This window comes from Pyxicephalus adspersus, chromosome 2, assembly GCF_032062135.1.
Source record: "Pyxicephalus adspersus chromosome 2, UCB_Pads_2.0, whole genome shotgun sequence".
NCBI classification, from domain to species: domain Eukaryota; kingdom Metazoa; phylum Chordata; class Amphibia; order Anura; family Pyxicephalidae; genus Pyxicephalus; species Pyxicephalus adspersus.
In genome coordinates, this window is record NC_092859.1 from 138,797,177 (window position 1) to 138,941,355 (window position 144,179).

At 38.9% G+C, this 144,179-nt stretch overlaps 7 protein-coding genes and 1 long non-coding RNA gene across 11 annotated transcripts in view; 4 read left to right on the forward strand and 4 right to left on the reverse strand.

The window, feature by feature from the left end:
- CILP (cartilage intermediate layer protein) overlaps positions 1–10,567 on the forward strand; it is a 16,223-nt gene extending 5,656 nt beyond the window's left edge. The window contains exons 4-8 of the mRNA XM_072402627.1: positions 1,616–1,801; positions 2,584–2,892; positions 3,904–4,012; positions 4,969–5,126; positions 5,302–10,567. Of these exons, the coding sequence (XP_072258728.1) occupies positions 1,616–1,801; positions 2,584–2,892; positions 3,904–4,012; positions 4,969–5,126; positions 5,302–7,649 (3,110 nt within the window). The 3' untranslated portion in view covers positions 7,650–10,567. The remainder of the gene's footprint in view (positions 1–1,615; positions 1,802–2,583; positions 2,893–3,903; positions 4,013–4,968; positions 5,127–5,301) is intronic.
- A 12,341-nt stretch (positions 10,568–22,908) lies between these two features.
- Positions 22,909–41,669, forward strand: LOC140324594 (uncharacterized). The gene is made up of 12 exons (XM_072402629.1): positions 22,909–23,133; positions 25,637–25,722; positions 27,091–27,209; positions 27,917–28,019; positions 34,483–34,583; positions 34,970–35,119; positions 37,990–38,157; positions 38,236–38,305; positions 38,397–38,475; positions 39,455–39,608; positions 39,903–40,007; positions 41,311–41,669. The coding sequence occupies exons 1-12, from the start codon at positions 23,027–23,029 to the stop codon at positions 41,338–41,340; spliced, it is 1,272 nt and encodes a 423-aa protein (XP_072258730.1). The 5' UTR covers positions 22,909–23,026; the 3' UTR covers positions 41,341–41,669.
- Positions 41,624–50,851, reverse strand: MTFMT (mitochondrial methionyl-tRNA formyltransferase). Its single transcript, XM_072402628.1, has 9 exons — positions 50,117–50,851; positions 48,299–48,508; positions 48,103–48,225; positions 46,469–46,571; positions 45,789–45,864; positions 45,443–45,534; positions 43,471–43,552; positions 42,873–42,940; positions 41,624–42,329 (listed from the first exon to the last, which is right to left on the reverse strand). The coding sequence occupies exons 1-9, from the start codon at positions 50,725–50,727 to the stop codon at positions 42,135–42,137; spliced, it is 1,560 nt and encodes a 519-aa protein (XP_072258729.1). The 5' UTR covers positions 50,728–50,851; the 3' UTR covers positions 41,624–42,134.
- On the forward strand, positions 44,172–44,825 carry LOC140324595 (uncharacterized). Its single transcript, XR_011919552.1, has 2 exons — positions 44,172–44,354; positions 44,437–44,825. It is a non-coding gene; the product is annotated as an uncharacterized lncRNA (long non-coding RNA).
- A 1,874-nt stretch (positions 50,852–52,725) lies between the features above and the next one.
- On the forward strand, positions 52,726–70,401 carry SLC51B (SLC51 subunit beta). Of its 2 annotated transcripts, none has more exons than XM_072402632.1 (4): positions 52,726–52,852; positions 66,303–66,423; positions 69,275–69,365; positions 69,499–70,401. In XM_072402632.1, the coding sequence occupies exons 2-4, from the start codon at positions 66,327–66,329 to the stop codon at positions 69,713–69,715; spliced, it is 405 nt and encodes a 134-aa protein (XP_072258733.1). In that variant the 5' UTR covers positions 52,726–52,852; positions 66,303–66,326; the 3' UTR covers positions 69,716–70,401. The 2 variants fall into 2 exon arrangements, with proteins under 2 accessions (XP_072258733.1, XP_072258732.1); XM_072402631.1 differs by lacking the exon at positions 52,726–52,852 and adding an exon at positions 53,068–53,214.
- Positions 70,402–71,981: 1,580 nt separating this feature from the next.
- Positions 71,982–95,290, reverse strand: RASL12 (RAS like family 12). Of its 2 annotated transcripts, none has more exons than XM_072402633.1 (6): positions 94,704–95,290; positions 89,447–89,570; positions 88,284–88,340; positions 80,440–80,513; positions 76,984–77,174; positions 71,982–73,160 (listed from the first exon to the last, which is right to left on the reverse strand). In XM_072402633.1, exons 2-6 carry the CDS (start codon positions 89,565–89,567, stop codon positions 72,773–72,775), a joined length of 831 nt encoding a protein of 276 aa, XP_072258734.1. In that variant the 5' UTR covers positions 89,568–89,570; positions 94,704–95,290; the 3' UTR covers positions 71,982–72,772. The 2 variants fall into 2 exon arrangements, with proteins under 2 accessions (XP_072258734.1, XP_072258735.1); XM_072402634.1 differs by lacking the exon at positions 94,704–95,290 and adding an exon at positions 94,497–94,642.
- A 7,351-nt stretch (positions 95,291–102,641) lies between these two features.
- Positions 102,642–105,713, reverse strand: KBTBD13 (kelch repeat and BTB domain containing 13). The gene has a single exon (XM_072402635.1). The coding sequence runs from the start codon at positions 105,580–105,582 to the stop codon at positions 104,203–104,205; it is 1,380 nt and encodes a 459-aa protein (XP_072258736.1). The 5' UTR covers positions 105,583–105,713; the 3' UTR covers positions 102,642–104,202.
- A 21,196-nt stretch (positions 105,714–126,909) lies between these two features.
- The window catches only part of UBAP1L (ubiquitin associated protein 1 like), a 25,285-nt gene continuing 8,015 nt past the window's right edge, over positions 126,910–144,179 (reverse strand). For both annotated transcript variants that reach the window (XM_072402639.1, XM_072402637.1), the window contains 4 exons: positions 143,218–143,955; positions 141,705–141,887; positions 138,288–138,389; positions 126,910–128,369 (listed from right to left, as the gene is read on the reverse strand). In XM_072402639.1, coding sequence (XP_072258740.1) covers positions 128,235–128,369; positions 138,288–138,389; positions 141,705–141,887; positions 143,218–143,910 — 1,113 coding nt within the window. In that variant the 5' untranslated portion in view covers positions 143,911–143,955 and the 3' untranslated portion in view covers positions 126,910–128,234. The remainder of the gene's footprint in view (positions 128,370–138,287; positions 138,390–141,704; positions 141,888–143,217; positions 143,956–144,179) is intronic.

Below are 144,179 nucleotides of genomic sequence, written 5' to 3' on the forward strand. Positions count from 1 at the left end.
GAATGCAATTTGATTATATTTTTGGAGTTCAGCTTTAAATGCTAAATGCTATGCAAGCAATGTTAAAAAAGAGCCTTGCGCTTCGATTTGCACCTTGCTCTGATTTTACAAAACCAACCAAATGTCAAATACTTATTTTTTTTAACCACTGAAGTTGAGGCTAATTTACTAAAAGAAAATTCTGCTTTATATATTTCATATGCACATGATTAGATAATTGCAGTGAATATTCACACAAATTATTTTGTGGAATATCTCAACTCTTTTAAAATTTGGCTTTGCTGTATGTGTTTAGAGCTGAATTAATGGATTATTTCATGCTAATGTCTTTGTCTCACTGCTTTAATTACAACACTCTGATTATGTGACAATACCGGACAGATAATGATGATTACTGGATGTAAGTGGAAAAGAAGTGTGCATTTGTTACCAATCAGCAGGATGATACGAAGATGATTTGTTTAATTGTTTTTAAGTTTTTAATTTTGTTTAACAAGGAGAAATTATTGTTTAATGAAATGTAGATGACAAATGTATGCACTTTATATTCTGCATGTATTTAAATTATTATATGTAACGTGTGTTTAAAAGGACAAATCACTCCTCGTAAATAAATTCTTTATTTATATTGTATTAAATATAAACTTCTCTTTGCTTAACAAAATGAAAAATGATAAAATATCATTATAAAATCTTATCACTTTATATCATATCATTTGATGTGGGGAAGTTGGGACTGCTGTTGGGCCAGAATGCTCTGGTTTACTGCGGGTCTAAAATGACCCTAAAGAATTCAGATTCTTCTCCCATAGCACATGATTAATGAGGACTTTAAGGAAAGAGGATACTAGGATCAAGCTGCAAAGCCAAAATAGCAAAAAAGTGCAAGGAGTTCCCAATGCAAATGTAGCAACATCAGTCTAGTGCCTCCCTCTGTGCCAAATGTTCTTTATTCACTTTTGTGCTGAATTGGCATATGAAACCAATGAGGTACAACTCTAGCTACTTTTGCTCATGCTTATGAAAATGTTTTTTATACCCAAAGTCAGAATTTTCTATTTTCTTCCCAGACATCTGTAGGTGCACTAAATGGGCAGCCATTATAATTGGCTTGTGCCCCAGTTTCTTCATGACAAAAAAAACATTCAACAGAGGAAAGGGGTTGGCCAAGGAAAGTGCAGATAGAAGAGAAGGTTCAAAAAAGATTGTCATCTATTACCCTGAAAAATAGGGCAAGTTCCACTGAATGAAACTATAAGTGGATGTTCTAACACAGTGCACAGGTATGGTCCACCTATGGTACTTTCAACAAACCGGTCCAGATCTGGTCCAAGCACGTGTAGACTGGAAGCTGCTGAAAAAGGCTGAAGGGTATTAGCAACACTGTATTAAAAATCACTGTATTAAGAAAACATCATTCTATCAATTATATACAATGCTTTTACTTTAAGGAACATTAGTCTTACATTTCACAGTGGCATATAATATTCCAATACTCCTCATACATTTCACTTGGCAACATTTTACATCTGTGAATACCACTAATTAATTACTAATTGGATAATACACGGACATTGGATTTTATATCTCTATAATACATGTCTATTTCTTTCAGCTTTAACAACCTCTCTTCCAAAAGAACTTTGGTCGGAATGGTCAGCATGGAGTGAGTGCTCAGCCAAATGTGGTGGCTCAGGCATGCAGATTCGGAGGAGGACATGCTTAGCAGAAGACCAGTGGCAGGAGCATTGTAACGGTCCCACAGAGGAGGGACGCAGGTGTACTGGAGCACCATGTACAGGTAATACGAAGTCAGCACCTTATTATTATTATTATTATTATTAATAATATTAAACAGGATTTATATAGCGCCAACATATTACACAGTGCTGTACATTGAAAAGGGATTGCAAATGTCAGACTAATTTCAAAAGACAGAAGAACATGGGTAGGCAAGGTTGAAAAAATGGGTTTTGAGCGCTCTTTTAAATGAGCAGAAAGTAGGAGCAAGCAGAATAGGATGAGGACCATTCCAGAGAGTTGGGGCAGCTCTAGAAAAGTCTTGAAGCCGTGCGTGTGATGAGGTTATGAGTGAGGAAGTCATTAGTAGGTAATTGGAGGAGCAGAGAGAGTGGCTGGGAGAGTATTTTTCTATCAGGTCAGAAAGGTAAGTGGGACAAGAACTGTGGAGGGATTTGAAGGCAAAGCACAGGAGCTTGAATTTGATTCAAAGGTGAAATGGAAGCCAATCGAGAGAACTACAAAGAGATGCAGCGGAAGAGGAGCGGAGGGAAGGATGGATGAATCTGGCTGCAGCACCCTTATAAGTATTATTATTAATACTGGATATATATAGTGCCAACATATTATGCAGCGCTGTACTTTAAAGCACAAATTAAAGATTTACACTTGCAATTACTGAAGAACTTAAATTGACATTTTATATAATAGAAGATTATACACATGTGCATACATTCGACTTCTTTAACATTAGTATGGAGATTATTGTACTTCTCATGGGAAATGGTTTGTAAAGAGACGACATTACTAATGTGTAATTTTTTTTTGAAAACTTTTAAACAGAATGCAATATGAGCTGTCCTGTAGGTAAAGTAAGTGCAGACTGCACCGTCTGTGAATGCAAAAACCAAATATTGTATGGCACAGTAACACTTCCAGATGGAGCTCCTGCTGCTGGGGCAAATGTCTACATCATCTCTAAGAAACCAAAACTGAAAGCTGTATCAGACTCCCAGGGAAAGTTCCGAGTGGTAGGATTGTGTCCTGACAGCAGACTGCAGCTGAAAATGGAAAAATATTCAGTGATCGATCTAAAAGTACCACAGAGTAACAGCACGTCCTCCTCTATCACGATTACATTAAAGAGAAAAGGTAGGAGTGTTTCTCCTGTCTAACTGAATGTTAACATTGGTGAACTGGTTGATATAGAAGCAGTAGTTTTCATTTCACACATCTTGGTAATGGCAGCTCATAAAAGAAGTCTGGAATTTTATTTTTCATTTTTTTTACATGCTATTTACCTAGATGAATGCTTTATAAAGCTAAATTTCAGTGTTCCTTTTAATGTCAGTGGGAGGAATCGTGCTCCTTACTAGGGTCATTGGGGGAAATTTGCTTCATCCTTGGCATCATGTAGAGAAAGAGTTCACTATAGTTGGAATCAGAAGGAGTAATAATATAATAATATTATTGTCAGCAGGAATACTAGCCCATCACTAATGAAAGTGAGTCATTGAAATGACTCATTTGCGCACATGTAAATTCTATAAATAATGGTCAACCTCAGATTGAATTTCAAGCTCACTTCCACCAATCCACTTAGTGGACATTGTCACTGTGGACATGGTGGCTGGATTGACTAAGCACATGGTAATAATGCAGGATTTATCTAGCATCAGACCAGAGCTACTTCCATGGACCTCATCTTTGGACATTGTTGGACCCTACAAAAGTAAATATTAAAATAAAAAACAAACATTTTCTATTGTGTGGTGTGAGTAATTCTAGGCCTGATTTACCTTTTTAGGAATAGGTAAGGGATACAATTGTACTTATTCCCCAGGATAAGGGGGTGGAAATCCAATGGCCCCAGTACTTTTCAATAATAATTTAAAAAGCTCCCAGACACCAGGGTCACGTTGTTGGGATGAGGCCCTCTTCCTCAACAATGACCCATGCTACACACTTTTGTCCTCCTTTTTTTTTTCAAAGGAAAATGTATGGCTAGTGAGGAGCATACACACATACTGCCCTGTATTTTTTATCCTGAAATGTCTGGAGTTTATGAAAAGTGTTTTGTTTTAATATTAGGGGAACCTCCACACTGTTTATTTTAATTTTTGTTTTGAAACACACCTTTATTTCATATTTTTAATTTTTCAGAAAAACCTTATATAGTAGAGAACCCTGAAACCAAAGTCAGAAGAGTGGGACAAAGTGTGACATTCTGCTGCAATGCTGTAGGTGAACCAACCATAGAGCAGTACTTGTGGTAAGTATTTTAAGGCATTATGGTGATATGCTAAATTAAGGTTTCCATTGATGATGTTCCACTAAACTGTTTTAGAGGAGAAAAGACATCTTTTATTGCAGAATATGTAGGGAAAGGACTCATCTCTGTTAAGCCCCCAGCTACACAAACAATGATGTACTAATACCAAAAATGATTGGACAAACCTGTTTTTTCCAAAATAACAAATGCCACAAAAAGGTGAAAAAAAGGTACAAAACGTACCTTACGTACGTTTACGTATGTTTTTTAAGGTTTATCATTAAATCAAACAGAAGGACAACTTAAAATGTTCACTGCCATTTACCTTGAGTGCCGATATACAACCTTTGCCAAGTGCCAAGTGTTCTCATTAGCTAGTGATGACCACCAACCAATAGGTACACTCACTTCCACATACCTTTACAATTTACAGCCTGTTCTTTATAGTTGATACAAACTGCAAAAACCTTGTTGATTGTTGATCAGTATTCCTGATCTGAACATTTGCCTTAGTTCAGCCAAAAAGACCTCAAACTGAAATTAGGCAAGTTGCCTTCTCAATGCATCACATCACATAGAAGGACACCTTTGCGTTGATGAAGGCATGTCTCTATATTAGGAATACCCCTGCCATGCCCCCATTGAGCTCTCCACAGTGTAGCCATAGTAGCTCGTACTTGCAGGAATCGGCAAAGCATGTCAGTTACCCTGTATCCCTGCTTACAGCTTAGAGATCTGTGATGTCAGCAAAGACCATATAGTCTCCTTTCCAGCTCTCCAAACTGCAGGGAGAATAGGAAGACTGAGAGGCATTTTTGGATAGCTGTTAATAATAAGCAACACAATATTATATATGTTTTGTATACTAAAGATCTGCAGATGGGAATTTTGTATGTTACTAGAGACAATTCATGTTTGTTCCAGAAGTCCTAACATTCTTGTTTCTTATTTTAAAGGTACCATAATAACACATTGCTGGATCAAAGTATTTATAAATCCAGTAACCAGCTTGTTCTGAGGAAGCTGCAAATGAACCAGGCAGGAGAATACTACTGCAAGGCCAAGAATGATGCTGGATTTGTGAAGTCCCATCCAGCCAAGCTTAGGCTAATTGGTAAGATGGAACAAGCTGAAATGTAAATATCAGGCTTACTATTTTTTAGTATAGTGTAACATTAGCAATGTGGTCATTGTTTGGGGATAAGCAAAATAATTTTAGATGATTATATGTTAATGAAACACATAATTTGAACTGTTAGTAATCATTTCCAATATTATATCTTCTCCAGCTAATGAAGAACATGCCTGCAACCCTAAACCAGAAAAAAACCTTATAAAGCTTCCTCATGACTGTTTTCAAAATGCCACCAATTCTTTTTACTACAATGTGGGAAAATGCCCCTCTACTTCCTGTCCTGGGGATCTGGAGAATGGACTGCGATGTAAGGATGCAATGCCCTACTGTTGTGGAATCACTAAGACACAAGTAAAAGAGATCTCATGTCAGGGCTATGTTCTTCCAGTTAAAGTGGCTGTTCAGTGTGGTTGTCTCAGATGTACAGAGAGCAAAATAATCGTCCGTGGAAGAGCAATTGCTTCTGATACAGGCGAACCTATGAGATTTGGGCACATATACATGGGAAATTCCAGAGTTAGCATGACAGGGTACAAGGGCACATTCTCTATTCAAGTTCCTGCAGACACAGAACGGTTAGTTCTTACTTTTGTTGACCGACTACAAAAGTTTGTTAACACCACAAAAGTTCTTCCATTCATTAAAAAAGGAGGTGCTGTCTTTCATGAAGTTCATCTTCTCAGGAGAAAAGAGCCAGTGATATTGGATTCTGTGAATACAAACCAGATATCCCTTGGAGATATAGAAAACAGTGATCCAATGGCTGAGCTGGAGATTCCACCAAACTCCTTCTATCGGCAAAATGGAGAACCATACAATGGAAAGGTTAAAGCTAGTGTCACATTTTTGGATCCCCGAAATATATCTACTGCCTCTGCTGCACAGAGTGATTTAAATTTCGTAAATGAGGAAGGAGATACCATGCCACTAAGATCTTATGGAATGTTTTCTGTTGACTTCACTGATGAGAAAGGAACAGAATCCTTAAATGCTGGAGCTGTTAAAGTTTACCTTGACTCCACACAGGTCAAAATGTCGGAACACCTTGAGAAAATGAAGTTATGGTCTCTAAACCCAGAAACTGGGCTCTGGGAGGAAGAAGGGGACTTTGTGCAAGGAGCAGTTCGACGTGGTAAGAGAGAGGAGAGAACATTCCTTGTTGGTAACATGGAAATAAGGGAAAGAAGACTTTTCAACCTTGATGTTCCAGAAAGCAGAAGATGTTATGTCAAAGTCCGTGCATACCGAAGTGAAAGATTTCTACCAAGTGAACAAGTAGAAGGTGTAGTGGTAAACCTGATAAATATGGAGCCTGTGGCAGGATTCTCTTCAAATCCTCGTGCTTGGGGTCGTTTTGACAGTGCCATAACTGGCTCGAATGGAGCCTGCTTGCCTGCATTTTGTGATGACATAAGCCCAGATGCATACTCTGCATTTGTAACAGCCACACTGGGAGGAGAGGAACTGGAAGCAGTAGAATCTTCTCCCAAATTCAACCCAAATATTATTGGTGTCCCACAACCCTATTTAAATAAACTGAATTACAGGAGAACTGATCATGATGATCCCAAAGTCAAAAAGACAGCTTTTAGTATCAATGTAGCTAAACCAAGTCCCAATGTTGCTGAAGAAAGTAATGGCCCTGTTTATGCTTATGATAAACTTCAAGAGTGTGAGGAAGCACCTTACAATGCTGCACATTTTAGATTTTACAGGGTGGAAGGTGACAGATATGACTTCAATTCTGTATCTTTTAATGAGGATGACCCGATGAGCTGGACTGCAGACTATTTAGCTTGGTGGCCAAAGCCAATGGAGTATAGAGCTTGTTACATGAAAGTTAAAATTGTTGGTCCACAGGAAATTATTGTGAGGTCTAAAAACATGGGTGGCACTCACCCCCAGACAGTTGGACAGTTGTATGGCATTAGAGATGTGCGTAGCACCAGAGATCTTGATGAAGCCAACCTCTCTACAGCATGCATTGAATTCAAATGTAGCGGCATGTTGTATGACCAAGATCGGGTTGATCGTACACTTGTGAAGATTGTCCCACAAGGAAGTTGTCGAAGAGAAGCCATAAACCCTATGCTGCATGAATATCTTGTTAACCACTTACCAATGGCCGTCAACAATGATACCAATGAGTATACTATGTTAGCTCCCCTTGACCCTCTTGGGCATAATTATGGTATCTACACAGTGACTGATCAAGATCCAAGAACTGCTAAAGAGATTGCTCTTGGCAGATGTTTTGATGGCACCTCTGATGGGGCATCAAGGGTCATGAAGGCCAATGTAGGGGTGGCGCTTACTTTTAATTGCTTGGACAAAGATGTTGGGCAGCAGAGTGTGTTCCGTAGCGGGAATGGACTGGCTGCTGCAAGCTCTGCAAGACAGGGTGGCAGAAATGTAAGACAACAAAGAGCAAGCACCGGAACAAGGTTAACAAGTAGACTAAGGGCTCTCTTAACAAACAGACAGCGCAGCAATGCTCAGTAGGTTACTAACAAATATTAGGTCAGATTATTTTTGGCATGCTATTGACCTACAATGGTATGCTAATTTTTTCTGCTAATTGCCATGGCTAACAAGTGATGAGTAGGTTTTGAAGTAATTGGTTGATATGGTTTGGGAAATGTTAAACTGAATATATATATAACTTATCAATACTTGTACTCACGGCTTCTTCCATTAGTCACCCAAGAACCACAGGAATAAACATAACTGATGTGAAAGGAAATAAATTATTCACCTGTCACTGCTGTACTTCATTACAATCTTACAGCAGTCAAGGGAGAACTTAGGAAAATACTTTTTTTTCTTGATTGAGTGAAATCACTAATGGTACACAGACTCTTTATACCAGTATTTCACCTGAAAGATCTGAATTATAGCATGTGTCTGTCAGACCTAATGACTTCCTTCCTTCTGTCATCAGGTAGTTTGTACATTTCAGCAATGCAGTTCCCTCCTCCTTCTCCTTTTCCTCTAAAAAGCTAGCTGATAAATGTAGCATTTATTTTTCATTATATTTTCATATACTGTATACTTACTCCAGAATATGCTTCCTTTTTCAAAATCCATTGATGATCATTACACAATTTGTAATACTAAAATGCTGCAGACGAATATTAGGAAGAGAGGGACACAAGTGGTTTATGAATTCTAGTTAATAGGAGAGAAGGGTAAATGTGTCGGCCATAAAGCTTTAATGCCAATATGGTGTGTTAAAGCAAATATTTAGTTTCACTGCATACTGTATAGTGGCTACTGTTGCTGCTTGTTGCCTGGCTGGTATGTTGATCCACTGGCTTCAATACCTTCTCATTTACTACCTCACAACCAATATGCAGATTGGTTAAAGTAAAGTCAGAGATCCTCTCACAGTTGTGGATCACTGTACTGAAATGGCCATCAGCCAGACAACTACATGCCAAGGGATATCAGAATTGCCAGCTTCAGTGAATATTGCCAAACTGTCAATGAATATACTCCTACATTTCATGTTTTCATCCCTTTGTTAGTGTAAGCCGTTAATTTTAAATGGAAAACTACAGTACTGAATGGAATACAACAATACTGAATTGTGTAGCACATCTGTAAATCATGCCATTTGAGAAAAGGGCACTAGGATTTTTTTTCTTAAAAATACATTTTGAACGTAAACTAAAAATCCCAATCCTGAACATAAACTTGGGTTTTACTTTAAAGTGTATGAGTGGGAAAAACCTTAAAAAACATAAACAGTACATCTCTCTAACACAAGCTATTATCCTCATGTCAAGGCTGTGCTGAACACCTAATGATCTTCCTCGAAATATTCTTAGTGCTTAACTTCCTGTAGTGAGCTGACAATACTGACTTGACTGTCCTGAATTCCCAAGCATTGTTGTCAGTCCTACCGGAGTTATCCTCATCTGGACTACAGAAGTTCCCTGCCCACCAAGCTCATCATTCACCCCTCTCCTATACCATCTACCTGCAGGGATAACAATGCTGCTTGGGAATTTATTGCAGTAGTAGCATAGTGAGCCCACTACAGAAAGATAAGTACTTTTTTAGTAGTATCTTCAGGTGTTTATCAATACTTTGACATGCCTACACTTTAAGTGAACAAACACTAGAACAGAGGTAGGCAAACTTATGGCTTTTAGACCAGATACGGCCTAGCTAGTAGTCTGTTCCGGCCTAATGCCCCCCCTGGTCGATCCGGCCTATACCTGGCCTGCAGGAGTCCGCAACCTGCCGCTCCGGAGGCCTATGCAGCTCCTGACCCTCCTTGTTATGCCTCCCTTCCCAATTTACCAGGCCGGCCTTAACACTTCCACCGCCAGGGTAAGGGGACATTCCCTCCTGGTGGGGGCCGGAGCCATCAGCGCGGGACTTGAGGGAGGGAGAATCCGGCCTAGTGTACCTTCCTGATCTCTTAAAATGGCCTAGTAGCCAAAAAAGTTTGCTGACCCCTGCACTAGAACATTAAAATGCCTAACCAATAGTCTACAGGGTATATCTATATGGGATCTGGCCAGGGGAGACCACAGCCAAAAATCCACCAATGTACACTCTAAGGGCATTTGCTGCACAGTTTATTAGCCAATAAAAACCAATTGTAGAAGTCATCTGGTTTCCAACATGTGTGGAATGGATTAGAATGCTAGGTATAATCTACTGCCATTATCTAACTGTGTACAGTCAATTAAAAAGATCTAATTATGTCACCCACAGATGTGTTTAACAACACCTAACACAGAGGGGTGAAAGAACCCAGATCAACCAATCAAATAGCAGATATTTGCACCCCAGGGTTATGACTGGTTGTCTTAGGTTAATGCACACTATTGAACTATGTGATTAAACCAAACCAAATGGAATCCATTTAAATTTTGTCTTGATATGTTGATTAGGGTCATAGTTCATTAGAGGATGTGTCTCTGTTTTCTGTATTAACGTCATAAAAGAAATATTTTCCCAGTTCATTGAATATATCACAGTTTTTCTTAATTTATTTTGCCCTCCAATGAAATGTGATGTCATTCTGACTTCTGGATTTTTTCTATTAAATTATATCAAGACTTTTTTTATAATAAAATGTTAACAAATTTGCTTTTCATTGCGAAATAACACCTACAATAAGGTGAGCAGAGTTCAAATTTGATGTATAAAATTGAAAAGCAATTACTGGCCCTGTACTGGAGACGGGATTATGCCGGTGGCTATTTGGCAATTATCTGAAAAAGAAATATGGTTTCAATAAATGTTAGGACTAAAATGTGTTCTCTCCATCAGTTCGAATTGTGCATGCTGGCTTGACGGCTTCCTCTCTTGAAATGGCTATTCCTTTGGGGAATATATTCAAGCAAAATGTTAAACTGTAATACTGTACTTGAAAATGTAAATAACAAAGTATTTATTTCCTACTTTCATTTAGTTTTAATTGTGTCTGATTTTTTTTTAAATGGGTCAGATCAGGACAATGAAATATCAAAGCAATTGAAGCTAAACTCCAGGCAAACAGCTAAATATGGGGATATATTACATATAAGGGAGCTGTTATAACTGCCATAGAAATTATATTTCTGTTCATCTAGTTTTGGGATTTACACAGTTTTGACACACAGCATAGCCCTCTCTTGGCAGGAGACCTAAATTTTAACTGATGTAGTTAGGTAACACTTACAGGTTTTGTGAAACTGAACATTGAAAAGAAAAGCTGCTATTTCCTTTTATTAGCGCATCCTGCATATAATCACTGCAACACAACTGACTGACTCTTAAGGCCTGATTTATTAAAGCTCTCTAAGGCTGGAGAAGATACACTTTCTTCGATGAACCTACGTGATCCAGGAAACCTGCAATGGATCTGGTCCAGGATTAAAAACATTTGCTAACAAATCAAGAAATCAATTCCAGGTATGCTAGATCACCCAGCTTTACTGACGAAAGTGTATCCTCTCCAGCCTTGGAGAGCTTTATTAAATCAGGCGCATGGGGTCTAATTTATTAAAGCTCTCCAAGACTGGTGAAGATAGACTATCATAGGAGAACATGGGTGATGCCACAAACTTGGTCCAGGGTTGGAAACATCTCCCAACTAATAGCAAATGATTTTTAAGAAAACCATTCTAGGGTTGTTGGCTTACCCAGGTTCTCCAAATATAGTCAATCTTCCCCAGTCTTGGAGAGCTTTAATGAATCAGGCCATTTGTGTTGATTTTTTCCCAGTTTGATTGCTATAGTATATGTCACTTTAATTTAATTCTCGTAAAAAATCAAACGTAGGTACTTACACTGCTTACATTTACCATTAAAGACGTCTAATTTATATAGAGCTGCATAACCTTTGCCTTTTATATCTGCTTGGAGTTCTGCTTTAGGTTTACTTTGAATTCTTCAGGTTTGTCATAGACTGGATTATAATCTGGTATTTATTTGACTAATGCTGTCCAACAGCAGTGACTCAGTCACAGTCAAATAGTGTTGTAACTCATTCTCCATAACATAAAATTTATAACTGGGGAATCCAGCCACAGAAGACTGAGACCTTTGTTATGGTGACACATGTTGATATATTACATTTTATCCCCAGTGTCTTTTAAAGACAGCTGAAGTTAAATGCAATTCTCAGTTTGTAGCTGACTAATCTCTTGATCTACTTTACTAGAGTTTTACTGTAGTTAACATCTGCTTCCATTATTCGTCATAGGCTCACATTAAATTGCCTGGGTTTACAATGTTTTCCATTTAGGTCGAGTGACTTTTGTATACTAAAAAACGGGCCCAAGGAATTTTCATGCAATTGTTGTCAATTACATTACCAAAAATTCCTTGCACTTTTTCTGTAAGTAGGTAAGGTGTACACCTGGAATCATCCCACTGTAAAGGAGCAGATATTATTTGGTCTCCCACTTGTGTAAAGGGGCTTCTAAATTGCATAACCAAACCCCTACAACTCTTTGGGGGGATCAGCTGCAGGAAAGAGACCGTGCTGCTCAACATTTTGGACAATTTTAGATGAAAAGCATGAGACCTAATATGGTACAGGAAGCAGGGAAGGGGTACAGTCTTATTGCCTTCCTATTTTCTGGCAATCCAGCGTACATTAAGAATAGGGGTCTGATTGGGATATTAACCAAGATCAATTGTCAATTTATTTAAGAAAAGGATGTGGTGTTCCTCTCAGTATTCCAACAGACTTCCATATAGGAATGCATGCAGGGTAGCTAAAGAAAAGGATGGTCGGCAAACAAACACCATACCAGGAACCCATTCAAAACCCCACAACCCCATAGAGCTTTATCCCCACTTCTGGTGCTAACAAAAAGAACATGAAGTTTGTTGGGTACATTGCAATCCCTTTTTAATAAGATATCTTATACTAGATATCTTCCCCTTCCCGTGGGAATAAGTATAGGGGTAGGATAACCAATGAGGAGAATAACTAATAACCAATATAGGGGTAGAACATTTCAATGAATGTCAGATTCACTACTTTATAAATAGACCTCATAATGTTCTCCCGTTTTTTTTTAGCAATAATAGCAGCCCAGCCCAAAATGGATATTAAAAACTGATATTGCTGGTTGATTTGGTAAAGATAAGCATTAAACAGTAAAGTCACACAGTAATCCTATGACCTATGATTTGTATTTGTAACAATGTATTGTATATGTACCAAGTCAGTAGAATTTTTTAATACTTCCTTTCTAAAAAGCTACTCTGTGCTCTCCTCCTTGGTCAATTGATTTAAACCAGGGGTGCCCACACTTTTTTGATTTGCAAGCTACTTTTAAAATGACCAAGTCAAAATGATCTACTAACAATAAAAATTGGACTTAACAACTCCTGTGCACGGTAGAGTTTATTTTTAAAGGCAGGGCTCCGCGATCTTCTCCCCTTGCCTTTGCGATCTACCAGTGGATCGCCATACACCTGTTGGGCAGCCCTGATTTAAACAATTGTAGTCCATGATCACATGAACCAAACAACACTTCAGAGTCAGTTCCTTTCCCACTTTGGGATGTATCATAGGACCCATTTTTCACAAAATTCAAAAATTTTTTATCAGTGATTCTTATCCAGGGTTCCTCCAGAGGTTCCAGGGGTTCCTTGAGCGATGAGCAGTTTGTGACTCTCAGGTCAGTTTATGTGACACCAATGATCTTTTTGGCTATCTGTAAGGGTGACATTCTTAACCAATGCCCAACAATGTAAGAGGCATTCTTCCTACTGACCACGACACTAATGTACAGTGAGCTGTGGATATAAAAAAATTTAGAAGGGGTTCCCTGAAGACTTGAAAGTTATTTCAAGGGGATTCCCCATGTTAAAAAGGTCAAGAAACACTTCCCTATATAATAGTCATCCATGAGCCTTTTATTACTTACGGCAAGCTCAGCACTTTTTTTTAGGTAAGTTGTATGCTAGCTTGTTCAGGTGCTGGGAATGGTTTGTGCTACCCCGAGCTTCTAAAACAGAGGTAGGCAAACTCGGGCCTGTAGGCCAGATACAGCCTAGCCAGTATTCCAGTCCGGCCTAACCCCTCCTTAGTTATTTATTGTTGGATCCAGCCTAATTATTAATTAAATTGTTGCGTTATCGCGAGTTCCCGCAATATCATTGATATCATCGCGTTCCCACACAGTAACCCCAATTACGATGCCTAAAGAGCAGAAGCAATGCGCAGCTACCAGTCTCCGGAAGGTTGGCCTCGAACATTGTGTCTTCAACCCCGAATGGACTGACGAATTATTCTTCATCCAACACAGCAACAAAGCCCTGTGTTTAGTGTGCAATGACACCAACAGCACTTTCAAGAGGTCCAATCTCAAGGGAAATTTCGATGCCAAGCACACGTACGGACTACACCGCGGATGGGCAGAAGACTGAGGCTGCTCGCTTGCAGTCAAGGTTGGAAAAAACCTTTCCTTGAACACCTTGTTTCTTCTGGCCTAGTGTGCCTTCTTAACCTCCTGAAATTGACTAGTAATCCAAAAAGTTTGCTAAAGTGATGTCTGCTGTTTTGTACTATCCATTTGATAAGATGAGTCTGCAGTGAGCTTCCTGTAATATTTCCCAATTTAGTTCTGTCCACCTTAATTTGTGTTGGTGAACCCCTTCTTCTTCTGAACAGAAGAAGGAACCTATTCATATTGGCCACAGCAGATGTGCAGAGCATGAACCCAACTGTAGATATCTCAACACACTTCAATATAAATAACAAATTGTAGGTTACATTTCAGGTACCTACTAATATCAATTTTGACCAAAGTGACCCTCAACCCACAATTTGTATAAATGCGCTCTGTAGGAAATGTTTTTTTACTAGTTAGTTATTTAACTTAGTTGCATATCTGCAAGGAGGAGTTTTACCAAGAAGAATTATTCAATAAAACCCCAAAATTTCACTGGACTTGTTCTTGTTCTGTTGATGACGTTTCACAAACTTCACTTCTCAAGCTACTTCATCAGTTTACCAGTGTATGAACATACCCCAGTATTTATATCCACACAGCACAAATACCTTAAACAAATATTTTTCAACCAGCGTTCTTCCAGAGCAGGGGTCGGCAAACTCCGGCCTTTAGGCCAGATACGGCTTAGCCGGTAGTTCAATCCGGCCTAACGCCCCCTGGCTGATCTGGCCCAATACCCAAGGCTCAAGCCTCCGGAGCCGCGGGTTGCCGGCCGGATCTGCCAGGGGGCGTTAGGAGTTTCGGCGGAGCTCCGGAGACGCAATGCATACGGAGGAGAGGGGTTTTACTTCAAGAGGCGTTCCCTGGTGATGGGCGGAACCATTAGGGCATGACTCAGAGTGTGGCCTAGTGTGCTCCAGCCCACCCCTGAAATGGCCTGATGGCCATAAAAGTTTGCCGACCCCTGTTCTAGAGGTTCCTTGATCAATGAGCACGTTGGACCTCTCAGGTCCGTTACCACTGACACTATAGATTTTTTGGTTATCTGTTACATTCTTCCAACTGACCAGCAATGTAAGAAGCATTTTTCTCTCTGACATTAAAAAACTGAGCTGAGGATAAAGTAAATATAGAAGTGGCTCCCGAAGACCTGAAATTTATTTTAGGGGTTCCTCCATGTTAAAAAGATAGAGAAAGGTTGCCTTAAACCAAACACCATAAAATGTGACACAGCAAATGTTGATTGTCCAGGACCAGTTAAATGTGAGTAATACTACTAGCTATAGAATGACCTGGATAGATGGAAACCATTCTGTGTCAACAGCTATGCGGACTTTTGAGGACACAATAATGGGCATCATTTGGCTACTGTTAACTTTTCCTGCCAGTGTTGGTTTGACGCCCTGTATATTTGTTACTTACTTTTAGGATTCTTTTAATATACTGTTTGGCACAGATGTTTCTGTCCCATCAGCATGAATGTCGTGTGTTGAAAAATGTTGTGTGAACAAGGGCTTTTTATAGACATACCGGCCATTCCTTCCAATTGTTAAAAATACAACCTAGGCATGAGGTACATCTGCTGAGATCGCTATAAAACACTAGAGTCGATGACGGCATTAACACTTTATGTTTATGTGAGGGCACTAACACCCAACATTTTTTCCCCTGTTTTAAGCAGCAGTAATGACTGCGGCTATTTAGGTCCCACATATAGTATTTCATGCTAACTTCTCACTTCACAAGCATGTTAACCCCTATGCTTTATAAGAGACTTTAAAACAAATCTTAAAGCATATGGAAAAGTTCATGCCACATCATTTTTAACTACTTATGTGTCCAAAGAAGAGCTACATTGGGAATTTATATAAAGGGAGATACAAAGGATACCAGATCACACAGCCAAGGTAAATCTGACTGGCGTATTGCGCAGTTTTCCTCCTTGACCTTCAGGGCTTTGTTACCCATAGGGACAAAAGGGGCAGCTTCCCAAAATTCCACAACCAACAAGGTCCTCTAACTATGGACATGTCCAAGATGGACTTCCTAGGCCCATATAGAGAATTCCTAGGTGACACCCCCCCCAATGTTCCTTTAGGCATCAATACCAGTCTACAACTGCTAGCAAAGCCCAATCTGACAGCTCCCTGGCCCTTTATGTCTTTGCCTAGCTGGTCTGAAATGGCCTCATCATTACACACTTTGCCAATGGGCGGGGTTGTCCTTACAGGGCAAATGCCAGACGGGCTCTGAAGTTGAAAGGGTGCTGTGACCAGCAATTCCTTTCCTGGCCGAGCCTCTGGTCAAAATAAGAAGTTGGTGACATGGATCTGCAAGCTGGAGAAGGTAACTTCGAAGTGGGCCTGCCTGTTACCATCATGAGCAGCAATGAAAAGAAAAATCTCAAAAGCCAAGGGGAAATAAAAAAAATGTGTGAGTTTCCTGGATGTTATTGGCAGTTTCAGGGAATATGCTTTCTGGCCCTGACACTTGGGGGTTATTACTGAGGTCTGTCTTTGCTGGCCTTGGCACTTTCTGGGATTTATTGTTGGACAGTTATGATGGCTGGCATTGATATGTACAGGGGGTTTATTCCTGGGGGTTAAATTTGCTGACCCAAAGCAAAGGTTATTAGTAGAATTTATCATGGCTGGCTTACACACTTGCTTTATCATCACTGACAGCCCTGACATTTGCTTTAATTTTATTTATACCAACAATCTGTTCCGTGTACCCCCAGGCGTTACTTGTTTAACCTATAGCAAAGCAATAGGAGGCCGAGGGAGGCTCACTACAAAACATACTTAAGAAAGCAACACCCACTGTTTGGCCAAACTTCATACCATAACTACAATTTTCAACTATGTCTCCGAGCAAGCCACATTTGTATAGACATGGTTGGCGGAAATGTCACATTTTCAGGGTGTTTTAGGGAACAGTTTCTCTAGATCAGAATGGCATTCAGTGGGTTGGAGGGAAGAAAAGGTAAGTATTCAGGCTCACCCTTACAGGTATGTTCATATAGGTATCTTTAGTTAGATATTTTACTTATATTGTTAGTTAAAACTAACTTCTGTTAACATTAAAGCTCCTCAACCTCCTAGCTAGGTGAAAAAAGAAACCTTTAGGTGCCATTTATATGTCTTTTAGAGCTCCACAGTATCGCTGACACCCACAGAGCTGTTTTATGCGTGGGTGAAATGAGACAGAACGAAAATAGTGAGTGTGTACTGATACATATAAAGAGAAATATACAAATATGATGTATAGAGGGATGTATGCACAGAGATTGTCTGCTAAAACAAGCACATTCTTTTAAAAACACATCAGGTTGAACATTAAAAAACAATTGCAGGTAATGAAAATAACATATTAAGTTCTTGAAAAGTCAGTTTTTTGTTCACATACAGTGGCATGCAACAGGAGCCAGCAGGATTGATTAAACGGATGTACAGCAAACCACAATGTATTACATGAATTTTCCACAAAATCATAAAACTGGAAAAAAAAGGCCCTTTATGTAATGTAACTGCTGGCTTTGAAAACGATTACTGTATTTGATCTAGAGGTATAAATTATGTGCACCTTGTGTGTCAGAAACTAGTTTTTAATCATAACTGAGTTGGACACGCTCAATCTGCCTTGGTGTAGCTTTAAAATCGATTCAAAAATATGGGATACCTTAATGCAACACAAAATAATATATTACGTTAGAAGAAGCTTGCATTCAGTAGTGGTACTTAACATATTTTACTATTTTTATTCAGGTGTAATACGTTCCCCAGAGTCAGGTCCTCCTCTTTCATTCGTTTACCACAGAGGTGTCAAACTCAAACACTGGGCCAAATAAAAAATTTAAATAAATAAATTTCAAATAAAAAATTTAAAAAAGTTGCAGGCCAAACTTGATATTTATTAAAAAAATATCTACAATTGAGAATGGTCGCTAATAAATGTCAACAGAGGAGAGGGTGCTTGTGGGTCCTGACTGACGAGCCAGCAGAGCATTCTGATATTTGTAGTGTTAGAGGTGCATGTAATGTCTACCAGCATGGTGGCTCAGTGGTTGGCCTTCTGGCCTTTGTAGTGCTAGGTCCCAGGTTCGAATCTCAGCCAGGACACTATCTGCATGGAGTTTGCAGCTTCTCCCCATGTCTGTGTGGGTTTCCTCCCATGTCCCAAAAACATGCAGTAAGGAAAATTGGCTTCCCCTCAGAATTGACCTTAGACTACATTAATGACATATGACTATGGTAGGGATATTAGATTGTGAGCTCCTTTGAGGGACAATTAGTGACATGACTATGGACTTACTGTACAGCGCTGCCTAATATGATGGTGCTATATAATAAACTGTTTAATAATAATACCAGCGGGCCAGCATTTGGTATTTTCTGGCCCGCAGGCCTGAGTTTGATGGCCGTGGTCTACCATCTTTCACCTCGGTTCTGATCCCAAGTCTCATTGCATGTCATCACATAACATACTAGAAGCCTTGATAGCTGAAGTGAGATGACTGATAGAAGGTAGCAGCAAAGAAGAAGACCCAGTGCTGAGTCTGGTTGATATCTCATCAGTGCTGCGCTACGTTGTGTAGGGGTAAGAGAAGCCATGGTGTCTGAACTTGTTATAAACCCATGGAGGGCTCAGGACCACCATAGGCAGGCAATGTAGGGAAGGGGGTATCTTATCAGAATTTTGCAGGAAGACCCTATGATTTTTAGTTGGACCCTGCACTGTAGATTTAAAATATATTTTTTGTCAATAACATCCTTCTAAACATGAAACATAACCATTCTAATTTCAACATGAATAAATAAAATGAGCTAAAAATAAAAAAAAACATAATTACATTGCACAGTCCTTTGAAGAAATCAACCTATGCTTTATACTTAATTAGCGAACGGAAACTTGTCCCCAGGGAGACATGTCGATTGTTATTGCTATCCTTTCCATCTTTAAAAAGCTTGCTGCCTCTGAGTCCTGCCTATTGGATCTCGCTCGATGACCAAAGGCCTTTACAGTGTGGGTCAGTTTGCTCATCCCTACCTATGAATAAAAACACTTCCCTATGCAGCTGGAGATAGATATCAGTATGGATATAAACATTGTATAATAACAAGACCAAATTCAAGTAAATCAAAAAAGAAAGGTAATGATTATACATAATTACCAAGTGTATAGAGAAATAATACAAACTTAGGATAATTATATGTAACTATCTCAAGTCCAATGGAGTTTCTGAGCTAAGTGTGAAGGTTAACCCTTAAATATTTTAAAACTAAAAAGAACAAAAATTGTATTGTTTAGATTACTATGTATAAGTAACAGCAACTAAGATAATGCTGCCCTCTGCTGGCTAAATGTGGCAACTATCTGTTTGCACGCTTATCCCTAGAAAAAGTGAACTACAATATATTAGAGCAGTGGTGGCCTACCTGGGTACATGAGAAATTTTTGGTGGTCCACAGAAAAATTTGGACATTATTTGCAATTTTTATGTTTTAATAAATAATAAAACAAAAACAATATTCCAATAATTTTTATATTCTGAATGACAATTTTGCCTTTTTTTTGCACGTGATGGAAAAACATGATGGAAAAACAAGGGAGCCGCAGCGTGACGTCAGTGTAGTGTTACGTTGTACGAGGGAACCGTTGCTGAGCCGTACGCTTCAGTATTGTTTCCACCATTTTAACAGTCACCCCGCTCCACCAATACGGATTCTCATCCGATTGTTTTATTTGTTTATTTCTCAGATGCTCTTTTAGGTTAGTATGACCTTAACTGTGTATTTTCTTTAACTGTTATATTTAATGGCATCAAATAGTTTGACTTTGATAACTATCATTTCTTGTTTGGTCTTAGATTCAAATGAAATAAATCCATAATGAGTGAGAAAAAGCAAACAAATATTTTGCATTTCTTTAGTAATACCAAAAATAATTCAACTAATGATAATAGTAACAATAGTAATACTTGACCATGAGCTGATAAATGAATCAGAGCCTACACAGTCCTTGTCAGACGCCATTAGGAAGATATTTTATAAAATTTACAACTAATATAAAAATATTTCAGAACTTTATTTGTCGAATCTGTAACAGTAACCTATTATTTACACTCTTGTGCAACATTGAGGCCCCTCTAAAGCAGAACCAAATCTGCGAAGCTCTCCTGTTCATGTTCCAACTCTGGGCACTGTCATCTTCCTTTTCTTTTGCTCTTCAGCCATCTTGATTCGCCATGCCAAAATTACGTAATTAATTAATCCTGGCATATGCTGTGCATGTGTAGCTCAGCTCTGATTTCAGAAAGCCGGAGCGATCAGGCAGGTAAGACACATTATTGCAGAATGGACATCGTCTGTCTCTTTCTGCAATATTAACCTGAATGATCATACAAACTTTAGTTCCATTACAATACTTGCAGTGGTAAACAGTAAGATGAACAGCTACCAGGCAAATAACAAACTGCTGCTATGCAGCACTGGAGGTCAATGCGTTGCCCTTGTGTTGAGGTGGTGATGTTGAATGGGAGCAGTTGGAACTGTGGTTCAGTCTGCAGTACAATGCTATGGTTTTGTTCTGATAAAAAGCCAAAAATGTCTCGTATCCTTAAAGTTCTCCTTTTCGAAATAGACTAATAAAAATAATAATTATAATCATTTCAAATTCTGATCTTCAAGGACAAGACAAAGAAATCATAAAATATTAGCAGAGATCTGGAAGCCTGGCAGTTGTGAAGAATCATTATTTACAATCATTCTACATCTGTAATAAGATTCTAACATCATTCTTCACCCTGCTGAACACTATATGGGACTCTATTTATAAAACAGGGAATCTGACATTCCCTCACACATTCCCTGGTGGGAATTAATTACATGGACCTGGAAGATTACCATGACAGAACATTTGAGGGAATGCTTGATTTCCTGTTTATAAATACGGCCCCATGAGTGGAAATAGCAATGTATTATTGGCAGAAACCATTTGAATTTAAATTTCTGCAATTCTCCGTTCCAGGGAAATTGGGGTGCAAAGTAGGGAAGGGTCTGGGTAGTGTAGTATGACAGTTACAGTTTTGTGACAGGTAGGTAAATATTTAGGGGTCAGATAATACTAGCCCTGGGGTGTCTATTATTTGTATGTTAAATTTCAGGCTTCTAGACCCACTAGCTTTTAAAACAGCAACACTGATGTTTAATTTTCACTTGTTTTTAAAGTTATGACCCCCATATTTTGAAACTTTTTAACCTCCCTGGGGTATGAATACTAAGTATTTTTAAATGTAGAAGTGGTACATCCAAGAATACTTAGTATTTTAAATTTCCTGCTTGGTCCCGCCTCTCAGCCACACATTCACGAGCAGATGCCTTTCTTCTTATTCTGCTGGCGATGCCAGGCATGCATCTGTGTAAACTGGCGTAGCCCGGCCGGCATCTGCTTCCCCTGGCATTGCGTCACCAACATTCACATGCCGGGGATGCAGATGCCTGGCCAGCATCGCCAGCGGAAGAAGATGCTGGGCATGGCTGGAGGACACCACGGGCAATGCTGGCGGACGCTGCTGGCGGACGCTGCTGGAATATGGGAACCAGGTAGGACTTTTAAACTCCCTGGCAATTCCACTCCGAGTGTGGCTCGGGGGTTACCGCTTTTGGTATGAAAAATTCACCCTGAGCCACACTCAGGATTACCGCCAGGGAGGTTAAAGGTGGGGAGATGAAATTTAGGGTACTGCTAGCTATGAGGGTGTCCTGTGTAATCTGCAAATTTCAAGTTGTTATGACATACTGTTTAGGACAGTGGTCGCCAGCCTTTTTGGATCAACAGACTACTAACTTTACCGGTTCTGGACCGTGCATGTGTGGGGAGCCACGTGTCACTCAAAGGGGAAGAAACTTCCCCCATCGTGACGTCATGATGCCAGAACCTGCCTACTCTCCCATTGAAGGTCTGAGCCAGAGACACAACCGGCCCACTTCCCTGAGCCTGTGATCGGTACGGGGCACATGGTCCGTGACTCTGGCCAGTGCACCTCCCTAACGGGGTCCTTTCTTCTGAACCTGCTGCGGGGCGCACCGGCCAGAGCTGTAGACCACCAAAATTATCTGCAACTTTAGTAGATATGGAGGTTTGTACTCAAACAGATGTAGGCCTGCAAAATATGGCATGCAGTATTCACACACAGCTATCAAACTTTGCTGCTGATGATGTCATTGTACACGACCCTTGGAATTTGACATTTGTACAAGCCCCGGGGTGTATTTTTTTCACAGAAAACTATTTGATAGAACAGGGGGCACATAATTCTGTGACACCTGTCTAAGAGGGAGTAACTTTTATTGGAAGGACATCCCCTCACTTCCTGTTGAGTCTTCCAAACAGGAAGTGTTGGGAAATCTCTCCAATGTGACGGGATTGCAAGAATAAAACTGACAGCACCTTTAACCCTTTAATTTTTTTTAATAAAAAAAGTTTTGGCTTTATATAAATTTGCATGTGGTATGCCCAAAATAAATTAATGACAGAGACGTGAACATTTTATATTTGCAGCAAATACAGTATATATATATCTAAATACATTTATATAAACATATATATATAAATATCTTTATTGGCATAATAAACTCCTAAAACCAAAATAATAATTCAGTAATCCTAATTCAATAAGCCAGCTGCTACAATAGCTATCTCTTTCCTTTTATCCCATTTTGGCAGAATAGGATATAAAGAAATACCCAAACAAGCCCTAGCAACAAGATGAAGTTCTAGTAGTCAGGAAAGCTCTGAATTCGTTGCCATGACGACGGGCGTCGCGTACGAGTACGTCAGCAGCGTGCGCTCTGGTTGCAGGAGGCTTCAGTGAACGTAGGCCGAAGCCTCGGTCTGTAGTAACTTTGCCTGCCGCTTTTGTGCTACCTTTGTCGGTGGGTTGCAGCCGTGAGGAAAGCGGGTATGGAGACGTTTCCTGAGGAGTTGGTGAGCGCTCTGAAGGAAGTGGTGGATAACAGCAGCTGGCAATGCGTCGGGGATAAGGAGAGGTTCAAATCTCCATGTACCAAGTAAGAGTCTGCCAGTGTCTCATGTCTGTGTCTGGTGCTAAGCCCCCCCCCCATACTTCCCACCTGACATGGGGAAGAGGGGGGGTCATATGGAGCTATTAAACTCTCTGCCAACCCTGTTATATGTACCATGGAAATGAATGAATAGGAGGTGTGTATGTAGACATTTTCTGTCATGTGACCAGGGAACCATTGGCTCTGCATGCCTACAGATCAATGTTACAAGCTCTAATAAAAACCCAAGACACGTGTCTTTTCAATCTATTCAAACAAAACGAAGCCGGCATTTTGATTTATTTTCCATGCAAAGTTGTTTCAGTTGCTAATAGTTCAGTATTTATATAGTGCCGACATATTACGCAGCGCTGTACAAAGTCCATAGTCATGTCACTAGCTGTTTCTCAAAGGAGCTCACAATCTAATGTCCTTACCATAGTCATATGTCTTTAATACAGTCTAAGGTCAATTTTGGGGGAAGCCAATTACCTAACTGCATGTTTTGGGATGTTGGAGGAAACCCACACAAAAAGAACATACAAACTCCATGCAGATAGTGTCCTGGCTGAGTTTTGAACCTGGGACCCAGTGCTGCAAAGGTTAGAGTGCTAACCACTCAGCCACCATGCAGAATGTTTAAAAATGGCTCATCTTTAAACATTTTCATTCAGCACATTTTATTATACAGGTAGTCCCCGGGTTACATACGAGATAGGAACTATAGGTTTATTCTTAATTTGAATTTGTATGTAAGTCAGAACAGGTACATTATTTTAACAAATGCAATTAGGACAGATGTTTGTCTCAACATATTATTAGGCAGCGTGGTGTCAGTTACTGTATAAAATCCTCACTGTGAGTTAATCACAAACAAAGCAAAAAAAAAAAATCTTTATAAAGCCTGGACATTCATTAACTTCGGGAGCAAGCTGTGCTTTGATATGCAAAAAGAAACAACTGCAGAGTTTGTCTTGGTCATTAAAGAGTTACAAGAGGCTGCAGAAAGAGCTCACCCTCCTAAGATCACCCACAACCTCAGCTGTGTTTAGCAAAAGATTTCTTCTTCAAGTCATGCAAAATGCCCCCTCCAAGTTTCCATCCTGCATACAAAGGAGCAGGTAAACCCATTGGTATTTAGGAGGCGTCAGTATGTCGGTTGTCCTTAACCCGGGAACTATCTGTATTACAGAACTCAAAGTTGATTGGATGACTACAAGCTGTACAAGCCCTGAAGCAGCAGAAAGCTGCCATTTGCAAACATTTTAAATGTAACCGCCATGCTTCACAGTTGGTATGGGATTCTTCTACAATGCTGTCTTAATTGATTAGTCACAGCAACAGTAAATGTCTTTTTTACCAATCTTTGGTTTATCAGGCTACAGCACATTGTCCCAGAAGGCCAGGTCCTTGCATGCATGCCCCATGGCAAACTGTAGTCTTGCTCTTTTTGAACACCAAAATTCCACGCAGATTAGTTTGGTGCAATCTCTTTCTGATTGTAGATGTATGGACTTTGAAACCAACAGGAGTTACCTGCTGATCCCACAATAAAGTTTGCAATAAAATCTGTAAACAAGTGCACTTAGGTTTTTCCCTTCTGTAATAAATTACAGCTATCTGCCTGAGTGCTGCCTTCTTTTAGGAAAATACTGAATTGTCATTTCCCGGATGTGTTGGGTGTCTGAGCACTGGACTGAAAAATTTCCTGCACACATGTGGGAGTTACATCATTCTGGCCAATCAAGATGACAAAAGTTCGTAAAAAAAACATGGAACATGAAAAAGATGGCGGCTCCTGCGATGGAATGGGGACAAGTGAGAGTTTTTAATAAATTGTAATCCGGCTGGTAAGATTATTTTATTGCAAAAGGGGCATAACCTGTATAAATGCAGATAATAAAAAATAAAGCAGCGGTCGTCCGCGAAAAAATTTTGGTGGTCTGCAGCTCTGGCCGGTGCACCCGAGTGGGGTCAGGCGAAGGACCCTGCTGGGGGGGCGCACCCTCTATGTCTCCCGAACAGATCCCAGGCTCAGGGAAGTGGGAGGTTGTCTCTGGACACAGTGTGGGTGGGCAGGTTCAGGCATCATGACGTCACTAAAGGGGAAGCTTCTTTCTCTTTGAGACACCCTGCTCCCCCCACATATGCAGTCCGGAGACGGTTAATTTAGTGGTCCGCCGGTCCGAAAAGGTTGGTGACCACTGAAATAAAGCACCTGTCTGGTCACAATTTTTTGAAAAGCATCCACCTTAACAGTGTTCTCCCCAGCTGGGTGGGAAGAAGCTGTAGGCTGGTGGTGGCGGCAGTACTGACAACCAACTTCTCAGTAACCACCCAAAAACATCCAGGTGGGTATTGATAAGTACCTGGTGGTCTGCCCAGCTAAAAGGTTTCATGGAGAAAATTGCTCAAGTATATCACCTTTTTCACCTTTAGATGTTTACACTTCACTGTGCCAAAGTTCTACTTTAATGTTTTATGTAATATTTGTATATTTTTGATGTAGATTATATTCAGAGGATGGGGAACATCTGGTTTTGATTCATACAGATGGCAAATTCTATGCCATGGATTCTGCATGCCCACATGAAGGTAAGCTATTCTAAAATATTTTGTTTGGTTTAGCCATATATGTCTTGTCTGATGTTTCAAAAACTTCACTGAGCTCTGTAGCACAAGCTAAAACTTGCATTTTTTTTTTTTTTAAAGCGTCATACCCTCCTCTTTCTTTCGTGTTAAAACTCTGCCATTTAGTGCAGTATTTGGAGAGAGAATCAAACGACGAAACAGCGAAAGGCAAACGGCTTCTGCTGTGTTCTTTCCTTGGAAAACCTTTAACAATGTTACTTTTCATTAATCATTAGTGTGTCTTTCCATGTGTAACGTGTAAATCAAACATATAAAACGTATAAGACACCAGTTTAAAACTTTTTTGTTTTAAAATGGAAAACCTTAAATAACCATTACTTTTTACCTCGAATGGGAATTCAACTCTAAAAATAAAAAATTGTGACTAGGTCAGGCCCTTTGGTATAGGTGATATTCCTTTTGTAGTAAAATAACCTTACCTGTTTGATTACAAATTTTCTTCCTGCTTTCTTATCTTGAGCCATCTTGATTGGCTGGGCCAGGATGACATAATTCCTGTGCATGTGTGAGAGAGTTTATTCAGTTTCAGCATCCCTTGGTGCTGGAACTGAATAATTCCAGTGTGTATGCATTTAGTTCTAGGGAAACCTGGCACATTCTGGCATCATATGCTATACCGTACCTGTGTAGATCAGCATTTTCCTAGATGAAAATATTAATCAGGCAGGTAAGTATGTTTTATTGTAGAAGAGACATCACCTGTCCCCTTCTGAAACATGACGTGTTTCACACATTTTCTCAAAACAGAAATGTAGTTCCATTTTAATAAAGCTTTTCAAAAGCCTTTGCTGACCCGTGTAGGTGCAGGCACTGTGGAGCAGTACAGCCACTAATTTCACAGCAGAAGTTCCCTCAGAAACTCTGCTCCCCTTTATTTGTGTTTACTTTAGGTATTAGATCAGTGTTGAGAGAGGTAGCTGGGGGAGCCTAACTGGCCGAACTGATTTCAGTTCTTCTAGGATAATGATAACTATACCCAGAGTGGCTGCAGCTACAGAAGTCAGTGAAAGGATTTTGTTTTGTAGTTACAGGTTTTTTTGTCTTTGTAAGTTATTATTACTGTGTATCATCAGAATATTTTTGCTTTTGTACACCCCTTTGTCCACATTAGTGGCATTGGAGGAAATCTGGCCTCCTCATAAGTAAATGGCACATAAAAGAAAGATTAGATAATATTACAAAGTTATTGTTATATATTTTATAGATGTAAGTTAAAAATATTTTACATAAGCAACATTTAAGTCTTTCTTTTCTGCAAAGAAAAGATTTTAACAGTTTATGGGTTTATCATTATTTATCTTTATGTAATAGGAGGACCCTTGGAGCAGGGGGACATAGAGGAGCTGTGTAATGGTCGCTTAGCATTAACTTGCCCCTGGCATTATTTTGAGTTCTGCTTGGATGATGGATCTTCTTCCTCTGGATTACAGGTTAGGTATAATTATTGTGACATGGGGTGAGGGCATGCTATCAACGTGGTATAGTTTTGATAGGCTTTTGCGATGTAATATATTACCATCTATTGTGTTTCATTGTATTTATTTGTCACGGAGATTGTGTATTAAAGATGAGAGTCAAAGGATCTGATGAGATACTGGGCCTAATTTATTAAAGCTCTTCAAGTCTGGAGAGGATACACTTTCATCAGTGAAGCTGAGTGATCCAGAAAACCTGGTATGGGTCTGGTCCAGGATTGAAAATGTTTGCTAACAAATAAAGAATTACTTTTAGGACATCTTTTCCAGGTTTACTGAATCACCCAGCTTAACTGATGAAAGTGGGTGAGAAATCTTCTCTAGTCTTAGAGAGCTTTAATAAATCAGGCCCTATGTGACAGGAAGTAAGAGAAATGTCCCCCAGTGTGGTCACTGTCAGCTATGGCTCTACTTTTTCTGCTTATGTTCTTCTTTGAAGATACTATGAGCTTTCAGAAATTCCCTCAAACATTCCCTGGTGGGAATCTTCCAGGTTCATGTGTTTTATTAGCAGTAATTGATTCCCACCAGGAAATGTGTGAGGGATTGTCATATTCCCTGTTTTATAAATAGAACCCGATGTTTATGTCATTGCAGTGTTTTCTGATTGTTGTTTTTGCTGTCTCTGTTTGGGGAATCCTATTAATAACTCTTTATTTTAGAATCAAGTATATGACGTCAAGGTCTGTGAAGGGAAGGTTTATATCAAGACTCCAAATGCATTGTCCTTTGCTCCTTGGAAAAATAGTAAATTTGAAAGATCAGGTAGGAACCTATACAATCTTTAGTAAGCGTTGACTATCCTTGTTCCTAATATATTCATTTATATTATTAGGAATAATAATAATGGGCATTTCTCCTACATTAAATTAGCTGCATTAAAATGCAAAATGTATGTAAACTAAGGGTTCCATTTATAATCTGATCATCTCTTGTATTATATTCCAGTATTTATTATATAATTAAAACTGAAAAAAAAATACAACTAGTTTAAGTAACTAGATTCTCTTTATATAAGCTTCCTGGAATCTTCATTTTTTTGGTGGGGAACATTCAGAATGGTTGGGGGTGCAGAGTGTGGGTCGATTTGTGACCAAATAGTGTGCATTGTTCTAACTCTGTCTTCAAGCAATCAAAACATATTGGCAGCAAAATGCCTTCTTACCTGGCACTGCACTGATTTGGAATTAATTTCACTGCAATTTAAATTTTTTTAGTTGTCTAAAACTGGAAAACAATTTATTTATAAAATTTTATTATTTATGTCATTATTATTATTATTATTATTAATATTAATAATAATAATGAACAGGATTTATAAAGCGCCAACATATTACGCAGTGCTGCACATTTAATAGGGGTTTCAAATTACAGACACATACAGACAGTGACACAGGAGTAGGAGAGGACCCTGCCCCGAAGAGCTTACAGTCTAAGAGGTGGGGGAAGTATCACACAATAGGAGGGGAGGTATGAAGTGGTGGGAAGTAGTGTGAGGGTTTAGGAGACAGAAGAAAACGGCTAGGCAGGTTTGAAAAGATGGGTTTTGAGTGATCTTTTAAATGAGCAGAAAGTAGGCGCAAGCCGAATCGGACGAGGAAGACCATTCCAGAGAGTTGGGGTGGCTCTGAAAAAGTCTGGGAGCTGTCCGTGTGACGAGGTTATGAGAGGAAGTCATTAGTAAGTCATTGGAGGAGCGAAAGCAGGATTTGGTGTCAGCTCCCCCTGGTAAGCTAACTGCTAAACTTAACCCCACCTATTCTCCTAATCTGAATGTGTGTGTGTGTGTGTGTGTGTGTATATATATATATATATATATATATATATAGTGCAAAATTGGAACTGGGAGGACTCCTTAGGCTATTACAAGAGGTGTGCACAAGATAACAGATGTAAATTTTTGCACTTACAGACAGGGATCAGCCAAAACATTAAATTCACCTGCCTAATATTGCCGATATGTAGGATATATTTGTGCCACAGGACAAGGCATGGACTTCACAAAGTGCCCTGTGGTATTTGAAACCAAGATGATAGCAGCAGATCCTTATCGTTACCATCTCTGCAGACCCCATGTAAATGATGCACACAGTCATTTGCATGTCCTAAAGAATGTGATTGATCAGACCAGGCCACCTCTTGCCTCTTCTCTATGGTATAGTTTTTTTTTTTTTTTTTCCAAATAATTTTTATTGTGAAAAAACATCAAGGTTCATACAAAAAATAAAACAATCGTACAGTATGGGTCAAAGGTATACAACCAAAAATTCATGAAAATGCAATAAAAAAATAATAATAAGGGTTGTGTATAACCAAATGGAACCTGAGTATTTTCATTTTTCTTTTTTTTGTAAAACAAGTGTATATGGAAAGGAGGGAGAGAAAAAGGGGGGGGGGGGACAAATTCAATCAGGTACATAAATCCACTCACATTCAATACATTAACCACCAAAAGTATACCATTTAGTTAGCAGAGGCATGTAATGAAGTGGGCTTGGGGGGGGCTGCAACAGCCCATTATATTCCACTGATGTAGAGAAATGTATCCAGTGGTACCAAGTCTGGGCAAATTTGTCCGCTTTCTTGGAATAAGTGGATATCATAACTTCAAATAAATATCAGTTACCCTTATCAACTAGTGACTTACAGTCGGGAGAGAGGTGCTCTTCCAGCAAGCAGGTATACACGCTTTAGCAGCCTTCAATAGATGTCTCAAAAGTGAATTCTTGTACACCTTGTGCGAGAAGTCAGAGACATTAAGAAGCACCAGGGCTGGTTTGGCTTTGATATCAACATCCTTAGTTTAAGGATAGTTTCAGCCACTAGAGTTCCAATAAAATTGCAATTTGGGGCACTCCCAAAAAATATGCAGCAGCGTGCCCTGAGCTTTACCACATCTCCAGCAAATGCCGTCAGTATGTGGAAAGAGCTTGGCAAGCCGATCGGGTGTCCTATACCAGCGGGTAGCCACCTTGTAGTTAGTCCCCTGATATCTAATACATATAGAGATGCCTTATGACAAAAGTGCAGCATCATGTCTTTTTGTTAGTCTGAGAAGCGCATGTTTAGTTCAGCCCAACCAAGTTCAGTTCCAACTTGGACACAAATGGGGAGGGGGATTTAGGGGCATCTATGGTTAGCAACGTCCGGTATGCATATGAAAGTGTGCCCCTCTGGGAGCGTTTGGAAATACACAAAGACTCAATAGGCAATAAAGACTGGGCAAATAAACAAGCTTTCGGAAGGGACCGCAACATATAAGAGAGTTGTATATGTCTCCAGGGGAACGATGGCAGCTCATTATCTGCTTGCAAGGTCAGTAAGTGGGCCCATTCACCACTGTGGAGGAAGTGCATAGCTCTGTAAACTCCCAAGTCTACGCCAAGAACGAAATATCGGATCAGAGAGTCCCAGAGGAAAGTCCGGTTTGCCCAAGATCATCGAGAGAGGCGAGGGATATGTAACTACTCTCTGGGTGGTAACAAATGTGGAAACTATTCTTAGTGTCTCGCCAATCAGAGGATGTCTGGACATAGCGGCCTTAACAGACACCGATGCCCATACCAGTGAGTCAATTGGGGTTTCGGAGCATGCGTTTTCCAACTCCACCCAAAGTTTGGATTTAGCGTTTGTGCACCAATCCAGTGGTCTGGACAAGTGTACAGCTTGGTGATAAAGTATGGGATCTGGGAAGGCCAGCCCACCGCTAGCTTTAGGGAGTCTCAGTATGGGCATTTTAATTCTTGGGGTACCAGAATGCCAAATGAACTTTATGAATTCTGAGCAAAACTTGCGCAGTAAAAAATTTGGAACCCCTATCAGGAGGGCCTGTAGTATATACAGTAGCCTGGGCATACCATTCAATTTTAACACATTACACCTCCCAAAGCACGTAAATGCCAGCTGTTTCCACTGCTGCAAGTCTTTCTGAATTCAATTAAATTCGAAGTAAAGGCAGGAAATTGAGATCTACAACACGTGATAGCTTCATGGGGATCTAGGTGCCCAAGTACGAGATAGATGTCGTAGCCCATTTGAAAGGGAAAGAAGGGGTTAATGCCTCCTTAGTTGACCAGGGAAGGGAGATGCTCAGTGCTTCTGATTTTTTGCAAATGTATTTTGTAATTGGAGAGCGCCGAAAACCTGGGTAGCTCCTGCAATAGATTGGGCAGTAAAGTGAATGGGAAGGTGACATAAAACAGCAAATCATCCGCATATGCAGCCACTTTATGTTCGGTCGGACCAACCTTTACTCCTTTTTATGTCAGGTTTGGCTCGAATAGTCCGTAAAAAAGGCTTCAAAAAGAGGACAAACAACAGGGGGGACGGGGCAGCCCTGCCTTGTCCCGTTAGTGATTGCAAAGCGATCTGAGTTCTCCATTTTCTCTTACTCTAGCACTGGGGGATGAGTAGAAGGCATCTATCCATGTTAAGAGACATGGAGGTATGCCCAAGTGTGACATACACTTATGTGGGGAAACGTCCAATCCAGCCTGTCAAACGCTTTCTCCGCGTCCGTGAAGAGAAGCATGAGAGGAATCTTGTGGGCATGAGCATAATCAATGATTTTTAGAGTACATGTGGTGTTGTCCCTGGCTTCTCGGAGAGGGAGAAAGCTACTTTGGTTGAGGTTAATGAGACCACTCAGTACTGGGGCCAATCTATGTGCTAGAATGCTGGAGAACAATTTCAGGTCGCAATTAATTAGTGATATAGGCCTGTAGCTAGTGCTAGATTGGGGGTCTTTGTTAGACTTGAGTATCACTGATATGTGGGCGGTCAATGTATCCCATGGAATAGCATAGCCTTGAGAGAGGGCATTCAATGCCATTACCAGCTGTGGTCCTACGATGGGGAAGAATTGCTTATAATATGCCAAAGTAAGGCCGTCAGGGCCTGGCGCCTTCCCTGTAGCTGCGTGGTGAAGTGCGGACTAGAGTTCCAATAATGTGATTGGTTTGTCTAGTCCCTCTGTAATTTCTGAGGTGAGTGTTGGGAAATCAGAAGCACTGAGGTACTCTTGAATTTTGGTTAACTGGTCGTCTGGGGCCAGGTTCCAAATTGTAAAGTTGGCTAGAATAATGGTGGAAGGTTCGAGCTATATCAGCAGTGGCATGTGCTATTGCACCCGCGGGCGTTTTGATGCTGAGGATAAACATAGCCACCCTCTTGGATTTGACCACTCTTGCCAAGCTCTCCGCAATGGTTGACATGCTCATAGTAAAACCGTTTGCAGTTAGGCAATTGCAATTTAGCTGTCTCTCTATAGAGGGAATAAATTTGGTTGTGCATAGAGCGCAATTGGGCTTCCAGATATGGCGCAGGAAGCTGCTTGTGCAGCATCTTGAGCCTCTCTGCTTTTAACTGTTTGAGCCTGCTGCCTTGTTGAATAAACAAGCCCCTGATGAAGCAATTATGTGCTTCCCAAACATGAAGTGGGTTGTCTGTGGACCCTTTGTTACATAGCAAAGAAGGAGCTAAGCTCTTGCTCGATTTTCTCATGGAGTCCCAGGGTCTCAAGCAACATGTCATTAAGTTTCCAGGCACCAGGTGCAAAGGTCCTGGACACCATGGAAATAGTTATCATAACCAGTGCATGGTCGGAAAAGGTTATGGAACCGATATCCGAATCAAGTACTTGAGGAATAGCATTTTGGGACACCAAGAAAAAATCCAGTCTGGAATACATGTTGTGCACTGAGGAGTAAAACAGATAATCGCTAGCTCCAGGGTGCTGAGTGCGCCATATGTCAACCAGCTGGTTATCGTGGAGTAGGGATCTCAATCTCCTGTGATAGGAGTAAGGCAAATGTGACCACCCTTTTGATACATCCAAAGATGGGTTAAGAGTGAGATTGAAATCTCCACCGAGTACAACCGTACCTTTAACAGTCTCAGACAACAGTGTAAGCACGCGTTCAAGCAGTGACAATTGATCAGTATTTGGGAGGTATACATTTTCAAAAGTAAACATTTGTTCCTTCACTTTGCCTTGTACTATGAGGAAGCGGCCTTCAGGGTCAGTTTTCAGCAGGGAAAGGGAACAAGGCAAAGAGCTAGCAATGAGAATGCTCACTCCTTTAGATTTGGAGTTGGGCGATGAAGTATGGTAGCTATATTGGAATTGCTTACTGTGTATTGTGGGGACCTTGTCATGCCGGAAGTGAGTCTCTTGCAAATAGGCATCATTGCATCTAGATTTCTTGAGAACATTAAATAAAATTGAGAGTTTGGTGGCTCCATGGTCCAGTTTTGATGCCCACATGCCCATTGTAGGCACTTTTGGCGGTGGACAGGGGTCAGCATGGGCACTGAGTGGTCTGCAGTTATGCAGCCCAATGCAAAGCAAACTGCAATGCACTGTTCTGAAACCTTCCTCTCGTGACCAGCATTTTTAGCAGTTTGAAGACCTGCGTGTTTTACTTAATTTGTCAGTAGCAGTAGTGTTCTCCCCAGAACTTTTTTTAAGCTTGGTGGGAGGAAACTGAAGGAAGTTGGCGGTCCCTCTATTGTAATCTAACTTTTCAGTAACTACCCAAAAACAGCTGGGTGGCTGCTGAAAATTGCCGAGTGGTGCACCCAGCTTAAAGGGGCTGAGGAGAACACTGCAGTAGTATTAATGTTTTGCCTGATCAGTGTGTAGCAAAATGTTCATATTTTCCAGTCCAAAAGAGACCAAGTATGTTAAGTAATGTTATTGTTTCTATACAATCTCACACATTTAGTACTTCCTTTTTATTTTCATTCATACCTTATTTTAGACCCAGTGACAGGATCACCTGGTGTTTGCAGTGCAGGTGGATTAGGATTGGTGGGAGTGGCTGGCAGGAGACTGTGGACTTTAAACAGCTTCCTGAAAACTATGGTAATGCCCACATATGATGCTGGTTCTTCATGATTAGGAGAACTGAAAATTGAAAGGGACAGGCCAAGGAAAGAAAGGCTGGGGAATAAAGGCCTCGAAGATACTGAATGGCCAACTGCAAGAAAATAAGGGAATGCTCTGTCTGACTTTCTGTAGCTTTTAAAGCATATTGTGAGAAGCTGACCTAACTTGATAATAAAGTAGGCATTTTCAGTACAGGAGAGAAGCCTGTACAACTGTACAAGCCTGTAAGGTTTGGCTTTACTTTGTCATTTTTATTAACTGAGCTCTATTTATTTTATTTTTTCATCTTTAAAGACAACAAAAGCCATAGAAAATGTGTGTTTTTTTTTTTCTTCCCAGGCAATACAGAATCTGAAGAAAGTGCTAAAGGGGTAGAAGACGAAAGTTCCCTGACGTATTGGGCATGTAGAATCCTTTGCACTGCAGATCCAGAAGAGAAGGTGAGATTGGGATTCTGTGACATCATTACAAGTTGGACACAAAAATTTAACAGACACACACCCCTATGGACCCTATAGATTTACTGTAGGAAAGAGCCACACCTCCCCTGTCCCTCCAGGTTCTCCCATGATGAGTTTATCCTCTCCAGTCTTGGAAAGCTTCAAAAAATCATGCCCATTTTTTGAACATTATAATATTGGAGACAGTTTGCTGTCTCCAATATTATATTGCATGTGAGGTTTTATTGGTAAATAAAGGATGTTAGTTTTTATTATATAAGTGGTATGTCTTCCTGCATTTAATCCTAAACTACTTATCATCTCTTTTCTTTGACTCAATTAAATGTTTAATGAATTGAAATAAATATTCATATTTTTTTCCCCAGGCAAAACTCACCCAACAAGCACAGGTATTATGGAATGCTGGAAAAATTGTAGAAATTGGTCAAACACAACCTCCAACCCAACCGAAGAGAAAAGAAAATCTCACTATTGTACAACCTGGCAGGATCAAGAGAGGGAAAGGAGGCACGTTGGTAAGATGTTATTGTATGGATGTTGTTTTGTGCACCTGGGGAGTTTGTAGGAAGTTTACCTTAATGGAAGTGTGGAGTGCTTCCATCTCATCATCGCTGAAAACTCAACCACCTATGGCACAGGCTCTGTGACTATTTAAACAGGTAAGTCAGGGACAGAATCTAATTCAGTCCTAATAGGCTTCAAAATCTGTGTAATTCATATATGTTTTGTTTTTAAAGGAATGAAGTTATTAGGTGCCTGCTTTACCTGGTTAGTAATCTGAGGATGAATGTGGTCAGCTTGATGTTAGTACTGTATTTCTAAGCTCATTTTGCAATTTACAACACATAATGCAAACTTAAAGCAGAATGAAACCGAAAAAAAATCACTTACTTTTTATCCCGCAGTTCCCTCGATTTGCACTGGACCTTTCCTTGATCGGGTCCAATGCTGTCCTGGAATTCTTTCTCATCCTTGCAAGGAGGAAGCTCCGGGCACCACTATCCTAATTCTTCTTCTTTTGCTTATGTCACCCAATCTCCTACTGCACAGGTGCAAGATTGGGTGACGTAGCCTGCTGCAAGGGGAAGAAAAGGCAGCCGATCTCACTGTAGGAAAATGCCCCTTCGGGGCCAGATCGGGCATCCGTAGAAGGAGCAGCCAGGAGCCTCCTGGGATACTTGACATACGTATCCCAGGAGGCTCTGTACAAGGGGTCCGCTTTATTTGAGAGGGAAGAATGTTGTACACATTTGTGTATTGTTGTTGCGTATCATTGTGTTTGGGGCAATCAATTACCAATAAAAAAATGTATTACATCAGTCTATCAGGAGGAAAACTGGTGGTTTTATGTACACCATTTAACACTAATTTAGGTGAACAATAATAATCCAATAATATTTAGACACTCACCCAAAGATTGGACCACATGACTTTAGCTAGTAGACCTCTGGTATTATTTGGGGGGGAAGGAGGTCTTCTCTTTAACAGATTTGATGCTTTGCACAAATGGCCTAATCTCTGATAGGACATAAAACATAATCCTGCCCAGGACACTATTTGCTGCATGGAGTTTCCAGGTTCCTCCCGTGTTGAGTGGGTTTTCTCCGGGTACTCCGGTTTCCTCCCACATTCCACAAACATGCAGTTGGGTTAATTGGCTTCCTTCCAAAATTGTCCTTAGATGGTGTTAATGACATGCAATTGAGGTAGGGACATTAGATTGTGATCCCCTTTGAGTGACAGGTAGTCACATGACTATGGACTTTGTACAGCTCTGCGTAATGTGTTTGCATTATATATATATATGTGTATATATATATATATATATATATATATATATAAATACTAGTTAAAAATAATACTTTGTAGAAGTACGTTGTGACAGTCCTAGCTGTCTCCCCCTGAAATCATTGGTCTTGCATTCTGCTGCTAACAAAATGGTCCTTTATGATTGAACTTCCTTTAGAGCTATACCTTTTCTTTTTCATTCTATTTCTTTTGATTCTTGTTTCTAGGAAGTAGAATAAATTACCTCTTTTTGTGATTTTGACATTCGCCTAAAAGGTTCTTTCCAGACATCTAACAGTTTCCATGCATTCCAAAGAGCTGTCTGAGCGTCATGTAACACTTACTAATTTTGCATGGAACGATAAGTATCCCTGTATCCATAGAAACTCTGAACTTGTGTTCTAACAACACATTCCTGCTCAGGTTTCTGATAAACCATGCAAAGACCCTTTTAAATAAATATAATAAACTACCGCTATTGTATTGGTATTAAACATTGTTAGGAGAGCTTGAACTTGATGGATATTTTCTCATCACTGTTGTGTTACAAATTTACATAACCTTCACTCACAGATGTTCTATTATATGCTGAGATTCATCTGCAAGCACTTTGTACAGTAAACCTGTAACACTCATTTCATAAGAGTAATATACATGTTAACTGACAGCAATGGGTAAAGCTGGGTGCTGTCTCAGGCGGTCCATTGCCTTCCTCATTTGCCTATGGTTTTACACACACATATATATTTATATATATACACATTCTGTATAATCCATTATTCCATATAGGTAGATATATACTTTTTTTTTTGCTTAATTACCTATAGATACTTTCTAAATTTAACTGACTTAACTTAACTTAAATTAAGTTAACTGACTTAACTGACAACATGCCAATCATATATGAAATGCAGGATTTGTCTTCAAGCGCTGTGAAAGGCAGGAAGCAGAGTCTGCCTCTGTAATGAGCAATTATGGCTACTTCCAGCTACATATATAACATATATGATTGGTCAGGCTAGGATTACATAAGTTCCATGCAGCCTCGCAAAGTTAATCCATCCCTGGCACTCAAAGGGGAAGCCAGGATTGCTGGGTATCCAGGCAATCAACGCTCAAATGCGCATGTGATGCTCAGCAGATTTTGACAGCTGGGATCAAGCACATAAGAATTATTTCAGAAGGGACATTGCCTGTCTTTCAAATTGCCAGAAGCCCTGCCTAATGCCAAACTTTTAAAGTGGAACTGTAAAGACAAACTAAAGAAATCATAGTGAATAATGTAAAGTATTACTCATATTGGAACTGAATTTTTCAAATTAAAAAAACAATTTAGTTTTGCTTTTCTTTTGCTGTGCAACCATGGGACCTCTGCTGCCTTTAGTTTCCTGTTTACAGATTGAGATCTTAGAGTTTCTTAGAGTAGACATTGTTTCTACAGTAATGCAGGGAATTGTGTAGTGATTTTCCGCTGTATTTATTGCAGCTATAATAAATTATTAAAAAACAAAACTATTGAAATGAAACTGATATTTAGTAAAAAGTTGCCTTGGTTGATTGATTGGTATGGTGATTCTTCTGTCTTTTGTGCTTGTAGTCCAGCAGGATTGCATTGCTGCACTCTCTAGCAAACATTGAGCAGTGGGCCATAGACCTATCCTGGGACATTATTGCACGTTTTGCTCTCTTCCAACTGCAATGTGGAGAGAAGCTGCCAAGAGAGTTCTTCACAGACTTTGTGAAAGTAGCTGGCGATGAAGCAAAGGTTTGTAGTCTGTTGTTTGTACTCCAATCTCTTTAATATCACCAATACATTTAACATGCAACTTCATCTTCTTCTCAGCATTACTGCCTTCTACAGAAGCGCCTTACAGACCTAGGCAGCACTTTTGGTGATCTTCCTGTGCACAATGGTACGTTCCTAAAAACAAATACTATATCCCATATTTATTGTTCCCTTTTTGCAATTTAGGGTCATGTGACTTTGTTTTATGTAACTTTCAGGATTGTGGCAATCTGCTTCAGACACTGCTCATGACCTCCTGGGACGTTTGGCTATTGTACATATGGTCCATGAAGCCAGGTAACATTGTATAGTATGCAGTCTGCTTCTACACACTCTGGCATCATCTGCATTGAGTTTTATGTCCTGTCAAGGTTTTAAGCAAGTTTTCCACACTACAAAAGCATACTTGTATGCTTGATATTTTTCTGTCCAAGAAATATGAACTGGTGTGCATAATATAAAAAACAAAAGATCCACAATAATTTTTTGTTGTAGAAAGTTGTTTCTAAATTCTATGGATGGCACCCTCGTCAATAACTAGAGCCCTGTGACACATAGATGGGGCTTACCATATATGCTCAATCATAAACCAAAATCCCACACACAAAATACCAATTGGCCAGAGAAGAGCTGACTCCAACCACAGGGAAAGTACCATAACAAAAAACATCTACATATGTGCTTTCCCGATGCACTGCTCTGCATAAAGGGAGCAAAATTCTCCCCAGAAATTTTTTTAGGCTGGGTGGGAAGAATCTGTAGGCAGGTGGCAGCCTCTGTATAGTGAACCAAAATTTTCAATAGGCATCCAAAACCAGCTGGGTGGTTACTAAAAAGTCCCAGGTGGGGCGCCTGGCTAAAAGGGGCTGGGGAGGACACTGGATAGGAGACACTGCAGAAGACAAGGTGAATTACTGACAGTGCATAATATACAGGCTATTAGAGAGGAACAAGAGCAACTGTGAAACACAGGCCTTTAGTAACAGGGGCAGAAGTGGCAAGATGCAGGTTGTAAGGGGGGGTAAGGGGTGAGAAAAGCTAAGGGTAGATACTTACAGGAAACGGCAAAAATGTCTGCCCTAGGTTTATACTTGATTTTGGTTTCTCAAGTAGAAATAAGTACCTTGGTTTATATTTGAATTAGTTTATACTCAAGTATGTGTCTTTTTGACTAATGTGATTAGTTATTTTTGTTTGTGGAATATGTTGACATTCTGTAACTTACCTGTGTGCCTCCAACTCTGTCCTATTGTTTAATTTTTTTTTTCCCCCTTAGAGGCCTTGACGTCCATCCACAGACATTACAGCGATTCTCAGCTCAGGGTGATGAAGCTTCAGCCCGGGTACTGGAAGTCATTTATACTGATGAAATCACTCATGTGGCAGCTGGTCTGAAATGGTTTACTTATATCTGTGCCAAAGAGCAGCAGGTATGTGATTAAATAGTTAGGGCCTATTTACACATATGCTGCTTCATTGCATGTGCAGGTCTGCAGGTTCACGCTCCACAATGGTTCAAAAATTGGACCTGGACTATTTACAGCAGTTCACCAAAAAGGTGAATTTGGGTGTTAGTAAGAATAACCTGGATCTATACCCTAAATAGCTCTTGATCAGGTCTCTTCATGTCATTTGCTTAGCATTATATATGATTTCAAAGCTTCTAAGCAAAATTATCTACAAGCTACAGTTATGAATACTAATGATGGTTTCCTCTTTCTTAGGACTGCTTATCCACATTCCATAAACTGGTACCACTGTATTTTAAAGGATACCTAAAACCACCATTCAACACTGAGGGCAGGAAATCAGCTGGGATGTCAGAAGAGGTAAGAGCATAACACAGAAAGTGTAAACAAAATCATTTAATAAAACCTTTTTGTTAAAAAAAAAATTATTTTAGACTCAGTGACATCATTCAGTCTTTGCAAGTCAAGTAGAATCTAGCCAGTGAGAGGAGGTGGCAGATTGCTGAAAAATAGTTTACTAACATAAATCTGGTGTCATGCCCACGTGTGCTACAGGGCCTCAGGTGTTCTTCATAAGTCTTTTTAGCTGGGCGCACCACCCGGCCCTTTTCAGTAACCACCCAGCTGTTTTAGAGTGGTTACTGAAGAGTTGGGTCACAATACAGGGGTTGCCACCGGCCTAAAATTTCCTCCCACCCAGCTTAAAAAAAAATCTGGGTGATGCTGGACATCCCCAAGCAGTTTCTAATGCACATGCATGTAAAAAGTTCACCAGTTCACCATTTTTTTCACAGAGAGAGTCATATAAAATAGGAGTACAGAGATGGAATGTGTGACAGACATATAACAAGGTTACAGCTTGAGTCAATTTATTACCCTATTGCTCTAAAGTTGCACAACCCTGACCACTTCCTAATAATGCATCTGCATAAAGTGAAAATCTATTGCATGTATTAAATCTGTTGCAGCTGGATGCCCAGGAATTTAGATGCATGGGTCACAAATGAACATTAAACCTGGGAAAAATAATTTTGCTTGATAAATATCTCCTACTGGAGGTACAGAAGAAGTCTGTACAATGGAGCAGGCTTAGTCTACAAGGATGTTTTCCCCAGCGTTTAACCTGAGGCTTTAAAAGCACATGTTTGAAATTCCCATGCATTTCAATAGGCTATTCTACACCAGGACGTTTCCTTGAGGCATGTTTTTGAGCGTTATCTATAACGCTCCATGCAACGTTGAAAAAACACGGGGTTAACATGGGTAAACGTGCCCATTAATTTCCTGCATTTAATAGTGCTTGAAAGATAAACGCAATAAAAACGGGTCAAGCGGGATAGACGTTTTGCAGCGGTTTAAAGGCAAGCTTTAAAACGCCAATAAAAGTGCCTAAAAACACATAGGAATGTTTACACAAGTCTTTAAAACTGTCCGTGTAGACCCAGCCTAAAAGTACGGCTGAAGTTCAGCTTTAACCCTAAGTGGGAATAAAGCAGACTGAGAAATCCAGTAGTCGGTGAGTTTGAACCAAGTCGGTATAAATTTTTTTAAGCCTTTTTTAACAAAAGAAACACCCTTGTACTAAATAAAGTGGACCACCCTACTGATATTTGGTACCTTTTTGTCTCATTCACCCTTTATGCTCTTGTTCTCTCTCTTGCAGTGGTATCTTCCTTTGGTGAAACCATCCTGATAGGAACCAGAAGCTTCTTTCCATTGAACAATCTCCTAGGCTTATTTTAAATCAAATGATTACTGCTGCTCCTCACTTCTATTTTACAGGAGGTCTTATTGCTGGACAATGACATACAACTTTTACTACTGCCTAAACATTAGTTTTATGCTAAAAAAAATACAAATTCTATAAAGAATGGTGTTTTATACAGAGATATACTGAATATTTATTATGGACTGGTAAGCCTACAGCTGATAGTCAGGTCAATCGTCCTCTGTGATCACAAAATATGAATGCTGCATTTTAATTAAATCTTTTATTAAACAATAAAGTAAGATTTTCGCTGCTTTGTTTCTTAATTTTAAGCACACTAAAACCTTTCTGAACACAATTTTCTACTGAAAAATTGCACATGTAATGTGAACAAAATCATAAAACCTGAACAGGTTAAAAAAAGTTGTACTGTAAATCCAACTCTATTATTGGCAGACCAATAACCTGGTGTCCTAAGGCAAAAAGGAGGCCTGTGCTGTATAGACCTACTGACGAGCCCAATTACATTGCCTGAAATCTCAGAATTTTTTTTTGAATCACCCATTTTTTTTTTATAGCCTTAATTGGGTTCTTAAGAGTGGAACAATGTTATCATCCAGTGATGATACAAACAAAACAAGAATCACCCTTCTGACTATAAAGGCACATTCACTTGTTCAAAGTTTTAATGTTAACAAACAGACCTCAGTCTAGGTCATTTGTATTGCATAATATTGGATGTCCAGCATCGCTGCAAATTTTATCTCTGGTGCCAAGGGTCACATGTTCTTTACGGGTACAGGTCTCTGCTTTTTAGTCTTAGGTTTTTCTGGTATATAGAGTGTAGAGAAGCGGCACTCCTCCATAGGAAGGCCTGAATTCTGTGTGAACCAGGGGTGCAGGTAACCATTATAAAAATCCTTGGCCGATAGTTTCTTCTTATGTTTCACATTTTTGATTCCAACCCAGCCATTCTGCCAACAAACATAGTAGTTAGAAATGTTACAGTTTACAAAGAGCTCATTCACAGGTGAAAGTAATACTTAATCAGAATCTGCGGCTGTGTACACTTGTTCAATTATTGTATTGGAAATTATTTTTCATACAACAAAGAGTGAGATGTGAACGAACAAGCGCTGTACATGCAGCACCGGTGTGCTTCTATAGAGGGGAGAATAAGTGAGCAGCATCCTGCTGTGCTCCTCTCCCTGCACTTCTATTGCAGTCGTTCATAGAGCCATCAGGAGTGATCCATGAACAACTTCGGGCAACCTCTGTACACATGTCAGATTCTCGCCTAAGATGAGCATGACTGTTTGTATTGGCAAGAATCATTTGACTTATTCTTTAAATTACAGGTCTGTATGCTCCATACTGGAAAGCTAAATGTTGAATAATTTATCAGCTTCTTATCAACTAGTGATTAACTCAAAATGTGGTAGTTACATTAAAGTACTAAGCAACTATTTACTGTTTGGAAGTAGATATAGTACAATCTGAGCAATAAATAAACTCACCTTGCATCCTACCACCAAGATCTGAGGTCCAGGAAGATATCGAATAACTCCAGGGGCTCTTGAAAATTCTGCAACCAAAAGTAGTATTATAACGAAGATGTGATTTTTATCCTACTGACATTACTATCAGACTTTGTCAGAGGGAAGGATGCTGATAAAGTTACTTACCCAAAGGAGCAAAGCAGCATGTTCATTGAATTACACTTAAGTGTTTTTTAAATATAGTGAAACACATCTCCTACTCCTGCCCCAGTGGAAGGGGAGTAACTATCTGAACATGGGGAGGTCTGTAGAAAGTACGGGACACGTTTTCTCTAGCATGCAAAACAAGTAGACTATACTAAGATACATTACTAGAAAACACTCCCCTCCTATTGTGTGATACTTCCCACCTACTAGATTTCAAGCTCTTTGGAACAGGGTCCTCTCCTCCTCCTGTGTCTTTGTCATTTGCATCCCCTATTTAATATACACTACTGCTTAATATGCTGGCTCTATATAAAACCTGTTTATTAATAATAATAATAATAAAGATTTCTACAGCACATATTTCACAAAAATAAATGCAGGCTTTAAATCAATTATTAATTCAACTAACCTGAAGGTATTAACGAATCAGGAACTCCTACAAAACCTTGGAGTTTAACAGGGGTGCCCATCCATACTGCTTGTAGTGGCAGCTACAACAAAGCCATAAATATAGCAGTGAGTTTATTAATTGCAGATCATGTATTTCACATCAATAAATTATCTTTACAAATAATATATATCAAATGAGATTACAGACAAAAAATTAAGGATATACTGATCAGTCAAAAAGATATGACCACCTACCTACCTAATATTGTATAGTTTGTAATGCTAATACAGCTCTGGCTCATCGTGTCCTGGCCTCTACAAGACCTCTGAAAGGGGCCTGTGGTATCTGGTACGATAATGTTAGCAGCAGATATCCTGCTGCTATCACTTTCCCAGGTAAATGATCCACATGCACATAACCACCTACATGATCGAAAAGAAAACTTATTGTCCAGGCCATTTTAGGCGATTTTATTAGCGCACTGAGCTCAGCATACACAATTTCATCAGTCTGTGGCTATGCATCGCTATACACAACAAACTGCAATGCACTGTGTTTTGGTGGTTAGCATTAGGTGTTTCAGCAGTTTGTGTACAGCTCTTCTGTAGGATCAGACCAGGCCAAAGCCCACAGGTATCGGTGAGCTTTGAACATACAAGACCTGCTGTAGCTGGCCAGCTAAAACCTGTCCTAGGTTATTAGTGCAGATAAGCCAATCACAGTGAGTCTTACACTATGCAGAGGCCTCAACCAATCACAACCAGCCTTACACTGTGTTCATGGGGAAATTCCCTAGCAAACCATGCTGTATTCAGCGTGCTAACAGAGAGAGAGAGGAGAGAGAGAGAACAGCCAGAGTTCCAGCCAGAGAGTTTCATAGAAGTAGACAAAAGGCCAAAAAGGTATTTAATGCAGTTATATAGATTACTGTAGTTTAATAGTGATTGGGACTGTCTGCTGAACCTCTCATGTGTTTGCTTGCAGTTCCACCAGTATCAACACATAAACAGCATAAACAACAAACAGCATTATTATCTTCAGCATCATCATCAACATCAGTATCATTACCATCACCAGTATCAGTATCATTATCATTATCATCAAAACTTCAACCATCATTTTGTGATACTTTATTCAACACATTTGTACATAGACTTTCTGCTGCAGAATCAGCAGTGTTATATGAAGAAAGTTTGAAGTTAATAAAGAAGTTATTTAAAGTATTTGGTGTGCTCTTTAAACCTACTACTTTTATGGAACGGTATTAGAGGAATTATAGAGTAAAGACAGTCTGATCGGACTAAAGAGAAACAGAAATCATAATTTTTCTAATGCCACAGCGCACAAGGCACCTCATGGTGCTGCGCCTGCCACACCTGCCATTTTAGTAACAATCTGACCCAGTCATCTAGCCATTATATTTTGGCTTTGTAAAAATGTTCAGATCCTTACACTTAACTATTTTTCTTGCTTCCAACATACTACTTTTAAGAACTAAACATTTACTTGCTGCCTAATATATTCCACCCCTTCATTTAGAGTGGTAGCCCTATATGATTTGCCAAGGCAACTGAAGTACAACACACAAAAATATAAAAATCATATGTTGCAGTGCACTGCATTGCTGTAAAAGCCCAAGGTAGGTGCACGTGTGTTAACCCTTTTACTGCTGACACAATCAGACATAAATCAGTTGCTAAAGGCTGCAGCACATAAACAAAATACTTCAGGAATCAGAAAAGGAAGATTCACTGTTTTATAAATTTAAACCCTAACTTATTTTTTCTTTGATACTGAGCAGCTTTACGCTTTGTATATTTTATCTGGCTGAAGTTCAGCTTTTATTTTTTATATTGAACAACAACAACAAAAAAGTGCTTTAACTAAGCCCAAACTAATGTGATGCCTTCTGGTACAATGAAAAAATGAATTGTAAGCACTAAAGCCTTCAGGGTATAAAACTTTTCACAACTGAATGTAAGCTGGTTACCGCAAATCCAACGGCACGTTCTAGGCGCATAATTTCTTCTGGGGTCTGTTCCTCCCATCTGACACAGCTCACTGAAGCAGAGATCTTTGGGGCTGAAAAAAAAAAATGGAAAAAGAGTTGGCCCTTATTATAACCAACTGAGCAGTAAATGATTATCGTAGCTTATGTCCGATATATTCTGCATGCAGACTGGCACTTGGTAATATACAATTACACAATTGATTAACTAAAATTCCTGCATAAGTAAAAGAAAAAAATTACGTCATTATGGGACTTTCCTGACCTGGCTGTCAACAAACATTTTAGCAAGATACAAAGAGGGGAAAAAGGAAAATAAATTACTTACCAAATGTTACACCTTCTTTTGGCTGTTCTTTAGTAGTGCTTAAATATTCAGGTAAGTTTTTCAAACAGGACACAAGCTGAAAAAAAAAAAAAAGAAGGAAAGACAATTGTCTAACCATGTTAAGTCCAACTGTGCACATCTTTCATTTCCCTGATGCCTGTGACATGTCCTATATCCTATAATCTGTAGCTCTTATATATGTATGGTATGCAATGTGGCAATGTTCTTTGAAGGGGCCATTTAAACCTTCCACATCCATTTATTCATGTGCTGTGTTGTCATGAATAGTCAAAGGGTTAAAGAATGCCCCAACGCACAGTAAAAACTATAAAAAGGGTCATGTGCTTTTTGTCACATTATTGTGCCTTGGCAGCTCATTCATTTTCAAGCAGCTGCCTTAATGCAATACAAGTCAATGTGTGATCTAACATGCATTAACACACAATGGGCCCTAACATTTTATTAAAAAGAGTTTTAGTTTGAAAAAACCCAAAGCAGGAACAAGCCAGTGAAAGTTTCACAGGACCCCATTGTCAACATTATAACATAAACATAGACCCTGGCCACATTTTGCATGGTTTCACCTTCCTAAAATGTTAGTGATGACACTTTGCATGGTGCTCATGAGATTTCCCTCTCATATTGATTATCTACCTTACAAATAGTTAGTACACTCTTACCATTTCAGCTCCATGTTTTGACAGAACTGCTTCCAGGTCCTTGGACATGCACATAGGAGGAACAGGGAACGCCTGCTGCATCACTATAGGGCCTACATCAAACCTAAACATATAAAAATCACATCAAACCTTACAAAGCATTGCACCAAATTTGAGAATTTGAGTTATTTATGAAAACTCGAAAATCAAATGTGCTCTGCAATACAAATCAGATTGATTGGCATTTCTATTGCTTACAGCTGTATTTTAATAAGTTCATTGACATGAACCAAGTTCCCCATGGAGGAACATATGTCCAGTATTCTCTTGTCTCATAAAAAATTATGCAAGACTATAAACTAATATTTTTATAGTATGAAAAGGTCCCCAGATGCTTTACTTCTTAAAATGACCTTCCCAGGCTCCAGGATCTCCAATCATCTGGTAGCATTGTATGCCAGTATGCTTCCTCAGCTGACCAAAACATTACTCATGTAGCTGCCATGAATCTATCCCACAAGCCCTACAAATATCTGGCAATTGAGAACTGCCTGGCACAAACAGCTAAAGAAATGTGTTTGGGAAGCAGCCATAGCTGACTTGCTTTTCCATGTGCAAGTTCAGGGCTGTCATCATTGAGCATACTTCACTGCTTAGTTAGCATCTGACATGAAACAAGCATATACATATTGCATGGCCCAACATCTCATATGCACATGCTTGTTCCAAGTCAGTGGTGAACCATATAGAATGATGACAGCCCTAAAATAAAATGTGCACCTGTGAAAACAAGTCCCCACATTATGCACACATGTTGCTACACATGCTACTTATTTTATATGTATTAAATATGTTTAAAATATATGTTAAAAACTTAGATAATTTACATAACTAATACACAGGCCATTATGTAAAAGAGAATGATGGCTCAGTGGTTTGCAGCACTAGGTACCAGGTTCGAATTCCAGCCAGGACACTATCCGCATAGAGTTTTCATGTTCTCCCCATGTTTTACAGGGGTTTCCTCCCACATTCTGAAAGCATACAGTTTGGCATGGTGTTCCACCAAAAAACTGAACTTAGACTATGTTAATAATTTATGATTATAGTAGGGACATTAGATTGGTAGCCTCTAAGGGACAGTTAGTGGAATGACTATGGAAATTGTAAAGCACTGCCTTATAGGTTGGCGCTATATAAATACAATTTCATAGTGTAAGTAAAACTTTTTTTCCCCCAAAGAGCAGGAAATGGTTAAGGACCCAGGCTTTTTTTATTGCTGTATGTGTCACAGCTTTCTTTGTCAACATCATTACAAACTTTTTTTATATTCACTGACTCTTTTGTAGACCTTTGATTCTGCCCATTCAATGCACATCATGGATAGATTCCATGTAGCACTAAACATAAAGGGTCAGAAAAATGAAATGTTGATATTGTTCATGATATTTAACCTGCTTGAAGGGTGATGAGATTACCTTTAGGAACCACTATATCATGGGCAAATATGAATATCAGCCACTATACCTATTTAATGTACAGCGCTGTGTAATATGTTGGCGCTATATAAATCCTGTTTATTAATAATAATATTAATAATAATATATCATGAGTAAACATGCTTTCATATGTATTGATGAACACTGCTGCTGTACCTCTTTGGTCTAATCTGCATGATTGTGACTCCAGTTTTCTCATCGCCATTAAGCACTGTATGGATTATGGGAGCTGGTCCTCGCCACCTTGGAAGAAGACTGGGGTGTACATTCAAGATCCCACTGTAAAAAAAACATACCACTTTAGTACAGAACTAGACGAATGTTCACCCAAATGATACTGTATTTTACCTACTAAGGGAATTTTAAAATGAGGTCTTCACTGAGGAGACTTCCAAAGGAAGCCACCACTCCTACATCAAACTCATGACACTGCCCTGTATCCGGCCACTTGTGAACTGGTAGTCCTTGGTCTTCTGCAAAATTTGTCACTGGAAATCCTTTTGGCGATAAACTCGGTAAGGAAACCACCTCCAGTCTTCCAACTACAGCCTCTTCTGTTTTACTGTTTTGTCAATAAAAGAAGATAAAAGGTGACAATTAGACATAAAATATAAAAAATCATACCACACATCGGCATGGAGCTCCATAGTTCTGATTAGCAAGCTAGGGGTTGCCAACTGATCATACAAAATGCCTCAGGCAGTTGGTAGAACTTGCCAGTAAATAAGAGACTGGTGGCAAATGAAAGCATTAACACAAAGCTTCATTAAAAAAAAAGCATTAGCTAATTATCATTTTCAAGGTTTAAAGACACTTAAACATCCAATTTATATGTTGTTTCCCTGCATATGAACAATTACATTTTCTAGGCAATGTAGACAGTCCTATTTAAGACAGAAAGCTGTACAAATCCCAGCTGACAACTTTTGTAAACCAAAAATCTTTTTTTAGAGCAAAAACTCTCATCCTGGTAAATATTTCCTGTTCTGTCCATAAGACAGAATAATATAGTTTCATGATTCAGCTTGTGTAGTCACGCACAACTCCTGGAGAGCAACTTTTAGGTGTCCTCTGATGTTGTTCATCAACCTGGCTTTGCACAGTAATCTGAGCTCTGTATAGTGCTTTAGGTAAATACATCTTTGAGTGGAAATAAAGTCAGCACAACATTTTCACCTGTGGAACATCTCCAAAATCCGCCCCTACCTGTCCCCAGAGACCATCAAACTCCTTGTACACCCTTTTATCATCTCTAGTCTGGACTACTGTAACCTCCTCCTTCTCTGGTATTCCACTAACCCCACTCTCTCCTCTACAATCCATTATGAATGCTGCAGCCAAACTCATCCATCCGTCCCAACCGTCCTGTTCTGCTGCCTCCCTGTAGTTCGCTTCTTTGGCTTCCATTTCACCTTAGAATTAAATTCAAGATCCTGTGCTTTGCCTTCAAATACCTCCACAGTTCTTGTCCCACTTACCTTTCTGACCTGATAGAAAAATCATGTAAGCTGTAATTTCTGGCCTGGCTCAGGTGCTCAGCTTGCTGCAGTTATCTGAATGTTTGTGTCTGATGTGTGACTAAGGCTATGTACACACATGCAATAATTGTCTTTGGAAAGGATCTTTCACAATCCTTTGCAAAGACTGCACAATGCACGAACCAGTGCTGTACATACAGAGCAACTCTGATCTATGGAGAGGGGAAGGGGAAAACGACGGAGCGGCACCCTGCTGTGCACCCTCTCCCACTTCTTTTACGGTTGACCATTGTCCGTGGATCCGCCAGGGCGGTTGTTCGGACAATGAACCCTGTACACATGCAAGATTCTCGTCCGATATCAGCCCTGAGCCGATAATCAGGCAAATACTATTCTTAAGAATGAGTGCAGCAACAAGTAACATTTTTGTTAGCAGCATCATTTTCACTTGTAGATCCTGCCTTGTCTCTGCTGTTCTGCATCCACATTGCATTTATATGGAGTTGAGGTTTGTGCGGTTATCTAGAAAAAGGTGAACAGAGCTGGAAAGAGTACGGTTTCAAAATTATGTACAGCAAAACTATTGCTTAGCAATTTAAACAGCAAAAAAAAAAAAACACATAATGTTAGAAATAAATGATCCTGTATAACAAATATATTAATATTATTTTTATTTATGCAAAGTCAATCACCTGTATTTATGAAGAATTTTCAGCGATTCCAGTGCAAACTGATCAGTTCCAAAGAACATGACATTCCAAGGTGGGCAGGATCTGTGTGTGTATGTGGACAGATTGACATCCTCTGACAATGTCTGACAGCTAGAGTGAATGTGAGATCTGTGTGTGAATGTGCAAGCATTGTCATCTCCTAACAACCTCTGACTACAACAATGCAGATGGGATCTGTGTGTCTGTGTACATGAATTGTCATTCCCCGACAACCTCCGACTACCACAATGCAGCTTGATGCCCCATGATCTATCCTGGGCCTGGAGGCTGAGATGTCTCCTACTGATGACAGAATGACTTGAAACACTCAGATCTGTCATTGACTTGTATACATGCTGGCAATGGAAGAGAGATTTCCCCAGCTGTCTCTCATGGACGCCCTTTGCTCTGTGGGTTTTAGGGTGAGAGTATTCTATTGTAATTTGCTTCCTGGACATGTTCTGGTGACAGCCATGGCACACCGTCTCCTGAGTGCCCTCTCTGCCTGTCACATACTGAGCTCCACACACCCGAGAGAGCCACACGGTCTTGGTACGGACCAGCCCCGTCCAGCATGGGTTACACATGCCCATAGTCCTTTATAAACCTCCAAAGCACGCTAAACCAGCTTTATCTACATCCGCTATTCCCCACCGTGGTACTCTACGGGCGCAGCCATGTTTGAAGCCGGTGAGCGCGGAAAATCGTCCGCAGGAAACAGAGAGGTGAAGGAAGGTACCGAGCTAGGAACAGGCGCTGCTGTAGCTGGTTGCTAAGAGACAGTTTCAGCTCTGGAAGAGTTTAGTCTTTTTTTCTGTATATTAAACATTTCAACTCTTGTGGCTCTTATGGACTCGAGCAATTTATACATTTTCACTCAAAAATACAAATATAATGTAATAACTAAAAGATAACAAAATATATAATACAAAATGCATTGCTCTTATTTAAGTAACAACACAATCCACGAAAATGACCTACAAAAATGTTCCCATTAAAAATGATTATAAAGTTAGGTTCTTACTGCGGAAAAATTTGAAAATGTGTGTCTTGTGCAGCAGTGCCATTTATTGTTGATGGGTCCCGAACATAGCAGCACCCTGATTCTGTGCTCACCAAGTTTATATCCGTAGACGTTTATTAAAGCTCTACAAGACTGGAGAAGATATCATCGGAGAACCTGGATAACTTAGCAAATCACCCAATTAAAAATGATTTGCTACTAACAAACACTTTAAAGAGGTACTAAACTGAAAACTGGCAAAAACAAATAAATACACTTACCTTCAATTCCGCAAGGCAGTCCGATCCATCCGGGGGTGTTTTGCATCAAGTCCCACGTCATCCTGACATTCATCCTAGAGCTAGCGCTCTGGGCGCCATCTTCTCCTCTTCCTCCTGGTTCTTTATCCTACGTCACCCAACCCAGGCACAAGATAGGGTGACGTAGGATGCGGGAGATCGACAAAGATTTTGGTTTGCACGAAAAGGCTCCTTCTGCACATGCCTGAGATGCTCCGGCATGCGCAGAAGAAGCAGCCAAGAAGCACCTCTGCGCTCCCATTCATTCTCGATCGCCTTTTAAAAAGGGGTATTGCACTTAAAAAAAACAGAATTTTGTAAAGTGAAATTTCTGAATTTAGGTACGCTGTAAATCCTGGATCATATTTATTCCAGGTTTGTTTGATCACACAGGTTCTCCCATAATAGGCAGGTAGCATAATCAAGCAGGTAAGTTTATTTTATTTCAGAAGGGACGTCGCCCGTTCCATCTGCAATAAAGGATCTGCCTGGTCACAACTTTTTATTTAGACGGTTTAGTTTCAATTTAAGGTCATACTACTGCTTTATAAATGTAACCCTTTGTACTAATGCTGAACTCTGGGCAGATATAAATGACACACATTCAACTTTGTATATATATTTTTTATTAATACATTCTTTATTTTTTATCATTATTGTTATTCCTGAATTTGTCTTGCTATCAGTCTCTTGCAGTCCCTTTACAGCAAAGCTTAGAGAGGGTTACAGAGTAGCTGCACAAGAAGCTAATCAATTGTGCTGCCATGTAAGCAGTGCAAGGAGTATGCTGATAGAAGGAGAGCGCAGAGTAGCAAAGAGATGAGCTAATTAGTCTGCTCTTTCCTTTTTTCACTGTCCATTTGCTTTGGTATGGGGGGCACAGGACATAAAAGTAAAACTGCAGCAGAAAACATTTTAGTTTCGTAACTCTGCCTGATGGGGCTATGCTATGTGGCAGAGCCAAAAAATTCTCAAAATTGGATTCACAGCGACCAATTCTTTTGGCAGCTAAAATAGCGCCCATATCTGTATTTCATCTGCGCAGTTAGCTGTTTGTGCTAATGCAGAATTATAGTTTCGTAAACAAAAATTTGCAATCAGGCAGGTTCAATATTACAAAAGAGAGACAGACAATGCCCCTTCGGTCTTCTTTAATCAAAATGCTGAGTGGCGCATACAATGCTGGGTTATGACGGCTATCTAGCTTTCCCAGGGGCTGCTAGGATCCAGCCCAGCCAATCAAGATGGCCGAAGGTTGGAACCAGGAAGAGGAGACCTAAAAATGGAGGCGCCCACGATGGAACCCTAGGGGCTGATGAGAAAATTTAAAAAATTGTGATCGGGCAGGTGACATTATTTTGATGTAAAAGAGACGTTGGCTGTGCCTTCTGCAATAATTGATCGCAATTTTTTTAAGTAAGTAGGAGGAGGAGTATTAAGTTAAATAAGAGTTTAGTTCGGCTTTAAATTTTATAGATGGAGATGATAACAAGTGTACAGTTACTAGCATACCTTTGGCAATGATGGGGTTAAGGTGTATCTTGCACTATCAGGGTTCTGTCTTGTCTTCCCTACAGTGGGGAAGGGCTGGTTATAGTATAACTAGAAGTTTGAGGTCAAAGACACTAAGGAATCAAAAATATACTGCACTGATAGATAAGCAGGTTTACATGCCAAGGGCACAGGGCATTCCTGCTTTGAAATATAAAACAAAGAATCCATGCTGCCGCTGTGTTAGTGGATGCTCGCCTGCCAGGACACAACCTCCATTCCTAAAGGTACATTCAGTTTATGTGTTATTCTATATTGTAGACATCTTCGTGTACATAGTCAGATTTGCTGTACTGCGTTAGATGACGCTGACTGTGTGTGATTTAATGAAAACCTTCTATGTAAATCATTATTGTTAGCTGCAAGTATATTGTGGTGAGTGAGCTATAAAGAAGCCTTTGTTGTATTTGTTACTACAATTAACAAGACGCACTTACAGAACCAACAAACAGAATGGAAATGTTACTGTATGCAGGGTCAGAACATGTATGAACAAAGATGTATGAACATCTGAGATTGTACTTGCAGAAGAAATACGTGATATGAGGGTTTAAATCATGAGCTCTTGTAATCCTCTCCACTATATCAGTTTCATTGTAAATATATTCACCTCCCAAATTTGACATAACTATGAATTTTGGTGTATTCAACCGCTAAACAAAAAATAGTGGCTACATTAGTTTTCTTTTTCTCACCTTAAATTCCACCTAGTAATCCTGCACATAACATACTTTTCCTCCCTGGGTGGCTTCTCTCACCACGCCAATGAATTATTAGAAGAAACCATGGTTGTCACCAAAGCTGGACGTTTACCATGTCTGCCTTTGTTTATCCTCATTGCATATGGTGTGATAAGATTAGTAGTTTATACAAGAAAGAAAACGTTAGTTTTCCTTCCATTTCAGCTCACAGGAGGTAACAAGTTCACACTATTTCTAGCAAGATCAACGGGTATTTTCTTTTCTTGCTAAATGTTGTTAATCAGAGAAATTAAAAGAAAAATGTTGCCACCACACTTGAAGGACTGATAACACTGGGGAATGCATTTTTTGAGTTACACTAATTTTTGGGTGGTGAATCCAGAAATGACCCTTGTTTTTGCTATCACGTCCAGTTTTTATGATACAGGGTACCCTCCAATTTTTGTCAAAAAACATAAAAATTTTACATACAATGAAAAAATAATGAAATAATACCATGGATGTACTGTTTATTTAAATAATGTATTGTTACTCTATGACATTTTTTTACAGTAAAACATTTGAAAATTAATCGGGTAAGCAGTTAAGGTAAAAATTTACACATATCTTTTCCTGGAGTGTTCAATGTTAGGGCAATCCTGCTGGATGCTCCAACAATAGTCAGCCATCATATGTACATCTCATCTACCCTGATACCGTCCTTCCATGACCTTCAAATCTTGGTGGAATCGTTCACCTTGCTCATCACTGCCTGCACCAAGGTTTTCCGGGAAGTTAGAATGATGGCTATGCAGAAAATGCAGCTTGATGCTCATATTGCAAGCAAGTATTTTGTAGCACTCCAAGAATTTCAGGACAATTTCTGTGTAATTATTTGCTGGTGTGTTTCCCAGAAAGTCCTTGACAATGGCTTTGAATGATAACCAAGCATTCTTTTCAATTTCTGATATTGTCCTCATGGAATGTTCATCTTTGATGACCTGCCGAATCTGTGGACCATCAAACACACCGTCCTTTATTTATTTTTGGATCACCTGGTTTTAGGGCAGATCTTGGAGGCCAATTCCTTTCCACCCAATGCCTCTCACAAGCTCTGCTGTCCCACATGCACAGATAACAGGGATACTTGGTGTATCCGCATTGCTGACCAAGAGGGAAGCATACCATTTTAAGGTCAACACAGAGGACCCAATTGTGTTGGTGATATTGCAACAATTCAATCACTCTCTCCTTATGTCTGCATATTCTTCACAAAGAGAAACTGAATGGCCAATTGGGATTGACCCAAATATTTTGCCATTGTGAAGGAGGACACACTTTAAGCTCCGCTTTGGGCTATCAATGAATAGTCGCCATTCAGTTGAGTTATAGATTGGAATTCCCAATTCCTCCATTAAACCAGGTATGTTATGGCAATACACAAAGCCACTGTCAGTTCTAAAGTACTGCAGAAATGCAAGTTCTCTGTTTGGAAAGTACAATTCCTTCTTCCTTTTTCAAATAAGTTTTTTCTCACGCTGTCTCGATGCTAGGAGTTCCAAACCCTTTTTTGATAGTCCCAAATCACTCAACTCATGCTGATCAAATCCCCTACAAACAACTTGACAATTTCAAACTCTTCATCATTGTGGTCACCTAGTTCATCACCATGATCATGTTCTTCAAGAGAGGGTAGTGTAACAAAAACTGGCACTGGGATTTCATCTGAATGAGCCACTGGGCGTATAGCCGATGGTAGACTAGCATACTCTATGTTACATTTACTTTTCTTGTTATATCCTGAAATTTTCACTATAGAAAAGTAACAGTCACTGAAATGATCTCCTCTCGCCAAACCATAGGTATACTACATGGCATCTTATCACATGTTCCCTTTGTCTACATCCGTAAACCCTCGACACACTGTTTGCACACCTTATTAGGGGCCCAAGGTCTATCTTGATCACCAGGTTTTACTTTGAAATATGCCAAATAGGCTTCTTCTACAAATGTGCTGACGTTCGCCCTTAGACTGAGAATGGTGAAATTGCCACAGATATATCAAAATGAATCTGGGTTGTTTAGGCACTTACGACGAGACACAGCAGAGCCAGACATGATCTGAAAGAAAGGAAATACGTGTGTAAGTAGAAAAATACATTTTGCTTATTCACTATGTAGAGCAGCACACAACCTCTGACCACACTGTCTTGTGTGGAAATTATTAGCCTATACAAATCCACGCTACAGTAATCGCATTAATATAAGCAGTAGGGAAAAAACCTGATGTGATAGAAGAAAACTAACCTCACTTTCAGAATCAGCATATCTATTTTAGTGTAAATTAGCTTAAAAATTTAAGTCAACAAAAAATTTGTTCAAAATTGTTCCCCGGTGTAATCTGCAATTTATTTTATTAAGTTTATTTATTTTATTACAAATTCCCATAGTCATGTCACTAGTTGCCCATCAAAGGGGCTCATAACCTAATGTCCCTGTCATGGTCATATGTCATTACCACAGTCAAAGAATAATGTATAAGGGAATCTGATTAACCAAACTGCATATTTTTGGGATGTGAGAGGAAACCAGAATGCCTGGAGGAAACCCAAGCAAACATAGGGGGAATATATAAACTCCATGCAGATAGTGTCCTGGGCGGAATTGTGCTTTACATCTTATCACAGAATAAAGGCAATTGTTATCATACTTCTACATATATTGACCTTGCTGTGAAGCATTTATACAATATCAGTTGAAGTGAAAGTGAAATAAAAGCAGAGTTTCAATAATGAGGTCATGAGGACTCATTTCTTTGTACACACTTAACTGCAAATGACTATGGGGCCCCTATCAGCTCCCAAAGGTGGATATAGAGTTCTAGCAATATGTTGTAAAATCACATTGCAGGCAGGGTCTAGTTCTTCTCAATTCATATTCATTCATGAAACCTTTATTCTATTTTTTGGAAAAATAGTTCATTCACACAAATATCCACCATAACTGATTCATCTTGACGTGGGACATCAGGTGATCAGAAGAAAATTAAATTATCAAGATTTCATTCATTCTTTTTTTAATATTTTTATTCTGATGGGTTATAGTGAGGTGGGCTAGAGGGAACCAGAAAGCCCTCCAATATACTAATATGAAGCGCAGTAGAGCCCTCTTAGAACAGATCTGTATGTTTCATATCCAATATAGATGCCAGAAATAGGGAATCACAAGTTGTTTAATTGCTTAATAATTATGTATATGGTTTTTTGTGGACAGCTCATGTTGATAACTGTGTCATTGTGGTTACACTAGTAAACTTACCTCCATTGTTCAACCCAGCTTACACAGCACTGTAGTGTGCACAACACATGTTAAGTCTAAGTTCCGACCTGCTTTGAGATTGATCAATTCCGTGTGGCTTCCTATGGCTGGTACCTTACGGCTCAGTCACTCACACCCCAGCACTGTTTCTTAAGGAACCATCATTGCACAGCCGATGACAGTGAGCAGCACTAGTACCGCTCACTGCCACCCCAATTCATTCTCTATGGAGCTGCCACCAAGAGAAGCTGCATATATTGGGCATTATTTATTAAATCCCTCCAAGGCTGGAGAGAATGCACTTTCCACAGTGAAGCTGGGTGATCCAGCAAACCTGGAATAGATTACTTAAAAGTAACTTGCTATTTGTTAGCAAATGTTTTCAATCATGGACCAGATCCATTCCAGGTTTGCTGGATCACCCAGCTTCACTGTGGAAAGTGTATCCTCTCCAGCCTTGGAGAGCTTTAATAAATCAGGCCCATTGTCTCCCTAGAGGCAGCAGTCCCCTGGCATGTGAACGTAGGCTTATTCGGTCATGTATGGGTACCATAAGATCATGCATACCAAAGAGTAATTTTACCTTGGCCTCTGTTTACCTAAAAATAAGTGCTGTCTATGGGGGCACTCACCTACAAGAAGCGCACCGCAATTGAAGTCAGATCATACTTTTTTGGATCATTTTTTTGGCTGCCTAGAATACAACTAGCTTTAAGTAGGGAAAATAAATGGCAAATGATGCTATGTATGATTGCATACACCAATAAACAACCCTCTGAGCTGTTCACAGATGATATAGATGTAACAAAAAGTGATTAAGACAGCACGAGGTAATGATAGCAGGCAAACAAGCAAAAATGTGCCATCCATGCCTTATGTGCTATCATTTTTTTTATCTCTATATCAGATTTCGAGCCACAACATATGTTCATATCAGTCCAGCCTGGAGGATGCAATGACATTCTTTAAAAATAGAGGATCTTCATAACTTATGTAGCACCATAACAATTCTATGGACCTGTATGTATGCCCAATCGACTCTGTAAAGAGTCCTGCATATCATTTGGTATCAAAAAAGTTCTTTCTACTCCGTAGCTTGTCAAGGGTTAAAAAAACTCCAGAGCTGCTGACAGTTATTGCATGCGCTTCCTGGGTGAAAGTCACAATGTCCATTCACCTCGGGTGTGTTTTCTGGAACTAGGCAGCAAAAAAGAGAAATGCGAGTGAATTCATTGGGTCAGATAGAGTGACCTGAGGTACAAACACCCTACACAGAGATATGGAGATGAGCGCAGATCCCACTGATAACAGCGAGCAGGGGGATAGGTACACATCAGCTTTTTTCAATTTTTTCAGCCTTATCTGAAAAAGTTGCATAATATGAGGCTCTTTTCTGTCAAATCTGTTACATGTTCGATGAAAATTATGTGCATGCTACGATTTTATTTTTTTTTAAACATTCTTTATTTAGGATTTTCAACATAACAAATAAATAGCAATAACACATATATAAAGAAAATTCAAAGCTTGGCAGTTCTTGTTATTTTGGCATTTGCAATCAGATCAGATGTAAAATGCATTAAATTGTGTTATTTGTGATAATTTAATACAGCTAAATTTACTGCAACATTTTCTTTCCCGCTTTGCAAAAGGTCTGCTTAAAAATAAGGTTTGATGATGGCCTTATTACAATAACGAAAACAAATATTGGGTGGGTTTAACAAGTAAGTCAATACACATACAGACAAGACATATAGGCACTCCCAAGATAAAAGTGCAATGTTACAAAAGTATACATTGCTCAGCCTATTCAGTGTAATATATGGGTTGAATAAAACACACATCATATACAATATACATATATAATAGGCAGTGAGAACACCAAAGAGATAAAAAAAGGAAGTAGTCTCTTAAAGCTCCCCACTTGACTCCTAAAACTCATTTACTGTTATTCTCAGGATGCAAACATGAAATTCAGTAACTGGAGGCTGGTTGAAGAGGTTACTGAATTGTCATTTTACATCCTGCACATACCGGTTATAGTATGCATTAACTACTTTTACACATAGGACCTGATTTATTAAAGCTCTCCAAAACTGGAGAAGATAGGCTATCATGCAAGAATCTTGGAGATCCAGCAAACCTGGAATGGATTTGGTCCAGAACTGAAAATATTTGCCAGCTAATAAAAAATAATTTTTAGGAAATAAATTCTAGATTTAGGATCACCCAGGTTCTCCCATGATTGTCGATCTTCTCTAGGCTTGGAGAGCTTTAATAAATCAGGCCCAGAGTAGATTTCATAGCCACAGTGATATACTGTATAGTGTGATGACAATGACTTATTTTATTCCATTGATTGTGCACAACATGAGATCTATAATTGGCCAGTTTTATAATGCCAGATTCATTACTAGCCATAAGCTTTCTGAATAATTCCTGATCCAATGTAATGGATTGTTACAACCAATGCCATTTAAAGCCCCAATTATCGACATTTTACATAAAATGTAATATAAACTGCCATAAATTGGAAACTATTGTTGCAACATCCGTAACCTATAGCCAACCTGGCTGTTTGTAAAATATTTTTTTCATTTCATTGAAGTTACACAGTTTTCACAAGGAAAAGTGACATCTGTAAAATTTCTGTTGTTTAAAGAAAGAAACTTTTAAGAAAGATTTGGAAAAAAGGAAGAATCTAATTGGTCAAAGCTGTTTTTTTTTCTTCTTTATGTTTGTACTATTGTACTATTGAATTTTGCAAGCAGCGTGCTCATGTGTCCCTTAACTTAACCCAAATGTCAACAGCTCATGGTAAAGATAAAAGAAAGACTATGGTGCTTGGTGTCTAAAATTGTCCAATCAGCTTCTATAACCAGGCTTTTCATCAGCAGTGTGTAGAATTCCAGGAAAAGGACAACTTTAGACCATGTTCATACTGGCATTCAGTGCTGTTTTTTTTTTTTTTTTTTTTGCTTTAAAGCAGGGGTGCACACACTTTTTGGCTCATGAGCTACTTTTAAAATGGCCAAGTCAAAATTATCTACCAACAATAAAAACTTGGCCTTAATAACTCTTTGGCGCTTATAACTGTCCGCGGTAGAGTTTATTTTGAAAGGCAGGGTTCCGCAATCTACTCGTGTTGCCTTTGCGATCTACCGGTAGATTGCAATCCACATGTTGGGCACCCCTGCTTTAAAGCATTCATACAAACTCCTAGGTGGTACATTTTCATATTTTGTAATTGGTCATGTTTGTCTGATTGTGCATTTAAAAAAGCTTCCTTAACTGCAAAGAGTTTGCAGGCTCCAGCTTCTCCCACACCTCCAAAAACATGCAATTAAGTTATTCGGCTTGTATGTGATATTGTACTTGTACGTGTGGAAAATAAGCAGCAAAACCTAAAAAAAAGTACATCTCATACTGACAGCTGCTAATCACAACATAGTTGCGTGTTATTAATAAAGCATAAAACGTAATTAAGAAAGAATAGTACAGATGCCCTGGAGGTGCAAACATTCACCCTGTGTTTACATTTCAAATCTTTAAACTGATATTTATATCAGTAACAAGATAGTACCAGGAGTATCGAACAGTCATGTCACTACTGGGCATTCACCTGCAACCTTTTATTGCCATGATGCAATACATACCAAGATAATGGAAGATACAGAAGGAAATGCTTAGGGTAATGCACCTGTATGGCACTCAACTCCATACGTCATATACAACAAATGAGAACTGTCACAAACTAATATTTCATTTAAATATAGGGATATTATCATTTTCAGTAAGTAACGTGTATAGTTCATATGAATTCATTATGAAAGGTATGAGCTGGAGATAATATATATCAGAAAACTGTCCCAGGTGAAAGGCGGTCATCATCACTTACTTAATAATGAAGTATAGCTAAAGCCATTTTATTAGTAAAACCCCTGTTTCGGGGAAATCTCTGCAAAGTGATGAAAAATCTTTTAGGCAGATTCCCTTTGCCTGCTTTTCCATTGATAATTGAAAAATTTTGGATTTTCCATCACTTTTAGCTTGAGTGCCAATGGTAGCCATGATCCTAATCTCAATAGCAGGAAGCAGTAAAAGTCTGATGGGAATTTTAAAGCAGAGTTGCAGGCAAAAATACTGATATAAAAATAAATAGCTAATAAAAGCTTTAATCTAAACATTTGTCCATAAAACTTTTTTTTCTGCAACTAGATGTCCTCAGTCTGATAGGAGGCATAATTTAGCCCATTTCTTGGAGCCCAGGTTTGTGAAAGAAGCACAGCATTCCTCTGTCACTCTGTGTTCTCTTTGTGTCAGCATTCTTCATGTCAGCACATTGGCTCCTTGCAGTGTTGCTTCCTCTCAGAATGAGACCAGGTCAAATCTAGGTATCCTATATAATACTGTATAGCAGAGCTGCGTTATTTGTCTTTTATATTCAGATTTAACATTTTCACACTGCATCCAAAAAGTTTTGACATAACAAATACAAAAAACACTTTAAAGCCCATCTCCAGGCAAAATGCCAAACCTACCCACCCTTCCATTCCAACCCACTTTAACCCATTTCACAGAATCAAACACCCTTACTTTGTAAAGTAAGATCTATTCATTCATGTCCATGTTGGGGGGACCATTTATTACCCGCAGCTGAGGCACCTACCCTGGCCGGTTGCTGCTCTCTCGTGCTTTACTTTACCTTCTGCTCCATTCAAAAAAAGGACCTCACTGCAGATGACCAAATGGAAGTATCCACATCAGATGTGGACATGAAGGGAAGAACACCACCAGGAAGAAAGAAGAGTGGGCTGGAGTATTATATGACTGTGGCTTTAGGTAAAGCTAGGTACACACATGCAATATTTGACAATTATGCATGATTATTTTGAACGATCGTATTGTGTACAATTCTGTACATGCTGTAACGATACGATTGTTCAAATATAATCCACCAATAGTGTACACACGCTAGATACGATCGTTTGAACGATGCAGGAAGTGACATGTGAAGGAGAAAGTGTACAGCAGAGCCATCCACGATCACTGAATGAACATACACACAATAGATTGGGAACAATTGTCGCCCAATCAGATCCGCCGGGACGGTCATTCGTTTCCAGCGACAATCCACATTCATCGGCGTCGCTGTGCACTTTTTTGTGTAAGGATTATCGGACAAACAGTCATTAGTCATTTGTTTCCAACGATAATTATGTGTGTACGCAGCATAGGTAAAACTGTTTTGCCAGTGGTTACTTGGAAGACATTGGGAGGTATGTGTGTGAGGAGGGTTACCATTACCCTGCAGATATAGTTTAGGTTCATGGATCTGCAATTTCAGCTACCAACTTATTTAAAATGTTTTTCTTTACTCCGTAGAGCTTTGTGCTTCCTCGGGGACTTTTTTTTAATACAGTTTAGTTTGGGCCCACGTTTGGGGCCTGATTTATTAAAGCTGGGTGATCCAGCAATCTTGGGATTAATCTAATCTATGATTGAAAACATTTGTTAGCAAATAGCAAATTACTTTGAAGAAATCCCTACCAGGTTTGCTGAATCACCCATGTCTGATCTAGAGTTTATTTCTAGATAAGGGCTGAAAGCATAGATCTCTTTTATTCTAGCCTGGCATTTTGTCATTTTGACTTGTGGGGGCAACTTACATTGTACTAAACCGATGAAATTCACAACAATCCAGTCTTGCAAATTTTAGTCCCCTACTCAAGGAAAACAAGTATTAGAATCACTGAGTTGTTTTTACCCACTAGTCTGACAATGGTTGCCAGCCCAAGTATATTAACTTTTTCAGGAGTTTATTAAAACCAGGATTTGGTTGTCATGTGCTACCAATATACACCAATACATTTATATCATAATTGCACTTTTCACTTGGAATAAGAATAGCATCCTGTGCCAAGTTTAAGATCTTTCTAATCCTCAACTGCAAGTTATATAACCTATTGACAATTGCATGCAGGTTTTTAAAAAAGGGAGCTATGCCAAGCACTGTTTGTACAGAGGTCACATAAATGTAGGCGTCAGGTTAAGATTAAGGGCTAAATTTTATGGGTTAGACTAAGGTTAAAGGTATGTGACCGCTTGTGATGAACTTTATGAAGCATTTCTTGTTTGTACTAGTACAGTGGTGCTTGAAAGTTTGTGAACCCTTTAAATTGTTCAGTATTTTTATATGAATGTGGCCTAAAATATATTTTGATTTTCAAAGAAAGTATATAAGGAAAACCTAGTTAAACAAATGAAACAAGTAATTATATTTGAAAAAAAAGTTATTATATTTGGTCACATATTTATTGAAAAAAAAGAATCAATAATATGTCTGCGTGCAGCAAAAGTAAATCAATCCTTAGGATTAACATATAATTTCAAGGTGAAATCAGTCCGGTGTTGGATGACAATCAGGTGTGAGTTACCCTGTTTTATTTAAAGAACAGAACTTGTTTTAAAATCAGATGATGTTTTATACTAAAGTTATGTAAAAATACAGGGGAGCACAAACTTTTAGGCACCAGTACTATATGTAACAGTATAGGCAACATTAGATCCATCATAGATAATAAATTAATGAGCAATTATAGTATTACGTTTTAAGTTAATATAATTTACAATATGCATTCCTCTATTTATAATCAATGTTTTATCTATTACAGTTTTGCCAATATATATAGATTGCCCAACGTGTTTCTTAGTCAAAAGCTGCAGTACATTCGCCCATGTCTACTTTCTCTACTTTTCTTAGTTCACTTTTTACTTTTTTAAATTTTTTCACCCATAACAATTCACACAGAACAAATTAAAAACACTTTAATTGTGCAAGTTGTTTATTAATATTTTCTATTATGTTTCTCAATGTTTCATTTCTTTTATCTGATCATGTTTCCTATGAACAGGTTTAGCTCTGTAATACTAAAACCTTTTTGACTCTTTTTGCTAGTAATAGCAGCTGTTTGTGTATTGTAATAAACATTGCTTTCATATGTCCTAATTGCACCTTTCATTTTAATCTTCATGGTAATTCTATCCCAACAGATTTCGCATTAATAGCTGATTAGATCATTTGTTTAATAAACACACAGCTCAGGTGATTTAATGTTAAGGGCTGTCAATAAGAGCGTCATGTTCTAGTTGTGTTTTCTCCTGCCAGCATGTTACAAGCATGACCAATAAAAAAAAAATAACAGTGGTATATTTTTAAAGAGTGCCAAAAGACAAATAGACAAACAGTATGGTGCAAGCTTTTTATCATGGGGGAACCCTTACATTTCAGTTCTTTAGGTAACCCCTACTATAATTACTATATCTACAGCTCACAGTATATTAGTGTTGTGGTCAGTGAGAAGATTGCCTTTTACATTGCTGGCCATTGGAAAGAATGTTACAGATAGCCAAAAGGATCATTGGTGTCACTTAAACTGACCTGAGAGGCACAAATTGGTCATTGCTCAAGAAACCCCTAGCAATCTCTTGAGGAACCCCAGGGTTCCACTAAGTCCTGGTTGGAAAAAAACAGTATAGAGTCTTAAAGAAATATTGGATTTTCCATTTGAGTTATGAATATTAAAGGAATAGTCCACTCTAAAGTTACATTGAGGTTGCTTGGTAAGGGAAGCCTGGTAGTTCCTGATTTATTATACTTTTGGAATTTCGTTATTGACCTGTGTGTGTATGTATTGCTATGCACCTATTCACAATATACCAGGCAGTTACAGTATATACTGTACAGTTGTTGCCTATATGTCCCCCAAATGTTACATATATACACTGTTATTCCACCCCCGTACATGTATAAGGATAACTGTTCAACTGGACATTATCTGTATCGCTTTTTGTTTCTACTATGTATTGTCTGTTGGACAGCGCCATAATGGTGGTGGGTCTATATAGATCAGTATTCATAATACTAATGATAATAATAATAGTCGTACAATAAACAGGTATTAAAATTTAAACAGTGAAATTCCCAGTTTTAGTTCCACTTTTGTTACTCTCAACATCAAAAGAAAGAAAAAGTGTTTTTGCTCACTTAAGCATATTCCAGCACCTTCTGCTGCAATTTGCACAAATTAAAACAAATTAGATGAGCAGATCCCTAATCTCAAGTGCAGAGATCATATCTCTTGTTAGGCGGCCTAACTCCCCAACATCTACAACTAAAACATCATATTTGGGGGGACTGACTCTTTAGTCTTTGGTATTTAACATTTAATGCTTAATAAATACAACAAACTTGTAGAAAAGCATCAGAAAGCAGCTTCTACTATGATAGCAAGAACACGCTTCTTGTTCCTAAAGCTCTCCAAGGCTCAAGAGGATCTTTAATTGGTGAGGCTGGGTAATCCAGAAAACCTGTACTAGTTCTGATCCAGAATTATTATTATTACACGGTATTTATATAGCACCAACATATTACGCAGCGCTTTACAAAGTCCATAGTCATGTAACTAGCTGACATGTAATTTGCTAACAAATAGCTAATGACTTTTAGGAAATCCATTCCAGGTTTGCTGAATAACCCCCTTCACTGAAAAGGTGTATCTTCTCCAGCCTTGGAGAGCTTTAGTAAATCAGGGCCTATATGTAGCATCTCAACAAGGCACATTTCAAATGAGCAAGAAGGTGGTAACCACTAGGGATGAGCGAGAATGCCTCTGACATTCTTGCAAAAATTTCCCTGAACTTCCAATGGGTCCGCAAAATTGCGGCAAACTGATTTTGCGATTTCCATTGAAGTGCAGGTTCCCACGCTCCCTGGGCTGTACTTACAGCCCAGGGAGTGTGGGAACCTGCGGTCACAGCTGATTGGCATGCGATTGCCTCCAATCAGCTGTGACTGGAGGCAAACTCCAGATGAACTCTCAATAGAGTTTCTCCATTGAGAGTTCATCTGAGTTCAGTTCCCATGGTCACCGGGCTGTACTTATCATTGATAAGTACAGCCCAGGGAGCATGGGAACCTGCAATCACAGCACACGAGTGCCCCCTATCAGCTGTGACTGCAGGCAAACTCCAGATGAACTCTCATTGGAGTTTCTTCATTGAGAGTTCATCTGAGTTCAGTTCCCACAGTCACCGGGCTGTACTTGATGATATGAAGTCATAGAAAAAAAAAACTACAACATATAACAATATACATGTTGCTCTGGAATATGTTGTATCATGATAGACGAAGCGTAAATATCATATGGGATGTCTATAGGTGAAATCATATTAAACAATCTCTTGCAAACAGTCTGTGAATTACCAGCACAGTTGTGCGCCTATTGACTTGTCTTTTTATGTGTTATATTCTGCAGACTTTATAGAGGTATTATCTAAACATGGTGGAAGCTAGTCAAAGTAATCAGGCGCCGACTGCTATGTCTGAAGAACAAAAGCAGCTGCAGAAAGCTATGTACTTCTTTCGCACCGGAGATCGTAAGTACAGTTTATGCTATTTTCATTTCTATTTTCTATTTCTCAACAGGGTTCCTTCTTTGCAGTATGTTGGCAACAGACCGGCTTCTGTACTGTATAGCTGACAAACTGTAAGACTTTGAACATTTGATGTGTTTACTTCATTTAAACTAAGGATGAATTAAGTTAAAAAACCTAAAAAACAAAATCATGTTTGTTATATGTCTTAGTTAGTCCTTATAAATCTCTTATAACTATTGCAGGGAACTGATGCATATGTTCTTTAGCAATATTGTGCTACAAAAGTCCCCTTATTCACTGGAATTGGAGCAGCTGGGATTGTGGTTTAGCCTGCAGCAGAATATTGTGGTTCACCATCTGAAATGGCCCTAAGCCAACTTTTAGAATGCTTGAATTTACTGGGGGCTTTTTACAATCATGGGCCAGATTGTGCAGCACTGACTTCATCCTATATTTAATATTGTTATTACTATTATATTATTATATAGGTGTCTCATAAGCAATATTTGGGCATTCAAACATTATTGAAAGATTATGCACATCTGACAAGAGTTCTACAAAACTTGAATTTCAATGTTCTTGGTTACTGAAAACTGTGAGGGTTTGCATGAATCCAGCAAAGCCTTTGTCCAGCTTTAAAACTTTTAGTTACCTTAGGGTTAACAGCGGCTTATTTCTATGCTGCACTGTAGCCTACAATTACATAAATAGGTGAGAAACATCATAGAAGGGGTTAAAGCTTTTTTCCAGTAGCCACAACATGTAAACTATCACCCATAACCTATAAAAATAGATTACAGTATAACAGTTCATAAAAAATGTTTCTCTTTTCTGTAAATATTTGTTCTGCAATGCTTTTATATGTTATCCTAGACATTTTCTTGTAAAAAGAAACCCAAACAGAGTTTTTCTTCCTTACTTAAGAGTTCCCCTGCCAGGTATTTGCCTGGTATTGTATATCCAAACCACCTAGAGCAGTGTTTCTCTACCTTTTTAACTTGGGGGAACCCCATGAAAAAATTTTCAAGTCTTCAGGGACCCCCTTGTATAATTACTATATTCACAGCTTGCAGTACATTACTGTGGTGGTCAGTAGGAAGAATGCCTCTTATATTGCTGGCCAGTGGGAAGAATGTCACTCTTACAAATTGCCAAATGATCATTGGTGTCAGGTAAACTAACCTGAGAGTCACAAACTGTTCATTGTGCAAGGACCCCCCAGCAACCTCTGGAGGAACCCTAATTGAGAAAAACCCTCTTAGACTGATGATAATGGTATCATAGACTATACCTGCCATTAGGTAACGTCAACAAGTTCTGCATTGCAGAAATAAGTCAGGGGCCCCTATCCAAAGAGATACTGAAACATGTAACTGTACTATAACTCTTTGATAGTAGATGGCTACTCAATAAATGCATACCTATGTACAAGATTGCTGTGCTGCTGTTATTAACGCAGTCTTTGGGAGTTTTAGCAATTGGGTGCCATGTTTAAATCATGACTAGTACACTTTCTGGGTTTGTTCGAGTTTCTTCGCACATCCCAAAACATGCTAACCCAAAACTGGCATATGACTATGGTAAGGTCCACTAAGTTTTTGACATGACATTGGACTCTGTAAAGTGCTGCATAATATGTTTTATTTGTGGAACAAGCAAAATTCCACATACATATTTTGAATCTACTGATGAAGGGAAAAAGGTTTTGAATGTGAAGCTGATAGGGATATTTTCACTCAATTAGCTATCCAGAAAATATTATAAATGGCTATTTGTGTCCTCATTTGCAGGCGGCAGGTGGAGCTCTAAACCCCTTTTTAGAATGCTTATTAGGCTAGTGCAGCCTTTATAAACTGTAGGGGAAAATACTGTTTGGGTTGTAGGGAACCTCTGCTATAATTACTATATCTACAACTCACTGCCAGTGGAAAGAATGTCAACCTCTGGAGGAACACCGGTTGGGAAACACTGGGCTAGTGTCATATATGCTTGGTAAAGGAGACCATTTTTTGGAAACCTTAGTATTAAGCTTAATTTTACCTTTTTCTGGCCTGCTCTGTTTGGATGTACAGGGTTTTAAATAAAGAGTGAAAGTCCGAAGTCAAACCCCATCTGCGTTCCTTCTCCTAAGAAAACCTGCAATTCCTTGTAAATTCAGTGTCACAGGCTGTGTTGTGAAATAAATCTTTATATGAATAGTGTAAAAAAATATCACTTTTAAAACATAGAAAAGATAAAAGGGTGGATATGAAGGGTCCAGACCACGGGTAGACACATTTTTTTAGTCAGGGGCCACAATCTAAAAAACCTATCCATCTACCTTACCTACCCATCTTCTTCTGTCTTTTGAAACCATCACAAATTTCCATCACTACATATCTCCCCTCTTGACCCTGATTTACTAAAGTTCTCTAAGACTGGAGAGAATACACTTTCATCATGGAAGCTGGGTAATCCAGCAAAACTGGAATAGATTTCCTTAAAGTCATTAGCTATTTGTTAGCAAATGTTTTCAATCCTGGACCAGATCCATCCCAGGTTTGTGGGATCACCCAGCTTCACTGATGAAAGTGTATTCTCTCCAGCCTTGGAGAACTTTAATAAATCAGGGCCATTGTGTGAAACTTCCCCACCTCCTAGATTGTAAGCTCTTCAGGGCAGGGTCCTCTCCTCCACCTGTGTCACTGTCTGTATCTGTCATTTGCAACCCCTATTTAATGTGCATTGCTGCGTAATATGTTGGCGTCATATAAATCCTGTTTATTAATCATAATAATAATATTAATATTGTTGGAGATGATGAGATTCACCTTTATGATCTGTCGTGTAACAAAATGTTTAATTTTTACAGTCACTGCTTGGAACTATGCTATCCTTGCCTTGGCTTTCCTTGGGCTGTTCCTTGGCCTGTTTCTTCTGAGCAAAAACATCTTGAACAACAGGTAGGGTATTGATATTCTTCTCGAAACGTATAAACAATGTCAAAATCTCCTATATACAAAGTCAAGCAACTTGCATTATACTCTATGAAAAATTATACTTTTTTTTAAACAAATACTTAATTGTATGTTTTAGAAAGAGGAAGATGATGGCCTTGTATCAGACGAAGAAGTCTGCAAAGGAACCAGAAGAATCAGATGGGAAGCAGGCTGTGGTGACTTTAGAGAGAGATGATCCACCAGAAGAGAACACGGCACTGACCAAGGAAGCTCAAGCCGGTGAAATCACCATACAGTGGAATGACGGGCAGACCACATCACTCTTCAGAGATGTGCCCGAAGAAGATGTGTAAAAAAACTGGACAGATTTTTACTGACTAGGCAATGGACTTTACCTTGCTGATTGGGTTTTATTTGCAGAGCATGGGTTGAGAACAGTGTCATCATCTATATTTTATTTTGGGTCTACTTTGCCTTTTCTACTTATAGTATCAGAATAATACCAGAACACTAAAATGTATAGATCTTAAAGGACATTCTCATGCTAGAAAGTTAGGAAGTACACACTAATAACAGCAAGAATACAATGTACCTAGGACTTAGTTTAATTTACATTTCAAAAAGTTTTGTTATCCTTTTTTAGAATGTTGTGCAAGTTAGGAAAGTCATTCTTTCTGACACATCACATCCATTGTGTAGGAACACTGTTGCCCTACAAGTGCTTGGACATGAAATGGTTTATGAGGTTTTGATCTTACGACAACCTTGGTTTTAGACTTTAATACAGCAACACTAAACTTTCACCGCCCTTTCAATCCAAAATGAGAAAATCTTAGGAACACATTACCTGTTTCTGCTTTTTTGATGTCTACATTGCATCTTCGTATGTATCTCTGTTCTTTTATTCGTGGGTGGTTAAAGCAACTGCAGAAAATGTTTTAACCGTATGTAAAAGAAGACGACTGTTACAGACATAGGCTCCATATATACTACACATTTATGAAGAGTTTAGAATAAAAAAGAAACTTGTATCAACTTGTATCAGAGTGTATATTCTTCTTCATTTATATTTCTTCATTTATGAATCTTCTAACAATAATTGCTTAATTTGGATAAGCTTATGAAAAAGACATTTGGTTACCTTTCAATCCCACTGCGTATACCAAGGGTCCAATGCTAGTTATGTCTACAGGATATATATGAAGCATGCTTATTCTATTCCACTGTTTTCTGATCCCTTTCCATGCCAGGAAGAGACTACACAGACATTAGACCCCTAATATGCGTGAATGGGGTGATTTTATTAAACTGACTGAGATTCAAGGAAATTTGCCAAACGTACATCTGAATCATGTTAAATATTAACATGATATTTAGCTACATCACTTCCTAAAGGCATTACCTTGGGAGACTAATGTTTAAATGGGTTCTATATTTTTTGGTTCTATATTTTGACTGAGACCATGAGCAATGTTCCTTACTTTTTTACAATCTCCATTATTTCTTAGTATACTTTACTTGTTAGATATGGTTATTTTGATTTTTAACACCTGACTCTAAACATAAACTTCAATGCAGAACCTAATTCTGAAACGATTAATGTGACCCCAGTAGCTAGGGTCTCTTCACTCACGCCCCAAAGCCGGGAATTAAGCTTTAGCACTGGGCCTCAGCACAAAAATTAACCCACTAAACCCCAACCCTAAAGATTAACAATTCTGTAGGTATCCAGCTACAGAACAAAACCAGCAGTGCAACATCCTTACAACTAGAGGCTCTGGAGAAAACCTGGTTTGTGCTTAGACTTTGCGCCTTGGCCCGTCTCAGGGCTCACACTACTACTGTCCATGCCGTAGTGCCCCCTAGTGGGTCTGTCTCCCCAAGCGTGACAGACTGGATGTGATTTTTCATTATATCTTAAAATAATATTATCTTACATATTACAGCATATTACCATGTTTAAAAAATACTACTTCTACTACTACTTCTCATTACCCTCTCTACTTCTCGTTTTCTTAAAAATACACTGGGCAGTGCATACCTGCATAAAAGTGCTAAAAAATTAGTCCGTCCCAGCCAATCATAATGGCCGATGATCCTAAACCAAGGAAAGACATTATAGTTATTAAAAATTAGTTTTTCTGTTTTTCTCTGATATGCATGTGGTACATGTTTGTTTCAAGGCAGCGATCTAAATTGTACGTATAGACAATTTTTTTAGTTTTTGCATAGAAAAGAGAAGAACTTAAACTCCAACTGTCAACTTTTTACACCTGTTTGCATCCTTGCTGCAGAAATGAACCCTCTCTTTTTTGTCTTTTTGACTATTGTAGCAGAAAATAATGGGACATTTTACCTCCATTTTTCTGGTGCATTCTAGTGCCAAGCTGTGTAAAAGAATGTCACTTATTTTATTTAGATCATCTCTCATTTCCCAAGCACAGGAAATCAAGAGAATCCCCCCCCCAAAAAAGGAAAAAAAACTGTCAGGGGCTTAAACTCTTCCATACTTTATCCAAGTCTGTCAAGTGCTATAACATATGTACTACTACTAACCACAAATGCTAGAAACCAAAGGCTTGTCAAAACCCCCTTTCAGCAACCAGATCTGCGACAGCATGAGATAAAACTCTTTTAATGTGCAACATACTATAAGTTCCCATTATTTCATACAGTCAAAATTTAAGTCTGTCAAAGTCATTATATCCAAACATTTCAAAGCAGTACATTTGGCTGAATTGGACTGAATGGGTAAAGTTTATATATCCGTGTATATTATTCATGTTCACTTCTGGCTGTTGCTGTTGTAAATATAGGAAGCTGGCAGATGAGCAAGTTCTAGTTATCAGTGAGGTTTGGAAGGAGCCAACAAGCACATTTCACACACTGATCAGAAGTCCGGCAGTGAACGCAGCTCTTTGATAACAGTGTGGGGATGTGATGTTGGCAACAGAAGTAGTCTAAACATCTGGATAGCACTGCATTAAGTTTTTGGCATTCAGCGCAATCATACAATATGAAACTGACTTTGGAAATAGGCTGACCCTGGTTTTTCCAAATCCAGTATGGTGCTTCTAAGATCTAAGATCCCTATAAAATGCAACATTTACCTTTAAAAGTATCATTGACCTTATTAATATATTTATTTCAGTAGAAGATGTCACTTGTCGCTCATGAATAAATAGAAATAATCTGCAGAGTAGGATGTCCATCATTGGGATTATATTGAAGAGCGGTCTCGAGGTTCCTCAAACAACTGTGTCGTTCTTCACTGCATTGTCAAGTTTGAAAAATAATAGTTCAGTTACAGTCATTTGCTTTAGATTTTGGCCATCTTTAGCTATTTTGTATCCGGTTCATAAATAGCCATTTGGGGCATCATGCCAATGAAAAGTTTGGCCTGTTCATTTTTAAAAAATCTTGAACCCCTTAAGTAGGGTTAAAGTAGGTGCCTTACGTTTGCTCTGAGCTCTTGAAGATTTTACAGTAACAAGTTTGGCTTGGGCTACAGATGGGATCTCTTTGTAACTTAGAGGGGAAAGTGTGCTGAGGGTTGGCATACCATGACGGCTGGATGTTGCAGAAGAGGACATTGGTGGAAGGCCAAGCAGCGCCCTCTCTTCGCTGATGTACAATGGTGGTCTAATATGTGCAGACCTGTCTGCATCTCTTCTCACCTCATGAATAGCATCATGAAACACCTGCTGCACCAATCGGAAATCCAGGCAAGCAGAGACCTCCCGAAACAGGCAGCCATGGCGAGAGGCAAGAGCTGAACCATCTGCCTTACTGACCTGTCTGACAAAGGACAAAGAATTGTTAATTCTTCTAAGTTACATCGTGCATTTACTGAAGCATGTAACAGAAGTAAATCTGCCTTTTCCTGTTTGCTAATACGCATAAGCCACACTTCATTTGTCATTCTTTCATCTTCTGCATTCTAAACATATTTTCTATGAAGCTGAATAATAACTTGTCAAGGTTTTGCATATTACATTTATCAAACAGAATTTAGTATAATCCTATCTTCCTATTCATGTCAAAAAGTTAGCGTAATAAATATTTCAGAGATAGTTTATTAATAATTTTATGTACACCAGTGAATGTGGGCCCATTCATGAACAGGATCATTTAAAGCTGAATGGTATCTGAGTTATTCATAATACACCGGTATGCTTCACTGGCCACTTAGACAGTATTTGAGCTGGGCTTATATTTGGTGAAGTATGCTATGTCACTGATCATGGTGGAAACAATGTAAGCTGATAATGGAGCCTGGGGGTATGTGAAGCAGAACATAGGGTAATCACATAATATGGTGAGAATAGACCAAAGTGGAGTTTAACAAAAGCCAAAGGCAGAAAATACAGATTAGGAGCTGTTTATGGGCCGCAGGGAGAAGAGGCAACACGGGAGCTGATCATGGACCATGGGGAGAAGAGGCAGAGTGGGAGAGGGATCATGGACCATGGGGAGAAGAGGCAGAGTGGGAGAGGGATCATGGAACATGATGAGAAGAGGTAGATTGGAAGCAGATAATAGACCATGGTAAGAAGATGCAAAATGGGAACAGATTGTGGACAATGGTAAGAAGAGGCAAAGTGGGAGCAAATCATGGAACATGGTAAGAAGATTTAGAGTGGTTACAAATAATGGACCATAGTGTGAAAAGGCAGAATGGGAGCAGATCATTATGAGATTAGACAGACTGGGAGAAGATAATGGAACATGGTTAGAAGAGTCAGAGGGGGTGCAGATCAAGGACCATGGTGGGAGGAAGCTCAATGGGTATGGAGGCAAAAAGTTGATCAAGGAGAGGAATGCCAAGTGACCATTAAACATTGGAAGAGGCAGACAAAAGAATAAGAGCTCCCCTGAGAGTAGATGGAGAGGGTAGGCTGACATAGAACAGTTACAAATAAAAAAAGTACAGAGGTTGGATAATTATAAACTCTTTGTACTCTTTGACAGTTATTTAGGCTGACAGAATAAAATCTAGCTACACAATTTGTTCATTCATTCATAACTACACTATACTTTATATCATATGTAAAGTACACTGGTCCCAAATGGCCCATTTACATTACTAATTTAACTATAAATATCCTAAATGTAAATCAAACTTGGTTACAGATTGGATTTTTTATGACATTTAAAATGTTTCTATGAGATTGTATCACAAAAAAATATATGCAAACTGACTGGAAACTTATATGTTATCACAAAAAAATAAAATAGCAGTATGTTTACTATATAACTTATCAAAGGATTCTTAACTTTATCCGACTGTTTATATCATACATTCTCTAATCAATAAGATCTCTTTGCTTATTTCAGCTAACTGATTTCTTTGTTGCTCAGTGAGCAGGCTGGAGGTTGCTAACCAATGTTATGGCTAATCACTGTGACAAAGGTGTGTAAATAATTTCACTAGCCAAACACATTACTAATCCTTGGGCAGCTATAGCAGTAAAAATATTAGTATTTTTTTGTTTTAGTATTTTAAAGTTTTTAGCTATTTGCCCATAATTTAAGTTTAAAATTGGTAAAAAACATATTTTGATACCTGCTACATGGAACCTTGGGACAAAGAAGTAATGTGAAATAGGCAGCACCCTCTGTTAGAACAGAGCGGGCGAAAGGTTGAGTCTCCAGAAGAGAAGCAGAAAGAAAAAGAGAAAAAGCATTGCATATTAATATAATGAACAGACATTGCAGGAATAAAAATAAAAATACTGAGATATTATAAATCTGAAAACTGAGAGATGGTAAATGAGCCTCGGATCCAGCACAATTACCTGCTTGACCCCCAGTACAGGACAGTACGAGGTATAGGACATTGCACTTGGCTGTGACATAATACTGTTTACATAGCAAACACTTGTTATTCCAGCAGTTTAGAAAATTAACATTTACAATGATAAAATAAATTATTTATGGAGAGTTTTGTAAGGGGATGCAGAAGGTTCATCTGTATCTGTATGGTTTGGAGAACCAATGCATAACTTTCAGTCTATATTAATTACTCAAAATTTTAAAAACTTGGCACAAATGGCATTAATCCTTCATCTGGATTTAATGTTGATTTAAAATTTAACTGGATGTTTTTTAAAGTGAACTAAACTTACTGATAAAACTACTTCCAAAATCATTTACATTGATGACATGCTTATCTCAGCTTTTCCATTGATTATTTGCAGAAACATGGAAACAGCAAATCTAAACAGAAGCCAAGATGGATATAACTAATAGTAGAGTTTAGCTGCCCTTTAAGAAGTGGTATTATCTGCAGATCATGTTTTATTGAAATATTGACTCTATATATATATATATATTCCTATAGCTAGCAGGCCATTTGTACATATGTGTTAAATTGCTACTCTGTTAACACGAGTAGTTGGGCAATCACCGCAAGAAATGTGTTCATTTTCAGGAGTTGGCAAAGTAAAATATGTAAAATACACATTATAAATCAAGAATAACAAGGTATAGTTTATAAAGTTTGTATACTGGGTGTAACTGTATTACAAAAACTGAAATAGAAATAAAGGATGGGAAACCAACCTTTTGGTTAAAATTTGTTAATGCTGTTCTCTGCTAGCAGATTATCCCAAGGGAATGCATGTTCTGAGTTATTAAGAGGACGGAACAGAAGGGAAATATGAAAAAAATGGAACTGGGTGGATGGAAAGAGAGGGATGGAAAAAGAAAAGGGGGTTAAAGAAAGGTAACCAATTTCCCAGTTGCCTTCCCCATGCAACCCATGCTCAAATATAGAATGAATTAAATGAAAAATAAGTTGTTTGTTCCATTATGAGATAAATATAGTCCAAGCAACCTTGTCATTGAAAACAGATCTTTCTATGTTTGTCTAGGAGAATGGCCATAAATTTTTTTATTTCTCAACTTTCTGTTAATCCTATTTTTGACTTCTTGGAAATAGAAGGTGAATATTTTACATGCTTCAGCTAATGTTATCTTCATGGCAGCAAATATACACAAAACACATTGCATTTTTAGACAAGATGATCAAATGTGGAACATATGTCATCACTCTTCCATTTTTCCTAACCAGGGTTCCTCCTGAGGTGTTTAGGGGTTCCATGAGCAATGAGCAATTTGTGCCTCTCAGGTCAGTTTCCACTGACAATAATGATCAATTTGGCTACCCGTAAGGGTGGAAGCATTCCCAATGGTCAGCAATATAAGAGGCATTCTTCCTCCTGACCACTAACCTAATGTACTTAATGCTGTGGATACAGTAATTATTGAAGGGGTTTCCTGAATACCTGAAAGTTATCTCAAGAAGTTCCTCCTTGGTAAAAAGTTTGAGAAACACTGCTCTGGATTATTAAAGTTTGTATGTCTAGCTATTCATGCTGGGATGATGATGCAGGGTGTTGTTTCAAAAGAAATAAAAAATAAGAATAAGTGTGAACTATCTGCTAGAAGGCTAAATAAAATTTATTGTAAACTGAGAAGATATATAGTAAAGTGAATACTGTAATGCTTGGATTTAATAACAGCTGTAACATACTCATGGCTATATGATTTAGAAACATCAAAAATTATGTATTGCATAGGAAAATAACTAGAAAGATGCAGATATAGAGTTTGATACCTGTACCGTTCCATGTCAAGCTTGTTTCCTATAAGCAGAACCGGACTCTCGTGTACTGCTCCTTTGTTATACTGAGAGATTATCTCCAAGTATTGAAGACAGCCCTCGAAGCTCTTCTTGTTATCAATGCTGTACACCACTAGAAAGGCATTGGCCCAGCTTAAGTACCGCTCAGGATTCACCGGCCCATCCTAAGGCAAAATTAAAAATAATATTCTGTAAGCAACAAGGATGCATTGATGAAATAATGTACAGTGATACCCTGGCTAACGAGTGACCCTGCCAACAAAACTTCACTGCACTTCAGACTTGGCTAACGATTATGGACTCGGCTAATGAATGTATTAGTGGATGTGCGAGCTGAATTTTTCGCAGCAATCATCGCCCCAGGGAGTTCCATGCAAATTGTGATGATTCAGAAGTTCAAGCATGGATGTGTCTCCATTGCATAATACAATGCATGACCTTTTTGGGGCACATGTTTTGCATTTTTGGGGTACTGTGCTAAGATTCTAATTTATCAAAACCTAGAAATACTCAGAGGGTTCTATGAACATAGTGGTGTCTTACTGAAGTTACCAAGCTGGATCTTCTCATGAAGGTCTACAAAGAACTCCAGAAAAAACTACTGTGATCTGTTTTACACAGAAGGGTATTTCTTTTTTTTAATGGTTTAACAAAAAAATAAAAAAAATGACTTACTAAAAAGACTTAACATGTAATGTTACCGACCAGTGGTACTGGGAACAGAGAAACTGGGACAATACAAAAGTAGGACTGCTGGATCAGGGGCAATAGATATAAATTGCTTAGTGAATCTATTTACGGTTCACATTGTCCAATACAAGACTGTATTAGTACCACTAGGAGAGGAAAAGGTAAGATTTACCACAGCCTGTCCTATGTCAATCAAACTGAATAAATTAGCTGGGTTCAAAGCACCATATGGCACATACTATGAACATAGACGGTTATTTATTCAAAGACAAAAGTTTTTCTTTGAATACCATAATACTGGTGAAGGAGTGGGACAAGTTTAAATGTTAACCATGCCACGTGCCTCCATGCCACTAATCCACCTGACAAAAATGCTATATGAGGTACTTCCAGGACTACAATTTCCATTTTTATATTTTTAAACATTACTAGTCAATGAAGATTTAAAACAAACAGTAACTAACAGCACACAATGCTAATGAAGCTACAATGACTACAGTTTAGATTGAGTTGTGGACCAGTTGTCATCCAAAGTTTTTTCCACTAGCTGTTGAGCTTTAGCCTTTTTTTGGTTACCAATAACAGTCAATCAAAATTATTGTTTCACTTATCTAACAGCACCACACTAAAATCTTGTGAGACCAGAATAACTCAGGGTCGGAGAGTGCGGATGCCGGGACTTGAAAGTGGATTTCGATCTTGTGGGATTATAAAATATTCTGCTCACAGATTCCTCAGCCAGGGTCAGTGGGTTTGAATAGAAATTGCACATCTCATGCTCTGATTGACATTTTTAGCTAATACCGAGAGATCCTTAAGGTTTTTAACTCACTTCAAAGGCCTCTTTGAATCTGACAAAGAATGAGCTGAAAAGATTCATTGTTTGGTAAGGGAGCATTCTGTCCTACAACCTGAGCAGAGTCTACCAGATACCAGGCTGTTTATGGCCACAAAGCAGCATCTGTCTACAAAAATGCAGAGAACGTAATTAACCCTCCATTATTCAGCTTTCTTGTCAGTAGATAAATGGGGAGGGGCCTGTATGAGACAGCAACCTGTCTGTCCCTGTAACTTTGTGTATAAAGACAGATATATGGCATGGCGTGACTTTAGTGTCAATGTGATCACCAATATCTGAAGAGATGTAATAAATTTGATGTAGATCCTAAGCTCAACTTCTTCAGCATACACACTATAACAATAGTTACAACAGAGGTATATTTATGCCCCAAGGCCCTTATGTAGAAAAAGTAGCTAAAGTCCGGACAAAATTTGAAAGTCTGATCATCACTCCAAAAGGTGAAAGTACCAAAGAAAGATATAATATATAATTTATATTTTAATGCAATACATAATAATTAAAAAATATAGACAAATATATATGAAGAACATACTAGAACATCAAAGGATTATTAAATCACAAGAAAGCAATAGTGGTGAACCTGATAATTCCCCTAATAGTATACACATATAGGTATAAAGATGGTACCAGTCAGGGGTCATGTGTTTGCATGATTAAAAATTTTTGTATTACGTTTAGGAGGAGTATCACTGCTAAGGAGTATCACTGCTAAGATCCAATCAGGTATTGAGTAGTGACTAGTGTTGGTGTTCGAATTTGGGTTTTCCTTATTTTCGACCCGAATATGGCTGTTCGAATTTGGATAGACCTGCCCAAAAAACATGGTATTCGACTGTAAAAATTTGGTAAAAAAAAAATGTGTTTAAAAATAAAAATTTATTTTAAAGTAGTTTATTGAATGTGGTTTTTTTTACTAACGTTTTTTTTTTACAGGTTTTCCGACTATGACATTATGATTCCCCTGGCTGTGCAGCCGTGGGAATCCTCCTGTCATTGCGGGATCTCCAGGCACTTTAGCTGATGAATGGGGACTTGTCCCCATTCATCACCAGTAGTGCCCTGTGTTCTTGGATAGAGAAACTCTATCCAAGAATACATACTACAGCGCTGCAACAGCGATCACACTGTTGCGCGCTGTGCTACTACTATCTGTTCTTGGATAGACTTGGATAGCTATCGAATAGTGAGATATTCGACCAAGACTAGTAGTGACACGTTTTGCCGAAGAAGATTGCTTTATCAGACCTGGTGACACACCATATAGATATCAGCGAAATGGTTTAGATGTATGTACTGGAACAGCATTGTACCGGAAATACCAGACCACTAATCGGGGGCGAAGTTATCAGCCAGAAGGCACTAATCCAAAAAATACTGACCTAGCCAAGGAGGTATTGGGACTGAATACAGAGCAAATAGGGAGCGTGTAAATACAGGAGTCTACCCAAAAGCTGGTGATATGACAGAGAGCTCAAGCAAAATAATCCGTCAGCGCGACATGCAAACACAATGTGACCGTGAGGTCCTGACAAAGCAAATTATAGGAACCAACCCCCTCCCATTATTATTTCAGTGTTGTATCCATTAGTTATCTCTTTTGTGACATCATATTAGTTTCTAACCGACGGATGAAGTCACTAGAATTACCTGTTCAAAATTATCAATTAGGGAATTTTTTATGGCCTTTTACAATTAAGAAGGGTTGATATATGATGTTCGGGGACCTCTGTACACATGTTAGATTTGCACCCGAGTTGAGCACAACTGTTCACCTTGAACAAAAAACATCTGGTATGTGTACATAGCTTTAGAATAATCAATAGCCAAACTAACTTAGCACATTGCTTTACCTGCATTAACCTCTCTGATTTACTCACTTGATCAGCTGTGTCCATTACTCGCACAAGAACTGGTTGCTGGTCTACTACTTCTTCTGTGGTGTAGGTGTCCTCTGTAAAATAAAGCAGACATGATATAAGAATTAAGATATAAGAAGCAGAGATGATATAAGAATTTTGTATTCCCGGCATAGCATGTAAAACTACTACAGCAACTTTAAGTGAAACTTCAGATTTTGATTTAGTATTAGAAAAGATTAAAACGTTTAGGGGAATTTTCTATCTGTCTTATCCACATTAGGGAAATCTTCTTGCACATTCTGACCCTGACACCATTTAGGACATGAGGAGGTTTTACTCAAATTGGGACACACCTAAAATTAAATTCCAAAAGTATTCATTGAAATTCAGGAACTACTTTGGACTCTTTTTCGTGTGGCCCTCCTGTTCTTCAAGACCAGCCTGCTGACTTCTAAAACACTGTATATTACCAAAGGATTACTCTGAGGTTCCAGCACTATCGCCCCATCTGTCCCAGCAAGGTAATCCTTACAAAGGTTCCGTTCTTACTTTTTTCTGGCTGTACTACTGTTGGAAAGGTTCTTTTTATTTCCTCACACAAAGTGGAAACAATTGTTTGTATTGGTGCCTGTCCATCTAGTGGAGATCTCCACTTACTCTTACCAGGCTAGGAAAAAAGCTTTGGCTACTATTTCATTTTTATGTACTTTTCATTACTGAGTTTTTCTGTTCTCAGCTGAATATTTTCCATATTTAGTTTTTGTAAGGGGATCCTCTACAACTGGAAAAATAGAACTCTCCATATCCTGTCACTATCACTTAATCAAGTGTACAAACATTGCATATATAGTACAAACTGAGGAATACTTGGTTAGCTCTTGGCTTGTCCTTATGAAGAAATTGGATACATAGAGTCATCCTACATGTTGCTAAATATGCTCTTCCTTAAATGAAAAAAAAATGTGCAGTTTATACGCTGTTTATTAAAATTTGACTGAATGTGTTGATAGGTTTCTAGCTGCTCAGGTATATTAAACTTGGCAGCTGCCCTACCTGGTCCAATAAATGGATGAAAATACCTTGCATTTATATCAGTTTGGACCTGCAGAGTTGTTGCTTCTGTCTTTGTAGTAGTTGAGAATTGGAGATATTAGGGGATAAGGTTTGGTGCTTCATCTGCCTATCATGCTTGCTTCTATTTATTAGAATACTACCCAAACGGTTTCCAAAGTCGCATTCTGGGGCAAAAAAAAACATTTTGAGACTTATATTGATGAGGTGCCCTTAACCAACAAGACCCAACATAGTTCTCTAGGCACAATGGCTTCATCAGGGTATAGTTACTATAGTTAATATTATTGAATATTTTTTATGGTAACATATTTTTCAAAACAAGGCCCCCAAAAATTTGTCTGAGCTAGCTAAATAGACAAGGGTGATTAACAGGCTATTTTCTGATTGGCCGACTGGAAGAGCGATACTGAATAAATTTGGAAGAGAGGAAGATCTTTAGCGAAGAAGAGCGTGTTTAGTAAGTGTGACACTTTGACTTTACTTTGTTATTATGCTATGCCAATAGAAATAAATTATGCCATGCAAATGTTACAGTATACTACAAATGAGCACACAGAATCAGGATATGAATGCCCAACAACATTGCTATGCACTGAGCCTACAATTATCTTGAATGTATGAGTGACAGTTCTGAGAAATAAGAACAGAACACCATCTTTGCTTATGAGGGTAACAATGTGTTCTGCCAATTGTTTCTCAGTAATCATTCCAGAACATAAATTATTAACTAGTGTTTAATGTACAAACCTTTAAACGGGTCAATAGACAGATAATTAGGTGTTACATCTGGAATGGGATCCACCACCAAATTCATGTCTGTATTTTCTATTCCTAGGATCCCTTATTGTTTGAAAAATGACATTTACAGATACCCAGGGTTCTTGGTTTGGAAAAGGTTTTATACTGTCAAGAAATTTGTCTTGATTATAACTCAAACTCATCAACTGCTCACATTACTCACCTATGCTAACTTACGATAGCAAAATGCTTTACCATGTGCATTTAATAGTTTAATAGCTTTAATAGTTCTACAGATTGCACCCTAAGGGCAACAGATACCCTACTACTGGGGAATATGTTTGTAATTAATATGAATGTGCAAACTTCTGGTCACCCTGACTTCTCCAGTATGAGAAAACTGATGATTCCAGGGGGTTATTAAAAGCAAGGAATCTCGGTCATCAAGTTATTATATGTTAGATTACCACACTGATCTCTTTGTTATATGTCAGTTGGGATGACCTAAAAACATAAAAGAACAATAACTTTGGCCAAATAACTGCCTCAACAAATTGACTTATTTCTGTACGTCTTTCACAAGAATGTTATCGTGGGAGTACAGTGAACCAGTACAATACAAATCAAATATGGATAATGTTCAAATAGAATATGAGATCCAAAGACAGAACAGCATCAGTAATAAATGAAAAGAAAGTGATAGGAAGTACTGCGTAGTGCAAACAATATGGTTAGGAATGGTCAAGGTTAGGCAAACACTGACAGTGCACAATGATAGGAAGATAGGAGGGTACAAGGTGCAATTTCTCTGGTAAATTGCTAGGGATGGAAGAAAAGAAAAAAGCGTACAGGAACTGGAAAGGGCTATCAAAATGAAGAGAGGCCTGTAGCCATAAGAAATTAGGTGCAGGGCCTACATGACAGGGTGTGAGGCCGAGCCCAGGGGTGTTAAGAGTTAATAAAATGAAGTAAGGCTAGGAGGGGCTGCGCTGGTGTGGAGCGTGAGGTAGAAGCGGGTTAGGCATAGGACATGTTAAAAGGTGGAAGACGGAAGTGAGAGGCCCTCTTTTAAATGGTTAAATTTGGAATTTTGGTTCGTTTTTGGCGGTTGTGGTCTTGGAAGGCAAAGATCCAGTGCGTGGGTAAAGTGGTGGATTTTGGCAAGGGGGGGATCCTCTTTGTTGGGTTCCCCCCCTTTATGGTCAACCGATGAGTATGGCTCCTAAAGCGAAGCTGGGGGGCTAGGGGCCAAGGTGGAGATGTTGGAAGAGTTAAATTCCTGTTGGGTGCGGATTTTGCCTTCTGAGACCTGCAGCCTGGTTGTTTGAAAGTATAACCGGGAGTTTGATAACCAAACACTATGGATATTGTGGTTGGGTTAGTTAGGAGTTAGGTTGTTGGTTAATTAGGTTATATTCAATTTATTATGTTGGTGTTACATAATCCAGGTTTTTTAATAATATTAATAATAATTATGGAGTGTTATGTTAAGGTATGCTTGCATATTAAAAGTGTAAAATGTATTTGGTTATTTGTTATTTATTTAATATTGGATATTTGTGTGTTAATTACTTGATTAGTTAATTTATTTGATGGTGGGTAAATACGGTAAACGGCTGCTTGCCAGATTTAAATCCAAGATTTGTGTTTGGGTTTTTAATGATGGGGGAGTGGTTGGTAAGCAGGTGGGGGTCGGGGCGAGGAGGAGGTTCTGATGGGGTGTTAAAGGAAGTGCTAGAAGGTCTGAACTACCTTGGTCATGGAAAGGTGGTGGGATGGGAAAGGAAAGGGGGTAAGAGAATACAAGAAGGAATAATGCAGGCCATCCAGACTACCAGGCCGGTCCCCCTGTTGGAATATGGAGTTCTCAAAGCATTGGTAAACTATCCAAAGTAATCAATCCAAACCTTTAGAAATTGTATCATTCAGCATGGCTGTAATTCTATCGTTATCCAGAGTACCAGGAGGTCTATATTTGAGTTTGTGTCTCCACAATTTGTCTTTTGTTTCTAAGGTAGCTTAGAAGATAAAACTAGTAGGTTTGGCCTCAGATTTGGTTAAGTAAAAAGGCTGTTCATTTGGCAGCACTTCCTATGGGTTCTGTATTTAAGGTACTATGAAGGGGGTGACACAAAAGAAAATTGTAATCAGGAATCTACAATATTTTTACCTTATTTCCAACAGATATGGTACCTACCTAAAATCCACAGAAACATAAAGGAGAGGGGGGTCAATTTGATGATTTTATTTACAAGTAAATACCAATGCATAGGAAGTTCATATGGATTTTCTAAGGCAATAATATTAGACAGTGTTCCTTATTCTGTCCTGACAGGTACAAATTACTGTACTTTTTCAACTTGCTGACCAATGGATGTGAGGGTGTAAGAGGTGCCTCCTCCCTACCCATGTGACCATATAGCTCAATTGATTTGAGAACAACATTGACCCTATTAATATATTACTAGCTAAAGTTCTACACCTATACATTTATTGAAAAACAAGTAAAAAGAAAACACATAAGGATATAAAACCATTATACAGACAACAAATCTAATTTTAGTTATTGTTGTGAATATGCAAAGAAAACACCCTATTCTTCTATTTAGGTATAACATGGTGATTGGTCCCATCTATAATTCACATCTCTGCATTTGTCAGGCACTACAAGGTCCTAATACTGAGTTTGTGTTCTAAAATGATCAGAATGGGTCATATTGCATCTTCATTTGATTTGGGAACTATCCGCAGTGGGATGTGGGGGTTCCAGAGAAATTAAGTATTGCAAGAGAAGTACTGAAATTAAAATTTGGGTACAAACCACATAGTCAGTGTATACTAATGGGACCCCAGGGAATAGATGCTACCACATATGAAGATATCATGATTCAGAAGACATATGGGAAGAAAGACAAAAGTGCAAGAGAAACAGTTAATCCATTAAACTAAAGATAAATGTTTTGGGTTGAATTCGACAGTTCTGACAAAAATGAATTATACCTTAGTGCAGAAGTGTTTCAACAGACAGAGAGAGAAAACATTTATTTCACTGTCTGTCTGAGCACTTGGAGCTTTTAGTAAGTATCAGAAAAAGATTCATATCTCTTTAATCTCTACCATTAATCAGCCCTGATTCCTGACCAAGTCCTGGGTCTTGTCACGTTAATGAAGACAATTATTCCCACATGACAGAGTCCAGATAACTCTTTATGTCCACAAACACTTCAATATCTTTGGCATTGCTTTCCTTCCAAATATAACACATTTTCCAACTTAGATGCAGCAGCCATGTTAAATGGGCTCCAAGTTTTTTGTGGAGACAACCATAGTTGGAATATAGCAGAATGGAATTCTTTAGTATGATAATACAGTTGAACAATTCTACAGTGCCAGGAATTTTTAGATGTATTAATGGAAAACTGTCATGAAAGAAATATGGAGGCTGCAACTGCTAACCTCCTTCTGAAAAATCTAAGCACCTATCTGCACCTAGCTTTATTAGATTAGGAACTCCTGATCTGCAGGCACTGTGATAAGTTGGGGAAACTAAGGTAGGTTGTTGGGTATTGTGGTGAGCTAAGGGGTGCTGCATGAATTTGGTGGCATTATGGGGGTCTAGGAGGTACTGCAACTGAAACTTAGGTAGGTTGTTGAGTATTATGGTGAGCTAAGGGGGATTGCAGGGACTTGGTGGCACAGGCTGGGTGGCACAGTGGGAGCTCCAAACTCTGCAACAGCCTGGGGGTTCATAAGGTAGCTGGGTTCTTTTCAAGCGGCAAGTGAGGTTGCAACAGAGCTTCCACCCCACCTTTTATCATGTCCTCTTCACTTTAAATATACAATGGGTAACGTGACAGTGATCCTTCCCAAGATGCCAGGTGGAGCACTGCTCTGTGCTTGGACTCCTAGCATTTTAGCACAGGGTGCACACCCCCACAGGATCCATGCCACCTCCAGTGCACCAATGTGATGTGCCTATGTTTGTTCTGGTTCAGTGCCTCCAAAAATAATAAAGCTTTTTAGTCAGTTTAACAACCTGTGATGATATTTTTTGAAATCGGTCAGCATTGGCAACAGTTTAATAAAACAAAAATACTTTGTAGAATGCACTGCTTTGTTCTTTCTGCAATTTCTACATCTTTTCTTACAAAACATCATGCATGACTTTCAAAGTCAAGGCAAATTTAGCAGCCATTTTTATATGCACAGAAATCCACGTACATACGGGTCACTCATGGCAAGCAACAAGACATGTGAATGATTATAAAAGATGTCTGAACTATATTTTATTTACATTCTTCTTTCTGAAATATGTAGATGAAGTTTATGATTATATCAACTCCCACCCTACCTGTAGTATTAAAAGTGTGCTAACAGGAGCGTTTGATTCTGCCATAAAGCAATCAATCACAAATTGGCAAATGGCAATTGGAACCTGATTAGTAGCTATAGGTAAAAACATCTTTTTCCTGTAGAACATTTTCAGGAATCAAAACTAGTAGGCAATTTACTATATTTATTATAGAAAAGCAAGACATGGAGCATGTTGTCTGGGTTATAAAAGCATTAATTATTTACTCCAGCATGCCAAATACAATAAACCAGTTATATAACCCCTCCAGAACATTAATATTAATAACTGAACCAGAAAATGAATTTTGGCAGAAACTATCAACTAAAATGTAATATTCCTCTTATGGTTCTTTGGAAGCACAGGACCACTGGGAGGACTGATATAATTTAACTGGCTCTTGTCTCCTGAACTATATCCTCCCTATGGGAAAAAGCCAATCATTTCCAAGTTTGGTGTTGGAAGAAGTCTTTGTAGGCCTATGAAACTGCATGTTGCTGCAATAATTGACTGTATAGGTTATATTGGGAGAGTTTTTTGTTTTGATTAATAATTATACCTTTTTTTGCGTTACTGAACCTTTTCACTGAAAATGTACTGGTAACCAAACCATGGGTATGGTGTTCTTCAACACATGCTGATAAAATGTTATTCCTAGAGTACATAAAGCTTATACAAATATTCTCCTGGTTAGTTGGTTTTTGGATGAACCCTGGTTAAAAAACACTGCTCTACATGTTAAGTTTACACTTAATAACCCTATAACCAATTGATTACATTTGCAAGTAAAATGCAAAAAAATGCTTACTGCATTGTGCACACAGAGCTTCCACAAAAGAAAAGTGGGATCATAGCCAAATTTGTTATTTATAGTATACATTACCTAAAATGAAACGGGAAGCAGCAACATGTTTAAGTGCCCCCCTGATTAAAATTCCACTTTTTCATCCAATGGCTGCATTATACCAGTCAACCCTACCCTTAGTTTTGAAACTCATGAACTAAACACTCTTTTTGCTATCTTATGTGTAAGAGATGTGATCCCCAGACACCCCATCATTGAAGTTTTATACAACCAGTAGTCTTATTCAAAATGCTTTGGTGCTCTGAAACTGATAGGTGATACAACAGGGTGAAGGCAGGGTGCCACCCGTTCATCATCCACCTTCTCTATCCATAGCACAGAAGAAGCTGCTCGTTTGTTGCTATCCTTGCCCGAAACGATCATTTGGATAGACAATTATTGAGCAAGCTTTACAAGGATGGTAAATTACACTGCTTTCATGACGCGGGCCTCTAATTATACAACTGAACGGCTGCATGAAATCCAACAGTGTAGAAAAAAGTAGAGAACTAAGTTTAAGTAAACACTTTGGTTTGATTTGTTATTTTTTAATTTTAAGCAGGACTGCTCCTCTGTCTTAATGTTGTGTTTACATTTAGGAACATTCTACAACATCGAGTTTTAGACTTGAGATATTATTAAGTATGAAAAAACTATAGTTCCAACTGCTTTTAGACAAGGATATATGAAGTGTATGGGTCATCTACTAGATGATTTTGCACAGGTAACTTGGTAGACAGACACATCTCTTAACAAGTTGGATCTACCTTCTTGTCCAGGTTTAATCACTGGTAACTAGCTATTTATAAATTGAGTTAATAATAATAGAGATAGAGTTTGTTGAGGATTACTCACCAAGATAAGGGTCATATTCACTGATAAACCGTCTGGTCAGAAACTTCACAGTCAGTGCTGGAAAGAAAGGAATGCCATAATAATAATACTTTTTTGGGTAACTCCATGGGTTTACTAATGATAATAGTAATATTATAGATCAGGATTTCAGTATGAGGTCAACTGTTTCCATGTTTCATGTTTGCAGGATCATATCACACTTAGAACACAGTGACACTTCTGCTTCTTCTTCCATCATAGCCAGCCCAATATAACTACTGTTTAAGAATATTTGGTGAAGTGCTTGGGCCTAGCAGCTAATCACTTGGTCCAAGAATGGTCATATGAGGGAGGAGGTGACTGCATGGCTTCCTCCAATGCCAGCCTATACCATAGAGGTGTAGCAAAATGTAAAGTTGCATTTGTAGGCAAAACATGATCTTGATGTCCAGTAGGACCCCAATGCAGACAGACAGTTTTGGTGTCACAATGTATAAATGGCAAGAACATGAATAAAATGTACAAAATGGGCCAAACAGGATTTGCATATTAAGTAATAAATTACTTTTTTTTATTTTTGCTGAAACAGTGATGGATTGTCTGAAATAATGCTTTTGACTAGATGCGTCCTGCAGATCAGTGACACGGGTTGATGGCGTTTAATTCCTACATAAGGAAGGACAGATTTTTATAATGATATTGAACCAATGGTTTCAAAATCTGGACATAGTCCAATACCCTGATATTGAACCAATGGTTTCAAAATCTGGACATAGTCCAATACCCTGGCTGTGTGAATTCATTTCTCCAACCTGACTATACCAGATATCCCGCATAGCAAAAGAAATGTGCACATAGATCTTCTGCTATGCAGATATCAACCCAGATACCCAGTGTTCTGTAGCTTCAAGAAAATGTAATTCTTAAAATACTAATAATTAAAAATAAAATACTAAGCAATAAAATTATTGATGAAATGTTGATGTAAGATAAGCTATATAAATAGATTTGGTGGTAAGGGTAAATACAGAGCAGGCAAACCCTGAAATAAAATGCTTTTCAGTGTTCCCTGGAATACTGGTGTTTTGATTTAAGCATGTGAATATGTGAATTTTCAGAAATGATAGACATGGAAGCTGTGTTTTTTTTTTTTTATATTTGACCTAAAGTGATATTTATCTCACCTGACTTCCCAGCTCCTCGACACCCCAGTAGGACCAGGTTACATTCTGCATGTGGACTGCGTTCATTTGTGGAGAAATGAGCAGCATTTAGGGCTCTGGGTTTCCCAAACATCATAGACATTATCTGTTGTTGTGAGAGAAAGTTGGGTTAGATATTAAGACAGCATTGGAAAAAAAACTTTCAGTGTTAGATAATAAGTATGGCAGGTACTCTTGTGGCTTCCTTTGAAGATACAACGAATGTTACTCTTATTAGTCAAAATATCTTCATAATGAGGGAGGTGTAAGCACAAAAAAGAGGAAACACAACCTTAGAACCTTACACATAAATCTCTAAAACATCATGAGTTAATTTAGTTTGCAGTTCTCGTGCCAGATGTTACCTCCAGATTGGCATATACCCTACAAATGCACCTACAGAAATATTGAGTTTTCCAGAGCCAGTATTTGCATAGTCATGGGTATGTCTCTTCCTGTGTTCAACAATACCTGGGCTTTTTTGCAACTCTGCCATCTTGCAATATCTCCTACGGGGCAAAGGCACATGCCAACTTACCCTATAACACAGAATCTGGGTTTTACAGAAGGTTCCTGTAAACCCTGCTTAACTAAGATTATTTCTAAGAGCCCACTCACACTAGCACTAGATATCCCCTGCTCCAACCTTCCTCAACATTATTACTGTACTGGCCAGGGATGGATCAGTGTTTTCTCTTCTCTCTTGGTAAACCTGCCTAATTTTTTGGATCACTAGAGTGATATTCAACCTGGATATGGCTGTTCGAATTCGGGTAGACCCGACCCCAAAACAACAAGATTTGACAGCAAAAATTTGGATTAAAAATAAGTGTTAATAAAAATAAAAATGAATGTTAAATTAAATAATTGAGTGTTTGTGTTTATTTAACTATTTTTTTTTTTTTTTGCAAAACACCTTCCAGCACAGAACTATTATAATAGATTTGTTACATTTTTCTTTTATGCACTGTGAGAAAAATGTAACAAATGTATCATATTACTGTGCTGGAAAGTGTGTTACAGGGTAAGAGATACTTGAGGGGCATCTTCTCAATGATTGCAGCCGAGTCTACAATCATTAGGAAGATCGTGCAATCCCCGGGGGCACTACAGGTAATTAACCTGTAATGCCCCGGGGATCGTAGTGGAATTGCAGAGTTTATCTGCAGTTGAGTCAGCTGTGACTGCAGGCGATTCCCAGGCACTAGAGGTTGAATGGGGACAGGTTTCCCCATTCATCACATCTAGTGCCCTGTGTTCTTGGATAGAGAAACCATATTTGGGCATTCGATCACCCGAACAATATCTCACTATTCGATCGAATAGCTGTTGAATCGAATAGTGAGATATTCGACCAACACTAATGTTGACCTAACATTTCATGGAGCCGTTTATGCAAGGGGAAAGCCTAACTGGGCAATGCTAGTCATAGCACATTTTAGCATTAAATGTCTTGATGAGATCAGACATACACATAACAGTAAGGTCACAAGGAAACAAAGTAGTTATTATTATCATCATTAATAATATTATTATTATTAATATTATTATTAATAATAATAAACAGTATTTATATAACACCAACATATTATATAACAACATATAACATCAAATAGGGGTTGCAAATAACAGACAGATACAGAAAGTGACACAGAAAGAGAGGAGGACCCTGCCCAGAAGAGCTTACAATCTAAGAGGTGTGGGAAGTATAACACGATAGGAGGGGGGGTATGGAATGGTGGGTGAGTAGTGAGGGTTTTAGGAAACAGAAGAAGATAGGTGGCCAAGTTTGAAGGAACGGGCTTTAGGAACTATTTTAAATGTGCAGAAGGTAAGAGCAAGCCAAACTGGACCATTCCAGAGATTCGGGGCAGCTCTAAAAAAGTCTTAGAGCTCTGCGTGTGATGAGGTTATGAGAGAGGAAGTCATTAGTAGATCATTGGAGGAGCGTAGAGAGCGGCTGGGGGATATTTTTCTATCAGGTCAGAAAGGTAAGTGGGACAAAGACTGTGGAGGGATTTGAATGCAAAGCACAGGAGCTTGAATTTGATTTTAAGTTGATATGGAACCCAATGAAGAGAGCTATAAAGAGAGGCAGCAGAAGAGGAGCGGAGGGAAGGATGGATGAGTCTGGCTGCAGCATTCATAATAGTTTGTAGAAGAGAGAGTTGGGTTGGTGGAATACCAGAGAGGAGAAGGTTAAAGTAGTCCAGAAGAGAGATGATATGAGCGTGTACAAGGAGTTTGGTGGTCTCTGGGGATTCTCTGGATTGTGGGGATGTTGCATAGGTGAAAGTGACAGGACCTGGAAATGTTCTGAATATGGGGTAAATGAGAGGTCAGAATCAAAGGTGATGCCAAGTAGTTAGGATACCAAAGGACTCTATATCATTGTTGGGTTTAGGGCTCTATTAGGGCTTGAGTTGGTCCTGTTTAGAAGCTGTAACATTGGACCCATTGTAAGTGTAAGTAAGGATCTAGTAGTTGTATCAAATTACTATCCTTCAACAAAAACTAGCATTTCATCTTTGTGTGGACTGACTCGAACAATCCAAGGGAACATTAAATTAATTTTGCAAATAGAAATTGAAAATGAACAGTTCCTGATTGTGCAGAAAAAGAAACCTTATATATTACTCATCATTAGTAGGCACACAAGTCTAGTGTGACTAATTATAGGTCTGCGTAAAGTGAAGATGGTGCCAACACTTCCCAGTAAACTTTGGTCAGACACTGGGTTTTAGCTTATAACAGACCTGAACTGAACAACAGATAAATCAGAGAAATACACACAAGTCCAGTATATAGAACAAACAAACTTGAAACAGCTATGTACACAGAGGTGGAAATTATACACAACAAGCTAGACACAAACAGAGAGTCCATATCATTCAAATGATAAATGACTAAATAATTATAATGTTGTATTAAACAAGATTTTAGATCTGAGTAATCTCAAGAAGGAAACATACACTACACAATGTGATCCACAGCCATCCGTAGGACCCATGATCTATGAGAACATCTGTTTTCTAGAACAACAACTAGGTATTTTAGGTTTGCAACCACAGCTCTAATTTTGGACAGAGAATGGATACATTTAAACCACAATGTGTTTTCAAAAACATATGCAGGTGGACATGCGCTAAAAGTGTTCAGTACGTTTTGTGCAAGATATATTTTCTTTGCTATTTATTCAACAAACAAAGGTGCCAGCACACTACAATGTGATAAAATGCTGCCTGCCCAATTTTATTTATTTTTTTTACAGCACACATTAACACAATGTCTTGGTATAAACTGATACAATATAGAACAAGATTATTTTGCCTTGGCAATGCTTTGGAACTGCCTTGAACAATGCAGTTCAATGTAAGTGATATAAACAAGACCTAAGATTCACTGGTTGGTATTTCTTCACCCCACCAATTATTATTTCCAATGATTCCAATGGTACCATTTGATGACAAAGTCCTTTTGCACCCAAGACGTAAAAGACAAAGTGTGTCCAGCCTTTTCCATAAGAGCTTTGAACTACTTTTACACCGGAATACAATATATTATGAATTGACCCAGAACCCCTTTCGGGGAAGCATGGTGGCTGTGGTGTTTCAGCTTTGGATTCCTGGATTTACATCCCGCCAGGGAGACTAGTTTTATGGATGTGTTGAGCTGGTATACATCCTAGTAGAATAAGCAATTATTTATATGTTTGCAGTTTATTATTGTGTGTTGCATTAAGGCAGGCCCTTCATTTTTAATGGGCTGCAAACTTAGAACCCCAAAGGTTATTGTGGGTCTTCTAAAATGTGTTTTATTATAAAATATAAAATGAAAGAAGTACAGTAAAAAGAAAAGAGGACATATAGATTTACCCTTACATATAAATAGCATGTTTTAGCTGCAACTCACAACACACAGATGATATAAAATGAATGGGACTGCAACATGCTACACTTGATTTAGTGCTTTGCAGTAACATGCAGAAAAATGTATTTAACCCATTATTACAGCAACCAAAAAATCTTAATAGAGCCTCCTGCTTGTACAGGTGTGTATGGCTGTGGGATGGGCTTTGGATTTTCAGCTCTTTACACTGTAATGTATATAACTGACTGGTATATGAGTGTATAAAAGAAACAATACACATATCATCTATTTTCACCATGATAATATTGGTAGAGACTTTGGCATGTTTTAATAGCAGAGAGAATAATAGAGCTATAGAAGAGTGATGACAAAACAGGACCAATTGACCAAGTGGGCCACCAAGTCTTCCCTATTCATCAGAGCGGGTTAAGGTTTGTTTTTACATTTTTGTCTGAGCACCAATTTATGTTTGTACCAAGCATATATAAATCTACATACAATTGACTGGCTCACTATCCTCTGTTGGAAGTCTGTTGCAAGCATCTGCAAAGGTTAGTTTGATCTTTCCGCCTCTAGCTTGAAGTCACCCCCCATGCTCTTTTATTTTTATATTGAAAATATTGCTCTGTCAACCCTCACTCATATCCATAAAGGTTTTAGTTATGTCCTCTCTTTCCCTAATTTCCTCCAGACTGAATATATTAATCTTTTTCAGCCCCCTGAAATGTTTTATCCATAAAATCTCCTTAAAATCTTTCACTATTTTGGGTGTCTCACACCTGGCCTCATTCCATCTTATCAATAGTGAGTGAGGTCTCCAGACCTGGACACAGGTCTATGAGATCTAACATAAATCTTTATTGCTGGAGATCCTTCTAGTAATGCACCCCACAATTCTATCTTCATAGAGTGATCAGAACCTCATTTCCCCTGCTGGTGATCCCTTTAGTAATGCCCCCTAAAATTCTATTCACATTCCCCATTGCCAAGCCACTCTTTTTGCATTCTTCTGTAATAGTAATACCAGTTTTTTTTTTCTGTAGTTTTGATCAACACTGTCCCCATTATTGTAGCAAATGTCAAAATTCTGTTTCTCTAAATGCATTCTTTATATTAGAAAGGTGTGCAAGTTATTGTAGGAAATATTACTTAAAGAACTTGCCTTGCATTGGTGAGAATAGAGGAGTTTCTGGATACAGCTCCTAAGTCCTTCCAAGACACAAGACCAGTCTTAGGAATCCATCAGAAAGGATGCATTCTTTATATTAGAAATGTATTAAGGGATACAGAATATCTATTGTACTAAACTTCAGATGCCACAAAGTGAACAAGTTACTGTAGGAGATATTAGGTAAAAGAATATGCTCACCTTGCATTGGTGAGAATAGAAGAATTTCTGGATACAGCCCCTAGGTCCTTCCAAGACACAAGACCAGTCTTAAGAATCCATCAGGAAGGATGCTTCGGGAGCCCATTCTGTATCAGGAGCTTGAATTCTGGTCCCTGGGGCAGAGGAGAAAACTCCAGCCGGATGCAACAAATTGACTTGTTCTTAATCCTCTGTAGTTTCAGTCTCTTTGCTAAATTCCTTCTGCTTCCTGCTACTTTAGCTCCAACATCTGGAATAAACACATCACTCCCCTCCCCATCTCAGCACCCCTCTCCCAGCTGATTTAGCTAGGTGTTTAGCAGGCTATGTTCCAAACTTCCATTTCCTCACCGCTGTCTCTCGGATTACTGGTATGTGCACATACCACACAGCACCGCCGCCAGTTCTTCTCCTGGTTATTTTCAGTTGTTTAATCTTTCTTTTATGTTGGGTTTATTGTCTCTGTATGTTCCAGGAGCTATGATTTCTCTTTCTTTGCTTCCAGACAAATGTCTGTGTGCCCAGTTTTCCTCTATGCCTTTAACGTTTCTTCTTTTCCATCACTTTGCAGAAGGGCAGTGCTGCTGTACTGATCCCGACGGCCTGGGCCTATGCCAAACTCCTTGTATGGGAAGTATTTTTCAATGCCCCAGAGAAGGAGAATCATCTTCTGTGTGTCACATCATCTGCACAGCTACAAAGCAAATTGTAATACAACATTCTTCAAAAAGTTCCTCCTCAAAGAAACAAACAAGGATTCATTTACTTATACATTATTGTAAGGCAGAATACATACATTAAATGATGGTCAGACATTCTGAACAATTATATTTTTATTACCTAAACAGGTGCAAAAACATCCGACATGCAAGTTTCTAGTCAGTAACATACTGTCCCACTTTTGCCACCAAGTTCTATTTAGCTTAGGTGTAGACCTTTGTAAATAAAGGTAATATTAACTTTCAACGTCATTAGGCACTAGACTATTCAGACTTTTTTTTTAATTAATTTTTCATATTACTGTATTATTATATTAAATACTGATATAAAGTAAGGTATTAGTAGTAAAAGAATAGTAGTAAAAAAAAGTTCCAGTAGGTTTAAAATCTTGGCTTGGATTCTAAACTATAGCAGTTCCCACTTGCCATGGAGCAACCCTATATCCATGAAAAAAAGAAATAAGTAAAATATGCCCACGTGTATTTAACCAGGTGTGATAACTACTTAAGTCATGTTCACCTTTTTCTTTCCCTGGCAGAGAGTAGATGCAGAATGCTGCAATAAATGGAGCCATGTAATGATGTGAGCTCTGATGACCTAGGCTCTCTGGAAGCCAGTTGAATGATGCTCCGCTTAATGGATCATAGAGGATAAGTGGAACTTCATTGTATTAGTATACATTGTATAATGATTCATTGGGGAGATCAGTGGAGATCAGGTGTGTATAGTGGCTGGACTTGCTTTTTTCTTTGTAATCACTGCCAAAGGATCCTCCATTTTATTTTGGCCTAGACTAGAATTGGGCTTTAAATGATCATTCTTGTTTTTTTATTTGCCATGCGCTATGTGATTGGGGGTGAGACAAAGGTGTCTTTTGCATACATGATATTTGTTCTCTTTCTTCCACAATAAGCTGTCCTACTTGGATTAAAGACTTCTCTGATAACAAACTTATTCTCACTTTCCAGGTTGGTATTGCTTAAAACTACGTAGATAATATTGTTTTCAGTAGGTTAGAAGGCCCATAAAGCACAAAGCTTTGCAAGAAGAATCAGTATATCACTAACACTTTAGGAGACAGAATCTGAATATTTAATGGGTACCTGTGTATGTATCATTTGCAAACCCTATTTAATGTACAGTGCTGCATAATGTTGGCGCTATATAAATCCTGTTTATGAATATTATTATTAATATTGTTAATAATGATAATAATAATAATGTTCCCATGAAAGACACATGGTGATAAGGGGAAATCTTTCTAAGGGATCAGGGAATATTGTTTTGGAGGAATCTCCACTTACCACTTATTGCATCTTTGGGACCCATTATAGTTTTTCAAGTTGCATGTATGCAATATGGAGCTTTATGGGACATTACGTTTATGGAACGAATAAAGTTGAATTAGCTAATATTTGGCCTATCTTCTATTCTCTCCCCATCTACATGCTAATTAAATTATTAAAAAATCTTTCCATTTTTATTACATATCCTATTTTACAATGATGTCCACACCAGATCTCCAGGCATATCTTTGCAATGCAGGTAGATCAGGGCTGATGGGAGGGTTGTACCTAGCTTCCTGAAGTAAAATGGAAGTATAATGGTAAGCCTCCTTGATTAAATTAACTAAAAACCAGTGACCAAAGGGGCAGGTTGGGAACAGGATAAGGATAAAAAAAGGAAGAGCTAAATCTGTTTTTCTCAGCAAGGGTTCCGTCAGGGGTGGCTAGGGGTTTTTGAGCAATGAGAAAGTTTTGCTCTCAGGTCAATTTAAATTGACAAAGTGGCCAAAAAAATGCCTATAGGGGACTTGGGAACGCCAAGTGACTACACGGCATCCAGTATCCCCAAGGGATGCCCCTTGACCAATCATCAGCATGAATCTGCTTTTATAATGGTAGTGGTTAGAATCAAAAAGCAAGCCAATGGAAATGGCAGAACCTCCGGGTCCTTATAAAAAGAGAAGGTTGAAGATAACAGTTACAATAAATACCCACAGAGATATATAATTATCATTTTTGGGATCTCATCTATTATAATACACAAAACAATTTCTGAATAAACTGATAACTGCTTTTTCATCCCTAATTTTGCTTATAAATAATAAATATGTGTTTATAAATAAAAAATACAAATAATTACCAAATACAAGCATTGAGAGGTTTGGCCAATAAAATAATAAATACATAATATAGAGGTCATCATACATCAAACCAGAAAGTGGGACAACTAAGGGCAGAGGGATTTGATTTCCAAAAAAAGAACAGTCCTTCTGTCTGAGGGACATTTGGAAGCTATGAATATACCAACCACCACTATGGTCCATTTTCCAGGCCAATTTGTCCCACCAGGGTTCCTCCAGAGGTTCCTAGGGGTTCCTTGAGGACCTCTCAGATGAGTTTAGCTCACACCAGTGATCTTTTTGGCTATCTGTAAGCCTGGCAATGTAAGAGGCATTCTTCCCCCTGACCACCATGTTAACATACTGTGAGCTCTGGATATAGTAATTATAGCAGAGGTGCCCTAAAACCTGAAAGTTTACTTTTAAAGGGTTCCCCCAAAATGAAAAGGTTGATATAAGCTGTTCTAGCAATAAGCCCTTTCCTCTTTCGGAGTGATTAGTAGGACGTGGAGGAGTGGGAAGGTGGTGTTTATATGTAGTTATGGCTTTGCCTTCATTTGTATGTGTGTGCTTTAGTGACGGCGTATGTTTCTACATTCATGTTAGCAATCCAATCTCTGTTTCTGAGTGTCTGTGTATTTAACCATGTCAGTCTGTGAATGTGGCAGAACACAAAGCAATTACCCGGCTATATAAATTTAGCAATTTCCATTTATCCATCATTAATCACTGGAACAAGTAGCAGCAGATGTGGGTCCTGCACTGAGACCTATGCTGTTAATGACTTTTGGACTGAGAGCAACAAAGCAGAGCGGCTTTGAGAGAGGACAAAGTATGTAAATGTTTATATGATTTAAGTGTTTCTCATAAGCAGCCCTTAAAATAGAGCGGTGATAGGGTGGGCGTACCATCAGCCTTTGTTTGAATAGCTGGAGGCAGAAAGTGATGGGCCAAAAAGCCTGTGAGGTGTTCCGTTCTCTAAGTTGGTTCTCAATGTTCTACAACCATTTTCAGGCCTGGCCAATGCATAATGGAGATGGAGTTGCCATCTTTTCTGGAGAAAAAAATGGGCAAAGTCAACTAACTTGAGGATTCATAAAGAGCTCTATTTATAAAGCAGTGAATTTGACATTTTCTGAACCATTCGCTGGTGGAGAATCTTTCAGGTTTATGTGCTTCAATTAAATTATTGATTCTCTACCAGAGAATGTTTCAGATAAAGTGGAACTTTTATTAAAATAAAAAAATGAAACCTTCCTCAAAACCCCCAATTCCTCCTCAACTGGCTTCAATTTGGTCCCATGCTATCCTGGATTCTTTCTATGTCCTGAAGTGGAGATATTGCCAGGTTCGCCCAATTATTCCTTCAGCTTACATCACCCTTTCCTACACTGCACAGACACATGATCCAGTGATGTTTCCTCCTGTAAATGTAAAAAAAAGTGCTGATAATTGCAGGAAAAGTCCTTCTGCTCATGTTTGAGATTGGGCATGCGCAGAAGGAACAATCCGAAGCCTCCTTGGATACATGACAAAGGAACCCCCGGAGGCTCTGGGCTTCCCATTCAGTATTTACTGCCACAGCAGTAATGGACTGACCTTCACTTCCTTTCTTAAAAGTTAGGTATTTAGAAAAAAAAAACAAACACATTTTTGTTTTATATAAAAGGGTTGATATAAAGGGGCTTAATGTAAAACGGTTATCTACCCTTTTATACAAACTAAAAAAACCTGGAGATAGGTCAGCTTTAATGTCACATGCTTTATAGATAGACCCTCAAGTTAGTAAAACAGGAAGTATCAAGCCTTTACCCCAAAGCTAAACATCAGTATAAGCAAATATTGTTATAAAAATACAAAATGAATGTGTATTCTTACCTAGATCTTGGTGCACCATGTGTATTTGTACAAGATCTGTTGAATAATCTAGTGTAGGGAATTTTGAGTTTAGTTCCTCTTTAAAATACAAACCTTGTTTTTTCTGTATTCTAATATATCTCTTTGCAATGTTGTGGCAGAGGTTCATTGTATTAGAATGAAAAAACATAAAAATGAAAAATATGGATGAAATGTTTGCTTGAAAACAATTTTCCTTGCCAACATTCACACTTTTAATAGATCAAACCATTTTTAAATATTCTTGGAAATCCAGACATTTGTTGTCTGGCAAAACAGATTATCTAAAACCTCAAGAACAAAAATATAAAATTTAACAGTTTACCAGTCCGTAGATGTGGTGAATGCATTTATTTTTTTTTCTTTATTTATACTTGGTGATCCAGCCAGTCACAACTTCCCGTCCTAGGGTGACTACAAGAATCTGTGGTATTGTATCTTGTGATATTTGGGAAGACCAGGATCAGTGCATTAGGTTCAGTCCAAACAGTGTTGTTTATTAAACAAAATTGCTACATCCAGCTTACAGGAAAAGAATATTTGCTTTTTTCTTCAGTAGTACGATAACAGAACATATACAATTTCTGAAGAAATAAAATCCCAAACTGGCACTCTTCTTCCCAAACTCAGGGGTTGTAGAATCTGCTACAGGGGTGCTCTTTGCCCCAGGCCTACCACTAGGCCTGTCTTTCTGAACCACACCTGGTCCCAGGCTCCAACTCTATCCACCAGTCTGTACTGGCAATTCTTTTCCATTGGGATTTGGTAGGTGCTACACAGCCATCTCCAAATCCTGGCCTGCTACAAGGAAGGAGAGTCTTGCCCAAACATTCCTTCCAGGACTCTCCGGGCCTGGATCCCAAATAAACAGCTGCAAATCAACATCTTTATCCAGGCCCTTTAATTCCTCTCCCAGGTAAAATAAAGAAGTTTGCTGCCAAATACCCACCAAACCTGGTCTTGCATACTGCACAATACTACACTATGCAAAAGATGAAGCTGATAAAGAGTTGAGCAGGACTACAGAAACTTCTCTTCTTCCTAACCCAGATGGTAGGGTTTGGCAGATATTCTAAGCAAAATCTAAGCAAAATGCAGAAGAAGTTATAGAGGACTTCTTTTGTGACTTATCAAACAGATGTAGTCAAATACTTTTTCTTTAACAAACCAAAAGGCCAAATAGGAGAAGTTTATTGTTAGGGTATGGAATTGTTACGTAGCCTGATCCTTCCATATTCAAATGTTTGTCTGGTGCAACCAGTCACTGTGCCAGTAATATATATGGAAAGAACTAAAAGCGGAACAAAAATTTCACGGGTGTGGCATGGATGATGTGCACAGGGGTTACATTTTCCCCGGCATCTAGGTATTTTCCTGGACCTGCTGGGAACAGAGCCGGGCTCTATAATGCATGGCACATGTGAAGTGTAGACCAAAAAAAAAAACAATCACCAGAAACCAGGAAAAGGTTTGTGACAAAAAAGATTTTGCATATGTCCTCTGCCGAAAAGCTCTAATTTCGGGTGCCATTTTTTAAATTCCGCTTTACAGTAGGAGCACAGTAAAACACCAGAGGTTAAAGAAACTCCAACTCCACCTCCTCAGTTGAACTGCAGTCCTTGTGCCAACAAAGGGCATGAAGGTAAGAGGTTAGGATGGAGTGACAGAGAGATGCTCATAAATCTGCTTCTTCTTACCTGTCAAGGAAACGGCCAGGGCCAGTACATGTTACATGTTACAACTAAAAAGAAAAATGAGGTTTCCTGCCTCTAGACAGGGCTGTGCTAAGAGTTGTTTAATCTTTGGATTGGGTGGACAGAATTGCAAATCCTTAGGCATGTAAGGATTATATTCATGCAGCTGTTTGCCCGGCATTCAGCTTTAAAAAAAATGTTAATATGTCCTCAATTATTTGATGTCTCAAAAATATCTGATTCCTGTACTAACTTTTACCAAACCTCTAAACTATTCTGATAAATTATGTTCGGTCCGTTTGATCTCTGCACATAAAGCTGTGTGGTCTGTGAGATGTGAAACAGTTTGGGAATCCAGGCAATCAAGATTCCTGAATTGCATATTTTCCTGCAGACAAAACAAACCTCAGAGTATAGTTATAAAGAAGTGAAAGTAACATTTACCAAATATTCACTGTAGGACAATTTTTAGGTGCATGTGTTTTAAAATACTGGGAATGTATGGTTTATGTCACACTGTGACATAGTTATATGTTCACTGCTTTATATATACTGTATATTATTATTAATACCTGATAATAATTAGGGATGAGCCAGTGAGAATATTAAGTTCGATCTCACGGTGAATCGGGCCTTTCTCGCTTACCGAAAATGTAAGCGAGAACGGCCTTCTGATTCGCCGAGAGGTCGAGCTCTCACCAAACAGGTGGATTTCCAGGACTGCATCATGCGTATCATTTGTAAGAGATACTTATATTACAATGGCAGGAGGTTCTCTTTTGCCAGGCATCTTCTCAATGATTGAGGCTGCGGCTGCATTCATTCAGAAGAGTGTACGATCCCCGGGGTACTAGATGTTAATTAACCCCCAGTGCCCGGGATCACGCGAACAGGAGGATTTCCTGAGCCGCATCATGCAGCCCTGGAAATCCTCTGCGATCCCCTGGCACTAGAGGTAAATTAACGTCTAGTGCCCTGGGGATCACAAACGGGGAGATTCCCAGGGCTGAATGCAGCTCTGGGAATCCTCCTGTTTTAATTTCCCCTTCCGATGGTTTCGCAAAATCAGTTCGCCTAAATTTCGCAGAACCATTGGAAGTTCGAGGAAATTTTTCCGAGGCATTCTCGCTCATCCCTAATAATAATATATTTGAAACACAAAGATTGTATATTGATAAAAAATGAACACCAAATGGATAATGTTTAAGCTTAAAAAATTGTAATAATTTAGAAAGACTTACAAAGGTAAATGTACATTTACATAAATTGTTGCATTCTCTGGATTACCGAAGTAAGGCTGGATTCACACCATTACCCACTTTCAGATTCCATGAAGTACAGGTGACATCAACGCTGTACCCTGGACACTCAAATCCTGTAGGAATGACCCTTCTCCCAGGTTCTCAGGACACAGCACTGACTTCAATTCTAAAACCCAATAGAAGGTAAGTGATTGTTACATTATTCTTTAATGCATACTTCTTTTTTAAGGGAGGCAGGGGGCTGGCGGGAAAGTGGGCCTTACATTTGCATGGTACATCCACCTTTTTTTCTTACCAATAGTCCTGCATTGTGAGGATGCCAGTGGCTCAGCCACAACCTGGAGGTCGGATGGCACAGGAGCCGCTCGGCCCATGGGGGGAACAATGGAATCCGGTAAGATAACTTACTCTTACATGCCGCCTAGACCTACAGTAAATGAGCATTTAACTTTTATCAGCACAATAGACGCCCAACTGCAAGAAAGTTTTAACTGGAGTTCAACTCATTATTCTAACTGAAAGCGCCACTGGCAACACCCATTAGAGTAAGTAATCTATGAGTAATAGTGGTCCAGTGAGTCTGACAATATATCATCGCTTAATTAATGCCATTTCACCCTGTTTCCTGTATAAGGAAGCAATTTAACTCACTGATCAGTGAACAAGATGCAAGTGATAGATTCTGGGATACTCTGTTATAGTCTTCCATTTGGTTGCCCACAATACGCCTAAAAGAAGAAGCTTTAAAGAGTCAAAAAACATTTTAATGAATATATTTCATTAAATTCCCAACATAAATATTATACTTAGTTACATATTATTATTTACACAAAGATTTTCAGCAGCAGTAATAGTGAAGTTTGTACTTTTTCTTTCCTGCTATTACATCATTCACATTTGTATTACATTTGTCTTTACTTATTAACCCAATGCAAAGAGCAGTGGTGTGCAGTAACTCAAAGCAACCTTATCAGCTTTCATGAATCTTCCTACACGTAGCTGAAGAACTTTTTTTTAATAATTTTTGTTATGTGTTATCACTCACCACTGTTCTATATAAATTATTAGATCTTAAGTAAACAATTGGGTACAATCAGAATGAACTTTCTTGTAAAGATCTTTCAACAAACATGCACACTTTGATCTCCTAAACATGTATGTCTATGTTTCATTTGAATACAACAAATGATGAGTGTGCTTAAAATACAATTATGGTAAATAAAACTGGCCGTGCAAGAGTTGCAAATAGAAAAGGCATTTCTTGCAGTGCTCAAGTACTATGTACATAACAATATGTTAGAGTGCAGGGTTGCCCATATAACTCGTAATGATGATGGAAACTTTCATATTACAGGTTTTTCAACTTTCTCACAGTACCCATGTGTAATTTAAACATTTGCAAGTAACTAGGGAGTATTTCAACCATGCACTTACCATCATTGCTTTCAATTTTTATCAAACAACAACAAAATTTGAGCTTCTTCCTCAAAGTAATATATGCTGTTATCTGATGATAGTATTATGAAACAGAAGTGAGAGTATGATGGATTATTCCTAAACTGCTTCTAAAAGATTGATGATTATATCCATGCACCATGAAATTGTGAACATGTGAACCTTATATTTCACTGCTCCTATACCACCTACATTATGGGAGTGCAGCTCCAGCAATGGTTACTGAATGTGTTGATAGTGATGGTCATTAGTAAAACTCACTTTCAGTAAATAATTTGAAAGCAACCAGAATTGAAATTTGTCCAAAAAATCTACCCAACTCCATCCATTCCTAGATACCTCCATGGTTATAGGAAACTCTGATGAGGATTCTTGTATAGTTTACGAGCCATTTGCTTTGTCTTTGTGGGTAATCTCAGGAAAAATGTGTGCAGAGATCCTCCTTTGTTAAATCCAGTCTTCTCTCCGATGGGCTTCCAGGTGTGAGTGTCTACTCTATAAAGCAAAGTCAAGACTCTGTTCAAGGTAAAGACCGTGTCCCCCCGGATGACAGCAGTAAAAAGGGCTCCCTTGCTGTTTACATACTGACCAGACAGAGTTGTCCACTGCTGTGTGCTCAAATTATAATTTTCAATGGCACAGCGTAAAAAGTCATCAGATGGACCATTCCTCATTATGTAGAGATTGTCTCTGTGCCCTACTATGCAATGGCCGTAGCTCTGCATCCGCCTGATTGAAGATATAGGAATCAGTTCATCTTGAGTGGTATCATATTCATAAATGATAGTTGTTTCTTGTGGTTTCCAGAGACAAATGAAGATCCTGCCCATGGCTTTTGTGGCAGGGGGACCTGCTACAGGCTGTGGGAGCTCTTTGCCAAAAGTCCACATTTGGGAAGAGAGAGAATATTTCTCCACACAAGCCACGGGAACTCTCTCATATTCACCACCAAAGGCGTATAGATGTGCTTCATGTCCAATGAGCGTCACCTCATATCGCAGCTGATGTGGACATGCAAACTCACTCCAGCAATGTTGGTCAGCATCATAACAGAAGCTTTTCTCCACCACCTGTTTGTTTGCCCCTCGAGCACCCCCTACAATGAAAACCTTGTTGTTCAATGTGGTAACACCAGCTAAAAAAGTGCTTGTTTCATCTGGAATGCAGCCTAAGCTTTGCCATTGGTTCCCCTCTTCATCTAAAAAGCACATTGTTCTGGAGGCATCCTCAAGGAACTCTATGGTTGGGGTATGGGCACCTACTGCAACAAAGGAGCTTGGGGTGAGGGAGTCTATGTAATGAACAAGATCAGGGGGCAAGCAATTAATATCATCTTCCAGCAGCTCATAAATGTCTTTAATGTACAAGGCCGAAGCATGAAACAAATCTAGAAGTCCGTAGGTGGCAGCAGCTTGATACATCACCAGGCAGTTGTCAGAGTCAATCAGATTGACCAAGTGCTTAGTAAGGAGCTCGACTTGAAGAAAGGACGCACACTCCACGGCTTGCAGGATCTCTTCACAACTCAAGAGAGGCCTTTCTCCTTCTAGAACCCTCAGAGTTATCAGAAAACCCATGGCACCCAAGTTTCGAAGCTGTATTTCATCTTGGGTACTTTCCCTCATGCCAGACTGAAAAAGGGCACGGAAATATTCACTGTGTTCCATCAGCAGGTCTTTGTCTGTGGTAAATATGGTGTCTTCCACTGTGACAGAAAGCTTGGCCATTTCCTTTTCCTTGGTAAACCATAAGAAGTATGAGTGTGTGCCACTCTTTCATTTCCTATAGATCGGGTACTGTATTTTATCTGCAGCTTGGAAGATGTAGCCTGTCACTAGCTAAAGATAGCAGTGCTCATGTGATGGTATGCACCAGGCTTAGCTAGCTGCCAAATAGTCCTGACAAGGCAGCTGCAAGTGCCAACCTTCATTAAACACAAATATCCTAGTACAGATCAGAAAACTGCTCATTCACCAAACAATTACAAAATATTTAGTGACAGTGCTATCTTCATCTGTTATCATGTTGTAAATCATCTGTACACTGGAATCATTGTTTGCTTTGTTGGTTGCTGGCAGCTTTTTTTAAAATTTGCTGCAGTAACAAAAAAAAAAATATAACGTGGTAGAAGATTCTTTTGATCAGAGGAACAAGTTTACCTCTTAGTAAAATTCTTGTTATTGGCCGTTGTTAATGGGTACATTAACAGACATCAGACAGAGTAGTGAAAAGGGAGGACGAGACAATGATGCCCGCAGGCAATTAGGATTCTACCCACAGCACCAAAACCCGATCATGACCAATCATTCCATGGCATGTGATGGCATTGTCAACAAGTTGCCAACAATTACGGCATAAAACATTAAAGCTGAGCTGTAGTAACCCCCAAAAGTTATACTTAGATTTCTAACCCTATGTTGTAAATTCTATTAATTCCTTGTAAAATCCAAAACTTAGCATTTTAATCACTTGTAGTTTTCAGAATTGACAGCCCAGGCAGGGAAGCAGTGGAAGGCATTGGGCAATGGTATAGGGGTCCTTTTTGGAACATTTGCCCCCAAGCTCCTGTTTTGGTGACTAAAATGATGGAAAAACCTGAGAGCAGTTCTAATATTTCACACAATGTCCAAAATCAACAAAAAACTTTTATCTAGATTGATTTCACTGTTTTTTATTATGTTCTTTAAAGTTGAATTAAATTTAAAAAAGTAAAAAATGATGGCAGGAAGTTTTTTTATTGCAGAAGAGACAGGTTATGTGTTACATTGCAATAAAATAAACTTACTTGTCTTTTCACATTTTTTGCTTTGAATTCACCTATTCTTGCTCTTTCGCTGAACCTTCCTCACCTGATTTTCTTGCAGGTTTAGGATCTTTGGCAATCCTGACTGGCCAGGCCAAAATACTTCCAAGCAGCCAACTATGCATGCACAGCGTAATGTACATTACAGAAAGGGCTGTGAACTGGTGGGGAAATTTGTTTTACTGCAAAAGAGACAAAGTTCATCTCTTCGCCAAAAAGAAACCTTCCCGCTCACAATTTTTAAGTTCTGCTTTAAATAAATAGAATACTAGCTTGGCTCTTATGTTCCATAAATCATACTGTAAAAGAAGAATGAGAATCTTAAAATTAATAAGCCCCAGCAGCTGACTATTCATCATTGCTGTCCAACCAGCCTATATCTCATAGTTAGAATAACATCCCATGCAGTGCCTTTGATTCAGCCACCAAGGTCATACATTTCCTTGCTGGATCCCCTTTAGCACAGTGAAACCTCATAGCATAAATACAGGAGGAGCTGACAGACTTCAAACCTCCACAAACAGTTTGTGAAGTTTCTGTTACTGTGTTTCCCTGTGTCAGATAACTATATATCACATCACTCGGGGCTATCATGCAATTGTAGATTGCTGCATCCAAAGCTGGGATAGGTCACCATCTGGTTTCTATTACAAGCATGGGGATCTGTGTGCCCATAAGGAGTTAAAGAGAATAATGTCAGTGATTCTGTGGGTTTCCCAGGCTTGTCTATTCTCATACAAACAAATATATCCATGAACAGCATATCCCCATTCTCATCCAATGTTTTAGGTTCTTGCTTGTTGTCCTTCTAAGAATAACATTTTGCTGGTTTAAGGCAGCTCCAAAACTGGGGCACGAAAATGACCCAGCATTGTGCAAATGAAAACCAAACATGGACTAAAATTAGGGTGTTGTCTAACAAGATTATGAATGATGGCTATTCACTAATACTATTGGTGCAGTGCAAACCATTCCTTGGTGTAATAGGTGTCTTTTTAGGATTTATAGTGAAATTTATATGGTTGATCCCTAGTTATAAGAACCAAGCAATCATTCCATAGCTGCAGTGGTAATATGCTAATCACTAATGGTAATCAATTGCTAGCTGTAGTGAATTAAAAAGAAAAGGTATAAGGGATGGGGTTTTTTAGCCCAAGAGGGAAAACTTTTTTAAAAAGTTTGTCTTACTTGGTGATGTAGAATTGATGGAGATATATATGCTTCTTAGTAGTAATCCAGGTCAGCATGGAGAACAGCGAGGCAGCATATTCTGTATGGGAGCAAGGAAAACATAAGAAGAAAAGGAGCTATCTTAATGACAGTCCCGCCATAAATCCGCAAGGAGAAAGCGTTCCGATGGTACAATGGCGTATGGCTCGATGATACCACCCTTGCGGTAAAATAAGACAAACTTTTTTTATTATATTTTAGCTACTCCTTGTTGTGCTAAACAATACTCTTAACATTACTAAAAATAATCCTTATTACATTTACCTTAATAGGACTTCCAATGGCTTTACATCCAAATTATTCTTCATCAAGCTAAGCTCCCTCCTTAAAGAGGAAGGAAACTCAAAAGCGCTCAAACCAAAAAAATACACTTACCTTCAATCCTGCAGAGCAGTCGATCGGTCGTGAGGTTTCTTCTATCCCACATTGCCCTGGTGTCCGTCTTCGAGCCAGTGCCCCAGGCGCCGCCATCTTCTCCTCTTCTTGTGGGTTCTACTTCCAATGTCACCCGATGCAGGTGCAAGATCAGTTGATGTAGTTTGGGGAAAAAAAACTTGCCAATCTTTCAGCGCATGCGCGAGATCGGCATTTTTTTCCCTTTTGATGAAAGGTGCTCCAGCATGCGCAGAAAGAGCACCCAAGAGCCTCCTGGGATGCGTAAGGTAGGTATTCCAGGAGGCTTTACGCTCCTATTCATAAAAGTTGTCCACCTTTTTATGTAAAGTGAAAATTCTGAGTTTAGGTACGCTTTAAGTAAGTCTCTTTTACTTATCTTATCTTATATTGTTACTAAGAGATGTTCTGACTTCCCAATAAAATATAATGTATAGCCCCTCTCTTATTTACCTATTCATTTATTTATTAACTTACCAGACTGATAATCAACAGTGTTTGCACTTTCATCACCTACCATAGACGAAATGTAGGTTTAAACTAACATTTAAATATTTCCATAAATATATATATATATATATATATATATATATATATAATTTACATGACATAATCTTATTCCTCCTGGCAAATCTAATTCTTTTTTTCATATTCATTTTTTCACTAGCTATGTTCTACTATGTTCTTGCTTTAATACCCCCGAGGAAGCCAAAGAGCGAAACGCGTAGGGTTAAAAAGCTGTGCAGGAAAAAAAGTGATAATACTTGCTAACTGTGTCAGTCAGAGACTTATCTGTCTAGACGCTTGTCATCACGAGAAATGGGACAAGGCTCCATTTAAAATATTGATTGTATATGCATTGCCAAGTTTATTTGTATTAAGAATATACGTGTTATTTTTGTCCCCAAAAAAACCCATTCCTTGTTCCTTTTCTTTTTAATTCTATATGAATGTCTAAGGGGTCAGGCCACCAACCATTATTCCAGGCAAGAGTATATTTTGTTTTAATCTTTTGCTTCTTTGTCCTCATCTCTTATTATATTGTTATGCTAGGCTGTAGCAGTAGTTGCCGATACCCTAAAATGTTGGATACCTAGGCAATTACCCAGTTTGCCATAACCTAAAACCACTTCTGAAAACTTGTCCTATATCACTCGCCACTGATTTTACACTTGGACAAACTAGGCTGTATTTACTACAAAGGCATGCGATGATCCATTACAAACACATTCATGACCCAGTTTGGGTCCTGACCCATAGTTTAGGAAGCATTGCCCTAGAGGCTACTCTACAATAATAAAAATACACCAGAGGAAACTTGTAATATTGTGAGTCATTCTAAAAATATGTTCTCACTGATATTACAACAAAGTGCTCATTTCAAAATGCTCTAAAATTGTCATTAAAGGGGGTCATATACAAGGGCATTGCTTTCATTGTTTGGTCAACACACAAATGCGGATCAGCAAATTGCTTTTGTTTAGCACTATAGATAGCAGTATAGAGCAGTGGTCACCAACCGGTGATCCGCAAGAAAATTTTGGTGGTCCCGCAGCTCTGGCCAGTGAACCCCCCAGCAGGGTCAGGGAAAGGACCTCGCTGGGGGGGAGCACATGCCAGAGCCGCGGACCACGTCTCCCGTACTGATTGTAGGCTCAGCGCGGTGGGCAGGTTGTGTCTCTGGCTCAGACCTGCAATGGGAGAGTGTGCGGGTTCTGGCATCCTGACGTCACTCTGGGGGAAGTTTGTTCCCCTTTTAGTGGCACACAGCTCCCCACACATGCGCAGTCTGGAGTTCGTGCATTAAGAATCTGTAGGTCCAAAAAGGTGGTTCTATACAACTACATGCGACTGCCTTTGAATGAAAGGGGCTACATTTGACAAGAAGCCAACATGCCTCTCATCCCTAAATATAATACATACACATATATTATATACCAGCTGTTATACAAAACCCTGATCGTGTAAAATATCATCATATTACTGGAAAACAACCAATTTAAAACAAATGCGTGAATGCATTATTTGCACAGTAAGATTGCAATGGACCTGAGCTTATGAGATAAAATGAGTTCTTAATTTAGCTCTGAGAAGTGGAAGCTCGACATTCCAAGTTAGTGATAGGTCATTCAGCAAGAGAGAGGTCATGGGAATTATCATTTGCTTGCCATAATATTGCATGGTTGTTTAGATTTAGTAAAGCATGGAAGTATAATAAAAACATATTTAGGATTTGCAGCATGCATAAAGGACATCTGAGTTCCCTAAACAAATTCCCAACCAATTTTTACTTTAAAAGCTTGTTTAGTATTCATATTAATATTAAACAGGATTTAGTAAGCGACAACGTATTACACAGCGCTGTACATTAAATAGAGGTTGCAAATGACAGAGGAATACAGACAGTGGCACAGGATTGGGAGAGGACCCTGTCCCGAAGAGCTTACAATCTAGGAGGTGCATATAGTAAACATATATAGAGCTCACTCAAATTGGCAGTGAGGTTGCAGTAAGTATATTTTTAAAACATTCTTTATTTAGAAATATAAATTACAAAATACAAGCAAAACATGAAAGCAATATATTACAGATATTATAGATAAGTAATACAAAATAAGTAGAAAACATTAAAAAAGAAATTTTTTTATATGAACAATGAGCAGTATCTAATAAGATTCTTACACACATAAGAAGTGGAACTAATTTCCAGGGGGATATGAACATCAACATAGATTAAAACTTCCAATATTTATATGTATCTTGAAATAATACTGAAACACAAGGGTAGGGAAAGAGAAGGGAAGGATGAGAAAAAAAAACAATTATACTTGTAGGGAGGGGCCCAGGTGGTCTCTGTGAGAAGCAGAATTCAGACCAATAGAACCAAGTGTTAAAAAATGTTTAAAAAATTCTATGAGATCTCCTCTGGCGAGAAGATCAAATCTTCCATTCTGTGGATCTCATTAACTCGCCGAAGCCACAGCCGCAACGAAGTGGGGGAGGGGGGGGGTCTCGGTTTTCCACCAATACACAGTGATACAGGATGAGGCTGCCACTAACAGGTATCTAATCACTGAAGTTTTGTAAGTTTTAGCTGGGAAGGAGTTGTGCTGAAGGAGAAAAAATGCTGGATCGCTTGGTATGTGTATCTCTGTCATCTGTTGGGTTATCCACCGGACTGTATCCCAGAACGGGCGTAATAAAAGACACTCCCAAAATTTATGTAGCAAAGTACCCATAGCTACTGAGCATCTCCAACACTTATCATATTCATTCGGGATGTATTGATGCAGCTTAACCGGGGTGAGATACCGGTACCATCTAGACAGTAATTTATAACTGAATTCTTGGTATCTACTGCTAGTGGAGGCTTTGTGACACCAGAGTAAGATCAATTCTTTCTGGGCCAATGTGAATCTCACCCCCAGATCCTCCTCCCAGGATGCAAGGTAAGAGGGAGATGAGCTTAATAATGAGTCCAGGAGCGAGTTGTAAATTAAAAATAAAATGTGTCTCACCGCCCCTGTCCCCTCACAGAGCTTCTCGAAGGTTACTGTTTTCTGGAACTTATCACTGGGATGTAAAGATCGTAGGAAGTGGAGTAGTTGCATGGATCTCCAGGGATTTAGGTCCAAAGACTGAAAGCTCGGGTCACCTCTGCCTATCCAATCTCCCTATCTAAGGAAATGCTGAGCGCTACAAATATTGGATGAAATTAAAAACAGGAAAACGGGGTCCTCCATCCCTGGCGGGAAAAGTGGGTTGCCCAAAATTGGTAATAAAGGTGAGGGCGAAGGTGATAAATCCCATTTGCCTAAGTATCTGAGGCATAACTCCCAAATGCTCCCTATTGTGGGTTTTGTTTTCATATCTGGAGTCGGCAGTCTAGGGAGCCAAGGAGTAAAATGTAATGAGTACGGCAGAAGAACTGTTCCAATTCCACCCATTGTTTAATGTGACTATGTCTACACCAGTCAACCACTCTGGATAGATGTGCAGAGACATTATATTTGAAAAAGTTTGGTACTCCCAATCCTCCTACCATTCTAAGACGCATCAATATTGTCCTACTTAGTCTTGGTGACCTATTTTGCCAAATAAATTTGAAAACCCTGGAAGACAAGGCTCAAAAAAAGAGCTATGTATATGCATCAGAAGAGTTTGAAATAGGAGGTTGCAGTGTGTTTGCCGCTTCCTTGAACCAGAAAATGCTGCCACAGCTCCCTATAGGGAGTAATGGGGACTTCATTGAACAGTACTAGCACTGCTCACTACAATACTGTTCACTGTTTTTACATCTTACATAGCAGAGCAAATGACCAGAATCAGGTAGCTCTGTCTTCTGTCATAGCCCACCCTCTATGGGAAGCTTAAATAAATAGAACAAATATATTCTCTCCATATACACCACTGATTGGATGTGGTATAATGATTTTGGATCTTTTTCTAATAGCCTTACCTTATCATTCTTTTCCTTGAAGAAAGAAATGGATCAGAACCACAATTATTCAATGTATGGCACTCTGACTTCTCCTATGCAACCAGCCTAAAGGTTCTTGGCCTTTGCTGAACAAGCCGAAGAAATAAGGATGGCATGGTGCTGAGCATTTTTGCCTTTGGGGCACTACAGTCCCAGGTTCCAACTTTAACCAGGAAACCATCTTGTATGTTCTCTGCGTGTTTGCATGCATTTCCTATGGGAATTCTGGTTTACTCACAAACACTGGTAGGGTAATTGGTTTCTTCACAAAAAAATGGCCTTAGACTGTGTCAATGACATAGAACTATGGTTAGATTGTGAACCCCCACTGGGGGACGAATGGTGACAATACCATAGACTTTGGAAAGCGTTTTGTCAGTCATTCTCAAACTGATTCCTCAAACTGATTGATCTCCAGTTTTATGATGCCTGTATAAATCTGGGGCCAACACCACCAATTAGGGCCACTTGCATGATGCTTTTTGCAGATGTCTATAGAGGTATTATTCTAGCTAAGAGGAAAACAATTTCCACTGACCCTCAATAACTTGGTTTTGGTAGGGGTTCCCTAAAACATGAAAATCAAGTTTAGGGTTCCTCAGGGGAGGGAAGGCTGAGGAAGGCTGTGCTATATAGAATGTCAGCACTATATAATATAAGATATATAAAGATGTAATAATAAAGAAACCATCTATGTTTGTGTGACGTGGAATGAACAACAGAGGCATATCTAGCTTCCTATAAAAATTTGGCCCTTTATCCCCCCAACTATACCCAGCTAGGGAGGTTTGCCAGTGACTGTGAAGGAAAGGGAAGATGCCATTGTCTCTTTTGTGCCAAATATTCCTTCTCTGTTCTATATCTCTGACCCAGTTCTCACTTCCCATCACACTCTGTGTCCGCCCAGTGACACGCTGAAATTTGTGCTTTTTTTCCTTTATTTGCACCTGGTAATCCTGCAAAAAGTATACTGTTCCAGGGTGACAACACTCACTCCACAGTACCTATGGAGGAAGCCAAGGTTGTCACCGTAGGACAGGACTACAAACACATATAGCTCTTGTTATCTCCTTTATATGGGGAGGATCTGTAGTTTAGAGACGATAACATTGAAGTAAAATAACATTGTCTAATATATCAGTTTAATCGACAGGAATTTACAAGGACATTGCACTTCTTGCTGGACCAACAAGTTTTTCCTGCACAAACAGATATTGGTACTGTCCTGAAATATAATTCAGCCATCTAAGGACTGATAAGCTGCAATATAATAAATGTTTGGCCTTGGGTTTTGATATGCTTTCATTTTATATAATCCATTGCTGTCCGGTTATCCAATGCCTTGTAAAAGGATTGCAGCCTTATGTGGTATGATGTGCTGTGCAACCTCCTTCTCATGCTCCAATTTTTTAAGTAGAGCTGAGTGGTACCCAGTATTAAAAACTCCCGTCCTTCACTTCTGTAGGCGCAGAAAATAATTTAAAAATTAGGATGCCGGAATTTATATAGGATTTCACTGGAGGGTCTGCTGAATGAAGGTGTTAAAATAAAACAAATATAACATTTTTGCAGGCCGAAGGTAAAGCTCCCTATGCTACAAATTTGCAGCCGCTAACCAGAAACAAAAATCTTTCTCCCAGGCAGACATATATGCTAGCAATGACGTAGCGAGCCATGAATGTGCTGCTTTGATTTTCCTTTGTATATAATCTCTGGCAGTCTCTGTATATATAAATCAGGGATCTATGTATACTTAGATTAGCAGTTCTGTGTAAGGAGGATAAGGACCAGATTTGAGGGATTTCCTGATGTGATTGTGCAGGAAGCCGCACTCATTCATTATGTACAATTTACTTTTATCTTTCTTTAGCGTGAGCCACATATGTCCAGCTTTTTGGATATTGCTAGTATTAACTATTTAGGACATCCATATGTGCAGATTTACAGACGGTAAATGTTCATTAATTTCAGGACTTTGCAGCACCATATTATACTGAATAATCAAGTCTGTGTCCCCATTTAATCACATAATAATGGGAAACTCCAAGCAGTCCTTCAAGCCATGGTGGGAGGGTGAACGTAGTTCAGAAGGGACAGGCCCCCTTATTTCTGTGTAGCTTTGAAGTTTTCACAATAATAAGATCATTCATGAATCAATTTAAAAAAAATTCTTTGTTCAATCAGTTTTCCATCAATATTATGGTCAAGTATGATTCTGAATTAATCTATAAGGAGGCCAAACCTTTATGGCCACTAGGCCATTTATGGGGTGAGTGGGAGCAGACTAGGCCGGACTCTGAGACCCGCCCTAATGGCTCCACCCACCACCAGGGAACACCCCTGAAGTGAAATCCCTCTCAGAAGAGATTTCCCTTCAGAGAGTTTTCCCTATTTACCGCAGCGGCGGAAGAATCAATGCTGCCCGCGATAAATAGGGGAGCCACAGTAAGGAGCTCTGGCAGCTCTAGGTCCGATAGTTCCTAACGTCCCCTGGCCGATCTGGGTGCAGAGAGACCCGATTTTACCACAAGTTACTTAAAACCTCTACTTCTAAACTCTAGTTGCTTGGCTGTCAAGCTCATCCAGTGGTGCTTAAAGCGGACCTAAACTAAAATTTTTACCCTACATTAAAGGGTAGACAACTCTTAGCTAAAATTACCTTCTTTTTGAAGGGGGGGAAGGGGTAAAAAACAGAAATTTTTTTCCCCTGTTGGAGCAAAATATACCAGGCTTTTTTTTGCCTTCCTCTGGATCAACTATGTCCTTAGGGTTTTTTTTATCTTGGATATGATTAGTATGGGGGTTGAACTTGATGGACTTATGTCTTTTTTTTAACCTGACTAACTATGTAACTATGTAACTATGGGTACAACCATTGGGAGTCCCCATCATGTTTCTCACTTCCATAGACTTAAACAGGACTCCGGCTAAGTTTTTAGGCATTTTATATATGCTTAAAAGGCGTTTGAAAGCATTTGTAAAGAAAGAATTACAAACAAATGGCATGTTTCCATTTTATTTACCCCGCCAGGTCCAATGCAAAACAACTGCACCAGAAAAACACCTAAAACATTTGCCATGCATTTGCTAAGTTGGAAAACTATTTTAACCACCCTGGGATCGGCCAGGGGGCATTAGGCCACAACGAACTACCGACTAGGCCGTATCTGGCCTAAAGGCCGGAGTTCGGCGACCCTTGGTCTAACAGATTATTGCATTGCGTATGGCCACCAATAGAGGTTCCTGTGATATGTTGTGACTTTCTCTCCAAGCACTAGAGACTGACACCTTGCAGTAAGAGGAGATACAGATAGATCAGATGCAGTGGTGTATATGGAGGGGTGCAGAGAGACCTGATTTTAGCACAAGTTACTTAAAACCTCTACTTCTAAACTCTAGTTGCTTGGCTATCAAGCTCATCGAGTGGTGCTTAAAGCGGACCTAAACTAAAAATTTTACCCTACATTAAAGGGTAGACAACTCTTTTACATAAGGTAAAAAATTGCCTTCTTTTTGCGGGGGGGAAGGGGTAAAAAACAGAATTTTTTTTCCCCTGTTGGAGCAAAATATACCAGGCTTTTTTTTGCCTTCCTCTGGATCAACTATGTCCTTAGGGTTTTTTTTATCTGGGATATGATTAGTATGGGGGTTGAACTTGATGGACTTATGTCTTTTTTTTTGTTTCAATCATTTTATTAGTTTTCAGTAATTTTACCCCGCCAGGTCCAATGCAAAACAACTGCACCAGAAAAACACCTAAAACATTTGCCATGCATTTGCTAAGTTGGAAAACTATTTTAACCACCTTGCATGCTCTTTGTTACTTAAAATTGGAATTGTACTATAATAGGACTGTCGATGTGAACATGCACTTGCTGGTAAATTTAAAATCTTGCTTTAAAAATATTTTTTTTTAAATGCAGAGGTGTGGCTTTTATCTGATTTGGTTTATTGTACGATTGTTCTGGGTCAGTGGGAACCAGACAACCATCATTTTCAGAAGGGAGCCAGCATGGCAACTTCTATGTCTCTCAGTACAAATTGCTTTCTCATTCCAATTCCATAGATTTTAACCCCTCTTATTGTACATTTATCATCATGCTTTATGGTAATTATATAGACGCATATAAAAAGTAAAAATATCAGATTCACATAATTCTGCATTTTACAAAACATTTTTTTAAGATTTCGACTTTAAAGAACTTGGGCCCGTCATTGGAAAAACATGCAAAAAGACATCTGGTGACCCGAAGCTGTGTACTAGTTACTGTGGGACTTAACTTCCTCTGGATCCTGGGAAATGGTGCTTTAAAGGGAACATACTCCCCATTTTTACTTTTTCTTCCCCTTTTTCACCATTTCTTTTTTTTTTTTTTCCTGCGAGAGATAGGAATATATTGGTTGCTATATAAAAATACTTTTTTCTTTAGGGAGTCACATGCAGAGATCCCATCTAGAATAACCAAAAAATTGCTGAACTTTTTTTATCATGTGAGCATTAGTGCACATGTAACAGCGGCTGTACTGCAGTGCAATACAATTCATTTGACTTGGTATGCAAAAGCACATTCCCAATACACCGTAACAGACCTAAACTGCGCTACAATGAACAGATGTCAAAAGGACTACAGCAATATGCTTCAAGGTCTGTAGAGTGTTCTTGTAATGTGGAGGTGGTGGAGGTGGAGATTTTGGTCCTGGTCTGACATTTGCCTAATATTTGCACTCCATTTATGTGCTTGCTGGACATCCCTAATGGTTTACTTATACCCAGACATTCTCAAAAAGTTCTCAGACTTTTTTCATAATTAGAAAACGTATTCTCCTTAAATGGAAGCAGACGCTGACTTTCCCTTCTTTATCTCTGCATAGGCCTGCATAATTAATGATGGTTTAATTCTTTATAAATTTACGAGCTCAGTCGAAACTCCAGAATAATGGATAAGATTAGGGGACCTTGGACCTCTTCCCCAATCTTCTCTGGTGATTCCAGTCTATTAAAGAATATTATGATTTTCTGACATTTATTCTACTGTATGGGTATATAGGTTTAATCTTATTAGTATATTTTCTTGCTGTATTAGGAGCAAATTAGACTTTGGGTTATTGTTCTTTTATTTTATAATATTTTACAATTGTGTATTAATTGTACATTATAATACACAATAAACATAAGGATAACAAGAAAAAAATGATTAAAAGAGAATTGGTGATGATTGTTTACTGTATGTCCTAATGAGAAGTGGATACATATTTTACTCACAGCATGCAAAAAAATAAAAATTGCCTTTTTTCATACACACTATGAATTCCTGGTGGGTATAAAGTAACGTTTTAAATAGAACAGTACGCCTGGTATTTTGCTGTTTCTGCAGAGAATGAATGATTTGGGGGCTCATAAAAGATGAGAGCAGAGGGCATTTGAGGTAAGCAGGAAACAGAATAAGACATGGGGATTATTGTGCTGGTTCTGTCCCTGGTAAGTCAGTGCTGCTGTACAGAGACGGCTTTCATTGTACTGCTGAAGAGACACAGCGATAAGAATGCAGCCGCTATATTTAGCCTGAAGGAAGAACTGACCCATCCAGGGTGTGGGGGTTCATTGCACAACTGAAATCTCACTGACATACTATTCTGCTGGATTTCCATGAAGAATATTAGCTCTGCAAATTTTTTTAGGGATCTTCTGCCCATAAAAATCTTTTACTGAGTCCCTAGCTTTTCAAATATATTGAATATTATATGATTATCTTCTGCTAATAATGCAGAATAAACGTTTCTCAGTAATGTATACTCTAGTGCCTAAAAGTTTGTGAACTTGTGAAAATGTACTATATTTTTATATGAATGTGACCTAAAACACTCCTAAAAGTAGAAGAAAACCTAGATAAACAAATAAAACAAAAATTTTTATATATGGTCAAGTATTTATTGAAAAGAAAAATTGATAAATGGTGGTGGGAGTGTTCTGGTTTGCACTTGTTTTAATGCATCTAGGTATTATTATTATTATTATTATTATTGTTGGTCTCTTGGGCCTTACATGGAAGTGCCATTTGATGAGTCAATATAAAAGCCTTTTCCCATTCCATGGGGGATATGGGGGATCCCAATTCAGCTTCCCAATATTTTGTATATGTGGGGGCATTATTGGCCGAAAGTTTGGCAAGCATTCCGTACAACTGGGAGATAACGTGGTCCGGCCTGCGTGTGTCACTCAGTAAGGTTTCAAATACCGTACGGTTTCAGTAAAGAGCTTGTGTATTGTGAAATGTGGATAAAAAGGATGACAATTGATTATATGACATCCACGCAAATGGTTTCCTCTGCATCACAGAGTTCAAAGACGAGAAGGGAGGCAGTCTCCCATTCTGCAATACACGGTATATCTGTCTGTTATCTTGGGCCGTCCAAGATAGAAAACTACCTACATTCAGTGCCGGGGGGAATGCTGGGTTGTCAAATAGGGGAGTCATAGGGCCCAACTTAGTGGACACCTGGCCAGTTCTAGTGAAACCGTCCCATACTTTCAAGAGGTCTGAGGTTACTATTGAGAATGGCTGTTGTAAGCGCAACATAGACCTGTCTACCCACAATAATGATCGTAGGTCAATGGGGGATAGAGAATTCTCCAGGGTTACCCAGCTTTTCCTGTCTCCATTATGAAACCAGTCGACTATTCGTGATAATATGGTGGCTTTGTAGTAAAGATTAAAGTCAGGTACCCCTACCCCACCCAGTGCTTTAGGTCTAGTAAGATATCGTAATGCTATCCTGGGACGTTTCGTTTTCCAAATAAAATTTCTGCACAATTGTATTTTGCCTAGAAAAGCGGGATGCAGATATATTGGAACGGTTTGGAAGATATATAATATTCTGGGTAAAACATCCATCTTTAGGGTAATAATTCTCGCAAACCAAGATAGAGGCAATAAAGCATATCTTCCCAGGTCAGCCTTCAGCTTACCCAGTAGCGGTTCATAATTATATTGGAACATCTTGGTAGGGTCTGCTGATATAAATATCCCCAAATATTTGAGCTTATCATTACAATGCCTAAAGGAGGTGTGGTTTTTAATATATTGTATCTGGTCTGATTGGAGTGAGATATTGAGCACTTCAGATTTAGTAAAATTTACTTTAAAATTGCTCACCTTCCCAAAGTTTTCAAACTCTTCTATAATCATCCGGATAGACCTTTGGGGTGACGAGATATACATGAGTAGGTCATCCGCGAAAAGGAACAGTTTGTGATGGTATTGTCCAATACGAATCCCTTGAACATTAGAATTGTTCCACAACGCCACCGCCAGATGTTCCATCACAAAAGCGTACAATAGGGGAGATAGTGGGCAACCCTGCCTAGTGCCATTAAGAATAGGAAATGGAGCTGACAGGCGACCATTGATCCTCACTCGGGCCCTGGGAGCCGAATAAAGTGCCGCTATTCTAGCTATCATACGTGGCCCCAAGCCTATCTGAATCAGTGCTTGATACATAAAAGCCCAGTAAACCCTATCAAAAGCCTTTTCCGCGTCAACTGATAACAGACACATGGGGGTCTGCGATATTTTGGCGGCATGGGTAACCAGCAGGGTTTTAATCGTATTATCTCTAGCCTCCCTCCCACTGATAAAACCAACCTGATCGGCATGAATCAAATCGGGTAAATATGAAGATAATCGATTAGCTATCAATTTGGAGAAAAGTTTTGCATCTACATTAATTAGAGAGATTGGCCTATAATTCGAGCATAGCGTGTGGTCTTTGCCTGATTTAGGGAGGACTGTGATATGTGCCTCTAGTCTCTGGGTGGGGAACAATGTGTCGTCTGCTATGGACGAAAAAACCCTTGTCATAAATGGAACAAGAGCTTCTGCATGTGTTTTGTAAAATTTAGGGGTAAACCCATCTGGGCCTGGGCTTTTGCCGGCAGGAGTGTTACTAATTACCAACGCCACTTCCTCTTCCGTGAAAGCAGATTCTAAGCTAGAAGACACCTCTGGGTCTAATTCTGGTAACGCTGTAGCAGCTATATACTCCCGAAGGGATATGGTTGGGTTTGTCGTGTTTTGAAAATTATATAAGTCTGAGTAGTATTGTTGAAACGACTGCAAGATGTCTTGGGGGATAGCAGTAATATCACCCTTTGTGTTCCGAATATGTGGGATATAGGAAACTGCTGGTCTTGGGTGGAGACCTCTCGCCAATAGTCTACCACATTTTTCCCCCCATTGATAATAGGATTTTCGGTATTTGTCTCTATACTTTTGATGAGCTAGGTCGTACAGTTGTAGGAGATGTCTCCTGGCAGAGGTCAGTTCAGAGAACACATCAGAAGTCAAGTTATTCTTGTGTAATCTTTCTAGCTTCTGTATTTTGTCAATAGTATTAGCTATGTCCTGAGATCTGATTTTTTTAAGTCTCGCCCCCTGTTGGATCAGCACCCCACGCAAAACAGCCTTAAGTGCTTCCCATTGAAAGGGAAGGGAGGTATCATCTGACTCATGGTCTTTCAGAAAGTATCTAATTGTATCTAATATAGCGCCCTCGCAGACCGGATCTTTAGGCAACGAGTCATTGCATTTCCAGGTCCACTCTCGAGGGCCCACAGAGGGAGTCTGGAGGGTGAGTGTTACTGAAGCATGGTCTGACCATGGGCAACTGTCAATTGACACCTCCGGTTGCCAATCCAAAAGCCTATGACTCACCATGACATAATCGATACGTGAATATGTGTGGTGGGGATTAGAGTAGAACGTGTAATCTTTAACTTCCGGATGCAGAGTACGCCATACGTCTAGAATTTGGAGGTCGTGTAATTTGGCCTTGAAAGTGTTCAGTTTTGAGTAAGATATGGAGGAATGGCCAGAAGATGTGTCTAACTGGGGATCCAAGGGAAAATTAAAATCACCTCCGATTATCAGTGCACCGTCTGCATAAGTATGTAGCTTAGACAAATACTGGACCGCCGCTACCGTCGGCTGTTGGTTAGGCGAATAAATGGATGCGACGGTAAATTTCTTGTCCCATAGGGATATTTTAGCAAATATATATCTGCCTGCTGGGTCTATGCAAGTGTCCAGTATTTGAATAGGAAGTGACTTATGAAAGGCTATTGACACCCCTTTCGTTTTGCCTGTCGGGTTGGTACTATGTATCCACGTGGGATAGTATCGATTGCGCAAAAGGGGCACCTTTTGAGAATGGAAATTAGTTTCTTGGAGCATTAATATATGGGCTCTAGCTTTATGTTGGCTATACAGCAATTGGGATCGCTTGACAGGACCATTGAGGCCTTTGGCATTAAGAGTGCGAACTATCAACCTTTGTGTCGTACCGGGCTGAGGGGGCATGATCTTTGACAGCTTAGTAGATTCTTTAAAAGAGCCAAAGAGTTAGTTGTGGCTATTTTAAAATATCAGATGCTGGAGTGAGCTGTTTAGGCCAGTCAGGATCAGGGAATTGGGTAGGAATAACAACAGGGGATGGTGTGGAGTTACAGTCGGCTGAGTGGAGCTAACTCTCAGTCGTCTAAAGGGGGTCACTAAGATAAGGCTTAACCTTATTCGCCGCCTATACCGGCGGTTTACCTACGTGGGTTAGCGTAGCATGGGGGAAAAGCGGACAAGGAGAGTATTTGTGGGTTTCGTAGGTGTACCCACTCGGGGGAAGGAGCCAGTGTTATACTACACTTGTTAGAACATAAAACAATATACATGAGATAATCAGTACAAAACATTAAACCATTACACACTGAGGAACATAACCCAGAATTAACCATCGTATGCAATAGTACAGAATCTCGTCAGAATCTCGTATCCAGTGATCCTTCCGTCTCGTAGAGGAGGCTGATCCAGAAAATCCATGAGTCACCGGAGAAACAAAAAAAAAAAAGGGGGAAGGAATAAAAATAAAACATTTATTGCACAAACCAGGTGAGTATATTGGTTTGCGAGGCTGATGCCCGGGCGCCATCCGAGATCCTTAGAACCACTTAAGGGTGGGTAGGAAAACCTGACAAGGGTAAATCTGATTCATGACCAAGATTCTGTTGTCACCTAGAAGGGTCGGACAGAGGATGCTGAAGATGATCTGCAGGAGGAGGGTTCCCTATAAAAAGAGCTGAGGGAACAGCGGGCCAGTCCGGCAATCTAATATCAGGTAGCTGAAGAGCTCTTTGTAGTTGGGATAAATCCAAGGGATCTCTGAAAAAGTAATTTTTACCGCCATATCTAGCAATAAGGTGGAATGGGTATCCCCAGCGATATGGAATATTGTGATCACGGAGCACATTCAGAAGAGGTTTAACAGCTCTGCGAAGATCCAGTGTATGTTTGGATATATCCGGCAATAGTTGTACTTGGGCCCCAGCATATTCAATGGATGTGGTGGTTCTAGCTTTTTTCATAATGTCTTCTTTAGTTCTATAAAAATGAACCCGACAGATCACGTCCCTTGGTCGCTGGGGGTCCCGCCCACGGGGTCCAAGGGTCCTGTGTACCCTATCCATCTCAATATCCACATCAGGTGGGAGTGCCAGTAGGTTCGCAAATATAGTATAGGCCGCAGAGTATAACTCAGAATTTGGCACCGTTTCCGGTAACCCTCGAATGCGGATATTATTGCGCCGATTGCGGTTTTCTGCGTCATCTTGAAGTAGGTATAGCATGTTAATTTGGGCCGCCTGGCGTTCAAGAATGGCAGCTTGGGAAGCCACTTGAGAGGAAAGTTCTATACATTTGTTCTGAAGTACATTGGTGGTAGTAGTCACCTGCTGTAAGGTCTGTTGTCTTTATTTGGTCTAATTTGAAGCTCATCTTATTGGCAACTAGTTTTTATTTTATTGCTAACAGGAAAAACAAGTCCCTTGTCTTCAATGTAGGCTGGATAGAAAATCAAAATAAAACACGTAACAAAAATGTTCACAGGCAATGGCTCAACAAATGATTAATTGATGAGTGGGGGTGCACACATTCCCAATCTTCATTTGCAAGATAATGCCCTGGCTGTTATACATCCTATGAATTTGGTAAGCATTTGGAGTCCTGTGACAGGGAGTCCTCAAAGTAGGTCAGAAATAGTGTCAAAACGGCAGGGAAAGTATTAAAGGCTCCAGGGAAAGAGTATGTTTATAATGTTTGTATAGGTTTTAGGAAGAAACCAGGGACTATAGGGCCCTGGAGGCAGCCAAGGGAGTGAAGGGGTGGGTTCCTTGGCTCAACCCAAATCAGGGTTTGAGTTATATGCACCTGCACTCAGGTGCAAAAGCGAGAGATATGACCAGCAAGAGGCTGAGAGAGATGTGATCAGCATGAGGCTGAGAGAGAGCCAGAGGATTCCAGGCTGAAGAGAGAGCCAGAGTAGATTCCAAGCTGTGAGAGAGCCAGAGTGTTCCAGGCTGAAGAGAGAGCCAGAGTGTTCCAGGCTGAAAAGAGAGACAGAGTGTTCCAGGCTGAAGAGAGAGACAGAGTGTTCCAGGCTGAAGAGAGAACCAGAGTGTTCCAGGCTGAAGGGAGAGCCAGAGTGTTCTAGGAAAGCCAGTGGCCAAACAGTACTATCAAGTTGTGAGTTATCATTACTGATATAGTGTATAAGTTAGGAAGGGAGGGCACCTTAGTGAGGTAGCAGGATGCCCAACCGGGCTACTGTTTATTGTTTTGTTGGGAACTGCTGTAGAGTGTCTTGTAACACTTGCCTAAACAAATAAATACTACTGTTATTTTGGACTTTTGGAGTCTGCTGCCTCTTGTCTGCTCTGTAAGCATCCCGTTACCATGAGCATTGAATTTGGTCATAGAGGCCTCTAATGACTTTATTTGAATTTATCACCAATGCAATATGGTATCAAATGATATATCAGAAATAGTTTTAGCTGAGCTCCCAGTTTAATGGGTGTCATAAAAAAACAAACTTGCATCTCTAAAGTCCACGTTGACTGCTCCATATGCTAAAAAATAGGAAAGTGGAGAACAGGACCCCTTCTGAACTGCTGCCTTTTGTCCTTCCTTGCTTTGTACATTGTTACTTATGTTAAGCTAGATGGACATTGGCATGGTAAACCAGCCAATCTTTTTAGACCTTTCTAGATCTTAACACAAAAGATTTTTTTAAATAGTCATTCTTCTATTGTGAAACATTTCCTTTTTTGCCACAAAGCATGGTGCAGGTGTATTAGGAAGACCTTGTTTAGCAGCTGTGGAGGTTTTATAGCTAAGAACTGGCAGGATGTTGCTGCAGAGCTTTACAGTATAACATCACATCTGCCTCCAGTTTGTTACATTCCAGCTTTGCACAACCAATATGTTGATGTTTGGTATTATTATGTTTTACATCTGTAGAGTGTTTATACAGTATAAATTAGCAGCAGATACTCTGCCCAGTTCACCAGAGAATCAAGACTATGACTAGCTTTGTTTTCAGGTGGGAAAGGGGTCAGGCTGTCTCGCTGTACTCCAAGCTACTGCAGGCTGAGGCTAGTTCATATGCTGAAGCAGTGACCTCATCCTGGCAAGAGGGATGCAGAGACTGGACTGGCCATATAAGGATCCATTATACTTAAAATAACATTCTTATTGTGGGCTAATGTACTGTACTTAAGCACTACCCATCATCAACATAATCACCTTCAAATATTAACTCCAGACCTGCAGTCTAGGGGAAGACCTTGTTTAGCAGCTGTGGAGGTTTTATAGCTAAGAACTGGCAGGATGTTGCTGCAGAGCTTTACAGTATAACATCACATCTGCCTCCAGTTTGTTACATTCCAGCTTTGCACAACCAATATGTTGATGTTTGGTATTATTATGTTTTACATCTGTAGAGTGTTTATACACTATAAATTAGCAGCAGATACTCTGCCCAGTTCACCAGAGAATCAAGACTATGACTAGCTTTGTTTTCAGGTGGGAAAGGGGTCAGGCTGTCTCGCTGTACTCCAAGCTACTGCAGGCTGAGGCTAGTTCATATGCTGAAGCAGTGACCTCATCCTGGCAAGAGGGATGCAGAGACTGGACTGGCCATATAAGGATCCATTATACTTAAAATAACATTCTTATTGTGGGCTAATGTACTGTACTTAAGCACTACCCATCATCAACATAATCACCTTCAAATATTAACTCCAGACCTGCAGTCTAGGCCATGTTCTTGTGCTTAATACATCTATTTCACATTCCCAGTACTCGACATCTGGGGGTCTACAGCAAAACAATTCTAATTGCCATTCAATCAATGAAAAGTGCTAGTTTATTATGAGGGAACAAAGATACATTATGTACACAAAAGGTAATAGAAGAAAATGCTAAAGACAGGCTAATATATACTTTTATGAACTTGGACGCTATTACTGGTAAGTAGACATGCATATCTCCCAACTTTAGACGTTTGTAAACAAGAGCAGCTATAGGAAGGTGTAAAAGTGGGGTTGGCAAAATAGAGCTGCATTTTTGTTGAGGTTTATGAGGGTACAGTTAATTGGAGTCTATACACTGTATCTCCTGTATAAGCTTGCTGCAGTTCCCAAGGGACAGTGCCAGTGCGGACCTTAGTGATAGAGCCCTAAGGGATAGACCCCCAGAGCCAGAGACCACAAAATTGATAGGCCCCGTACTGAGACCCCTAGTGCAGACCTCATTGATAGACCCCTTAGTAATTGACCCCCAGTGCAGACCCCCAGGGCAGACCTCAGGTAAAGACCCCTTAGCGACAGCTCGCAGAACAGACTTCAATGATAGATGCCATACTGACAGACCCTTAGTGCAGACCTCAGTAATAGATCCTAAGTGGCAGACCTTAGTGGTAGACCACCAGAATACACCACAATGGAAAACCCCTTATTGATAGACCCCCAGCACAGACCTCAGTGGTAGACCCCTAATGACTAATTAATTGAATGTAAAGCTGATCTTTTTGGTGTTAGTCACACAAATGAAACCTGCATGTATGCCCATGAGTTACTTCATTTTGGTCTGGCCAATCAAGGTGGCCAAATATGCCAATGTCCGCAACAGAGAAAGAAGGGTGTAATTAAAAACTGTGATCAAGCAGGTAAGTTTATTTTATAAAAGAAGGGATAATGCCTGTCTCTTTCTAATAAAATATTAAAATAAATAAAACCCTGGTTGAGAAATGCTGGTGTAGTATATCCTAAACAAGCAGAGTGTGTCCCATCCCTGGATACTCCTGTACATGCAACACTAGCATCATCACGAATAAGTGGAGATGCCACCACCATTTTCTGGCCACTGATAGCCCATTCTCCCAGCCCTTTTGGATTAATGGAAGCTTATGTCAAGCCCAATTATTTGATTGACAATTGCTTACTATCTCTGCACATCTTGTGCATGAGGAGATTAAAAAAAAGGAAAGTTTATTCCCCCAGGCATGCCAAAATACCAGCAAATGATGTGGTGTACAAGAAGGATTCCACAACCATATGCTCTTATAAGTGTCTTATTCTCAGATCTCCTATATCTGTTGATGTTTATGGTCACATTATATAACTTTGTTGTGAAAGGTATCAAACAGACTTGCATGTACTTTGGCAGTGTGCTCAGCTGGTCTATTTCTGTTTTTACCACATTTAACACAATATTTCAAGTTACTATTACTAAGGACCAGCTATCATGATTTCTGGGCTGCAAGAAACAACAATTTGACAATAAAGTGTTCCAAGAGCCTAGCTTCAAGCCTAGCTTCAACATCAGTTTTGCTCCGTTTCGGATTATCAGGGCCCCTGTCACTGCAAGAATGGAAGCTACATATCAACATCATGTTAAGGAAGGAAAACTACACCTAGCGATGCATGATACATATGATACACTATGTGGTAGCCTGATACACCAGGGATCATTATGCTAGGTCGGTGTTTCTTTACCTCTTTACCACAAAGGAACCATTGAAATAAGTTTCAGGTCTTTAGGGAACCCCTGCTATTACTACTGTATATCTTCAGCTCACAGTACATTGGCATGGTTAGCAGTGGGAAGGAACTCTGGTTGTTCTGGACCATGCAGGATTGTTGACAGTGTAAAGCATTATCCCTAACATTGTCCTAAGTGTTAATCTCAGATTTGTATCTTGGGTAGTTGAGGGAGATGTATAGGCTTCTACCAATATGTAATTCTTTGATTCTTTATAATACCAACAGGATACCCAAAGGTTTGTATTCAAAATCTATTGCCTTTCAATGACTAATTTCGAATTGATAGTACAAGCGATGTAATTGATCGCCATTGTGTGCCCCATTTGCATCTGAATGTAGTCAAATGTTGGCCATATGTATTACTGTAATTATTTATGGAAAGATGTATACTATGTAAGATGTAGAAATGCTTATTATTATTAAAACAGATTAAACAGATCCTGATGGCCATTCATCCTAATTAAACCTTTAGGTATTTTAGGCCAAAACCGGTTTAAAACATCATTGACTGTTATTATTCCCTTATCGGCTACTACTTGTTTTGCTTTCACTGTGCTCTCATCATGAGTTCCTCCAGGGATCGATCTCTGTGATTGTCATAAACTAAGAGTACTTCCTTGATGTCGTCCTGCTGAAATCCCATATCATTGAACTGAAGTAAGAGGCGGAGGTATTCCGCAGCCTGCAGAAGATACAAATCAGACATCATTATGTGAGTTTGTGACAGCTGACAACCATTTACTGTACATTACTAGCTGCAAAGATCATTGCTAAATGGAGCCCCGTGCAAAAATCTGCACAATTTTCCAGCGAACATATAAGGCTTTCAAGATCATAAAGAGTTCCAATGAGCAATTCTGAAATTAACTATCCAATAAAAACTGCTGAAGGAGCCGATAGGGTATATCAGCTGTATATGTCGATATGTTTTCTTTTGTATCAGACTTTTTGTGCTATTATCTTTGTTTTTTGAAAATCACCAAAAATAAAGAATGTGCAAAAACTGCTGCAAGAACTGACATTGTTATCAGCTACTAGGAAGCATCTATATCCAATTAATGGATGTCTGAGGTATTCAGAATATGATTAGGTGGACTCTGCCTTTGTATAATTTACATGATCAGTCTTAAGGTTGTCATAAAGGTATCTGAAGCTACAAAAGTCGTAACACATGCACAGATTGTAGATGGTATTAGTAACGATGAAGTTCATGCTGCAAGAGATGCTTTTAATTAAAATATAACTTAAAATTATAAAAACATGGAAAACTAAGCATGGAAAACAATGAGCCATTTACATAGGGGTTAGTGTTTCTAATGATAACCACAGAATAAAATGAAAATAACATGTTTAAGAACACAATATGGCATGCATAGTAATTAAATGTCATATTATTTTTTCTTTTTTTTTTATTATAAAAGAAAGTGGAGATTTGCTTTACATTGTACCTGCTATACTGCCCTTTTATCTGCTGATTTGGAATGTTTCAAGCAGTGTGCACTCCAAGAATCTGCTGTTCTATATTCTCAGCTATTTCCATCTTAAGACATTAAACATTCAGTTTGCAGCCGTGGCTCATATTTGAACACGGCCCAAGTTACCCCCACCACCCCTACCCCCGCCCACTATTTTAAGGCACCCTGCTAAAAGCTCAGTCTGTAAGGATTTCACTTCAGACAGATTATCCGCTTTATTGTGTAACTTATTAAATCAAGATGAAGAATGGACAGTTAACTCATTCCAAGCAAGAAGTTCTACATGGTCATATTAGATCTGAGATTCTCAGTATTAACTCTAGATTTACTGTTGGGGTGCAGATAATAGCACACAGTGGTTACTAAGGATCTAATAAACCAGGATGGGCTTAGCTATAATGGTTGTAGTTAAAAAATTAAAAAAAGAATCTCAATCACAAACAAGTGGGTACTAAAATAGTGTAACTACCATTCTGTGCTGAGTGTGAGTAAGGGAAATGTAAAAATTTTCGGGGCTGAAATCAAAGTTTAAAAAATATATAATAAATAAAAGAAAAAAAAATATATATATATATATATATATATATATATTTATATTTATATATATATATATATATATATATATATACCAAATTTAGTGCATGGTTACTGATCTGACCATTTGCAATGTCTGCACTATCCTTTGATATCAGGTCCTACTTACTCCCCACCAGGCAGTGTACTGTTCCAGAGGACTTCTAGCTCCAGGAGATGCCTGCTAATCAATGAAAGTCTCCAAAAACCTAACTCCAAGCCTATGTCTTTCTTTCCTGAGACATTCCAACAGACTGTGACATTGAGGTACTTGGGCTGGAGGATACCGTAGCCCAGACTCAACCAACCCACCACTTGACACCCAATGGACATCACAGCCCAGGCTCCACCATCGCTGAAGACTGGTTTGTTATACCAGTGCAGCAGACTTCAAATGGTGGTTTGGAAATAATCTTGAATATATTTGCTAGATTGACATCACTGGACTAAAATATGTTCACTTATTTTCAAATGGATAGAAGCTGAAATAAAATAAAACTACTTACCATGAGTTTTTATCTATAGGATTCAACATAATCAAGTGCATGAAATGCTATCTCTATGGAAAGCATCTTGAAACTTTTTGTCACTTGGTGCATGCAGCACCCTAAGTTGAGTGACAGATATGAGTTTTTTATGAAACCTTGAAGATCAAGAGCTGCAGATTTATTATTGATTGATTTGCCTTTTGGGCTTTAAACTTGTGCAAGTAGCACAGAGCTGTTTGTTGCACTCCACAAGGGCCAAATCATCGGATATGGGTACTCCCTTTTGTTCAGCACTGGTTTGGCTTTTTAAAGATTAATATTTTTAAAAGAAATCAACTCAGAAGATTTTGAATCTCACATGTTATGTTTAATATGTGCTAAATTGCTGCTGCTGTATCCAAAAGGCTATCCCAAACCCAAGGCTGCAATTATGGCATAAAAGTTGGATCAAAGAATCCAGTTTTATTCTAAATAGCATTACAGAACATATTCTTTATTAGTGGCATACGACCTATAATAAAGTTATAATACATTATTTTTCTATTTTGGCCAAAATTGTATAAAAAAGCATCAAGAAATGCATAACATAATTAAATAATTTAAGGCATTTACTGCAATTAAGGGAAATGCAAATTTTCCAGCATAAAATAAACATAACCTCGAGGATTCTTTAGTCTTTAGATGCACATTCTAAAACACATCAAACAAATAAAAGCCAGGAGAAATTAAATTGATAGCTAGAATGGGGTATAACATTCCAAAATACAAAAACTGCCAGGGATGAGACTCCAAAAACGGAAAATGTCTCTGGCAATCAGAGACGTTTGGCACGTATAGACCTAATTATTAATAATAATATTAAACAGTATTTATATAGTGCCAACATATTACACAGCGCTGTACATTAAATAGGAGTTGCAAATGACAGACAGATACAAACAATAACACAGGAGGAGGAGAGGACTCTGCTCACAAGAGTTTTCTTCCCCAGGTAAATGACGAACACATAACTGGCCATTCACATCATCTAAAGAAAAAATGATTATTCAGACCAGGCCACCTTCATTCATTGCTCCATGGTCCTATTCTGATTGGTGGTGGATGGGGGTCAGCATGACACTTTATCTTGTTTTACAGCCATACAGCCCTATACATAACAAGCTGCAATACACTGTGTGTCCTGACACTATGTGGTCATCTCAAGCAGTATGTTTTTTAGCTATTTTGCAGGATTTGTCCAGGCAGGCTAACCTTTCCACCCCATTGAGGAGTTTTGGGAACCCATGACTGGTTGTACTGGTACTGGTTGCCCATCCTTGGACCAAGTTTAGGGGGTACTAATCTCTGTGTTCTTGGACCCCATGAGACCTGATTTGCCCGGAACTTGATAGAAGCCATTGTTACAAGATAATCAATGTTATTTACATCACCTGTCAGTGGTTTCATTGATTTGGCTGATCTGCATAGATTGCTATAACTTAAGGTGAACCCAACTACTATTTCAGGAAAGAGCTGATAAAAAACTATGACTGTAGCCCAGGACATTGTATATAGTTTTATTGTCCACTTTATTTGGTCTAATTTGAAGCTCATCTTATTGGCAACTAGTTTTTATTTTATTGCTAACAGGAAAAACAAGTCCCTTGTCTTCAATGTAGGCTAATAACATCACTGACTGAGAGATATTTAAATTATGAATCATCCTGCATAACATTTAACTTTTTCATTCAGACCCTACTAAATCATAATTCCCTGTGTTATTTAGAGAATAAACATTTACACAGCATAGTCCTAATACAGAAGATGTGATCTTTTTCTCTATAGCAACAGCTAATCGTCCAAAGTTTGGTTATTTGCTAGGGAAAATAAGATGATGTTAGGCACCGGGCTATTAAAAAGAACACTTATGTATTTAATGCATACAACAATCTTTTTGAGAGTTCTTAATGATCAATTGTTTTGTCTCATTCTCCATAATGTCCATGATGCTATTGGTGGGAATCTAAAAAAGCCAGAATAATAACAGAGAAGCAAACATGATAAAGATGGGGTGGTTGCAATAACATTGTTATAGGGCCTTATGAATAAAATAAATTGTATAACTCAATCATTTCAGCTATGATATCATTACTGTTTGGTGGTGATGGGGTTGCTAGACCTTGCACATACATTTATTATTGCATTGCCTTTCTAAGATGGTAGATGTACAAGGAACATAAAACCAATAATGAATGTATTTGCAATGAAGATGTAAAAAACAGCACTATTCCAATTAAAAAAAAAAAGAAAAATCTTGTATTGAAAGATGTCTGCTGTTTACCCCATATATCTAAATGCTAGGTATGTGTGTTCCCTATTCAGTTTCAGTTCGCCTTTGTTTGCATGGTCCCAGTTGAGTTGCATTTTTTCTCTGTGTGTAAATGGTAATTTTTTCTCCTCTGCAGGACTAAACTACAAACAAGAAAACTCTATCCCATAAAAAGTGAGTGATCATGTCTGGATCTGCATAGTCCATGTGTTTGGATCACCTGGAAAGGTTGGGTGCAATGTTCTTATAACTGTTGAGGATGCCATAGACAAGCAGCCATATTAACTTCTGTTTCTCTAAAACAGGGGTGTCAAACTCTGGCCCAGGGGTAAAATCTGGCCAGCAACATCCCTTTCTTTAGCCCCCAAAGGAATCCTAAATATGAACTGCAGTTGGCCCGCTGCTGCATTAAAATAGCAATGCTACTACAATTACCAACATCACTTGCATCTATAGACCAGCAGGCTCTCTGCCTATGCATCGCCCCGCATTGGACTGTTTTATAGACGCAAGTAATGCAAGGAATTGTAGTAGTGGTGTTATTTCAATAAAGAGGGATTTCCAGCGGCGGGCCACTCATAAGAATTTAGCCCACCTCAATCTTTTCAATACATTTCAAGGTTGGCCCACGACTCTGTCTAACTTTTTAAGTTTGGACCACTGTGTATTTGAGTTTGACACCCCTGCTCTAAAAGATGCAGAAAGTTTGAAGTTTAAGCGATACCAATTAGAAAGTTTTTATGTTTGTGGCTCTGCACTAAAATTGAATATCCTGCATGTATATTATGTTAATCGAAGGGATCCTGCTACTATAGAAAGCTTGGAGTTAACTGCATGCAAGCATAAGATGAACGTTCTATAGACGCTCATTTGGTCTCTGACCCTGTGATGAGGACCAGTCTGCACTCTCAGCAGTTGGATGGGGCCTTTCTCACAGTCTCTGTCTGATCTCTGATTTGGTTTCATGCAAACAGGAAATCAACAATTTTCCCAGCACAGAAATCAGTCAGGGCTAGGCCAGGGTAGCACAGTAGAACTGAGCATTGTGCAGAAGGCTTTATATTTATAAAGAATAAAAGGGAAGTTATTCATATATGTCTGTTATCTTCATTCCCATGTTGGAACAGCAATGTCTTCCTGGCCTGGACTATATGCACAATGTCTGGAAAGATGTTTAGCTGTTGTTCTGGTATACCCCTTACAAACCAGAACATACATTTACAATATGGGTCTGTACATCCCACAGTTAATTTGTCATTAGTTAGATATTCACATAATTCATGCATTGTTTTTTTGGGGGGAAACTTTACCTTATTTAGGTAATTTTATTCTGTAAAAGGTATTTTCTACCTAAACTATAAACAAAAATCCATCGCCATAAAAATGATCAATGCGAGTTTTTAAAAAAAGTTGTCTTACTGTAAATGAAACTTTGTTACATGGAAACTATGTTACTTTTTTCTATATTTTGTCTGATTTAAAATGTCACCAAAATAAGTTTCTGGAACAAAGGAAGCAAAGGTTTTTACTTATTTGATGCTGAAAAACACCCCAAACTAATGTAACAAAAATGGTTGTAACCTAAAAAATAAATGATAACCTGTACAACAAAGGTATGCAGAATTGTAAACATTTTCTTTAACATATTGCAATGTAATAAAAATACCTTTTGATTCTTAATAGACATGGCAATGATCTGCAGGCATTTGGAAAGTCTGAGGCCCTAACAGAGGAGGATGTACAATCTCTGCTGTCATAAATAAAGACAAGATGTCAGCACATGCTAGCAACTGGGCTTTATTTGGACTTTAAAGTAGAACTAAAGGCTGTGTTTAGAACTTCATTTTTCCATGCTTTTGAAGGCATTTTTTACACCTTGCTAAAGCTTGAAATCACTTTGCAAATAGTTGCAAATGAAAAGGATTGTGTCTGTTTTTTGTGCAGGCTTTTGCAGGTTTTAGGCTTTCACAAGCCTTTGTTCAAAAGCTCCATGTAGCTTCTAGGGTCATCTTGCCATCCCAACGCCTCCATAGACTTGCATTCAACTGCTCATAAAAGCTTGCACAGGCCTTTATGAGCTTTAGCGGTGGGCGTTCATTTTGTTCAAATTGTTCAAATGTTCAAATTGTTTGCTGAATAGGAAAATAATACAGAATTTTCAGGTGTTTAAAAAAGCCAGAACAAATACTTATAAATGGCATGGCAGAAGCAAGCTTTTTTGTCTGAAATAGATCCTGGAAGCCTTGCTGTGCCATGTTTTTCAGAAGAAGGTCTGAACATACCCAAACTCACCTCTCCTCGCTCCTTCGCTGATCCTTTTCCAGTTTCAGCTTCTTTGGCCATCTTGATTGGCCAGGCTGCAATGATGTAACCCCCACACCTGTGTACAGTAGGTTATTCATTCCCAGCACCCAGCTATGCTGGGATTGTACACTGAGGTATTCATGTGTACATTCAACCAGATGGGTAAGTTAGTTTTATTGCAGAAGGCATATAGCCTGACCCCTTCTGGAAATAAAGAGACGAACTGGCCATTTTTATTTTAAATTTTAGGTTTAGTTGCACTTTAAGGCAGGGTTTCTCAAGCGAAGTTCCACTGAACTCAAGTTCCCAGGACTTTTGTGGCTAAAGGGTGACTGGCTGGGGAGAGAAGAGGATGCTTTGTGCCCAATAGGAAGGGGAAGGCACCCGCTGGTCTGGCAGGAACAGATGGGTTCTGGCTACAGGCGGCAATTGTTTCAATCATTTTATGCATTTTAGCAGCTTGAAAAGTGTTACCTGATGACAGGGTCTCTTAAGGTAACAACACTCACCTGTATATACTTAGCCTGCTATATTTCACCTTTGCCTTATTTGCTTTTTCTTCATATAGTCCCTATTTACTTTACAACATCTACTTTTTTCAGCAGAGTTTGTGTAATAGACACAATAATGGCAATGCTGTAATAATTAAACAATAAAACATAGTTGTACAATATGCTTGGAAAGAACTATCACAGCTTCAGAGAAGGAAATTCCCCTATAAGGATTGCTGGTACACAAATAAAAAACAGAAGTGCAATAAAAATGAATGACATGACAGAGCAAGGTTACTAGAGTGCAATTTAAAAGAATTAACTATATAATGAAAATGACACAATACATGAGAGGAAGACATTGAATGCCACCTCCAGAAAATACTGCACACATTGTGGAGTGCTGCTTAGTATTGCTGCAGCCATGGGAGTTTAATTATGGGGCACAAACTGTAAAAAAGAAAAACTAATCAGATTAAATAAAAGGACAGTCCTACCGATCCCCATTGGTAATAATGATATATAGGACCAATGTGATATGCCTAACTGTGCTCTGAAATGAAAAATGTATAACATACTTAGGTAATAACCGCAAACAATTTTTGAATGGACTTTTCCTGAGTCTCTGGGGTCTTGGTGGGAAGTCACCTGAATTCCCAAAAGCACTCCCCACACACAACATAAGTAGCATGACTTGACATTAGATAAGCAGATCCCTATTGTGGTATCTCGGTACATTGTGATTCATTTATTTTTCATGCTTTTCGGTCCACATTTTTTTTTTTTTTGCAATGTTTTTTTGCAGGACGCATAAATGGCTATAGGGGCCACATCCAGCCACCCCGTCCCTATGGAGAAGAGCAGAGTGATGGAGCAGATAGTTTCTATTGCCCTGATACAATAGGACATGTCAGCATTCCTACTGGAGGTCAGAAATAAAACAAATGCTGGATTTATATGTGCCTTAACATCTCAGTAAAGATCAAATCAGAATTACCCATTTCTAGGATATGTGGCATCTGGATGGGATCACCCTGGCCAGGTCATGGCATGCAGAAAGGCTAGCTGAAATACTGGGTTGTTTTTCACCACTGGTCTCAACAATCATAAATATTTTTTATGTAGCACGAACCAGAGGTGTCCTGTACTATTTTGGATCAAATAGTTTTGCAGGGGTGGACACAGGGAGGTGCAAGTGTGCCCCTGCACAAGGATCCGAGACTCTCCATAGCCATCCCACATGGGCCCCATGTCAGTTTGGCAGGGAGGACTTAAGTCATTTCTGCACAGGGGCCCACTGTTTGCTATGTCCACAATTGGCTAATCGGGTTTATTGCTGACCTCCAGCCTCATCTTTAGTCTTGCACAGTTGCAAAGGATCCTTTCCTGTACTGAAATTGCTCACTCAGATTTCACTGCACACTGTGAGACTTTCATAGTGTGCACTGAAAGCTGTAGCAAGTCACATAGAGCTCACCTTATTTCCCAGTTCATTGACAGCCCGTATTATGTAATCATTTCCTCCCCAGCCCAACTCTAGTCCCTAGTCTGTCTCTTACATTTATCAGGAAATGTTGATATTTGCATAGCTTCCTCTTAGATTGTAAGCTCTTTGGGGCAGGGTTCTCGCCTCCTCCTGTGTCACTGTTTGTACTGGTTTGTCATTCGTTACCCCTATTTATTGTTCAGTGCTGCGTAATATGTTGGCGCTATATAAATCCTGTATATTAACAATAATAATAATATTACCTTGTCCCATCAACCACTGCACCCTTGCATCAAGGCTGAGAGATCTTAGGAGAAGCACTGGGGTCTGTGATATTTCAGTAACCTTTAACCCCCCTTTGCGGTGTTCCTGAGTGTGGCTTAGGGTAAAAAAAACATGCAAAAAGCAGTAACCCCGAGCCACACTCGGGGTATCTAAAAAAAAAAAATAAACACTTAACTCGTCCCATCGGCATCCCCCGGTGTCCTGCCCATCCGCGCCCATCCTCAGGTGTCCTCTTCTTCTGATCTTCAGCCGACGAGTGCAGTGACGTTCCCAGTGATGTCGGTGCATGCGGGAAGCGCGGCAGGAATTCAAATGTTGTATTGGATTCAATACAAAATAGCTGTATTGAGTCCAATACAAAGAAATCTTTATATAATATTTATATAATTATATTATATATGCTACTGTACAGTTATATTTTAGTTTTCGGTATTTTACCTAATCTTATTTTAACAGATTTTTGTTTTGTTTTTTTAAAGTTTATTATTAAATTTATTAAATATTGGACATATTTCGGTGAGTTATGCCTAAGAATTATGTAATGCTTTTTGCATAAAAATACAGACAGAATTAAAAACCTAGGGGGTTAAAGCCTCTGGCATTCTCGCGATGGTTTCGCGAAATTTGGGCGAACCTATTTTGCAAAACCACCGGAAGATCGAGGAAATTATAACAGGAGGATTCACAGGGAATTCACAGGATTCCCTGGGAATCCTCCTGTTTGCGATCCCCGTCACTAGAGGTAAATGGGGACAAGTCTCTCCATTCAAAGCCTCCAGTGCTCCCTGATTGGCTGAGGAAAGAATTTGCTGCGAGATCGAGTTTCAAAAACATGCTCGCTCATCCCTAGTAATAATATTACAGGTCTAATAGAAATATTAGGGTGTGCCATTGAAATATAAAGATTTTATTTAAACATTATCATTAGAAAAGAGGGGAAATGGGGCAAGGTAAAATATAAACAGATCAAACTTCAGCATTAATAAGGATCATAACTAAATCTTTGTTACATTAATATCTCATCTGCTCATTGTTTTCCATCACTTAATGTAAAAAAGTTCCATTGTCAACTCAATCACTAATAACAGAATTGTAAGGATTACATTCAAATCTTGTAATCAGTTTTACCAATTTCTACTTTACATTGTAGAAATAAAAAATAATATAGATTTTTGTAAATTCTGCTGTACCTTTATCTCAGAGTTCTGGAACATCTCCATGGCCTCTTCCACCAGCGCCTCCTCATATCCAAGTTTACAAAGACGATCTGTGGCTCCGAGATAACCCAAGACCTATTGTAAGTGACAGAAAAGCTGCAATGAGAAGGTGTTAAGGGATTGGTCTGTGTGAAAGAAACTCAGCCCTGTGCATTGAAAAAAGCGGAGGAAAGTTGAAATAGGGACATAAAAGGGAACTCTACCAGGTGATACTGGGCCTGTAAGATCCCATCCAATAAGGAAGCATGAATTGTGAGATTGGAGTTCATATTTCAGGTGATAAAAAGTATTTATCTTGATTTTGTAGTGTTGACTTTTTTTCACACTATTATTCAGAGAACCTTACAGCATATATCAGCCCTTGTAGGGAGAGAAATAATGGATTCAATAGTGGCGCTGGTCAGTACTGAAAGACTTCATTTTCATTATTTGAATGTAATGAATGAAACAACATTCATTTCTTAGGACAAGGTTTGGGGACTGTTTTGTAACTGTACAGAACTTTTCACATTTTCCCTAACTCCTTCATTTAGAAAGCAGTACAGTAGTGAGAAGGAAACCTGAGAAATCCGCCCCTACCGCCCCCCACCAAACTCCTTGTACATGCTCTTATCATCTCTTGCCTGGACTACTGTAACATCCTCCTCTCTGGTATTCCACTAACCCGACTCTCTCCTCTACAATCTATTATGAATGCTGCAGCCAGACTCATCCATCCTTCCCACCGCTCCTCTTCTGCTGCCTCTCTTTGCAATCCTCTTCATTGGCTTCCATTTCACCTTAGAATCAAATTCAAGCTCCTGTGCTTTGCCTTCAAATTCCTCCGCAGTTCTTACCTTTCTGACCTGGTAAAAAAAATACCCCCCTAGCCGCTCTCTTCGCTCCTCCAATGACCTACTAATGACTTCCTCACTCATAACCTCTTCACACGTACCTCTCCATGACTTTTCTAGAGCCGCCCCAACTCTCTAGAATGGTCTTCCTCCTCCTATTTAGCTTGCTCCTAATTTCTGCTTATTTAAAAGAGAACTCAAACCCCATCTTTTTAAACCTGCACACCCATTTTCTTCTGTCTCTTAAACCCTCACTACTTCCCACCACTATATATCCTCCCTCCTTTTGTGTGTTACTTCCCCACCTCCTAGATTGTAAGCTCACTGGGGCAGGGTCCTCTCCTCCTGTGTCACTGTCTGTGTCTGTCTGTCATTTGCAACCCCTATTTAATGTACAGCGCTGTGTAATATGTTAGTGGTATGTAAGTTCTGTTTATTATTATTAAAAATATTAATATTAATTTGCAAAAACAATACATGGCAAATCCTGGAGTTAATTTTAAAGCTGGAAATGGTGTCCTGTATAATATATCACAATCATAATATAAAAAATAAAATAATTGAATGATCTGCATATTTGATAAAACCAAAGTTTTTTAAGAATAAAAATTGTGAATGCAGTAAATTATATGGTTTTTAAAAAAATGTATTTTAAAAAATTAAATTACACAAATTAAAAGAACAGTATTATCAAACCTGGAAACAAAACTTATTGTAGACTGTGAAACATTGTGATGCAAATAAGCTCATGATGCAGAATTAACCCGTTTGGTTTTAAAAACATGTTTAATTATTCATACCTTAACTGCAATTTAGAAAAACATACATTATTAGTTCATTTGGGACATGTTCTCATATGTTCCCTGGCTCCAGGAATGTTGGAGACCCTCTGATCCAGGGCTTTGATATTAATTACTGCAAAACTAGCTGATTGCTTTAAAAATGTATTTCCCTGTCTATTATTTTACTTTTTTTTTTTTTGCTGAAAAACAAAATTTTTTTACAGTTTTTTTCATTTGGGATATGTTCCCATAAACAACCGCACCAACCTCTCCTCCCAGCAATTGTGTTAACTATTTTGAGTTTACTTAGTAATTACTTTTATTAAAACTCAGACTATTATTACTATTCTAATCATCCCTAATTACTACCATTGGTGTGCTCTGGTGACAGATAAGCTTTATTTATTAACCAAAAAGCAGATGGGCTACCCCAGCAGGTGACCACACTGGGTGCCATTCAGGTTAGCTAAGACCTGACTTGAAGCCACAATTCACACACTCACCAAAATTGGCCAAAAGAAAACATAAAAAACCTGGGTCTGATAAGCCTCAATTTCTTCTGTGACATTTAGAGGGTAGAGACAGAATTTGGCAAAAATACAACATAAAAGCATGAATCCATCTTGCATTGTATTAAGAGTTGATCCCAATGTCCTAGCCCATCTTTGAGATAAGACCAAGGCTGGCATGATCAGTGGACACAAAGGCAACCAACGGGTTAATGCAATGGAAACAAATGGTTTAAAACATTTCATTTTTAAAGGCCTGGAAAATATGCTCACTGCCAGCAGTATAAATGAAAGACAGACAGCAAAAATAGGACAATATAAGAAACAAGCCATTTAAAGAAACAGTTCTATCATCCATACACAGAGCAGTGATTGAACCCAAAAGTTACTGATCTCTGCCATTAACAGTGGCAGGGATGATCATTTGCCAAGATTTAAGGTGGTCTGGAAATCATGTATGTGTGTATAACCATGCCTTTCTGACCTGGTAGAAAAATATTCCCCTAGCCTCTCTCTTCGCTCTTCCAATGACCTACTAATGACTTCCTCACTCATAACCTCGTCACATGCAGGGCTCCAAGACTTTTCTAGAGCTGCCTGACTCTCTGGAATGGTCTTCCTTGTCTTTTTCGGCTTGCTCCTACTTTCTGCTCCTTTAAAAGAGCATTCAAAACCCATTTTTACAAACTCACTCACCTGTCTTCTAATACCCTCACTACTTCCCAGCACTCCCGTCACTTAGATTATAAACTCTTAACACCAGATAACTGCAAGCAATTGTTTTCATAGACTACATGGAGGAAATGATCAGCTAAAATGATGTTGTACTTTGAGCTTCCAAAGAGAATGGCTATATTGGTAGCTGCAGAAATAATGAGTTTGATAAAAAGACTTTTAAAAACTAAAAGTACATTTATATATAATAATAATAATTATTATTATTATTATTATTAATAATAATAATAATAATATTAAACAGGATTTATATAGCACCAACATATTACGCAGCGCTGTACATTAAATAGGGATTGCAAATGACAGACAGGTACAGACAGTGACACAGGAGGAGCTTACAATTACAAATTTATTTGCATAGACATTTGTTTAATAAGGGTAACTTTTTATTGTTCTGTTAGAACTGAGATTGGCAAATGCCGTCTACTGTTGCTTTAGACATTTTCATCTCCAGAATATTCTATTTGTGGACCTTTAGTCTAATTTAGGTTATGCTAGAGGAAGCTTGGACAAATCTGAGGATCTGTTTACCTGTTCTAGGCTTTGTCCTCCCATTTTTTGCAGTGCGATCATAGCTCTGCGCACAGGGTATCCCATGGAAGTCACAGCCTCAATGACCTCACGCTCCTCTTGGCTAAGAGCTTGAAGGACGTCCCGTGAAGAGTCTGAGTGGCTTCTTCTTGTAGGTGGAAGGCAGGAGTATGGGCTCAAAGACTGAAAGAAGAAAAGCAAAGAGTTTTATAGGAAAAATTCATAAAGAACCAACTCAGGAAAATAAACCAGAACAAACTTGGAGCTGAATAATTAAAAGTGTCATAGTATCTTTTTCGTTACTCCTCAACCACTCCCAAGCCTTCTAAAGAGGTCAGATGGACATCAGATTATTGTCACTGAAATTAAATGATCTTTCAGGATTGTTTTCAGTAACAGATGAACAATTGAGTGCTGTACACACAGTGGCGTTCTGTTCTATAGAGTGGGCAGAGCATGAGAGAGAGGTACAGGTAGTCTCCAGGTTACATACAAGACATCGATTGTAGGTTTGTTCTTAAGTAGAATTTGTATGTAAGTCGGAACAGGTACATTATTTTAATAACTTCAGTTAGGACAGATGTTTGTCTCAACGTACTATTAGGCAACATGGTGTCAGTTACTGTATAAAATCCTCATTGTAAGTTATTCACAAACAAAGCAAAAAAAAAACTTTATGGAGCCTAAACTTTCATTAACTTCTGGAGCAAGCAGGATCAGATGTCCTTAACTCAGGGACTACCTGTACCATGCTGTGCTTTCTATCATAGCAAAGCACAGTAGCCATTCATCATTATACTAGGGCAGAATGATTAACTATATCAGGTTACCACTGTACACACACCAGATTTTCACCCAAGGTGAGCACAACTATTCATTTTGGGCGACTATCATCTAGTGTCTGTACAAAGCTTTATTCTAAAATCTCCACAACATAAAGGCTAATTATTCAGCAGTCCAAGTTAAGAACTAGTGGGGCACTTCAGGATAACAAAGAGCAAATAGATATAACAAAACAATTCAAATAGTATAATAAACAGACCAAAAGGCAGCAAATAAAAGAAGTTGATTGTTGGGGTTTACATTCACTTTAGGAAAAGGTTTTCTAGGTAATATGCTGTAGTATTTTCAGTTTCAGCACAAAATAAACTAAATTGTAGATTTAGATCTCCATATAGGGAGGAAATGAAGAATAACGGAAGGAATATGCTATCTGGGTAATTATAACCAAGAAATATCCCGATCCAAAACAGGAAATTATATTTGGGTGGTGCCTGATGGATCAGTTTGTGATTAACATTTATTGACTTTGCTTCCCAGATGTGAAGGCTCCACCACCATGATGTTCCCACACTAATTTGTTCCTTTTGAGTTCCTGATTAATCCAAGCTATGTTGAAAACATCACATTACTCATAAGTTGTGTATTATTGTCAACACGTATGCAGTTCATTTCTATGGTGATCTTTTTATACTATTTTTTTCTTTTGGTATAGTAAACAATCAAACCTTACCGTGTTGGTGGGTTTGTGGCAGCGTATTGGTGGAATGGAGCCAGCGCTGTGCGGTCTCTTTGGACAGCAACATGTTGTAGCTGGAGGTGGTGTGGGGCTTAAAATGTGTCCACATCGGTTGTTTCTGTGATACTGTCCTTGTGATAAGCTGCTGCCTTCAGTGTTTCCCCTATGAGAGTGTACCAGGGATGAAATTCTCTTGTTTGCTGCTTCCACCTCACTCCTAAAACTATGTGGAGGGGTAAATGATTTCCTCTTTTTAACCTGGGATGGTGGAGATTCAGAATGAGAGCAGCGGCATTTTGATGGAGGGCTGGGCACAAAGGGAGATGTACGGGGTCTAGGGGTCCAATGTGGCTGAGGGCTTCTACACAAGCGGGCCCTAACTTCTCTCTGCCGAGCCTCTATCTCACTTTCCTCTGATGAAGAGTATTCATCATCTTCAGAATACCCATCTTCCTCAAATATTCTTTCATTCTTTTCCAAGCTGTCTGTAGCTCCCCAGCAGCTTCGTGGACGACTTGGTGGACAGATGTGGACATCTGGTATGCTTAGACTTCTGCACCTCCGAATAGACCCAGAAGATCTCTGGGGACTATTACGTCTGCTCTTAGAAACCCCTTTCCCATCATTCACCATCCAGCATGGAGGAGCTGAAGGCCTGATGTCACATATGTTGTTTCGGCCATACATTCCTTCCACCCAATCAAGGACCTTTCTTTCTATAGTAAAATCGTGCTACAATGAGAGATCACAAATAGGATTGTATTACTTTACTTTGGAAAATACATAAAGTAACCACATTTCTATTGTATAAACTCTAGCTTAGACACGTAAGAAAAGTCTACAAAGGTTCAGCTACATCCGATGTAAGTTTGAACAAACAATAATAACAGATCAATTTAGATTTATTGCAATGGGGCAACACAGGTGTTTTGTTTGGATGTTGTTTAGAAGTTTGC

What these genes read in the sequence shown, in the direction of transcription:
- KBTBD13 (XM_072402635.1), bottom strand. Translation starts at nt 105,582, where the DNA reads ATGGCCAAGCTTTCTGTCACAGTGGAAGACACCATATTTACCACAGAC.
- SLC51B (XM_072402632.1), top strand. Translation starts at nt 66,327, where the DNA reads ATGGTGGAAGCTAGTCAAAGTAATCAGGCGCCGACTGCTATGTCTGAA. An exon ending in CTTCTTTCGCACCGGAGATC is followed by an intron (nt 66,424 to 69,274) that starts GTAAGTACAGTT and finishes TAATTTTTACAG; the next exon opens with TCACTGCTTGGAACTATGCT. An exon ending in AAAAACATCTTGAACAACAG is followed by an intron (nt 69,366 to 69,498) that starts GTAGGGTATTGA and finishes TGTATGTTTTAG; the next exon opens with AAAGAGGAAGATGATGGCCT.
- LOC140324594 (XM_072402629.1), top strand. Translation starts at nt 23,027, where the DNA reads ATGGAGACGTTTCCTGAGGAGTTGGTGAGCGCTCTGAAGGAAGTGGTG. An exon ending in CTGCAGATCCAGAAGAGAAG is followed by an intron (nt 34,584 to 34,969) that starts GTGAGATTGGGA and finishes TTTTTTCCCCAG; the next exon opens with GCAAAACTCACCCAACAAGC. An exon ending in TGATCTTCCTGTGCACAATG is followed by an intron (nt 38,306 to 38,396) that starts GTACGTTCCTAA and finishes TGTAACTTTCAG; the next exon opens with GATTGTGGCAATCTGCTTCA.
- RASL12 (XM_072402633.1), bottom strand. Translation starts at nt 89,567, where the DNA reads ATGTCTATGATGTTTGGGAAACCCAGAGCCCTAAATGCTGCTCATTTC. An exon ending in TCGAGGAGCTGGGAAGTCAG is followed by an intron (nt 88,341 to 89,446) that starts GTGAGATAAATA and finishes CTTTCTTTCCAG; the next exon opens with CACTGACTGTGAAGTTTCTG. An exon ending in TAATGGACACAGCTGATCAA is followed by an intron (nt 77,175 to 80,439) that starts GTGAGTAAATCA and finishes ATTTTGCCTTAG; the next exon opens with GATGGGCCGGTGAATCCTGA.
- MTFMT (XM_072402628.1), bottom strand. Translation starts at nt 50,727, where the DNA reads ATGGGCATGTGTAACCCATGCTGGACGGGGCTGGTCCGTACCAAGACC. An exon ending in CAAAACATGGAGCTGAAATG is followed by an intron (nt 45,865 to 46,468) that starts GTAAGAGTGTAC and finishes TTTTTTTTTCAG; the next exon opens with CTTGTGTCCTGTTTGAAAAA. An exon ending in AACGTGCCGTTGGATTTGCG is followed by an intron (nt 43,553 to 45,442) that starts GTAACCAGCTTA and finishes GCTTTGTTGTAG; the next exon opens with CTGCCACTACAAGCAGTATG.